Raw genomic sequence first — 144,179 nt, 5'->3', positions numbered from 1 at the left:
GGGGCGGTGAGGCCTCCACCGCATCGCAGATGGCCACGGGAGGCAGGAGCACGAGGCACGACCGACGCTGGTTTGGGCGGCTGGAGCAAGAAGACCAGAGGTTGAAGAAGCACTACGGCCGTTGGATGGACATCGTACGGTCACTGGAGCTAGAATCGTGCATATTGAGTAAGTTGACGAAGCCCTCCGTCCCTGTCAACTTAGTAGGCCCACAAGTCAGCCTGCCACTATACTGGGTCCCAGCTAACAGGGGGAGTATTCATTTTTTTGTGCGTAATAAGGAGGCACTTCCTTGCGTGCGAAGATATAGCTAGTGGGTCTGAGCTGTCAGCGGCGGTAACAATTTTTCCCCAAAATACAGAGGCCCTTTCGGTGGGTCCCCAATGTCAGGTGGAGGAATCATTATTTTGCGTGTAATAAGGAGGCATTTCCTTGCGTGCGGCCGTGGACCCAGCTGTCAGCCTCTCCACATACAGTCCACTTCAGATGCATGTCGGTTGTTGACCACATTGACCAGGCCGCGCCGAGAGCACCAGGGCGGTGGACGACGATGAGGCTTAGGAAGGGAACGACACGGAAGCAGGGAAGACTCGGCAGTTGTTTCCCATGCGGAGGGGAGTACGACTGTATGAGGGTTTACTGGTTCGTCTGCCGTCGCTGGAGAATAACAACATCGATGGGAGTACCATGGGGCGGTGAGGGCTGCGCGGCAGCACAGCCGACCGCGGGGAGGAGGGAGCAGGCAATCCCGCCGGCGCTTGTTTGAGCGGCTGGAGCAGGAAGAGCAGAGATTGAAGAAGCACAACGGCCGTTGGATGGACATCGTACGGTCACTGGAGCTAGAATCGTTCATATTGACTAAGTTGACAAAGCCCTCCGTCCCCGTCAACTTTGTATGCCCACAAGTCAGCCTCCCACCATGGTGGGTCCTAGCTAGCAGGGGGAATATTCATTTTTCTGTGCGTAATAAGGAGGCACTTTCGGTGGGTCCGAGCTGACAGCGGGGGGACCGTTTTTTTCGTGAAATCGGGTGGTCCGTCCAGTGGGTCGCAGCAGTCAGGGGCAAACATTTTTTTCGCGAAATACGGTGGCCCATCCGATGGGTCCCAGCAGTCAGGGGGGAAACATTTTTTTTGCGAAATACTGGTGGCCCGTCCGGTGGTCCCTGCTGTCAGGTGGAGGAATAATTATTTTGCGTGTAATAAGGAGGCGCTTCATTGCGGCTACCATGGACCCAGTTGCCAGCCTCTCCACGTACAATACTCTTGTGATGGAAGTCGGTCATTGACCACATTGACCACGCCGCGCCGAGAGCACCACGGCGGTGGACGACAGCAAGGCCTAGGAAGGGGACGACGCGGAGCCAGAGAAGACGCGGCAGTGGATGCCCACGTGGAGAGGAGTACGAGGGTTCACTGGTTCGGCTGCGGTGTGAGGCTGCCGTCGCCGCAGAATAACAGGGGGAGTGGGTGAGTGGAGGGATGGCCTGGCCAGCAGTGGGAGTAGTATGGGGACGGTGAGGCCTCCACGGCAGCACAGATGACCACGGGAGGCAGGAGCATGCGGCACGACCGGCGCTGCTTTGGGCGGCTATGGCAAGAAGACCAGAGGTTGAAGAAGCACTACGACCGTTGGATGGACATCATTGACCACGCCGCACCGAGAGCACCAGGGCGGTGGACGACGGCGAGGCCTACGAAGGGAACGACATGGAGCCGGGGAAGACACGGCAGTGGCTGCCCACGCGGTGGAGAGTACAAGGGCTGACTGGTTCGGCTGCCGTCGCCTGAAAATAACAGGAGGTGTGGGTGAGTAGAGGGATAGACAGGCCAGGGATGCGAGTATGATGGGGCCGTGAGGCCTGCCCAGCAGCACTGCCGGCCACGGAAGGCGGGAGCAGGCGGTTCCGACGGTGCTGGTTTGGGCGGCTGGGGCAGGAAGATCAGAGACTGAAGAAGCACGATTGATGTTAGATTGACATCTAACGGTCTGACGCTGGTAGAGTCGATTGTTGACTAAGTTTCTTTTTTGAGAAACCTTGTGTACGCATGAACTTAGTAGGCCCACAAGTCAGCCTCCAAATCTGTGGCAGACAACATAAAGCCCATTTGCTATTTTTTATATTTTGCAGCCCATTTGCTAATTCTTAAGTAATTTATTACAACCCATTTTCTGCCCAGGACCACGGTCAAAAAGTTCAACCTTATGTTGCATATTTCCACTACTAGGAAAAGGGCTATAGATGGGATGGACACTAATGGCGCACTGTACATGTGGTGCGCCATTACTAAATACTAACGGCGCACCATGTGTTGGTGCGCCATTAGTGTGCAAATACTAATGGCAAACCACATCCCACGGTGCGCCATTAGTAATTTTTTTTAATTTTTTCAAAACTACTAATGGCGCACCGTGGGAGTGGTGCGCCATTACTAGTTGAACTAGTAATGGCGCACCATCCCATGGTGCGCCATTAGTAATTTGGCCCAAACATTCCCCCGAATGCACCCCCCGTGGACCGCCCTTTCAGTTTAAAAAAAATAAAAGAAAATGATAGAAATTTCAAAAAAATAAAAGAAAATGAGATTCCCATGTGATATGTGGTCTAGTTGTCAGCAAAATTTACAAACATGAATTTTCGACTTTTTTGCAAAATCTCTCGAGAATTTGTAAAAATGGGCATAACTTTTGCATACGAACTCAGATGAAAAAGTTGTTTATATGAGAAATCATCTACTCGAAAAGTTACATCCGAATTTAATCAGGGGAACCCTGTTAAACATTTTCAAAATCCTCAAAAACCTAACAGAAAAAAAGATATGGGGCTTTTAAGATCTGGAGAGGCAAAAAAATTCAAACTTACTAATGGCGCACCTGCCCATGGTGCGCCATTAGTATCTTCCCGCCTTCAAAATTCAAAATAAATAAAAAAATAATTTTTTTTTACTAATGGCGCACCTGCCCACGGTGCTCCATTACTATGCCGTATATATGGCTAGGCGTGTCCTCTCCTCCTTACCTCTTCATTCTTCTCCTCCACTCCACCTCTCCTCCACTCCACCTCTCCTCCACTCCATCTTCCCTTCTCTCCTCCACCATACTACCCTCCTCCTCTCCGGCGACCTCCTCCTCCTCCTCCCTCCTCTCCTCTCCTCCCCTCCCCTCCCCTCACGGTTTCTCCCCCCTCCTCTCCGGTGAGCTCCTCCTCCCTCATCTCCGGTGAGCTCCTCCTCCCTCCTCTCCTCCCATCCCCTCATGGTTTCTCCTTCCTCCTCTCCGATGCTCCGATGAACTCCTCTCCGGCGACCTCCTCCTCCTCTTCGGTGATGTAGGCGAGCGCCTCTGTGGCCACCTCCTCCTCCTCCTCTCCGGCGAACTCCTCTCCGGCAAAAGAACACGACAAAAGAACGTACAAGATCCAAAAACGGGAACAGAATTTGAAATAATCGTGCAAAAAAACGAGCAAAAAATGGGCAAAAAAATCGCGATCCAGATCCAAATTCAAAATTCAAAAATAGCAATGGCGCACGGTGGGGGTTAGACGGTGCGCCACTACTATTTCCCGCCTTCAAAATTCAAAAATACTAATGGCGCACCGTGGCCTATACTAATGGCGCACCAGTGGCCTATACTAATGGCGCACCGTGGCCGATACTAATGGCACACCAGTGGTGCGCCATTAGTATACCAGATACTAATGGCGCACCACTGGTGCACCATTATTAAAAAATACTAGTGGCGTGATACTAATGGCGCACCAGTAGTGCGCCATTAGTAGGCAAAACTGGTGCGCCATTAGTAGGCCTTTTCCTAGTAGTGTTCGGTGGAGTCCGAACTGTTGTAATCCCGAAATGATAAACATTTTTTTAAGAACTTAATTATTTGCCAAAAAAATCATTTTGTTTTTGTAAGCAAATAACGCGTGGGACAATTGAGTTGGTTTAAGGGAAAACCATTGGTAAAAAATCAGCGCTGGGTGGGAGAAAACAACAAAAATAAGGATGTAAATATGAAAAGGGAATTTCATGTGTTTTCAATATAATGATATGTGTATATGAACTAGTAAAACTATATGTAGATATTAGAAAAAGGATGTAGGACATACGTTTCAAGAGGAAAATAGAACTGGGCTGTGTGTTTCATTCAGTAAAAAAAACTGCCTGCGGATGTTGTAAGACAAAATATAACTAACGCTGGCGGGCCACAGGCCAGTAGATACCTGCTGGATCTTTGTGCCCCGTTCTCGTCATGGGCTAGGCCTGTTAAAACCAAAACCAACTCTGGGTAGTCTGCAGCCCAGTTGAAACTTGCTCGACCTGAAAAAACAATATACGTGCTCAATAAACGAGAGAATTCTGCAAGTACAAACTGATAACTGGGATGCAACCCTGATATTGTTTTTTATCGTGATAATAAGTGCATGCACTTGTTTCAAATTTTTTGGAGAATTGGGAATTCGAACGGCGGGTGCTTATGCTACCCATCAAATAAAAACCAGGTGCCTGAAAATTCGTTTCGAAACAAATGATTCAGCTTTATATCCACGCGGACCCTCGGCATGATGGTTGGAAGCAAATGCAAGTTCATACCAAAAGATCGTTAACAACAATACCAACTTGCGGACGACAAGGTAGTACAACTACCAATACCAAACTAACTTATAATCTTTTTACTCCTGGCCCTAGTGTTCGTCTGGTAGAAAATCTTGCAGAGGACCAGTTCCCGCTCCTTCTCTTGCTCCAGGTCCCCGAGGTGGTACTGGTGCATCACCCAGTTGGTCTTCTGCTGGTCGAAGTTCTTGTTGGTGTGCAACACCAGAACCTTTTTTGCCGCCCGTCTGTCGGCCGTTGACCATCACCGGCAAGGTATTGTCGGTCTTGTGCCACATCGCGTGCATGCCACACTCCGACTGTATCTTGCGACGCGTCCATGTGCCCCTTTTGAATGCCCTGGAATTGCGCTGGAAGAAATGCTTCCTTAGGCCACTCAGTGTGATACCTGTAGTATTGTGGAATACAGGTTTTAGTGTACCTAGTTGGCATTTTCATAACATCTTTGGCATGTTGCAGTCACTTGTTTCACTTTTTATTAACTGTCAAATTGTAATTGCTTCCCTAGGTCTGCATCTAAAAAGAAAAATAAAGCTATAAACAAAGGAATATGTTTGTGCAAGTAGATGGCCGATCGGTGTCTTACCTGGAAGTTTCTCATGTTGGGTGTAGCATATGCCGTGCTCGCTGTCGATGGTTGGTATGAACAAATCGATGAGAGACTGAAATCTCGCGCTGTCAGCACTCACTTTGGCCTCAAGGTGCTCGATCAGCTCCTGACCCGTGGGATCGAACTTGACGCCAGCCGGCAGCACCGGCCAATCCTTCTTCGACTTGCATCGGTAATTCTAGTTATATGGTACTCAATGTATGATCAATCGACTGTTTTAAGTGAATGATGAAAGATTTCGACAGATAAGTGGTACTCCAAATCTGAAGTCCAGAATACCCGAACACGCCGCCGGGATTCTTGTGTCACCTTACGCGCAGCGTGTTGTCACGTCAATTCAATGTGTGAACATGATGAATAATTTGACCGACGTATACTAGTACTGCTACTGTACTACTTACTAGTCGTATTTAGTGTCACAATTTATACATTGGTTTAACTAACAAGTACGCACTTGAAGCATAATTGATATATATATATATATATATATATATATATATATATGGCTTCTGCACATCATCTCCATCATCATTATCAGTACATCCTACACAGGTGAGTTAGGATGCACTTGATCCCAGGAAGGTATCTATCCTTCAAACCAGAGGAGTGCTTCAAACTAACAATAGTACATAATATCCAACAAAAGAGGGTCGTGCTACAGCAGCAGAATACATGGCTCAGTCTAGATATCAACCCGAATCAAGTTGTGCATATTTGCTGTTGGCATGAACCACATCGCTGCATGCCGGGTTTGCAAAAGCCATCCGTTGCATGGAAGCTTGATGCCTTTCACACACTGAAGATTACCAAGCAACAACCTGTGTCGACGAATCTCTGGATATGGTGACTCATGAAACCCATGGTATGATGTGTAAACACAGCCCCCCCCTCACGAATGGAAGTTGCATAGCACAACCGACCGCGGGGAGGAGGGAGCAGGCAATCCCGCCGGCGCTTGTTTGAGCGGCTGGAGCAGGAAGAGCAGAGATTGAAGAAGCACAACGGCCGTTGGATGGACATCGTACGGTCACTGGAGCTAGAATCGTTCATATTGACTAAGTTGACAAAGCCCTCCGTCCCCGTCAACTTTGTATGCCCACAAGTCAGCCTCCCACCATGGTGGGTCCTAGCTAGCAGGGGGAATATTCATTTTTCTGTGCGTAATAAGGAGGCACTTTCGGTGGGTCCGAGCTGACAGCGGGGGGACCGTTTTTTTCGTGAAATCGGGTGGTCCGTCCAGTGGGTCGCAGCAGTCAGGGGCAAACATTTTTTTCGCGAAATACGGTGGCCCATCCGATGGGTCCCAGCAGTCAGGGGGGAAACATTTTTTTTGCGAAATACTGGTGGCCCGTCCGGTGGTCCCTGCTGTCAGGTGGAGGAATAATTATTTTGCGTGTAATAAGGAGGCGCTTCATTGCGGCTACCATGGACCCAGTTGCCAGCCTCTCCACGTACAATACTCTTGTGATGGAAGTCGGTCATTGACCACATTGACCACGCCGCGCCGAGAGCACCACGGCGGTGGACGACAGCAAGGCCTAGGAAGGGGACGACGCGGAGCCAGAGAAGACGCGGCAGTGGATGCCCACGTGGAGAGGAGTACGAGGGTTCACTGGTTCGGCTGCGGTGTGAGGCTGCCGTCGCCGCAGAATAACAGGGGGAGTGGGTGAGTGGAGGGATGGCCTGGCCAGCAGTGGGAGTAGTATGGGGACGGTGAGGCCTCCACGGCAGCACAGATGACCACGGGAGGCAGGAGCATGCGGCACGACCGGCGCTGCTTTGGGCGGCTATGGCAAGAAGACCAGAGGTTGAAGAAGCACTACGACCGTTGGATGGACATCATTGACCACGCCGCACCGAGAGCACCAGGGCGGTGGACGACGGCGAGGCCTACGAAGGGAACGACATGGAGCCGGGGAAGACACGGCAGTGGCTGCCCACGCGGTGGAGAGTACAAGGGCTGACTGGTTCGGCTGCCGTCGCCTGAAAATAACAGGAGGTGTGGGTGAGTAGAGGGATAGACAGGCCAGGGATGCGAGTATGATGGGGCCGTGAGGCCTGCCCAGCAGCACTGCCGGCCACGGAAGGCGGGAGCAGGCGGTTCCGACGGTGCTGGTTTGGGCGGCTGGGGCAGGAAGATCAGAGACTGAAGAAGCACGATTGACGTTAGATTGACATCTAACGGTCTGACGCTGGTAGAGTCGATTGTTGACTAAGTTTCTTTTTTGAGAAACCTTGTGTACGCATGAACTTAGTAGGCCCACAAGTCAGCCTCCAAATCTGTGGCAGACAACATAAAGCCCATTTGCTATTTTTTATATTTTGCAGCCCATTTGCTAATTCTTAAGTAATTTATTACAACCCATTTTCTGCCCAGGACCACGGTCAAAAAGTTCAACCTTATGTTGCATATTTCCACTACTAGGAAAAGGGCTATAGATGGGATGGACACTAATGGCGCACTGTACATGTGGTGCGCCATTACTAAATACTAACGGCGCACCATGTGTTGGTGCGCCATTAGTGTGCAAATACTAATGGCAAACCACATCCCACGGTGCGCCATTAGTAATTTTTTTTAATTTTTTCAAAACTACTAATGGCGCACCGTGGGAGTGGTGCGCCATTACTAGTTGAACTAGTAATGGCGCACCATCCCATGGTGCGCCATTAGTAATTTGGCCCAAACATTCCCCCGAATGCACCCCCGTGGACCGCCCTTTCAGTTTAAAAAAAATAAAAGAAAATGATAGAAATTTCAAAAAAATAAAAGAAAATGAGATTCCCATGTGATATGTGGTCTAGTTGTCAGCAAAATTTACAAACATGAATTTTCGACTTTTTTGCAAAATCTCTCGAGAATTTGTAAAAATGGGCATAACTTTTGCATACGAACTCAGATGAAAAAGTTGTTTATATGAGAAATCATCTACTCGAAAAGTTACATCCGAATTTAATCAGGGGAACCCTGTTAAACATTTTCAAAATCCTCAAAAACCTAACAGAAAAAAAGATATGGGGCTTTTAAGATCTGGAGAGGCAAAAAAATTCAAACTTACTAATGGCGCACCTGCCCATGGTGCGCCATTAGTATCTTCCCGCCTTCAAAATTCAAAATAAATAAAAAAATAATTTTTTTTTACTAATGGCGCACCTGCCCACGGTGCTCCATTACTATGCCGTATATATGGCTAGGCGTGTCCTCTCCTCCTTACCTCTTCATTCTTCTCCTCCACTCCACCTCTCCTCCACTCCACCTCTCCTCCACTCCATCTTCCCTTCTCTCCTCCACCATACTACCCTCCTCCTCTCCGGCGACCTCCTCCTCCTCCTCCCTCCTCTCCTCTCCTCCCCTCCCCTCCCCTCACGGTTTCTCCCCCCTCCTCTCCGGTGAGCTCCTCCTCCCTCATCTCCGGTGAGCTCCTCCTCCCTCCTCTCCTCCCATCCCCTCATGGTTTCTCCTTCCTCCTCTCCGATGCTCCGATGAACTCCTCTCCGGCGACCTCCTCCTCCTCTTCGGTGATGTAGGCGAGCGCCTCTGTGGCCACCTCCTCCTCCTCCTCTCCGGCGAACTCCTCTCCGGCAAAAGAACACGACAAAAGAACGTACAAGATCCAAAAACGGGAACAGAATTTGAAATAATCGTGCAAAAAAACGAGCAAAAAATGGGCAAAAAAATCGCGATCCAGATCCAAATTCAAAATTCAAAAATAGCAATGGCGCACGGTGGGGGTTAGATGGTGCGCCACTACTATTTCCCGCCTTCAAAATTCAAAAATACTAATGGCGCACCGTGGCCTATACTAATGGCGCACCAGTGGCCTATACTAATGGCGCACCGTGGCCGATACTAATGGCACACCAGTGGTGCGCCATTAGTATACCAGATACTAATGGCGCACCACTGGTGCACCATTATTAAAAAATACTAGTGGCGTGATACTAATGGCGCACCAGTAGTGCGCCATTAGTAGGCAAAACTGGTGCGCCATTAGTAGGCCTTTTCCTAGTAGTGTTCGGTGGAGTCCGAACTGTTGTAATCCCGAAATGATAAACATTTTTTTAAGAACTTAATTATTTGCCAAAAAAATCATTTTGTTTTTGTAAGCAAATAACGCGTGGGACAATTGAGTTGGTTTAAGGGAAAACCATTGGTAAAAAATCAGCGCTGGGTGGGAGAAAACAACAAAAATAAGGATGTAAATATGAAAAGGGAATTTCATGTGTTTTCAATATAATGATATGTGTATATGAACTAGTAAAACTATATGTAGATATTAGAAAAAGGATGTAGGACATACGTTTCAAGAGGAAAATAGAACTGGGCTGTGTGTTTCATTCAGTAAAAAAAACTGCCTGCGGATGTTGTAAGACAAAATATAACTAACGCTGGCGGGCCACAGGCCAGTAGATACCTGCTGGATCTTTGTGCCCCGTTCTCGTCATGGGCTAGGCCTGTTAAAACCAAAACCAACTCTGGGTAGTCTGCAGCCCAGTTGAAACTTGCTCGACCTGAAAAAACAATATACGTGCTCAATAAACGAGAGAATTCTGCAAGTACAAACTGATAACTGGGATGCAACCCTGATATTGTTTTTTATCGTGATAATAAGTGCATGCACTTGTTTCAAAAGTTTTGGAGAATTGGGAATTCGAACGGCGGGTGCTTATGCTACCCATCAAATAAAAACTAGGTGCCTGAAAATTCGTTTCGAAACAAATGATTCAGCTTTATATCCACGCGGACCCTCGGCATGATGGTTGGAAGCAAATGCAAGTTCATACCAAAAGATCGTTAACAACAATACCAACTTGCGGACAACAAGGTAGTACAACTACCAATACCAAACTAACTTATAATCTTTTTACTCCTGGCCCTAGTGTTCGTCTGGTAGAAAATCTTGCAGAGGACCAGTTCCCGCTCCTTCTCTTGCTCCAGGTCCCCGAGGTGGTACTGGTGCATCACCCAGTTGGTCTTCTGCTGGTCGAAGTTCTTGTTGGTGTGCAACACCAGAACCTTTTTTGCCGCCCGTCTGTCGGCCGTTGACCATCACCGGCAAGGTATTGTCGGTCTTGTGCCACATCGCGTGCATGCCGCACTCCGACTGTATCTTGCGACGCGTCCATGTGCCCCTTTTGAATGCCCTGGAATTGCGCTGGAAGAAATGCTTCCTTAGGCCACTCAGTGTAATACCTGTAGTATTGTGGAATACAGGTTTTAGTGTACCTAGTTGGCATTTTCATAACATCTTTGGCATGTTGCAGTCACTTGTTTCACTTTTTATTAACTGTCAAATTGTAATTGCTTCCCTAGGTCTGCATCTAAAAAGAAAAATAAAGCTATAAACAAAGGAATATGTTTGTGCAAGTAGATGGCCGATCGGTGTCTTACCTGGAAGTTTCTCATGTTGGGTGTAGCATATGCCGTGCTCGCTGTCGATGGTTGGTATGAACAAATCGATGAGAGACTGAAATCTCGCGCTGTCAGCACTCACTTTGGCCTCAAGGTGCTCGATCAGCTCCTGACCCGTGGGATCGAACTTGACGCCAGCCGGCAGCACCGGCCAATCCTTCTTCGACTTGCATCGGTAATTCTAGTTATATGGTACTCAATGTATGATCAATCGACTGTTTTAAGTGAATGATGAAAGATTTCGACAGATAAGTGGTACTCCAAATCTGAAGTCCAGAATACCCGAACACGCCGCCGGGATTCTTGTGTCACCTTACGCGCAGCGTGTTGTCACGTCAATTCAATGTGTGAACATGATGAATAATTTGACCGACGTATACTAGTACTGCTACTGTACTACTTACTAGTCGTATTTAGTGTCACAATTTATACATTGGTTTAACTAACAAGTACGCACTTGAAGCATAATTGATATATATATATATATATATATATATATATATATATATGGCTTCTGCACATCATCTCCATCATCATTATCAGTACATCCTACACAGGTGAGTTAGGATGCACTTGATCCCAGGAAGGTATCTATCCTTCAAACCAGAGGAGTGCTTCAAACTAACAATAGTACATAATATCCAACAAAAGAGGGTCGTGCTACAGCAGCAGAATACATGGCTCAGTCTAGATATCAACCCGAATCAAGTTGTGCATATTTGCTGTTGGCATGAACCACATCGCTGCATGCCGGGTTTGCAAAAGCCATCCATTGCATGGAAGCTTGATGCCTTTCACACACTGAAGATTACCAAGCAACAACCTGTGTCGACGAATCTCTGGATATGGTGACTCATGAAACCCATGGTATGATGTGTAAACACAGCCCCCCCTCACGAATGGAAGTTGCATAGCACAGTAATCGTCGCCGGTGATATGATCGATGATTGGTTGGATGATCGGATAATTGAGCCCGAGGAACAAGGAGTGGTTGCCGAGGCTGTAAACCCGCCTCCAGTTGAATACGCCTGGCCCAACGGAGCTGGGATCTTTCTCGAACACGAAGCAGCAATAGCCATCAATGTCATGAACGCCCCACGCATTGTACTGCATGTGGTTTGATGTAATGGTTTGGTCAATTTGGTATGTGCGAATGAGCATCAAATGACCGCCGTCAGCTGAACGAGCGATAAACCACCACCCATCGGCTGGTATGATTCCAGATCCTAGAATCATGAAGGCCAGCGCATTTGCGTCTGCTGCAACAATTCAAATTGGAGACCAAAAGGACAAAAATAAACAACCATGTTCAGAGTATGTGTGGAATTAAGATTGTTATAACAGTGACACATATCATAGACAGTTGCAATGCCGTGGTCATAATCATACCCCAAGTTAAAAAAAAATAAGCCAATGGCTTTCATATTCTAGCAATATGTCATGGTTCAAACATCATGTAACAATGAGAGGAAAACAACTATGACAGCGCCTACTCATATTCTACCATAGCACTTACTACTACTGTTCTCATATCAACTCTAAGCAATAACATGCGTTGTTATAAAAATCTTGTAAACGAGAGTAACATATAGCAATCATGATGTTATGCTCATAATATGTATTCTAACAATCATTAGATGCCAATTGTTCTCATATGAACTCTAACAATAACATGTGTGGTCACAAAAATCTAGGAAATGAGAGGAACACATAGCAATGATGTGGTTATAGAAATGCTATGCATCCTAAATTTGTAACGAATGAACAGGCAGTTGTATTCATAAGGTAAAGATGAGATGAGATAGAAAAATTACACAACAATAGATTCCACCAGTATAGGCAGCCAATCTGTGCGTCGACCGCGTAAACGATGCCATCGTGCACTATAGCATCAGACAAAAAATGTTGCCTCAACAGGATTGATGATGAGCCATAACCATGTATGGCGACCGGATTCCAGATAGACTAATCCCATGTTGAACAAGGCAATGAGCTTGTAATCCATGTAGTCTTCTGATGGTGTGGGCACTTCGTAGATTACAACTTTCTGCAAATAGAGGTCGAGCCAAAAGCTTGACGCGTCTCGTGCGTAGTAGGCAGGAGTGTCCGGCGGGCCGCGAGGCTCGATGCCGGTGGTATCCAACGATGGAAGGGTGATCTCTCGCTGGGTGTAGATATCCACGAGACGCCACACACTACCGGTGTGGTGGATGAGGACGATCCAGTTGGCCTTCATGCCCGCCCAGTAGTGGCCGCGCATGAAGGAGAGGTGGACGGGTAGTGGTAGCATGTCGAGGGGCACCACGGAAACCTCCGTAGGATCGTCAAGTCGGTGTCTAGGCCACCTGCGAGGATCGGGCATCAGCAAGCAGGGTGTCTTGAAAAGAGCCGTCCTATTGCAGACGAGTAGAAGGTACAAAGACACCAAGCATGCGGCCAGACGGACGGTGCTGATTAGGTCCATACGACTACAAATCTACTCCAAGAGAACATCAGGGAGGGAATTCCAATCGCGGCTCTGCGTGTCAGTCGGTTCTGCCATTGGGGTTTTCGGTGCCTGTGAGCCAGCGGGGAAGTGGATTCGGGCGTGCGAGCAAAGAAGCTTCTCCTCGTGTGGCCGAGCAGTGAGCGGGGGGATATGGTACACGCGAGCTACCAAGGAAGATGGAGCGGGCGGGCGAGCAGTGAGTGGGGGTAAATGGTGTGCGGCCGACGATGGGAAAGAGAGGAGGAAGAAGAAGAGAGGAGGAAGAAGAGTGGAAGACGGGGAAGAAAGTGCATTAAATCTCAATTCTACTAGTACTACTACCAGGATATACTGTCCTTCGGAGTGTAAATAGTTACACCGATGACATGTGGGTCTACCACAAGAGGGCCCATATGTCAGTTAATGGAGGACAGAGGTGCGTAGGCGTATTTGTGGAAGCGTGCTCTAATGGCAAACATGATGGCAGTACTGGGTGAGGCTAATTTAGTAACAACAACATGCTGGTTCAGCTTATTAATTACCTGTCCCATCTGCTGCAGCGTGTATTGTCACTTCACTGCGAAGACTAGTTGAATAGTTCTCTCTGACCGAGATGGGGAATAATGGATCGCGATGACTTCCTTTCTACAGTATCCCTATGCCTCTACGCTCACTTCATTCATTTTGCTCCGTACCTAGTCACTTGTTTAAATCTGTAGAAAGACAAATACTCCGTATTTGGGAACAGAGGGAGGCTTTTACTCCATACTATTTGGGAACAGAGGGAGTATCACCATATGGAGGGAACAGAGGAAGCTTGAAATATTAACTTGTCAATGGCAGGGAGTAAGCCCCATGCATGCATGCATGCATGCAACATGCAACACTCACACATACACATGGACGCACGCAACACTCACGCACCCATGCGGCACACAGCACATGACGCAACACACACGCTCATGCTCAAGTGCTCAACCTACTCCCTACGTCCGTGAAAGACTATACATTTAGAGATTTACACATTGACCAGGGCATAATTAACGCCGAAAAGTAGCAGACTTATGTGTGCATGCGACCATTGAGATAATAAGATTAAATGAAGGCCGTTGCATGCTGTAATTAAGGATAGACATGTAGCATATACCTACAGCACAAGTTGGTGCATTAGTAAATCAATATCGATCTAGATTAAAGGCTAAATGCATTGGAAGTGTAGATGTACATTATGTACTACACTCTTTGTTTTGTAGCCGATGTACACTCTTTGTTGGAAGACCGAGGGAGGACACGCGCATGCACTCACAGACACAGCCAGGGCGGTTCACGCGCAAGGGTTGGACTTGTGTCGCGCCTGCGTAAAGTTTTGTTTAACCGATTTCTTTGCTCCGCCAACTGACAGGTGGGACCCAGAAACCAGGTGACAATTTAACTAGTCAACAAAGTGCCACGTCGACTATGTGGCCGGTCAGTAGGGTGCAATATGGTGCTCTACGATGAGCTAGTGATCGTATAATTGCCGAAAACTATATATAGTGACCGTAAAGAGCGTATTGTTACATACGTTGATCGCCAGTGTATTTTTCTCGTTTCAAATTAAGCCATATTAATCGGAAAGGACGCAATATGGACTACTACTAGTACTAGTACTCCTTTGATGTGTCCCGTTAACTCGCCGAACGAGGAGAAGCTTGCTTACTACGCCTCTCCCTCACCCATGCGCGCGGTGGTTCACATGACGAGGAGAGGGTTTTGACTACAGCGCCCCCTCCCTCTCCCTCGCCCTCGCCCTCACCCTCGCGGTGGACGTGCAGCAGTTCAATCGGTGTCAGATTGCCAGAAGCATATTGTACTGTAGTATCATCATTGTTGGATCTTCCGAAGAGGCGAATAGCCAAGTGAAAGGTTCACACGAGTATGAACTGTTGAACCTCCCGAAGAGGAAAAGAGCCAAGCACAAGGTTTTATAGGAGTTGTCGTCCTAGTAGGAGTGTACTACAACTATAGCGAACGATGCTACTGTATGATGCCGCCACGTCACGTATATCCAAAGCTGTGCCACCTTTTTTCTCAAAGAGCGTGTTGGAGCCCGTGCAACTACCACACAAGTTGCACGTACACATAACACATTTACTAGTAATAAATTCTAAAGTACAAATGCCAGTATGCCACACAAGTTCATCTCCAATTCATGTGATAAATTTGTGCACGACTAGTCTACATATATTCACAACGCTACCGTTCACAATTACCGTACTCCACTTACACGTTATAGATGGGCTACATGCATGTCCTCCTCCAGGTTCCAGTCCTAGGTGTTCTTCATGGATGGCACGATCCATAGCGGTGGGCAACGGGAATCATTGTCGCAGCTTTCTAGTCCGGTTCCACACATGGAGACTCATCCAAGCTGAAGCGGCATAAATCAGGGATAGCGTGTCCCAACATGTCGTTCATCCGACGGTGCACAATGAAGACACAACCATGCTTCATGAACGACAGGCCTTCCATGTCGTGCACGAAGGTGGCATCCGCTTTACAATGGGGTAGCTGTCCTCGATGAAAAGCGAGTACTCTCCAAGAGTGTTCCTCGGCACCCACATAGCATCACGGGGGTCGAACTCGGCGCCGTTCATCTGGTACACGCGGCATCCCAAATCTGGACACATGGTGACGTACATAGTCAAGGTCCATGCATAATAATGTTGTGCTCAAATATGGCGGTCAGTAATACTGTGCAGCAAATAGTACTACTCCGGTATAGAGGAAGTAAAATAACCGGCTTATTATATATAGCCACTCTTGGCTACATGGATGAGATAGTAAGACATGGAAAAACAAAAATGGTGGCAGCTAGTGGGTTCAAGTCTTCAAGGGCCTAGCTAGCTATACGCGTCCTCCAAGGTAAAAAGTACTCCTACTAGTACTACTAAGTATATTACTAGTACAACAATGAAAGAGAAGGCGAGAGGGTTAAAAATGGAATACCTGGGTAGATGGTGACAGTTCGATCGTGGTAGATTGTGTGACCATGTTGCACATCAGTGGTACCATGGGTAACGACTGCTAAGATAGTTGATCCCAATATGCCAAAGTCAGCTACAAGGTTCCAGGTTAGACAGAATCGCGGATGCAAATGCACATTCAGGATCAGCGATCTTATTTTGATCGGGGGATGATTGTTCCCTGCAAAATAATGGAGTAACGTTAGGGATGCAAATGATGGTTTGTGCATTCCGTTTGTAATCTCCCGTACCATAGGATGGCAACCAGATGAAACAAGTCCCCTGGCTTGTCACCGCGAAGATGCGGACTAGATGGCGCACAGCGTCTTCAAACGTGTAGGGGTACAAATCTGCCGTCGCCAACATGCGCCAGCCTCTGCCGTTATCGCGTCTTGCATTGATGGCAATCCTTATGTCGAGCACCGCGATGAGATAGTAATCTTCATAGCCGCATTGCTTTGTCGACGGGTCCGCAATTGCTATCTTCTTCAATCTCATGTAGGCATCATCATATGTATTCAAGCCCAGACAGTCCGGAAGGCCGATCCCAATGGTGGAGAAGGGGTCTACCGGAACGGCCGCACTGCTGTGGATGTTGTGCAAAATGATGGTGGTATCCGGCCGGAGGTATGCAAGCCAATCTTCGTTGGCACCGACCCAGACCTATATATAAGACGGTGGGCAGCGGAGAAATTACGGGATGGAAATGGAATAACTAAGTACTACATGATCAAACTCCATTACTGACCTGCTCATCGGACAAAATCCGACTACCTCTCAACATCGGCAACTCTAGCGGAGTCAATGTGCAACCATGGCCAGGGAGCGGTGGACTGTTCGAAGGATTGTCCCATAGAAGAACCTTCTCCTCGAGGACACATGGAAGACCAACAAGCATGGCCTTTTCCCAAGCCTGTTTAAGGAGCATCTTGAAAAAGTTGGTGCAGGAAGCACCGTGTCTTGCGGCGGTGAGGACGTCGGAGCGGCATGTGATTTCTCCCATAGGATCGTCGTCCAAGGTCTCCCAGCCCCAACGAGGAGGAGAACCGCCTGGAGAATCCATGGGAGTAGCGACGAACTGCCTTCTCTTCAGGGGGAGGGGAACTGGCGAGGAGGAGATAAGAGCGTAGTAACCGCAGGGCCTCATCCCTTCCAACTGTAGATCGTTCCTCAGCGAAGGGGTGAGGCTATTATTTACTACTAGTACTAGCATTATGGAACGTTATGGGATTGCATTATACTGTAAATAATAGCACTAGTAAGAAACTTTTGACACTAGGTAGTAGTTTTTGGTGTGGATTAAGAAATTTTGGGTATGTTTTTGCCATTTTTTGTACACGCCAACTAGTGTCAAAAAACGTCTTACATTATGTGACGGAGGAGTACGTAATCGTATTGTAGCAGTACCGGTACTACTTTTCTCAACTAGTAGTGCGACGTACTTTACTTCTAGTCTAGTCTAGTATAGTGCACCGGTTTTGAACTCTTGAATCTCAGGGCCAAGGAGATACAGTTGGAAGTAGAGGGTACTACTGTTCTCTAGAACCATCGCTGTACTATTAATGCAGGAGAAGTACACCTGCGTAGTGGCCTAGTGGGTACTCTCGATGCTATATTCAGCCGCTCCTCTCACGTAGGAGTAGCTGGCCTACTCAGCCGCTCCTCTCACGCACACACTAGCAGCCTGTTTATCAGTGACGGTTACTGCGGGGGCAGAACATTTGAGTTATTTGATACAGCGAGACTAGGCTTCTCGCTTCCATTTGTGGAGGTGTAATGGATCTCGTTGAACTTCGTTAGTAGTTCCTTCTTTATGAATGAGATGAAGCAAAGCTTTTGCCTCTATTTAAAGAAAACACGTCAAGAGGAATTTATTTTATAGTAGAGCCGATAATGGAGTGAAGTCCATGTGTGCAACGCCACAAGCTACAAAGTAGTAGTAGAGCACTTTATGTACAGAGCCATATTGCATAGTTCCCAATGCCCCGCCAGGCTTTTCCGGCTCCTCGGGCTTAATTGGAAGCTGATGAGGAAGCTGCAAGCGAGGTGCGGCTAGGGCGAGCACGCGAGCCACGAGATGCTGGGAAGGAAAACCCGTTCACGTGGCTAGGCTGTCTAGTGCACCCAAATTGTGGGGCCGCACGTCCGTTCGACTTCAAAACTCAAACTACCCGTGTAAAATATTGGCTCGCAGCAAAGTTTAGTAGTACTATTTAAAAAAAGGCCGCCGTGCGTTCGGTCGGGATCAAACCCACAAAACGAGGTATACACTCCCGTGACCACTAGTAGTACTCGTTGGAGTACAACGCAACCTAGAATCGCCTCTTGTTGCTAGTAGTACGTACATTGTTCCTTACAAGAAACCCCTAATAATGCAAGAAACCACTAAAATGCAAGAAACTACTACCACTTGCATACGTGGCAGACTTAAGATAAGACTACCTTATCAACCATTGTACATGCTCTTACCAACAAAAATCCTCAAGTGACCTCCTAACTCCGGCCGTCCACCTAGTCATCCTCGGCCATGGGATGCAGCTACCGCCGCCGGCAAAAGGCAAGGTCAAAACCGCCGGCAGTGCAGACCCCATGTTGCGGCAGCCCGGATGCCAGCTCCATCCGACGCTCGCTGCCGCTAGCTAGCCAAGATAGCTCCGTCCAGCTGCTTGTCTGCAAGGTTTGCTAGCTAGATTGGCACGGCAGCACGGCGGCTTGCTCGCGCGCGCCATGCTCAGGCCAGCCATCTGGCTCGAGCGGAGGCCAGTGCGGCGGCTTGCTCACTCCTGAGTCACGCTTAGGCCAGCCTTCCAACCCGTGCGGAGGCCAGCGCGGCGTCCGGCCGTCCGGCGGAGCGGCGGCCAACTCACTCATCACCGGCACCACCGACGAACACGCATCAGTACTGTTTGAAGTAATGTTCAGGAAAATATAATGATTTGAGGGGGAATAACAGGATAGAAGGTCAGATGTGGGTCCCTCGTGTCAACGGTCAAAGAAAATGTGTTGGTTTAAGCTGCCTCGTCAGCACGGACGTGTGGGCCAACCCTGTCATAAATTGGTTTAAACGAACCTAATCGATAGGAGTACTAGGTAGTAGTTTTTGGCGTGGATTAAGAAATTTTTGGTATGTTTTTGCTATTTTTTGCACAATATATTCTTCCTAGGGCTGGTTGAAAGTGGTAGTTTTTTGTTAAATACTCTACATATTGTATGTAGGAGCGAAAGTTAAGTTTTGGAAGCCAATAAGCAAGGCTAGTTACATAGTGCATATGTGTACATGATTGAAAGTAAATATCAACCATGAGTGACTAATATCTTGATGGAAAACTCGAAACTATGGAATACTAGGAAAAAAATGCATGGTTGGAAATACTAGCAATGTTCATGTCCGTTGCAACGAATCATAATTAGAATAATACTTATTCACAAACTTGGTACAAAACACTCTAATTTTGATATACATATGTCACTAGAGATATATTATGTTTCAGTTAGAATATATTCCTTAGGCTATTTTGGTGAGGCCAGGGAGGGATGTGGTTGGTTTTAAGATACTAATTATGGGTTTTTCTGCAAATTGGTAGACAAGTGGGATGTTGGTGAGAAAAGGCAACAACTTACCTCACAATCGTTATATGTAGATCTAATGGTCAGAAATGACGGATGGCAAACACACCAGCATCACCAACTTAGTCTTCTATAGGAGTACTAGGAAGATCCGTGCATTGCACGGAACATCAAGATGCATTTTTTTATAAAACACTTGTTGTGATTGACCATTTGCGGGAGTAATCCCATGTGTAAAAACTAATGATATCTCGAGAAATATGAGATAAGGTGAAGAGGAGTGGGGTGTGGTGGTGGTTGGTGGTCGGACTGAGCAGAGGCATGGGGATTGACGACGCCGGCAGCGGCCACAAGGCCAGTTTGTTCCAGAGGCTTCCTTTCTTAATTGCTCAACAATGAGGTTGGTTGGAGATAGGGATGAACGAGGGAAGGCCTTGTCTGCAAATGTGGAGAGGGGTGCGGGTATCTTTTAGTTTAATATCCAACCATCAGATATAGATCGGACGGTTGATACGTCTCCAACGTATCTACTTTTCCAAACACTTTTGCCCTTGTTTTGGACTCTAACTTGCATGATTTGAATGAAACTAACCCGGACTGGCGTTGTTTTCAGCAGAACTACCATGATGTTGTTTTATGTGTAGAAAAGAAAAGTTCTCGGAATGTCCTGGAAATCCACGGAGGCACTTTTTGGAATTAATAAGAATTTTTGGCGAAAGAATTAATGCCAGGGGGACCACAGCCTGTCCCCGAGACAGGGGGGCACGCCCCCCCTAGGGCGTGGCCTCCTATCTCGTGGTCCCCCTGGACCTCCACCGACCTCAACTCCAGCTCCACACGTTCGGGGAGAAAAAAAATCAGAGAGAAAGTTTCATCGCGTTTTACGACACAGAGCCGCTGCCAAGCCCTAATCTCTCTCGAGAGGCTGACCTGGAGTCCGTTCGGGGCTCCGGAGATGGGGATTCATCGCCGTCGTCATCATCAACCATCCTCCATTACTAATTTCATGATGCTCACCACCGTGCATGAGTAATTCCATCGTAGGCTTGCTGGACGGTGATGGGTTGGATGAGATTTACCATGTAATCAAGTTAGTTTTGCTAGGGTTTGATACCTAGTATCCACTATGTTCTGAGATTGATGTTGCTATGACTTTGCTATGCTTAATGCTTGTCACTAGGGCCTGAGTGCCATGTTATCAGATCTGAACCTATTATATTTTCATGAATATATGTGTGTTCTTGATCCGATCTTGCAAGTCTATAGTCACTTATTATGTGTTATGATCCGACAACCCCGAAGTGACAATAATCGGGATACTTCTCGGTGATGACCGTAGTTTGAGAAGTTCATGTATTCACTATGTGCTAATGCTTTATTCCGGATCTCTTTTAAAAGGGGGCCTTAATATCCCTTAGTTTCCGCTAGGACCCCCCTTGCACAGGAGGGTAGGACAAAAGATGTCATGCAAGTTCTTTTCCATAAGCACGTATGACTATTTACGGAATACATGCCTACATTACATTCATGAATTGGAGCTAGTTCTATATCACCCTATGTTATAACTATTGCATGAGGAATTGCATCCGGCATAATTATCCATCACTGATCCATTACCTACGAGCTTTTCACATATTATTCTTCGCTTATTTACTTTTCCGTTGCTACTGTTACAACTACTACAAAAACCAAAAAACATTTATCTTTACTTCTGCAACTGTTACCTTTATTATCATACCACTTTTGCTACTAAAGACTTTGCTGCGAATACTAAGTTATCCAGGTGTGGTTCAATTGACAACTCAACTGCTAATACTCAAGAATATTCTTTGGCTCCCCTTGTGTCGAATCAATAAATTTGGGTTGAATACTTTACCCTCGAAAGTTGTTGTGATCCCCTACACTTGTGGGTTATCAAGACTAATTTCTGGCGCTGTTGCCGGGGAGCATAGCTCTATTCTCTGAGTCACTTGGGATTTATATCTGTTGATCACTATGAAGAACTTGAAAGATGCTAAGACCAAGATTTTGTCCTCAACTACGAGGGGAGGTAAGGAACTGCCATCTAGCTCTGCACTAGATTCTCCTTCCATTATTAGTAAGCTTGCAACACCTAAACCTGCTACTGCTATGAATTCTGATATGTCGCATGTTATTGATGATGCCACTTCTGCTATGCATGATGATACTACTTCTGTACGTGATACTACTTTTCCATTAGGTGAATTTCTTGATGAACAACTTGCTAGAGTTAGGGGGAATGAAAATATTGAAGAACCTATTATTGATGGTAGTGATGATGAAGGTTCCCCCACTGATTATGTATTACCTATTGTTCCTAAGGGTTATGTTATGAATGAAAAAGCTGCTATGGAAATTCTTGCTTGCAATGATAGAAATGATCTTAAGAAATTATTAGCTAAATGGAAGCAGCAGTCTCTTAATGCTAGAATGAAACCCGATCCTGCTTTTGCTACTTCACCTATCTGTGTTACTGATAAGGATTATGAATTCTCTGTTGATCCTGAGATTATTACTTTAGTTGAATCTGATCCTTCTTATGGCCTTGAATCTGAAACTGTTGTGGCACATCTTACCAAGTTAAATGATATAGCCACCCTATTTACTAATGATGAGAAGTCTCGCTATTTATATATCCTTAAGATATTACCATTCTCATTAAAGGGTGATGCTAAGACTTGGTATAATTCTCTTGCTCCTGGTTGTGTGCGTAGTCCCCAGGATATGATTTATTACTTCTCTGCTAAATATTTCCCTGCTCATAAGAAACAAGCTGCCTTGCGGGAAATATATAATTTTGTGCAAATCAAAGAAGAGAGTCTCCCACAAGCTTGGGGGAGGCTTCTCTAGTTACTTAATGCTTTGCCTGATCATCCTCTTAAGAAAAATGAAATACTTGATATCTTTTATAATGGACTAACCGATGCTTCCAAGGACTACTTGGATAGTTGTGCTGGTTGTGTTTTCAGGGAAAGAACAGTCGACAAAGCTGAAATATTATTGAATAATATGTTGACTAATGAAAATAATTGGACTCTTCCTGAGCCAATTCCTGAAGTAATTCCTGAACCAATTGAGCCAACTCCTGAGCCTATTCCTAAACATACTCCGAAGAAGAGAGGTGTTTTATTACTCAGTCCTAAAGATATGCAAGAGGCAAAGAAATCAATGAAAGAAAAAGGTATTAAAGCTGAAGATGTTAAGAATTTACCTCCTATTAAAGAAATACATGGTCTTAATTTACCGCCTGAAGAACCACATTGTCTTGATAACCCGACACGGGTAGTAAAGGTAAATTCTCTCTATAGATATGATAAAGTTGAAATACCCTCTACTAAATTTGATAGCCCATGCTTAGATGAATTTGACGACTTTATGGCTACACAAGAAAGTTTTAATGCCTACGTTGGTAGAGAGTTAAAGAATAATGCTTTCTAGATAGGACGCGTAGGTGATAATCTGGCTAGAGTTAAAGATGAACTTCACCGCATTAGCAAGTATGCTTCTATGGTTGCTACTCAAGCTGAGCAAGTACTTAAAGCTCAAAATGATATTCTTGATGAGTTAAATAATAAAAATGACTTTGCTATTAGAGTGGCTACTAGAACTGGTAGAATGACTCAGGAACCTTCGTATCCTGAAGGCCACCCTAAGAGAATCGAGCAAGATTCTCAGAGAAATAATTTAGAGGCACCTAGTTCTTCTAAAAAGAAGAAGAAGAAAAACGATAGAACTTTGCATGCTTCTAGTGAACCTGTAGTAGACACACCTGAAAATCGCAATGATATTTCTATTTCTGATGCTGAAACACAATCAGGTGATGAACATGAACCTAGTGATAATGTTAATGATAATGTTCATGTTTATGCTCAACCTAGCAAAGACAATGATGTAGAGATTGAACCTGCTGTTGATCTTGATAACCCACAATCAAAGAATCAACCTTATGATAAGCGAGATTTTGTTGCTAGGAAGCACGGTAAAGAAAAAGAACCATGGGTTCAGAAACCGATGCCCTTTCCTCCTAAACCATCCAGTCAAAGGATGATGAGGATTTTGAGCGCTTTGCTGAAATGATTAGACATATTTTCTTACGTATGCGTTTAACTGATATGCTGAAAGTAAATCCTTATGCTAAGTATATGAAGGGTATCATCACAAATAAAAGAAAGATACCAGAAGCTGAAATTTCCACCATGCTTGGTAATTACACTTTTAAAGGTGGAATACCAAAGAAACTTGGAGATCCGGGTGTACCAACTATACCATGCTCTATTAAAAGAAATTATGTTAGAACTGCTTTATGTGATCTTGGAGCCGGTGTTAGTGTTATGCCTCTCTCTTTATATCGTAGACTTGAATTGAATAAGTTGACACCTACTGAAATATCTTTGTAAATGGCCGATAAATCAACTTCTATACCTGTCGGTATTTGTGAGGATGTGCCTGTTGTGGTTGCAAATGTCACTATCTTAACGGACTTTGTTATTCTTGATATTCCCGAGGATGATAGTATGTCTATTATCCTTGGTAGACCTTTTCTTAATTCTACAGGGGCTGTTATTGATTGCAATAAAGGCAATGTCACTTTTCATGTTAATGGTAATGAGCATACGGTACACTTTCCGAGGAAACAATCTCAAGTTCATAGTATCAATTCTATTGAAAAAGTTCCAACTATCATTTTTGGAGGTTTTGAATTTCCTCTCCCTACTGTCAAGAAAAGGTATGATATTCTTGTTGTTGGGGATTTTCATATCCCCGTTGAGGTAACTTAGTGTTATTCGAAATTTCTCTGGTTCTATGTTATTCGGAATGAGTTTATTAACAAGACTTGATCAACCTTGTTAGTGGATTAATTTTGATGATCATGAGATGGATGAAGCTAGAAGGCACAACCTTCTGTACCCTCTCTTTACTTTCTGTTATTTAGAATAAATAAAGCAGAAATAGTATTATCCATCTGTTTTCTAAATTATCCGTGCATTAAAAAATAGTCCGAAAATAAAAGTTCTCCAAATGCCCTGCAAATTTAGTATGATTTTTTCTGGAATATTTGAGGATTTTAGGCACTGAAAACACTGCAAGAGGGGCAAGCACCAGGCCACGAGAGAGGAGGGCGCCCCCCTGTAGGGCGCGCCCCCTGTCTCATGGGCCCTTGGTGGCTCCCCTCCACTTATGCCAGCACCCACACACTTCATCTTCTACCCAAAAAAATCCCTATCCAGGTCAAGCAAGAGTTCTAGCTCGTTTTGCTGTGATTTTCGATCTCTTAGCTCAAAGCTCCATTCGCAAAACTGCTTTGGGAGATTGTTGCTTGGTATGTGACTCCTCCATTGGTCCAATTAGTTTTTGTTCTAGTGCTTTATTCATTGCAAATTTTTGCCGCATATGTGACCATGTTCTTGAGCTTGCATGTTAAATTTTTGAGGTCCCAAGCAATTCTAAAGCTTGATATAGGCTCTAGGCACTTGTAGGAGTAGTTACTACCATTCTTGTTTAGTTTTATTCACTTTTATTTTGAAGGTACTAAAATTTCAGAAATTTTCAGAAAAAGGAAATATGCTTAGAAGAATGTACCAAGGAGGGTCCTCGGAAAGAAAGGGCCAAGGATTGCTATACGTGAACAAGATGTTAATTTGCCAAGGGACGCAAACGTACGGGCTTGTGAGTGGCCATCCGATGATTTTATGGTCGAAGCAGGCTTCAAGGAGGAATTTGACGTGTATGTGCTTAATGCCGAGCTGGAGGACTTCTTACAGGATAAGTGTCCTCAATATTATCAATTGACCAATTCCTTTAAGCGGAGGTTCAAATATATTTCTGTGCGTAATTCTCCTAGTGTCATGTTTGGTATTTATGATGCATCTTATACCATGGATTTAGAGGATTTCACAACTGCTTGCAAACTCCCACAGTGGGGTAATATTAATGATCCTCGCAAATCTTAATTTAGAGATTTTCTTGCTAGTATTACTGTGGGAGAATGTAGGGACATAGCACAAGCTACCATAGGGAGCATTCATTTTCCTGCTATACATTATTTTGCTCTATTTATTGGTAGATGCATTAACGGTAAGGACGAAGTATGTCACATGTGTGCTCCTGATCTTTGTGTCCTCCAGAGTGCTGTGTCAGGTTATAAAGGTTATTACTTGGGGGCAATAGTTGCACGTAGGTTGCAGAATAATAGTAGAAGGGGAGATTTCTTTGGAGGAATTTGTGCAACCCGTGTGGCTAATTTTCTTAATATAGCTCCACGAGAGGGGGATATAATTGTAGCTCCTGTTTATTTGGATAAAGAAGCTATGTTTCATCATCATTTTCTTAAGAGGAATGAACAATTCCTCCATTATCGACTAATCTATGACAGGCGCAACGTCGTCCCTGTTACTCTTCCTGCTCCCTACCTTTTTGATTATCAGGCAAAAGGAAGATATGTTGTCACCAGGGAAGAAGCAACTGAATATGAGAGGGGAATGGAGGCAGCTCGCCAACACGTTGCTGCTCAGGAGGCGGTCGCCTCTGCATCTCAGTACTACCCCAGTTTCACTTATGGATATCAGCCAGGCGGTCATTGGTATTTGACCAACTTAGGCCAAAAGACTAAGCTTGGGGGAGTACGTATTTCTCACCGACTTTACATTCATGTTCACACACTAGTCGTCGGTGCTCATACTCTTTCATTGTATTATCCATGCTAGTTTAAATTTCTTTTTCTAGTTTTCTTCTTGTGTGTTTGATAAACCTTGAGAAAAACCAAAAAAAATTAGTTAGTTTAATTTCCATGCTTGTAGTAGAAATTAAAATGAAAACCCAAAAAGATTTCTAGTTCTTCTTCTTACTTGTTGGGAGCTTTCCCATGTAAATAGTTTTATTTTCTTTTCTTTCCTTTGGGGGTCGAGAAGACCATATTGAAAATACATAGTGGCTCTTATATGCATGATTGTTTATTTAACTTAGAGCCTATATTACTTGTCTTCTCTCTTGAGTTGAATGCTTGGAGAGTCCAGTTTAGTCCAATGCACGTGCACTATTATTATTATACACATCATTCGGTCATGCAAGTGAAAGGCAATAATGACGATATATGATGGACTTATTGGGATGAGAAAAGCTGGTATGAACTCGACCTCTCTTGTTTTTGTAAATATGATGAGTTCATCGTTCCTGAGTCAGCTATTATGAAGTAAACATATTTGCAATGACATTTAGAGATTATAGTTGCTTGTGCCATGCTTGATTAGCTATGAGTTATAATGGTTTACCTTGCGTGCCAACATGCTATTAGAATAATTATGATGTGGTATGATGGGACGGTATCCTCCTTTGAATGAATTGAGTGACTCGACTTGGCACATCTTCACGCATGTAGTTGAATCAAATCAACATAGCCTTCACGATATTTATGTTCGTGGTGGATTATATCCTACTCATGCTTGTACTCGGTGTGAATTAATTTTAATGCATGTTTACGACTGCTGTTGCTCTCTTAGTTGGTCGCTTCCCAGTCTTTTGCTAGCCTTCACCTGTATTAAGCGGGAATACTGCTTGTGCATCCAACTCCTTAAACCCCAAAGTTGTTCCATATGAGTCCACCATACCTACTTATATGCGGTATTTACCTGCCGTTCCAAGTAAATTTGTATGTGCCAAACTCTAAACCTTCAAATGAAATTCTGTTTTGTATACTCGAGCAGCTCATGTTTCAACTAGGGCTGCCTATATCTTCCATGCTAGGTGGGTTATTCTCAAGAGGAGAGGACTCCGCTCCTCATTCACGAGAAAGGGCCGGTAACCGGGATGCCTAGTCCCATGATCCGAAAAGATCAAAGCAAATCAAAATAATTAAACAAAACTCCCCAGGGCTGTTGTATGTTGGAGGCACTCGTTGTTTCGAGCAAGCCATGGATTGATGCTTGTTGGTGGTTGGTGGAGTATAAACCTTTACCATTCTGTTTGGGAACTGCCTATAATGCATGTAGTATGGAAGATAAAGCCATCTCATAGTTGTTGCGTTGATAGTGAAAGTATGCCGCTCGAAATGTTATTCAATCTCTATTTTAAAATCGAGCTCTGACACCTCTACAAATCCCTGCTTCCCTCTGCGAAGGGCCTATCTATTTACTGTTATGTTGAGTCATCATCCTTCTTATTAAAAGCACCCGCTGGAGAGCACACTGTCATTTGCATTCATTATTATCGGTTTATATTGGGTATGACTTGACTGGATCTCTTTTACCATGAATTATAATGTTTAGTCAGTCCTTGATCTTTAAAGGTGCTCTGCATTTATGTTTTGCGGTCTCAAAAAGGGCTAGCGAGATACCATTTTGTTATATCATGTCATAATTATTTTGAGAAAGTGTTGTCATCCGAGTTTTATTATTATGGCTCGCTAGCTGATTATGTTATTGATATGATTAATTGTGAGACCTATGTGTTATTGTGAGTATGGTTAGTTCATAATATTTGCTGAAACTTGAATGCTGTCTTTTCATATTTACAACAAGAGCAAACAGAGTTTGTAAAAGTTTTTCTTTATCACTTTTAGTTTATCAACTGAATTGGTTGAGGACAAGCAAATTTTTAAGCTTGGGGGAGTTGATACGTCTCCAACGTATCTACTTTTCCAAACACTTTTGCCCTTGTTTTGGACTCTAACTTGCATGATTTGAATGAAACTAACCCGGACCGACGCTATTTTCAGCAGAACTACCATGATGTTGTTTTATGTGTAGAAAAGAAAAGTTCTTGGAATGTCCTGGAAATCCACGGAGGCACCTTTTGGAATTAATAAGAATTTTTGGCAAAAGAATTAATGCCAGGGGGCCCACAGCCTATCCACGAGAAAGGGGGGCGCGCGGCCCCCCCAAGGGCGCGCCCTCCTATCTCGTGGCCCTCCTGGACCTCCACCGACCTCAACTCCAACTCCATATATTCACGTTCGTGGAGAAAAAAATCAGAGAGAAAGTTTCATCGTGTTTTACGACACGGAGCCGCCGCCAAGTCCTAATCTCTCTCGGGAGGCTGATCTGGAGTCCGCTCGGGGCTCCGGAGAGGGGGATTCGTCGCCATCGTCATCATCAACCATCCTCCATCACCAATTTCATGATGCTCACCGCCGTGCGTGAGTAATTCCGTCGTAGGCTTGCTGGACGGTGATGGGTTAGATGAGATTTACCATGTAATCAAGTTAGTTTTGTTATGGTTTGATCCCTAGTATCCACTATGTTCTGAGATTGATGTTGCTATGACTTTGCTATGCTTAATGCTTGTCACTAAGGCCCGAGTGCCATGATTTCAGATCTGAACCTATTATGTTTTCATGAATATATGTGTGTTCTTGATCCTATCTTGCAAGTCTATAGTCACCTATTATGTGTTATGATCCGACAACCCCGAAGTGACAATAATCGGGATACTTCTTGGTGATGACCGTAGTTTAAGGAGTTCATGTATTCACTATGTGCTAATGCTTTGTTCCGGTTCTCTATAAAAAGGAGGCCTTAATATCCCTTAGTTTCCGCTAGGACCCCACTTCCACGGGAGGGTAGGACAAAAGATGTCATGCAAGTTCTTTTCCATAAGCATGTATGACTATTTACGGAATACATGCCTACATTACATTGATGAAATTGGAGCTAGTTATATATCACCCTATGTTATAACTATTGCATGAAGAATTGCATCCGGCATAATTATCCATCACTGATCCATTGCCTACGAGCTTTTCACATATTGTACTTCGCTTATTTACTTTTCTGTTGCTACTGTTACAACTACTACAAAAACCCAAAAACATTTATCTTTACTTCTGCAACCGTTACCTTTATTATCATACCACTTTTGCTACTAAACACTTTGCTGCAGATACTAAGTTATCCAGGTGTGGTTGAATTGACAACTCAACTGCTAATACTCAAGAATATTCTTTGGCTCCCCTTGTGTCGAATCAATGAATTTGGGTTGAATACTTTACCCTCGAAAGCTGTTGCGATCCCCTACACTTGTGGGTTATCAACGTTCTATATTGCAAGATGGCACACATACCATCATCACCAACTCGGTTTTTTATAAGAGAAGAAATATAAGTATGGAGATACAAACGTATTATCGATACTTGCTTCCGTAAACTAGCATCTACATTCTATTCAATGCCTCGGCTTGTGGGGCCTTAGCACAATGACTTCTCGACTGTAAAACAAAGATTTTCCCATCGCCGACAAGGAGGGGGTGACGGCGACGCGCTTTTTGGCTTGCTCTAGTCCTAGTAGTCATACTAGGTGGTCTAAGCACGTGTAGATTTATTCTTTTTCACGCCTCGTGTTTGCCATACTGCCACGACTGTTGATGAATCGACGGTAAGTTATTCACGGGGAAACCCTTGATGAGCGTGTTTGCGAGAGAGAGAGAGAGAGAGAGTGTGCGTGTGTGATATGTTAGAGACTGAGGCAATGATAACAGATTCTTTGTGTCTATGTGTGTGGAGGATAGGGAGAGACATGTACATGGGGCTTCGTGTTGTGTAACATGGAGACACATATACATAATTAGAGAGTGAGTGTGTGATATACACATGCGGACATGGGGAGAGATGAGGATCCAGATAAATGGGTGTTTGTGCGTGTTTGTGTGTGTTTGTGCACGCGTTTGTGTGTGATAGGGAGAGAGTGTACGTGGAGTAGAGAGACCACTGATGATGTAAACCTAGTATAAGGGAAGGGGGAATGGTGTGACATATGTAGTAGCGGGATAGCACGGGTGCGGGCTGGGGGAGCAGACTATTTGGAAGAGACATCGAGTGTGTGTGGGGGGGAGAGGGGTGTGAGAGCAAGAGAAAGAGAGAGCTAGCAACGGAGAGAGAGAGAGAGAGGAAGAGAGGGGGCGAGAGGGGTCGTTTGTGTCCATAAATGGCGTATAGATAAGGAGACAATGTTGATGTTGTCCGAAATTGGCCTATGAACGGAGACGCAAGGGAAGCGAGTCATCGTGTGTGTGATAGGGACTTCATGAGAGATCTAGAATAGATGGTGTAGAGAACAATGTGCGAAATCGAGAACGATTATACATTAGGGAGCTATGCAAAGAGTCACGACATATTTGTATGCAGGGAAGGAGCTGCGGCGGGTCCGCATGTGGGAGAGATAGAAAGAGGATAGTGGTGCACAAGGAGACAAAGTGTGCTTGTTTGCAGTGGGGGTGGTGTGTAAGGTGAGTGCGCGAGAACCACATAACTAGGGAGATAGACGTTTGGGGGCGACTTTTTGTGTGTATGGGAAATAGACACTCTACATAGTGCGTGTGCTTGGGTAAGAGAGATAGCGGGAGACCTAGAGAGTGAGGGAAGAGATGTGTGCATGCCCGAGAGGCAAAGTGATAGAGACCTATGTTGTGGTCCGGACTTCACAAGAGAGAGGGGTGTTAATGTGCTCGTGTGTTGGTGTTTGGGGGAGAGAACGACTTCTCTATGTGTGTGTGTGTGTGTGGTGGTGGTGGGGGGGGGGTTGACTTCAGATAAAGAGTGAGGTGTCTATATTTGAGGGACTTTAGCAAAATTGAGATGTTGTGCACTCATGGTTGATCCATTTGTTTCACAGTTTGTACTATGAGATAACGATACTTTTGAACATGCGTGATATACCTTGATGTACCAGAATTACAAACCTAAGATTGGAATTTTGGAATTCGACTACATCATTAGCTTTTCTAATTCATTTAAACGGAGGTACATTTTTTAAGCCGGAATTTCGTGATTTCAAATTCATATATCAAACCTAGAGATATACACATACGGGCATGTTCAAACTTTATAATCATCCACTTTATTCATACACACACACAATTTTGCTTTTGTCATCATATTTAGGATAAACACATTTGGAATTTCATTTGAATTGGACCGTATGATGGTATTTGCTTGTAGTAGCTCAATGATCCATATTTGAATTGAATGGACAATCTAGGTTTCGAGTTGGAGACATTGATTTTCAAAACTTGCACATTTTTTTTGCGTGCAAAACAAACAAATTGTCGGCTATGATGTCATAGTCGGCCGTACGAGAGCAGAATACTTCTATATTTTAGGCGCCAAAAGCTTTCAAACTTCCCGCTCACATCCAAATATCACGCGCCCGAAAGTTTAGCCCTGCGATATTCCTGTTTTACCCCTGCCACATGAACGGAAAAGGGATGCTTTGGTAACTCCATTGTTTTCCCCTCTTTGCCCCCAACATTCTTCCCCAGAGCCCCTCCCCTTCCCCTCCCTGACCCCCCAACCACGGCAAGCTGCCGAATCTAGTACTCCGCCGCAGCGGTGGACCTCACACCCCGCCGGATCTACCTTCCGCACCTTGGAACCCCCAACTGCCAACTCACCACTTCACCGGAGCCGCTTCAGCGGCTGGCTTGTCCACCGCTCCAGATCTCCTTGACCGCCATCCTGGTCCACCGCACTGGATCTGCTTAACCGGCGCCCTCCACCACTGCGTAGGCCCTTGACTGACTCCCTCATTCGCCTGGCCCTTCATACAAGCCCTCGTCCGACGCAATAGATCCGCCTCACCGAAAGCACTATACATCGCGCCCGCCGAAGCCTTCGTCCACCGCACCGGACCCGCTCCACAGACGCCATATTCAACTCCACCGGCCCTGCTTTACCGACGCCGCAACCTCATCAGGTTATTTCGATTTTTACTCCTTCGGTTTTTCTCTTTATCGTGCAACTATTCACTAACCACAGATGAGCTTTCTTGTATGTCGACAGGCGCCACAACCATAGCACCAGAGCTGCTTCAGCGACAGCGACAGCCGACCCAAACTCAACCGCAACATGAGCACCATCGACGATCCTTAGCTATCAAGTATGACAACGATACCCATACGCCGCCGAGAATCAGGTACTATTATCCAACGGCCGGCGCCTATGTTCACTTTCCTAGCATAAGCACCGCACCTTTGAATTTCTTCAGGGCATCATTCAGTGTTTCATGAGACGTGTTATTCTGCTTGTACCTATAGGGCCATACTTCTGGCAGTGAACATGTTACATGTGTTAAATTACATACCAGTGCACATATAGTTAATATGCTTTAGTTTTGTTCTGATGCCACCTGTTGGTTCCATCAGACTGCTTAATGTTCTCTATGCTTAATTACACATCAGCAAACTAGCATGTGGTTCCGCTGCTTTTTGTTCGTTTTACCCTACATTTTCTGATGCTAGCTATTACATCACTGCTCCGAGCCTCTGTTCATTACTTGTTTGTGTGTTCTTGACTTCCCAAGTTGCATGACTAATTTGATGCTTCTATTAATTATGGAGCTGCCAACCCCATCAAGCAAAATATTTGTTCTTTTGGGGCTGGCACCTCGAACAAGCATAAAAATAGAGGGAAGCAGATATATTGTCGTGTATGCACACACCCTTCTTTCATTAGTTTAGATGAACCATTGATGATCAATTCGGCCCAGTGCATGCGATTAAAATTAATTTTACCTAAATAGATGGTGCAGAATAAACTACAACAACTAGATTTGCAACCACGGGATGCTGACGATATCTTCAAAGAACATTGCAACAGAAGCTAGGCTTCACAGCAACATATGGCAAGCCAGTGTGTTTTAGTACATGTTAAATGTAATGCGAGTGGGATGCTTTCTTGGCTTGTGCCCTCAATGTGTAATCCTACCGAATTACAAATAGTTCAGTTGTCTGCTTTGCTGTATTGCTTGATTCGAATGCTTGTTTGTTGTTACGTTATACCTGAGTTGGCCAATATGTCAGCAGTGCATGTTGTACTATCGTCAAGAAATGCATGCCTATTTATTTTGAGTCCTTAACTTTTCCTCTCAACTTCGTCACAAGACTGTCTTCGTAGTTTATATGAGGCCACACTATTAAGTGCTTTCTCAGATTATTTCAACTTCTTAGATACCTTGGCAACTTAAATATAGCGGTTGTACACTCCCTTTCAACTTTCATCTTACCATTTTAATTTATTTTCGGCTGATGCTGCTTCAAACCATTTAAATATAGTTTGCCATGCTCGGCAATAATTCGTCCGTCATTTACCATGTAAGCTTACTGTCTGGATCATACGATAACTATCTCTTACTTATGTCCAGCGGAAACCTTTAGGATGCCGTTCACACTAGGACACAATGTACAACCCTAGAATATATTTGTGGAAGCAGTACGCCATCCATGTTACCAGATGGTAGCAGTTCAGAGGCAACACCGCCGGAGAGCAGTCTGAGCACAGATATTCTAGTGCTTGAGGCTCTACTAGATGCAGAAAGAGATGGTGTGGCTGCCATGAATGAGGTAATCTTTATCTTGAGGCTAGAAATTACGGAATTAGCAACACGCATTATGCAAGCAACCCAAGAATTGGAGGAAGTAAGAATGTTGCATTTGAAGACAGAGGAGGTCCTGTTGTTTCTGCTATCTGAAGCCCAAGGTAATCCTGGTTCTTCTTTAGATACCAGTTGAAATTTTCATAAGATTATTGTACTTGCATGTTGTGTCATGTCTCTGAATGGATTATGTTGCAATACCCCCTATGTTGTCCGGAATTCCATGTTGTCCATGTGTTGTAATGATCCAAATTTTTTAGGCGAGGTAATCCTCAGTACTTGTATGATTGACATAAGGTGAACTGTTTTTCGTGTGAGCATATTGTATTGGATGAAATAACTGTTTGAATCAGAGTGTATCCAACCTACTGAATTCGAAGATCACGGCATTTCTAAATCATAATCATATATAAAGGTGGAATAAATCTTTGTTGTGGTTTTGAAGAAATAAATGACAAAACATATAATTATCTGTGGATATTCGTAATCGAATACAAATTGGATTTGAATTTAGTTTGCCAGGTCCCAGGGCAAACGTGAATGCTAATTCTCCCAAATTTCGAACGAAGCGGCTAAACACCCACTATAATTTGTGGGCTGCCCGAAGCAAGTGTTTGCGAGATGGAAATTGCTGTCTACCCCTGACACTTGACATCCTTATCGACCAGATTTACACTGCTGTCGATAGGGGTAGACTAGTAACTTCAATCAGACGTGACACGACAGCCTTCAGACACGGTGGGCGCCAAACGTGGGCGGCAAAATACATTTGATTCAAGCTCGTCCGAAAGACATGTGTCTCTTCCTCCATTTCCCCATTCATAGACGACGGGCGACAAAAGAAAGTCTCCTCGTCCGAAATCGATGTAGGCTAATATTTTAAATAGGGGCAGATGTGTAACTTCCATCAGACGTGACACAACCGCCCTACCTGTCAGCCCCGTTCATACACCATGGGCGCCAACCGTGTGCGGCAAAACACCTCTCCTCGCCCGAAATAGTTACTGGCAAATATTTGGGAGATGCGAGATTACCGTCCTATCCCCAACCGATGCGATGTCCGAAATTTTAAACGGGGATAAGTTCGTAACTTTCCCCCATTTCAGAGAAGCACGTTCCAAAGTTTGAGATCCCCCTTCCCCTCCATTTCGCCATTCATACATCGTCAGCGGCACGACAACCTCCGCACTGTGGCCAGCCTCCTCCGTCCGCCACCCCATCCTCCACCTTGCCGGAGCCGCTACCCCTACCCCGTCGTCCACTACAAGAGATGGACGTCTCTCATCCACGGCGCTGGACCAGGATCCTTTCATCGCCTCCTCTCGCTTCACCGGCGCCGTCGTCCACCTTGTCGTTGCCGCTCCTACGACCGCCTCGCCTACGGCAACATGATATATCCCCCGACCTGGCCGTCTGCCGTCTAAAGTCTTCTTCCCCACCGCCGACAGCCATCGCACCCGCATCACCCTCAACTATCAGCATAGGCCTACATGGCGTCGCAAGAGAGGTGGTACTCTTCCATATATGCTTAAGTTATTGATCTCACCTGGAAAATAGATCGTAATTTGTTTACTGTACTTTTCTTGTCTGTACCAAATTGTAGTGGCTAGTTGAAAGCAAACATTGGTTGCGAAGTAGCTTTGTCCGGTTTGCACCTTTAGATCCGCCATGGCACGGGCACTATACTCGTAAAGCTTATGGTTTTCCCCCTTTATATTCACTTCCATCATCGTAGGTGCTTCATGTCGTGCTAGCATTGCTCCTCATGACCTCAACCCAAAGCTTATGTGTTGAAATACGAATCTGATATGATGCTCATATCATTAAAATAGAGAATGTTTAATTGGTCACCTAATGTTCCTATATTCATTTCTAAAAGCATGTGCGCCACCCACTGGTCCAGCTAGTTCCACTTTCCTGATTTTTCTCTTGATACTTAGGGTTTGCCCCTTTTATCTACTCTACTATGATCTCCGTAGGTGCTTTCTATTGTACTAGCATTACTCCACCCTTCAAGCTAAACAACACAACACTCAGAATTCGAAAGCTTAGTTGTTCAAATATGATTGTGATATGATACTGATATTAGTTAACCGACACATTTAATTGGTTAGCTAAAGGTCCCACTTGAGTTTCCAAATGCATGTCGCGACATATAGAGAGATAGCATAATTGCATTTCTTTGTCACTTGTGGACCGTACTTTCTTGTCCATACCAAATCTTAGTTGTTATTTCAAGGCAAACATCGGTTGCTAACTACCCTTTGCGTGGTTTACAGCTTCAGATCTGCCATCCCACTGCCACGGTCAATACTGTACTCATCATGCTTATGTTTTCCCCATTTTATGATGACCACAATCAGCCTACGTGGTTCGTGTCGTAATAGCACTGCTCCACCCATCGAACTAAACAAGCTTAGTTGTACAAATTCATATATGATATTATTGTTGATATTAGTAAAACTGAGAGATGTTTAATTGGTTAGCTAAATGTTCCTACTTTAGTTTCAAAATGCATGTGAGCCACATATGGAGATACTGGAAAGAATAGTGTTTCTCTGTGCGCTCTGGTTCATCATTGGTGGCCAACCGACATTGTATTGAAACACTTATAATATCTTCAATCTGCTTGGTCTTTTGCTCTTCTTTAAGATGATACTCTTCTCTTGCGGTCGACTGGTCAGGTCGAGTTGTTCAGGTCGACTTGTTCTTCTTTACTATATGTTGAAGCTATCATCTGCGAAGTGTCATCACTTCTGGAGCTCTCATATTTTGAGTAGTAGGCCACATTATATTAATGCACACAAGAAATTACAGCATGCATGGCATCTTTAAAAGAATTGCAGAGATAGCACGAAGGGGTTTACAGGGAGGCAGTATTGGATTAGAATCACTTCTGGATTACAAAGAAAATCTCACTTGTTTTTATGTTTTCATGCATGTCAGATATTGAACATTATCAAAATGAATATGAGAATGGGCGCACGAGAGGAATATTGCGGAATGATCCACTGGCTAACAAACTTGGCATGGTGGAGGATGGCCTATCTTATTCACCCATCAAGGTGCTTGCTCTAACTTTGTAAAGTTGTATTGGTCGCACATATTTTGCATCTGACCTCTTGCATTACTTCTACTTTGTTACACCATCTGCTTAGTTTAAGCATCATATATGAGTATATGCCATAATTATCCATTTTCTGTACCTATTCCATGTGTCGTCACACTATGTTTTTCCATTCAAATGTTGTTCTTTCGTAATAGATGTCCAAAAGGAAGAGGGTGAGTGCAGATCCTCAAGGAGTACAAACTAGGTATTTGGAAAATGTAGTGGTACCTGTTAAATCAGATAGATCAGCAACCATAGAAAACACAGGCCCAACTGGACCACACTTTACCCCTACTCCAGTGGCCAAACCCCTATTAGAACTGCTGGGAGCCCAGCGTCAGGTACTGTCTATGATATCAATTCAAAATTTGAACTCCTAAATTTATGCTTGTGCCTTACCTTCTCTCTTGTATGAAAACTAATTTCAGATGAATCTCCTTGCTCAAAGGATCATACGATGTCAAAACAATAATGGGCTCTGCATTGCTCTTGTCAGTACCTCTCTCCCTTTTGCCTTGTAACGCTGTACTTAATTAATTGCTATTTGATTATGTATCATCAGTCTGCACCTGAGCTTCATTATCCTCTATTTCTTCCAATATTATTTGATCTATATTTACTCTTTGCAAAATGTAGAATAATGGCAACGCTTATAAAGAATTTCTTTGGGGAATTTATTGAACTATCCTTCCATCAACAAGAAGGGCTTTGTCCAGCCCGTGTTAACATGTAATGTAAGTTCATCCTTCTCAAGCCTTCAAACTTTGTTCTAGTATAGATTTGGATAGGCATCATTCCTCCACTGCTGTTGCTTTGCTGTTTACATCTGATTGGATGTTTGCAACAACTACCAGTTTCAAATTGTAGTTGTAAAAACATGTTCCTTATGCAGAACAGATCCATTTATTTGCTTATATAATTGTGAAACCTGTTACGTGTCTCCTTGTTTCTCTTTCAGAGTCGTATCTCTTACGCCAGGCAGAACTTTAGGGAAGATAGTGAGCCAAACCATCTTGAGGACAGCGAGATGACCCCAAGGTCCTGTCTTGATGAAGACAGTGAGTTGAAGCTACTCACCAGCAGGTGTGAGACAACCTCTGTGCAGTCGCTGCCTCAATCAGTTCGACTTCTTCAGTCTCAACTTAAAGCGGAAAGGCTTGCTTCAGCTCAGCTCTGACTTGAAGTCAAAGATGCAATGAAGATGTCAGAGGACTGCCGTGCGCACCATCATGCCTTAAATCTAGTGTTGATGCATCTATCGTTGACACAACTGAGGTCTACTCAGCTTCTTCAGCTATTTGGGGGGCCCGACCTGGCCAGGCCTAGTGCCTTCTGAAGTGCTCTCAGTTTTGTATATTCTTTTGTCGGCGCGTTTATTTGCACTGGTGGCGAACTTTGATGCCCAGTGGATGTAATATGTGTGATAGCCGTGATAGCCTAGCGTAAGTTGCTTGCTTATTTATTTCCTTGTGGTCTTGTTTATTTGTTTGCTTATAGTGATTACAGTTCTTTTTCCGCGGTTTGCTAGTGCATGCAATAACCTATTTTTTTAAACTAGGCCACAATAACCATGGGCTAATAGTTACTGTAGTGACACTGGGCCTCCTATGGGCCATAGAAACAGTGGGCCTCCTACGGGCCGTAGAAACAGTGGGCCTTCAACGGGCCGTAGAAACAATGGGCCTTCTACAGGCCATAGAAACAATGGGCCTTCTACGGGCCGTATCATCAATGGGTCTTATACGGGCAGTATGATAACGTGGGCCAATAACAGGCCGCATTATGGCCGTAAACATGCTAGAGTTGGAATCGTCCATACATGGGCCGACCATAACGGGCAATCGTTAATAGGCCGTATTTCATGAGGCTATGAAAACGGCCCAACATGTTAACGGACCACAAACGGGCCGACTGTAACCACGGGCTGAATTTGGCCCATAAGCAGAAAATGACAGTAACGGGCCGTAAGTAAATGAATGCTGGAAATGAGCCCAAGAATAAATGGGCTCTGAGAAGGCCGAAAGATAACATGGGCTGGAAACGGCCCAACGGAATAACGAGCCCTTAATGGGTATAAGTGATACACTAGTCATTACGGGCCAGTTTCACCACGGGCCGTTAATGGGTGTAAAGTGATACACTGTTCATTACGGGCCAGTTTCACCACGGGCCGTTAATAGGCCAAGAGTTACATAGGGCCTCATATGGGCCGAAAGACGTCATGGGCCATACATGGGCCAGAAGTGAAAACGGGCTGGAATCATATTGGGTGGCCCAGATGACGCTACTGGGCCTAATTCGGATAGAGCGTAGCGGGCCTTGGGTTAGCGGGCTGTAAATGGGCTATATGCGAACATGGCGTTAACATGCTTTACATGGGACGGCCCGCCACCTTTTGACCAAGTCAAATGGGCTGGCCTTTTCACAGGAATGGGCCTCTGTTGGGCCGTGGCACGTGTCGACGTATCATATGCGCCTTCTCTCCAATGAGTGGATGACATCTGTCCCAACGGTGAGCCGACACATGTTTCCTCCAGCCAATGATGATTTTACACGTGGAAAATCCCCATTGGTCGGGGCTGTTAACGGGTTATCGGATCCAAAACCCGACCTGATAGCTTAACGGCGTTCCGTTACGGTGGATGCCATGTGTCGGTCACCCTTGACGAAAGCACTTCTGTGACGCGCCATTTATCGTCATGGAAGTTGACACTTCCGTGATGATAATTTTGGTAATGGCATGGAACACTTCTACGACAGCACAAGTATGACTATCTTGATTCTGTCATAAATTTGTCATGGATGTACATGCATGACAAAAAACGCGACCTAATGTGACAAACACGTATCATCACGGAAGTGTATTTTTTTGTAGTGGAGGTACAAGGAGCAAAGCTCTGTCAAATGATCTAATATACTTTGCTAACCCTAACAAATGGTCTAGGTATGAAATATAAAGGGTGGTTGGAGGCGAGGCACAAAGTAGAAGGGAAAAAGAGGCAGATCACAACCAACTTGTTGAAGGGCCCGTGCACACGGGCTAAGTGGATGATACATCTGCAACATATGTATAATTTTTATTATTTCATGCTATTATATTATCAATATTAGATACTTTAGATGCAATTTTATATCATTTTGAGAACTGATACGTCTCTGTCGTATCAATTTTTCCTAAAGCTTTTCCTCTTGTTTTGGACTCTAATTTGCATGATTTGAATGAAACTAACCCGGACTGACACTGTTTTCAGTAGAACTACCATGGTGCTATTTCTGTACAGAAATAAAAGTTCTCTAAATGTAACGAAGCTTTTGCGAGGATTTTTTATACAATAAAAGAGAATTTTCTGGAGCCAAGAACCACAGGAGGGGGGAACCTGTGTGGGCACAACCCACGAGGGCGCGCCACACCCTCTAGGAACGCCCAGGTGGGTTATCCCCACCTGGTGGCCCTGCAGACCCTGAAACCAACGCTATAAAATCCTATTTTTCTTGAAAAAATAGGGGAGAAAGAATTATCACGTTTCACAAGACGGAGCCGCCGCCGTCTCCTGTTCTTCATCGGGAGGCCAGATCTGGAGTCCGTTTGGGGCTCCGGAGAGGAGGATCTTCGATCTTCGTCATCACCAACACTTCTCCATCGCCAATTCCATGTTGCTCCCCATCGGGAGTGAGTAATTCCTTCATAGGCTCGCTGGTTGGTGAGGAGTTGGATGAGATTCATCATGTAATCGAGTTAGTTTTGTTAGGGCTTGATCCCTAGTATCCATTATGTTCTGAGATTGATGTTGCTATGACTTTGCCATGCTTAATGCTTGTCACTTTGGGCCCGGGCGCCATGATTTCAGATCTGAACCGTTTATGTTATCACCATTATATCTATGTTCTAGATCCGATCTTGCAAGTTATATTCACCTACTACGTGTTATGATCCGGCGACCCCGGAGTGACAATAGTCGGGACCACTCCCGGTGATGACCGTAGTTTGAGGAGTTCATGTATTCACCATGTGCTAATGCTTTGTTCCGGTACTCTATTAAAAGGAGGCCTTAATATACCTTAGTTTCCAATAGGACCCCACTGCCATGGGAGGGTAGGACAAAAGATGTGATGCAAGTTCTTTCCATAAGCACATATGACTATTTACGAAATACATGCCTACATTATATTTATGAACTGGAGATAGTGCCGTATTGCCCTATGTTATGACTGTCTCATGATGAATATCATCCAACAAATCACCGATCCAATGCCTATGATTTTCCTATATATTGATGTTGCTAAGTTACTACTACTGCTACAAAACTATTGCTATCACTGTTACCGTTACTGTTGCTACTACCATTACTATCAAAACTATCATACTACTTTGCTACTAATCACTTTGCTACAGATAATTAATCTCCAGGTGTGGTTCAATTGACAACTCATCTGCTAATACTTGCAAATATTCTTTGGCTCCCCTTGTGTCGAATCTATAAATTTGGGTTGAATACTCTACCCTCGAAAACTATTGCAATCCCATATACTTGTGGGTTATCAAGACCTTTTTCTGGCGGTGTTGCCGGGGAGCACAACTATATTTTTTGAGTCACTTGGGATTATTACCATATTATCACTATGAAGAATCTCAAGGATGCTAAGACTAAGATTTTTCCCTCTAAGACGAGGGGAGGTAAGGAACTTGCAACACCACCACATGCTATTAATTCTGATATGTCAGAAGTTGTTGATGATGCTACTTCTGCTATGAATGCTACTCAGGATGATGCTAGTACTTGGCTTGATAATGATGTGCCACTAGGTGAATTTCTGGATGAACAAATAGCTAGAGTAAGACAACATGATATTGTTGAAACCGATGATGAGCTTGACATTGAAAATCTTGAAATACCTATTAGAACTATCCCTCCTAGATATGAATTGCCAAAGGTACCGAAAAGTTATGCTATGAGTGAGGAGGCAACTAGAGATATTCTTGCTTGTAAGGATATAGATGATCTAGAAAAATTATTATGCAAGTATAAAGAAAGATCTTTGAATGCTAAAATTAAATGCGATCCTAAGTTTGCTACTTCACCTATCTTTATTGATGATAAGGATTATGAATTCTCTGTCGACCTAGAGTTAATTACTTTGGTTGAATATGATCCTTTATATGGTTATGGAACTGAAACTGTTGTGGCACATCTTACTAAGTTGAAGGACATAGCCACTCTTTTTTGCTCATGATGAGAAGATTTGCTATTACTATATCCTCAGATTATTTCCGTTCTCATTAAAGGGTGATGCTAAAGCTTGGTATAATACTCTTGCTCCTGGTTGTGTGCACAGTCCCCAAGATATGATTTATTACTTCTCTGAAAAATATTTCCCTGCTCATAAGTGTCGGATATCGGGTTCTGGAAAAAACCTTAAGGTTCGAACTCTGGGGTGCGCGCGAAGATCTACTTCCTACCAACCCACATCCCAATGCCTCGCCGTGAATATAAGCTAGACGATGAACAACACAAGGGACACAAGGTTTATACTAGTTCGGGCCACCATTGTGGTGTAATACCCTACTCTAGTTTGTGGTGTGGTGGATTTCCTCAGGGGCTGATGATGAATAGTACAGAGGAAGAACAGCCTCGCGAGGGGTGTTCTTGAGCTAGTGTGGTGTTCTACTTGGGTGGATTCGATCGTCTCTTGATTAGGTGAGATCTAATGTGGTGGCTATTGTCGGTGTCAAAACCGGCGGATCTTGGGTAGGGGGTCCCGATCTGTGCGTCTAGGCTGATGGTAACAGGAAGCGAGGGACACAATGTTTACCCAGGTTCGGGCCCTCTCGATGGAGGTAAAACCCTACTTCCTGCTTGATTAATATTGAAGATATGAGTAGTACAAGAGTAGATCTACCACGAGATTGTAGAGGCTAAACCCTAAGAGCTAGCCTATGATGGTATGATTGTAATTGTGATCGGTCTTCTAAGGACCAACCTCTCCGGTTTATATAGACACCGGAGAGGGCTAGGGTTTACATGGAGTCGGTTACAAGCAAGGAAATACAATATCCAGATCGCCAAGCTTGTCTTCCATGCAAAGGAGAGTCCCATCCGGACACGGAACGGAGTCTTGAGTCTTGTAGCTTCACGCTTCAATAGTCCGGACGATGTATGTAGTCCGGCTGTCCGGATACCCCCTAATCCAGGACTCCCTGAGTAGCCCCTGAACCAGGCTTCAATGACGATGAGTCTGGCACGCAGTCTTGTCTTCGGCATTGCAAGGCGGGTTTGTTCGCCGAATACTCCAATGTACCTACTACGACAAATAGTGTCCGGCTTCCCAGCAATGTTGTACTCCTTGGCTTCAGTGCCTCAATAATGACCATCTCCACATGTCGAGCAGATGCGAGGAGCCGAGGCATTTTTGCATTTGCCACCCTCAATCTCTCGGGCTGACCGTCTATTTGAAGGGACGGGGATTCTCAGATCTAAACCTCACTCTCCCTCCTCGAGCAAGCATCCAACAGAGCGCTCCGGAAAAACCATTCCAACATGGCCGTCCGTCGCATCTCTTCTGCTCGCTCTCCTCGCCCCAAGTCGGGGGACTGGGAAGAGTGTTCAGTTCCCCATAGTCGTTTGATAGAGTTACAAACCCAAAGGTTTCTCCCACCGGCGTTCATGGTCCCCGTCCGAGCCGGAATAGCCACTTATAACGGAGGGGAACAAGTGGAGGGATCTCCAAATCCATCTCCAGAGGAGCGAATATGCCTCATCCCGCATCTGCTAAGGGGCGTCGGGTTTCCCATCCACCCGTTCCTTCGCGGGCTCCTGGAGCTCTACAGCCTCCAGTTGCACAACCTTACCCCTACCTCCGTACTACACATAGCAGGGTATGTTGCCCTTTGCGAGCTATTTTTAGGCTGCGAGCCTCACTTAGGGCTATGGAAGAAGTTGTTCTGCCTTGTCCCCCGCAATCAAGGAGAATCCTTATGTCAAGTGGGCAGGGCCGAAGTATGGCACATTGCCGAAACCGGATACCTATCCGGCACTCCTAAGAAGGCACCAGAGAACTGGCCTTCGGAGCGGTTTTACATTGATGACGTTCCCCTTCCGGATCCAGTCCGGACAGGTCTCCCCAAGTTCAGTGATGCCCCACCGAGGGCACGTCGAAGCTGGCGCCCCCGGGGCCCCCAAGAGGAGGATACCAGGGAAATATACTTCCTGATGAGCAGGATAAAGTTACTGGCCAAGTTCGGACCGATGATAGTCGAGGTTATGGCGATATGCATAATACGGGGGGTGCAACCGTTCAATATTGGGGGAAGCCCATGTGGCACTTCAACGGGGAAGATGATGCCACCAGCTGTGGTCGTAAGGGTCTGGACTCCGCCACTGCCTTGGCCAGGATATTGTCTAACTTATACAAAGGAAAAGAGGAAGAATTCCTTCACATTAAACCGCGGGACGGGTTCTCCATGTACAACCCCCCAAACTGGGTAAGTCGTCATTCCTTTCCCCGCTTCACTTATTGTGGTGTTCTTCGCTAAGTTTACCTGCCTCAATATTTCCGAGCAGGAACTGAGGAGGGCCGTAGAAGGAATTTCCCGCCCCTCCCCGCAGCCAGAGGACCCCGGAAGGGCCCTAGATCCAGGACTCGAAGAAGATCCGGATATTACCGTGGAGCTTGTCAACGGGATATTTTATCAAGCGAGCTGTGATGGCGCCTCAGTGGCCATTATTGCCGACTATCCCGGACTCCTACCTACATCGCGTGTAAGCCAAACTGAAAAACCCTATCCTCCGAAGAGGACTCCCTTCAGATGTCATGCCTTACCCTTGAAGTGTTGTGTTTCTTGCAGAGACGACGGTCGGAGCGCGGGGTCGAGTCCCTAGGGACTCGTTGACCACGGACGCTCGGATCGGGCAGGCACAAGAGGAAGGCAGTAAGGGTCGACATGCTGTTGCAGAGGTAAGGTAAAAACCTGTCCTGTGATTATGATATTTAAAGTACAATAGTGCCCTTTGTGTCCTGGCAGGAAGAGGAGTAGCCGGACTATATCCGGGGATCCCGCCGATCATGCCTCCACCAGCAGGATTCCAGAACCGGCTTCGAGAGCGGAGGCGAACACGGGGCCGATGCCGCATAGTTATCCAACAGAGGATGCGGATATGCTATCGGCCACGAACTCCAAAGTAGAGAGCGCCATGAATCACCGGCGCCGAAGGGCCGTGCTTCGGAATAACATCTTCTCCGAAGAGGCTTTTAATGCCTTCAATTCGAGGGACGCATACATCCCAGCAGCTCAAGGCGGGCTTGCCCGAGCGACGAACCAGTATACCAAAGATATACGGGTAAGAAATTTTGATAAGAATGTATAGCAGTAGCCCCTGAGACTTGAAATGGTTGGAACAACTATTTGAAGGATCAATTTATGCACAAGTCCTTGTGCATAAGAATGAACAATTGGCTCGGGAGCTGGAGGAATGCAAGGCCCAGCTGAGGGACACGGTTGCCAAGTTAGAGGAATCCCAGAAGGCCTCCTCTGGTAACATTTGTCTCAATTGTATGAAGATGCACTAGTTGGTAAATTCTTGGTATAGTAAGTCTAACAGAGGATTTTGCAGACAATCCCGGGGTGAATCCGGAGGGTGTAAGGGATGACGACTCGCATCTCAAAAGGCAGCTAAAGGCTGGCGAGCGCATTCTTACGCAAGTTAGGCAGGAGAAGAACAATTTTCAAGATGCCAATGTCCAGCTGGACGTAGAATTAAAAGACGTCCGCGCCCAGCTGGAGGACCACGTGAAGGAGAACAAAAGGCTTCGACGCGGCATTTATGGTGAGTGCCCGGACGAACTGTATGATAGTTCGACGAGGAAGTATATTGAAAGAATTTTGCTTGCAGGAATGTTAACGGGTCGCCCTGAAGAGGAGATGCCCTCATCTGCAAGTGATTTACTGCAAGACTCTCGCAACTACACGAGCGAGCTCGGTAAGTGATGCAGGGTGTTGCTCAGGCCTTCTGGCCATCAAGCTTACTGCCGAACGACATGGGGGAGCTTGTGGATATGCTTCAAGAAGCACGGCGGCACTTCTGATTGTGGAAGATGTCAGCATGCCGGCAAGGTGCAAGAGAAGCCTGGGCTATGGTGAAGACGCGCTACACCAAGCTGGACCCGAACCATATGGCCGAAGTAGGACCGGTGGGGCCCGATGGGCAAGAAATTCCCGTGAGTCTGGTATATGACCAGGTAGCGTTAGCCGCCAAGTATTCTCAATAGGATTGTATGCTAGATAGCCTGTTGGATGGTATAGAGGAGGAATATAGTCAGTCCAAGTGACTGTGTAATTTAATGGACATAATTAGTCCCTAGCCGGATTAAAATCATTTGTCATGGCGGACCTTTTCGCTTCAGCCCCCAGATCCTACAGTCCGGGGTGTGTCCAAATACCCATTCAGTTATTCAAAACCGGGGTATGCGTGGAAACCAGGCGCAGGGGTCATAAGTGCTTGAACAGACAAGTACCAAACTAGTTATGTTATATTACATGGATAGTAAGAAACATCTTCCAAGGAGAATAGTTCCATTAGGGGTTCCTTTCCCTGGGTACGCATGCGTCAATGCGCATGTCCAGACTGCAAATGATGGCGCAGGATACAAGACTTCTGGGGATTTACGTTGTAATAAGAGAGTACATGTTTTGTTCACCGACCGAATATTCTCTTAAGGAAACTAGCTTTCGGCTTCACCCAGTCTGAGGTACACATCCGGCTGAACCGGTAGTAACAATCGCAGAGGTGCTCCCCTTATGCCCTAGCCGAATTAACGGGAACGTAGGGCATAAACACAAGAGCCAGGCAACCCAGCTTGGCCACATCTTAAGTCATATCGATGCATATAATGGTGAAGAAAAGGCACATATGAAAAAAAGGAATGCATATGTGATGGGCGAAAAGACATTAGAGTATTTACTTTTAGCTTCCGTATAGGAAGCTCCCAGGTATTGCTTACACACATAGTGTGGACGGAGTAATCCGGAAGTCCGTAATTGAGTTCGGCGTTAGGCGTAGAATCTCCAGAGTTTGGCCACATTCCATGGGTTTGGCTCGAGCCTGTTATCGGATGCATTACGTAAGCGGTACGCTCCTCCGGTGAGAACTTTGTCGATGATAAAGGGACCTTCCCACTTGGCTTTGAGCTTGTCCTTCTTCTTCTCCGGTAGGCGTAGAACTAGTTCGCCAATATTGTAAGTTTTGGCCCGTACTTCTCTGCTTTGGTATCGTCGAGCCTGCTATTGATAGAATGCAGAGCGGGCTTTTGCAATGTCGCGTTCCTCCTCTAGGGCATCCAAGTTATCCCGCCGATCTAGCTCGGCTTCCTTCTCTTCATACATACGTACGCGTGGTGAATCATGTATGATGTCACAGGGAAGTACTGCTTCTGCGCCGTACACCATAAAAATGGTGTATATCCGGTGGTGCGATTCGGTGTGGTCCGCAGCCCCCAGAGTACGGAGTTGAGCTCCTCGACCCAGTGCGTATATGACTCTGTCAAAGATCGCACTAGTCTGGGTTTGATGCCGCTCATGATGAGACCATTTGCCCGTTCGACCTGGCCGTTTGTTTGGGGATGGTAGACGGAAGCGTAGTCGAGCTTAATGCCCATTTTTTCGCACCAAGTTTTCACCTCATCGGCTGTGAAATTGGAGCCATTATCAGTGATGATGCTGTGGGGGACGTTGTACCGGTGTACGACCCCGGATATAAAGTCTATGACTGGTCCGTATTCGGCCGTTTTGACTAGTTTGGCTTCTATCCATTTAGTGAACTTGTCCACCATGACCAATAAATATTTTTTCTTATGGCTTCCCCCTTTAAGAGGTCTGACCATATCCAGCCCCCAGACTGCGAAGGGCTAGGTTATGGGGATTGTTTGGAGAGCGGTAGGGGGCATATGACTCTGATTGGCGAAGAACTGGCAAGCGACACAGTGTTGGACAAGGTCATGTGCGTCTGCTCGGGCCGTCGGCCAATAGAAGCCTGTACGAAAAACCTTGCTGACTAGTGCCCGAGCCGCGGCGTGGTGCCCGCCCAGTCCAACATGGATTTCAGCCAAGAGCTGCCGCCCTTCCTCCTCGGAGATGCATCTTTGGCACTCCGATAGCACTTTTCTTGTAGAGTTCCCCTTCGTGGACTTTGTAAGCTTTAGAACGCCGTACGATGCAGTGTGCTTCATTTTGGTCTTCGGGGAGCTCCTGCCTATTTAGGTAGGCCAAGAAAGGCTCAGTCCACGGGGCGATTACGGCCATGATTTCATGGGCCGAAGATGTTATTTCGGTGGCAGAGCCTCCAATTGTGTCTGATGGTTCGGAATCTGGGGGTGTGTTTGGATCCGTGCTAGTATTGCCGGACTCCCCTTCCCATACTACGATGGCTTGAACAACCTTTCCAGGAATATGTTAGGTGGGACAGGGTCGCGTTTAGCACTGATGCAAGCGAGGACGTCCGCCGCTTGATTGTTTTCTCGAGCCACATGGTGGAATTCGAGCCCCTCGAACCGAGCTGACATTTTGAGGACGGCATTACGGTAGGCAACCATTTTCGGATCCTTGGCATCAAAGTCTCCATTTATTTGTGATATTGCGAGGTTTGAATCCCCGCGCACTTCCAGGCATTGGATGCCCATAGAGACTGCCATCCGAAGACCGTGCAACAGAGCCTCATATTCAGCTGCATTGTTGGAGTCTATGTATAATATTTGGAGGACATACTGGACCGTGTCTCCGGTGGGAGACGTCAGGACTACACCTGCTCCCAATCCAGCCAACATTTTAGAGCCGTCGAAGTGCATGATCGAGTTCGAGTATGCGCCATACTCTTTAGGGAGTTCGGCTTCTGTCCATTCGACGACAAAGTCAGCCAGTACTTCTGACTTGATGGCCCAACGTGGTTTGTATATTATGTCGAACGGAAGGAGCTCGATAGCCCATTTAGCTATCCGGCCCGTAGCGTTGCGGTTATTTATTATGTCATTGAGTGGAACTATGGAGGCCACCGTAATTGAACACTCTTGAAAGTAGTGTCATAGCTTCCAGGATGCCATGAAGACCGTGTATGCTATATTTTGATAGTGTGGGTATCGGGATTTGCATGGGGTGAGTACTGTGGATACGTAATAAACCAGCTTTTGGAGCGGGAATTTGTATCCGTCAACCTCTCGTTCGACGACGGGCACTGCGCTTACAACTTGATGTGTTGCCGCTATGTACAGTAGCATGGGCTCGCCGATATTTGGTGCTATTAGGACTGGATTACTGGCCAGTAAGGTCTTTATTTCATCGAGTTCGGCTGCGGCTGCATTCGTCCACACGAAGTGTTCGGTGTGCCGAAGGAGGCGGTAAAGAGGTAATGCCTTTTCTCCTAACCTGGAGATAAAGCGGCTCAAAGCAGCCACGCATCCAGCTAGTTTCTGGATGTGCTTGAGGTCTGTTGGTATATCCAACTGCGATAGAGCTCGGATTTTTGCCGGATTCACTTCAATTCCTCTATTGGAAACAATGAAGCCCAGCAGTTTCCCCGAAGGGACGCCGAAAACGCATTTTTCCGGATTCAACTTGATGTCGTATGTCCGGAGGTTATTGAATGTAAGCCTCAAGTCATCTATTAGGGTTTTGACGTGTCTTGTTTTTATGACCACGTCGTCCACATGTGCCTCCACTGTTTTGCCGATTTGTTTGTCCAGGCATGTTTGAATCATGCGTTGATAGGTTGCACAGGCATTCTTAAGCCTGAAAGGCATAGTGTTGAAGAAAAAAGGGCCATATGGCATTATGAAAGCTGTTGCAGCTTGGTCGGACTCTTCCATCTTTATTTGATGGTATCTAGAGTATGCGTCGAGAAAGCACAACGAGTCATGTCCAGCTGTGGCATCGATAATTTGATCGATGCGAGGGAGGGGAAAGGGATCTTTGGGGCAAGCCTTGTTGAGGTCTCTGAAGTGGACGCATAGGCGCCAGGATTTGTCCTTCTTTGGTACCATTACCAAGTTTGCCAGCCAATCCGGATGTTTAATATCTCTGATGAATCTGGCTTCAAGTAGCCTGGCTAGCTCTTCCCCATTACTTGTCATTTGGGCTCTGAAAATCGCCTTAGGGTTTGTTTGACAGGTTTGTATCCCTTTAGTATGTTAAGGCCATGTTCGGCCTATCCAGGCGGGATGCCCGGCTTGTACGATGGGTGCCAAGCAAAAATGTCCCAATTCTCGTGTAAAAAGTCTCGTAGTGCGGCGTCCATTGCGGGGCTCAACTGTATCCCGATGGAAGCTGTCTTCGTGGGGTCCGTTGGATGGACATTGAATTTGACTACCTCGTCTACGGGTTTAAATGAGGTGGACTTGGGTCGCTTGTCGAGTATCACATCGTCCCTGTCCATGGTGGCCCGTAGCGTTGTTAACTCTTCGGCTGCTAGGGCTTCGGATAAGGCTTCCAGGGCTAGTGCTGCGGTTTTGTTTTCGGTGCGAAGTGCGACATCCGGATCACTGGCTAGAGTGATGATTCCATTGGTCCCGGACATTTTAAGCTTCAAGTAGCCGTAATGGGGTATGGCTTGAAAGCTCGTAAATGCGTCTCACCCTAGAAGGGCGTGGTATCCGCTGCTAAAAGGAGCCACTTGGAATGTGATTTCTTCGGACCTGTAATTTTCTGGGGTGCCAAATACCACATCGACTGTGATTTTTCCCGCACACCGTGCTTCCCGACTAGGAATGATTCCCCAGAAGGTGGTGCCGCTTTGCTCAATGCGGCCTTTATCAATTTCCATCTTGTTGAGCATTTCTTCATAGATCAAATTTAATCCGCTTCCGCCATCCATGAGTACTTTAGTGAGCCGGAAGCCGTCCACTATTGGGCTAAGGACTAGAGCGGCCAGTGCCCGGACAGTCTGGAATCGAGGTTGATCACTGGCATTGAAAGTTATAGCAGTGCCGTTCCAGGGGTTTATCTTTGCCACATGGCAAATTTCAGCAGAGCTTCAATGAGCTTGCTTCCTCCTATTGTTTGAGGCGAAAGTCTCGAAGACTGTTAATACCATATTATGTTCGTTGGCGGTATGTTGTTCTGCTTTATGGCTTGCAAGAAGATCCTCTCCACTTTTTGCAACCTGCCGGAGTATCCAACATGCTCTAAGGCTATGAGTGGGTGTTATGTTCGGAGTGCTGTGGAGGTTACATGGTCCATTGAGCCATTCTTCCAATACGGTTCCCCGCCCTGGGGTGTGCTTTGGTTTCTTGGGAGCTGGATTGGCCGACTTATGAGAGTTCGCCCATTTAGTTCGGACAAAGGTCTGGGTGAGAGCCGTACTGTCCCAAAATTCTGTTTGGGTTTTCCAGGCGCTTTCCATCGCACAGTACTTCTGTACTATGATTGCCAAGTCCGTGAAGTGTACTATGTCACGGCGGCTTATATCATTAAGGAGTCCTTTGTCTGTGCATTTTTTGCAGAAGAGTAAGACAACATCCTCCTCGCGGCAGTCCTTGAGCTTGGTAAGCGCAAGGAGGAATCTGGCCCAGTAGCGATGTACAGTCTCCTGGGGCTCTTGCCTGATGCGGGAGGGACGATTTAAGTCCAGGTGGGTGTTGTTAGCTGAATCCGGATTCTGATCCGATCTAACACCCAGGGGCGTGGGAGGCTCCGAGCCTGACAGCTCGGGAGCCGGAGTGCTGCCCAATTTCTTCGGCCCAATGCCCGATTCTAAGTCCGGGACCCGGGTCATGTCTTCCATTGAGCAGGTGTTCGGCTCAAGGAGTTCGGTGATCCGAACATAATTCGTCCTCAAAGTTGAGGGGCGATCAGTGTGTGGTTCCTCCACTACCGCTATCTCATGGGTGGCCGGCGGGGATCTGATGTCCCTTTGGTTGGGTTTAAGCCCGATCCGGTCATAGTCTATAGCGACTCCCAGAGCGGCGATGCGATCCAAGAGCTCATTAAGGGAGGACAGCCCCATCGGATCCATCTGTTCGGCGAGTTCCGAACTGGCGCAAAGGTTATGCTTGATGACCCGAGAGGCCATCGCCGGTGCTACCGCCGATGGGGCAGCCATGATAAAGCTGCCAAGTCGGAGAGTTTGGCCTATAGCCAGAGCTCCCTCCGAGGTAATGTTGTCCTTGACGACGAGACGAGCCATCGAGCCTTGCGGCGACGACACATAGGAACTCTCAATGAAAGCACCAATGTCGATGTCAAAACCGGCGGATCTCGGGTAGGGGGTCCCGATCTATGCGTCTAGGCTGATGGTAACAGGAAGCGAGGGACACAATGTTTACCCAGGTTCGGGCCCTCTCGATGGAGGTAAAACCCTACTTCCTGCTTGATTAATATTGAAGATATGAGTAGTACAAGAGTAGATCTACCACGAGATCGTAGAGGCTAAACCCTAAGAGCTAGCCTATGATGGTATGATTGTAATTGCGATCGGTCTTTTAAGGACCAACCTCTCCGGTTTATATAGACACCGGAGAGGGCTAGGGTTTACAAGGAGTCGGTTACAAGGAAGGAAATACAATATCCGGATCGCCAAGCTTGTCTTCCACGCAAAGGAGAGTCCCATCCGGACACGGAACGGAGTCTTGAGTCTTGTATCTTCACGCTTCAATAGTTCGGACGATGTATATAGTCCGGTTGTCCGGATACCCCCTAATCCAGGACTCCCTCAGCTATCTCTATTTATAGAAGCCCTGGTCCTCTTCCCAAATATCGAGCGGGAAGGGAGCCAATAGCGGCCATTTTGAAGGGGAACATCTAGTACAAGTTATCCTGACTAAAGTTGGTCTTCGACTACCAAAGGCACTGGCGATGATGTCGTCTTGGGCTCCACGATGACCTCCATCCTGCCGCTCTGCTGGTCTTGGTCTCGTTGCACCGATATGGTAACCTTTGCTTGATGCCTCGGTACTCCGCGCCCGCGCTTTCCCCCTTTGCACCAAAGAGGAAACAAGGACACTGCGTAGGATGGCGCTTGCCTGGCGCCCGCCTGGTCTTGATCATCATGGCTTGCGTCATGAGCACCTCGCGAGGTACCCTTGCCTTGATCTCTCCGCCTCCTCGCGAACCTGCCTAGTGAGGCCGCCTCTGAGGAAGCCTTGCATCATCCGCCCGCGAGGCTTGGCCCCTCGCGAGGGTCTTGAGCTCGGGTTGATGAAGACGGGCTGTACTGGGCCTCTGCTTGAGCCACGCCGCAGGCGCAGGCAGGCAAGTTTGGGGACCCACATTTCCAAAATGCCGACAGTAGCCCCTGGGCCCAAGGCGCGCTCGGACTTGGCTTAGTAGCAAAGCCAAAGGGAAAGTGCGGAGTGCTGCGGGCCCCAACAGCCCGCGGCCTTGGTCGCCGTGTGGTGGTTGATTGGACGTGGGCGTCTCCGCTTCCCCACGCTGCCTCGACAACCGCCCAATTTGACGAGTCCCTGCTGCTAGCAAAAAGAGTCATGATTACCTGCGATCATGGAGGCCGACGGTTGGCCTCCCTTGGGTTATAAATGTGGAGGGGCGCAGGCCCCTGCTGCAGATCTCCCTTCCCCCGCCTGCTTCTTCTTCCTCCTTGATCCAGTCGCCTGCTGTGTCCCATGGAGCCGACGAAGAATTTCTCGGCCGCAGAGAAGGGGAAAGCTCACCGGGAAGGGCCTGGCTCACCTCCGCCCAAGCATGGCCGAGGTCGCCCCCGCAAGCACCCCGTGACTTCTGCAGTGGCTCCTCATGGTCGAGGTGGTGGTCCTTCGCACGGTGGCGGCCTCCCAGTGGGTGAGAGAAGGCACGTCGTGGCCGCGTGGCCTCCCCGGCCACGCTTTCACTTGGCAGAAGTGCTGCCGGAGTTTGTCGTGTGGTCGGCAGATCCGGCTAGCAACTGGCTCCAGCTCCCCCGCTTCTTTGCCAGCGAACTGTCGGCCGCTCGTTTTGGTGGGCTCTGGCTGCAGGCAGACGGTTGCTGCAGCAGGGCTTCCTTGGTCTCGGTGGAGATCTGCGTCGCCGGGAATGTGGCCTTGGCCCGCGGTTGGCAGGCGTTTGCCCGTGCACGCGACCTGGTCCGGCGGTGCACCCTGCACTTCAAGTTTGATGGCGACGCGACCCTCTATGTGAGGATGTTTGGAGAAGACGGCTGCCGTGTCGGGTGCTGCCCTGAAGACGATGACGACGACCAGGTGCTTGGACTTGGCGATGGCCGCGACGATGACGAAGGCGAGCCCGCTCCTGGCGGTGTCCGCAGCTCGCCAAGCTTCAGCGGCTCCCTCTCTGGTGACAGCTCCTCCAGCAGTGGCCGCGATCAACCACCGCGCCGCCGCGCCCTCTTCGAGGGTGGTAGCAGGTCGTCCCGTCATCGTGCCTCGGTGAAGCGCGAGTAGGAGTCTGATTGAGCTCGGGAGGGCGGTGTGGATCCCTCCTCGCGAGCCGTCGCCGGGCACGCCGCGTTTATTTTGTTTACCTCCTTTTCCTGCATTGAGAGAGAGAGAGAAGTATGGAGACCCGTGGGGGCGTGCAAGACTATTACCCTTAATTATCATGCTATTTCTATTATTCCCATGCTGTGTTGTGGTGTTGCGGCTATGTGGTTGCGCGTAGGAACAACTTAGCTTAGGGGGTTTATTGCAGTTTCCTCCTCATGAGGTACTTGCGTGAGGCCTCGCCGGGCATCTTAAGGTCTGCAAAATCAGTCGGGAGAATAGCTTTCAAACCTTTATTGCGTGGGTGACCAGCCTAGATCCCATGTTTCACGTCGCGATGCCCGTGGTGCATGGACCGGGAGGGTTGCTCCCGCTACGAACTTGAGTGAGGGAGCCTCACGAAATCAGGAGAGAAAAGGCTCACGAGGGCGCCCACGTAGCCCCCTCGCGAGTCTAGCGAGAAGTAGAATGGGCCGAGTGAAAGCCAGAGATAGAGAACAGGGGCAGGGGACGGCAAACAAAACTAGAAGCAACTCCAATAAAATTTCAAATGAGGGAGAACAAGCCAACTGCAGAAAGCTAATGAAAAGTCACGTCCGGCACCTAGTCTAGTCTTTGAGTCTTCTCACCAGCGTGGAGCTAAGTGCTGCCACTAGGCATGGGTGGGAGCCCCCGAGGCCCAAGGGCGGCACTCCGGAGACTCCGGGGCGTGTACATCCCCAACTCATTAACGTGAGAGTGTCATGAGCGGCGAGCTTCACAGGCGCTGGGCCTTCTTCACAGGCACCGGGCCTTTCTTGGGGCGGCGAGCTTCACAGGAACTGGGCCTTCTTTATAGGCACTGGGCCCTTCTTCACAGGCATCGAGCCTTCTTTACAGGCACTGGGCCTTACTTCACAGGCACCGGGCCTTCTTTACAGGCACTGGGCCTTACTTCAAGGGTAGAACCTCCGGAGGTGCTGAATGTTCCACGCGTTCGGGATGGGCACCCCTTCCTGGGTCTCCAAGCGCGTGGTGCCAGGTCTGGAAACATGAACGGGCCCTCCCACATGGGCGAGAGCTTGTGCAACCCTTCCCCGGATAGCACTCGCCTGAGCACGAGGTCACCTACCTCAAGAGTCCTGGGGCGGATGTTGCGGCAGCGGCACCGCCGCAGCACCTGTTGGTATCTTGCTGCTCGTAGCGCGGCCTCCCGATGGTGTTCCTCCCCCGGCACGAGGTCCATCCCCCGCATGGCGTCCTGTTGCGCTTCATCAAAGGCCAGCACTCGCGCGGAGCGACGCCTGACCTCGTGAGGGAGGACCGCCTCTGCTCCGTAGACGAGGAAGAATGGGGTCTCGTCGGTCGACTTGGTGGCGGCGGTGCGGATGGACATAGCACAGACTGGAGCTCATCGTACCAGCCCCTGCCGCAGGCCTCGAGCTTCTTCTTGAAGTTGTTGGTTTTGAGGTCCTTCAGGACCTCTGCGTTGATGCGTTCAGCCTGGCCGTTGCTTCGAGGGTGTGCCACCAAAGTGTAGCATATCTGCATTCCGAGATTAGCACAATATGTTTTGGAAAGATTGCTAGTAAATTGTGAACCATTGTCGGTGATGATGCGATTAGGCACCCCGAATCGGCTCACGAGGCCCTTGATGAACTTGACTGCAGAGCCAGTCGGCATGGTGCGGACACCTTCCACCTCCGCCCACTTGGTGAACTTGTCAATGGCGACGTAGAGGTAGTGATAGCCCCCTCGCGCTCGAGGAAACGGGCCCAAGATATCCAGCCCCCAGACTGCGAACGACCACGAGAGTGGGATGGTCTGCAGGCCCTGAGCTGGCAGATGGATCTGCTTGGCATGGAATTGACAGGCTTCACAAGCCTTCACCAGCTCGATCGCGTCATTGAGTGATGTAGACCAATAAAACCCGCTGCGAAACGCCTTGCCGACGAGGGTCCTTGATGATGAGTGGTGTCCACAGTCTCCGTCGTGAATGTCTGCCAGCAACTCCATCCCCTGTTCCCTGGAGATGCAACATAGGGAATCACCGTTTGGCCGCTTCCGGTAGAGCTCTCCATCTTGGATGCAGTAGGCCGTGGCCTGCCGGGCCACGCGTTCCGCGTCCTCTTCTTTCTTTGGCAGAGTCCCTTGCATCAGGTAATCCTTGAGCTCCGCTGTCCAGCATCCCTCCTAAGGCTCCAGTGCCAGGAGCAAGCATGCTACTGAGGTCGGGCCACAGGCCGGAGCTCCTGAGGCAGGCGGTTGAGGGAGTTCCTCTCGAGGTTGTGCTGTGCTTGATAGTGACGGTGCTGCTAAGGGCTTGAAGAGCCGTTCCTCGAAAACTCCAGGCTCCTGAGGCAGCCTCCTTGATGCCTTCTTGGCGATGTCATCAGCCTCCTAGTTGGTGCCGTGGGGCACATGCTGCAGCTCCAGCCCCAAAAACTGCTTTTCCATCTTGTGCACCTCTGCAAGATACGCCTCCATGTGCTCGTCCTAGGGCTCGTACACTTTGTTGGAGAAGTTGACGAGGAGCTGTGAGTCACCCATGATGATGAGGCGCTTCACCCCCAGTGCGGTTGCCGCCTTTAAGCCTGCTATGAGACCCTCGTACTATGCTATATTGTTGGAAACCTTCTCGCCCTGCTTGAATCAAAGCTGCATGGCGTCTTAATGCTTGTCCTGAGTGGGGGATATACGCACTGCACCAGCCCCCGCACCATGTCGCGAGAATGCTCCATCGAAGTACATAACCCATCCATCTGGTGCCTCGCTTCCTGGGGAAAGCGACCAATCTTCGCCTGCCTCGAGCCCTGGCGCCTTTGTCCACACTGCCACAATATCTGCAAGTGCGGCTCCTTTGACGACTCTGGTCGTGCGAAATTCCAACTGAAATGCTTGCAGCTCGATGTTCCATTCAGTGACCCTTCCAGCGGAGTTGGACTCTTGAGCACCCTCTCCAATGGGTAGGCTGAGATGACCTTGATGGGGTAACCTTGGAAGTAGTGCAGCAGCTTACGCGAGGCCACCAACAGCGCGAGCAAGAGCTTCTGGGGCATGGGTACCATGCCCTTGCATCCCGCAGCACCGTGCTGACGAAATACACATGTCGGATTTCGGGTTCGAACTCTGGGGTGCACGCAGAGATCACACCGCCTGCCTACCCATGTCTCACCGCCTCGCCAGGATCTAAAACTACACGAAGAACAACACAAGGGACACGAGATTTGTACTGGTTCGGGCCACCATTGTGGTGTAATACCCTACTCCAGTTTGTGGTGTGGCCGCTTGCCGCTGGGGCTGACGGGGAACAGTACAAGGGAAGAACAGCCTCGCGGGGATCTGTTCTTGGCTGGTGCGATGAACTGCTAGGGGGAGTTCAGTCGCTTCACTCTCTCTCTCTCTATCTTTCTATCCTTGTTCCTTCGATCGATCGATCGATCCCTCTACCTTGTGGGTGGCTAGTCCTACTTATAGGCGGAGGCCCTGGGCCTCTCCCCAAATATTGAGCGGGAAGGGCGCCAACAATTGGCCATTTTGAAGGGGAACATCTAGTACACTTATCCTGACTAAAGTTGGTCCTCGCATGCCAAAGACCCTGACGATGACGCCGGCTTGGGCTCCACGATGACCTCCATTCTGCCGTCCTGCTGGTCTTGGTCTTGTTGCACCGAAATGGTTGCCTTTGCTTGATACTCTTGCCCGCGCTTGGCCCCTTTACACCAAAGAGGAAACAAGGACTCTGCGCCGGCCGGCGCCCGCCTGGCGCCCGCCTGGCCTTGGTCGTCATGGCTTGCATCATGAGCACCTCGCGAGGTACCCCGCCTTGATCTCTCCGCCTCCTCGCGAGCCAGCCTAACGAGGCCGTGCCCGAGGAAGCCTCCTGTCGTCCGCCCCGCGAGGCTTGGCCCCTCGCGAGGGTCTTGAGTATGCGTTGATCAAGATGGGCCATACTAGGCCACTCCTTGAGCCACGCCGCAGGCCACAGGCTGGCAAGTCTGGGTACCCCCATTCCAAGAACGCCGACAGTAGCCCCCGGGCCCAAGGCGCGCCCGGACTTGGCTTAGCAGAGAAGCGAAGGGGCGAGTGTGAAGCGCTGCGGGCCCCAATAGCTTGCGGCCTTGGGTGCCGCGTGGCGGTTGATTGGACATGGGCGTCCCTGTTCCCCCACGCCTCCTTATTTTGCGTCCGGCTAGGCGGAACCTGTGGTTGCACACAGTCGCCTCTCTTCTTGCTGCTCGCGCGCCTCCCGCTCTTCCTTCTCTCGAGCTCCAGTCTCCGCTTCCAATCCAATCTCGAATCCTCCCCCTTCCTGTCGCCATGGCTCCGACGAAGAAGGGGAAAGGGCAAAAGCATGTGCCCTCGCCCGCCTGTCGCCATCGACGGCTCCTGCTGTCGACCGGTCGATCATACTCAACCGGGAAGGCTTGGACAAGGTCAGTTCTGCCCTCGCCACCATCTTCAACGACTGCGAGAGGACGACGGTCTAGCCTCGGCGGCTGAAGGTGTTGAGCCGCGGCCCGCGGCTCCTGCGGCAGAGGCCCCTGAGGCCCCGGTCACCCTTCTTGGTGCGGCGTCTGGCAGCGTGCACCAGGACGATGTCCCTGACGTCGGTCACTTTGGCGCTTCCCCCTCGTCATAGGCTGACCCCTGCGCCGAGCTCCTGGGCCGCTTCAGCGTGGACTTCGAGGCTCTTCGAAAGAGAAGGGAGGCCTTGGGTGATGATTACCCTTGCCGCCCATTGAAGTGCAGGAAGTACTTGCCACTGATGAGTAAGCCTTCCCCTTTCTCATTTCCTTACTTTCCTGCTGCTTCAGCTGATCATTGCCCTGCGGGGCCCTTCCTGCCGAGTTCACGGAGATGGCTGAGGAGCCATCCCTCCAGGCCTCGCCTTCTCCACCTTCCCCAAGCGCCCCGAGCTCCAGCACTGCCCTTGTGGTGAGGCCGGTTGGAGAGGTGGGCCATCCAGTGATGTGTCCTGATTCTACGCACCTTGCGACCATCCTTCGCGAGCCCTCCCGGGGCATAGCCAGCCTGCCCTGGGCTCTTCGATTGGTTGTGGATGGTGACTGGCTGAGGTTAGCCTTGCGTTCTTCCTTGGAGGACGAACTGGCTCTGGGCTAGGCTTCTGGCGAGGCGCGTCCGGCCATCGCGAGGGCGCCAGCTCCCAGCCCCCCTGCCCAGAGGGGGGCGCTGGTTCGTGGCCCTCCGCGCGTGCCCAGGGCGGAGGATGATGCGGAAGACGTGCTCGAGCGTGCTCGGGAGCACCGCGCCCTCCGCCAAGGGTTCCTCCAGAGGGCGGCGGATGCAGTGAGCCAGCTTGGTGTAGAGCTTGCTGACGAGGATGCGTGCCTTGAGGCCGAGGGCCTGCGCCTAGCTGAGGAGCGGCGCAAGCTGAAGGTGGCCGTTGCCCTTGCGTGCCACCAGCGTGACCTTGATAATGAGAAAGCCGAGGCGTCGCTGGCGGCTTCTCGGGAGGCCTGCTCCCGGGCCGTCTTGGAGGCTCAGGAGGCTGACCAGCGGCGCAGGGCCGCAGAAGAGCGGGCGTGGGAGCTCCGGGCCTGGAGTAGCTCCCTAGAGCAACAGGTGGAGTTGCGTGAGGCGGCCCTTGCATCGATGAAGGGGAGCTTGGTCGATCGGGCAGAGCTTCAGAAACGTGAGGAGGCACGGACACTGGAGGCCACCAAGCGCACCCTGGACCTCGAGCGATTGGAGACGAGGGAGCGCCTGGTGGCACAGGCGGATGATGATGTTGCCGCGAGGGAAGCCCGAGCCTCAGAAGAGGTTGATCGCCGGGTGGCGGCGGCCCGCTTGAACCTTGAGCGCGAGTTCGAGGAAAGGCTGGAGTTGATCAAGGTCGAAGCAGAGGGCAGGACCGCCGCCCTGAAGGCCAAGCTGGATGAAGTGATGCGGCGTGCGACGCTGCCGGGGCCGCCCTTGGCGCGGCACATGCGGAACTGGCTTCCTCCCGCACCGAGGTGCTTCTTCTCCATCAAAGGGTGGACGCGGCTGAGGCTGTTGCGCGGCGGAACGAGGACGAGATACGCCAGCGGCAGACCCTGGAGCACATGCACAGCCCCATGCTCCGCGAGCTCCGGGAAAGAGGTAACTCGGCCTTGGGCATCATCTGCGAGGCAGCTGTTGGGGAGCCTCGTGTGGTTAACTATGCTCATAACCTTCAGTTCTTCACCGATGTGGTGACGCAGCTGGAGACTCATTCGGGCAGAGCCGACAGGTTGGTGGAGGAGAGGAGCCGTGCCCGACTTGGGCGTGCTTTTTATCGTGTCTTCAGTCACCTTCAGAACATGGACCCCCATTTCGACTTCGATGCTGCCATCGCACCGGTACCCGTGGCAATCCAGGGCAATCTGGCGCATTGGGTGGAAGACAACATGGATGCCCTCGTTAGGGCCTTCACTGCTGATGACGATGGTGTGGTCGTAGCTGCTGATGAGGGTGGAGTGGTGAATGGCCCAGGTGCTGAAGGCGGCGGCGTAGAACGCGACGACGAGGCCAGCGACGCTAGTGGCGACTCCGGAGGTGCCCCCGAGGATGCATTGGGGGATTTATCCGATTGACCGCGCGCTGTTCCTGCTTCTTACCCTGCGCAGAGAGAGCTCGGACTTGGCCCAAAGGGTTGTAAGAGCATTTTGGGAGGGGGAGCCCCTCGTGTGAAAACTTGCAGTTAGCATATTTGTAGACATGATATCGCCCATATGCCCATACCGAGTGACTAGTTTTGTGATGAGCCAACTGGCTTGTTTACCTTCGACCCACATGGGCCCTGGGCGAGCCTGTGGCGGCCGTGGTGGCCCGAGTGCCTCCTGAACGAGCCTATTGAACCTGCAATGAGAACCTCCTGAGAGGACGTGGCGATGGCAGTCTGGGCTACGTGCATGCTGGGCCTGGCCCGGCTCACGAGGGGCTCACGAGGGGAGGCAGGTGAAACTGGATGGACGCAAAGCGGTAACCAGAACGCAAAAGATTGCTCGAACGAGACTAAACACCCCTTCCCCGAACGCACGCAAGTTCACGCTAAAATCCAAACAGGGAAAAGCGACAAGCAAGGGGAAAGGCAAAAAGAGCAGAAAAAGCCGCGTCCGGCACCTAGTCTAGTCTTCGACGTCTTCTCACCAGCGCGGAGCTAAGTGCTGCCACTGGGCGTGGGCGGGTGCCCCCGAGACCCGAGGGTGGCTCTCCGGAGACTCCGGGGCATGTACAGCCCCACTCATTATTACGTGAGAGTGTCACGGGGCGGCGAGCTTCACGGGCATTGGGCCTTCTTCACAGGTACCGGCCTTGCTTCATATCGCCAGACAAGGGCCCCGCCTTGTGCCACACTGTATCGCCATCGATGACAACCGGAGATCGAGGACGCCGCTGATGGGATAGAGCGGTCGCCAGCGGTTCCCCCGACGACCATGGGTCCTCTGTCGGGGGTAGGCCCTGGGGCACCTCTCCGACAGAGGGCCTACCTCCTGAGGACGCCTTGCTCCGAGCGCCGCGTGGGCGAGGCAGAATCTCGGCCCCTCTCCTGCAGCCCTCGGTGCCCTCCTCCTGAGGGGTGGGGAGCTGCTGGCTTGGGGCAGCCACCCGCCGCGACGCCCTGTACCCCCTGTGGTCCATGGTTAGTGTATGCTTGTTCCTGAGGGATTAGCGGTACCCGATAGTCGCTCCCTCCGGCGTGGTCGACGAGGCCTTCCCTAGGCTCCGGAAAGAGCTCAGCCTCGGGTATTTCTTCTCCCCAACCTGGGCCGAGGAACTGGCCATGGTCTTCCTCCTGCGCGTGTCCTTGATCCACCATGTGGGGCACCTATGCCTCCGGGGCCGCCGCCCCGAATGCCTCACCGTAGTGCCCCATGTGCCACGCAGTTCTGCTCGAGGTGCCAACCTCGGAGTGGTAGTGTGGTGGCTCGCCGGGACCATGGGCCGTAGTGGATCCCCCTTTGCTGGTCGGAGGCGGAGGCGGCATTGTTGGTGGCCAGGCGCCGACGGCCAGGTTGGCGTTGGAGTGGCCCTGGAATCTGCTTGGAGCTGTGCGGGCGCGCGTGGGGCCTCCGTGCGGTCCGCCTTGGGCCTGAGGTGGCAGCTGGGTGCAGAAGGGGTGAGCCCCCGAGGCGGCGGAGCCCGGGAGCTCCGCCACCCGCTCCAGCAGCACGTCACGGCCGCCCTCTAGAAGCCTGCATTGTAGCAGTTCCCGAGCTACCGTGAGCGTGAACCTTGAGTTCGCCTGCTCCCGCCGTGAGTACAACACCGTGTCCGCGGCGTGGCTTGAGGCCATTGCTGCCGACCGCACCTGCCGCGGTGTGAGAGCTGGTGCCGTCTGAACGCGTCGCCCGCGGCCCGCAGCGCCCTGCGGACCACGGGCTGCCTGGGGCACGGGGTTGAGGTCGCCCTGGGCAAGCGGCTCTGTGTGGGTGGGCCAGGCCGCCTAGGGATCGGGATTGCCCGTTGGGTCACCGGACATGGTGATGATGATGCGACGGGCGGCGAAATGCGAGGCGACGGAAGGCAGATTCTGGCGCACCCCTACCTGGCGCGCCAAATGTCGGATTTCGGGTTCCGGCAGACCCTCAAGGTTCGAACTCTGGGGTGCACGCGGAGATCACACCCCCTGCCTACCCATGTCTCACCGCCTCGCCAGCATCTAAAACTACATGAAGAACAACACAAGGGACACGAGATTTATACTGGTTCGGGCCACCATTGTGGTGTAATACCCTACTCCAGTTTGTGGTGTGGTGGATTGCCTCTGGGCTGACGGGGAACAGTACAAGGAAAGAACAGCCTCGCGGGGGTCTGTTCTTGGCTGGTGCGATGAACTGCTAAGGGGAGTTCAGTCGCTTCACTCTCTCTCTATCTTTCTATCCTTGTTCCTTCGATCGATCGATCCCTCTACCTTGTGGGTGGCTAGCCCTATTTATAGGCGGAGGCCCTGGGCCTCGCCCCAAATATTGAGCGGGAAGGGCGCCAACAATTGGCCATTTTGAGGGGGAACATCTAGTACACTTATGCTGACTAAAGTTGGTCCTCTCCTGCCAAAGACCCTAACGATGACGCCGGCTTGGGCTCCACGATGACCTCCGTTCTGCCGTCCTGCTGGTCTTGGTCTTGTTGCACCGAAATGGTTGCCTTTTCTTGATACTCTTGCCTGCGCTTGCCCCCTTTGCACCAAAGAGGAAACAAGGACTCTGCGCAGGCCGGCACCCACCTGGTGCCTGCCTGGACTTGGTCGTCATGGCTTGCGTCATGAGCACCTCGCAAGGTACCCCGCCTTGATCTCTCTGCCTCCTCGCGAGCCAGCCTGATGAGGCCGTACCCGAGGAAGCCTCCTATCGTCCGCCCCGCGAGGCTTGGCCCCTCGCGAGGGTCTTGAGTATGCATTGATGAAGATGGACCGTACTAGGCCACTCCTTGAGCCACGCCGCAGGCCGCAGGCAGGCAAGTCTGGGTACCCCCGTTCCCAGAACACCGACAACACAGGATGCTCGATGAGGGTGGGCGCGCCGACGGAGCCCGCACCCTCTAGAGAGTTGAGCGCCTGCTGAGACGTTGGAGCCCCTGGCTCTTGACTACTTGGTGAGCCCCCCCAGCCCTGGGGGCGTCTTCCTGCCGAGGCTGGTACCCATCTACTGAGGTCGTGGCCCTCGCGAGGCCTTCCTGGCTTTGAGCTGCCGCGGTCGGGGTTGCGGCCGATGCGGTCTTGACCCGGCGCTCCTCCCGAACCGCCACCGGAGCTGCGCTGGCAGAGTAGGGTGTGGAGGCGAGGTAGAGCACCAGGGGCTCCTGAGGGCGTGGAGCCACCATCACCGGAGGGCTAGTCAGGTACTTCTTGAGATCTTGGAACGCTTCGTCAGCCTCTTGTGTCCATTCAAATGGGCCCTTTTTCCTCATCAGCTTGAAGAAGGGCAGGGCACGTTCCCCCAGCTTGGAGATGAAGCGGCCTAACGCAGTTACACGCCCGGCGAGCTTCTGCATTTCCCTGAGGGTTTGCGGGGGACTCATGTCTTCGATTGCCTTGACCTTCTCTAGGTTGGCCTCGATCCCTTTGTGGGACACGAGGAAGCCCAGAAGCTTGCCAGAGGGAACACCAAACACGCACTTCTTCGGGTTGAGCCGCAGGTCCACTTCACGAAGGCTCACGAAGGTTTCTTCCAGGTCCTGTATCAGGGTCTTTGCCTCCCGAGACTTCACCACAATATCATCGACGTAAGCCTCAGCGTTTCTCCCGAGCTGCCGGCCCAAGGCGATATGCATCAGTCGCTGAAAGGTTGCACCCGCGTTGTGCAACCCGAATGGCATGCAGGTGTAGCAGTACAACCCACATGGGTTCAGGAAGGCCGTCTTCTCCACGTCTTCTATCGCCATCGTATTTGGTGATAGCCCGAGAAGGCATACAAGAAGCACAACAGATCGCACTTAGTGGTGGAGTCGACAATTTGGTCGATGCGGGGAAGCGGGAACGGATCCTGAGGGCAGGCCTTGTTGAGGTTGGTGAAGTCGGCGCACATGCGCTCCTTTCCTCCCTTCTTCGGCACAACAATAGGGTTTGCCAGCCATTTAGGATAGCGAACCTCATGAATGACACCTGCAGCTTCCAGCTTGCGGGTTTCTTGGACGATGAAGGCCTGCTTCTCGGTGGACTGCCTCCTTGCTTTCTACTTCACGGGGCGCACATTGGGGCACACGTTCAGGTGATGCTCGATCACCTGCCTTGGGACCCCTGCTAGCTGCTTGGGTTCCCATGCGAACACCTCCTTGTTCGCGCGCAGGAATTTCACCAGAGCCTCCTCCTGGTCGGGGTCGAGATTGGCGCCTATGGTGAAGGTGGCGCCGGAGGATCCGTCCGCATCAACTGGTACTTGCTTAGTCTCCGCCTTGTCTTGTGTGAACAACTGCTTCTTCTTGGTTGGCGCAGCCACCTTGGCCTTGGGGGTGTCGGCGCTGGTGGGCTGCACCACTGCGGCTATCTTAAAGGCGAGCTTGAGCGCCTGCAGAGCATCTTTCGTATTTCCAGCTACGGTGAGGACTCCGCTGCTCCCGGGCATCTTCATGAGGTTGTAGGTCGGGTGAGTCGCTGCCATGAACTGGGCCAAGGTAGGGTAGCCGAGGATGGCGTTGTACGGGAGGCCGATGTGGGCGATGTTGAAGTCGACCAGCTCCGTGCGGAAGTTGCCGTGGGTGCCAAAGGTCACCGGAAGGCGGATCTGCCCCAGGGAGCCGGTTGAACTGCCACCTACGCCCGAGAAGGGCTTGCTGGGCCAGAGTCGTTCCAGCGGCACGTGGAGGAGGCTGAAGGCCTCCACCGAGATCACGTTGAGGCCCGCACCGCCATCGATGAGGGTCCTAGTGACGGCCACCTGGTAGATGGTGGGCGTGCAAAGCATTGGGAGCGCACCCGAGCAGGTGGTGTTGGCGGGGTGATCGTCCAAGCTGAAGGTCAAGTCAGCCTTGGGTGCCACCCAACCCGGAGGAGCTCCGTGGCGCGTGAGGGTGGCACCGATCTGGCAGACGAATGGCTTGACGTGGCGGCCCGAGGGTGGCGCCTGCGAGCCGCCCAGGAGAGCTGCGATGACCGGGTGCGCCGGCGCGGCGTAATGGGCGAGGTAGAGGTCACGCAGCTCGTCCCAGGAGGCCACAGAAGCCGTTGGCAGGTGGAGCAGCCACATGTGAGGAACGCCGGTGAGGGCCATGGGAAACCAGTTAGCCATGACCCTTGTCGTCGCCCCCGGCCCTGTGGACGGCCTCCTCATATGCTAGCAGGAAAGCTAGCGGATCTGTCGCGCCATTGTAGCGCGGCGGCATCTCTGGCTCCAACTTGTGCGGCCACTGCACCTGTCGCAAGGCGAGGGCCAAGGCTCGGAGCCCCCTGGCCCCAGTACTGGCGTCAATCACCGGAGCGGGCGGTGCGCTGTCGGCCATGAGATCGAAGCGCAGTGTTGATGGAGAGCGGGTCGATGGAAGGGAGAGCTTCGGAGCACCCCTACCTGGCGCGCCAAATGTCGGATATCGGGTTCCGGCAAAACCCTTAAGGTTCAAACACTAGGTTGCACGCGAAGATCTATTTCCTACCGACCCATGTCCCAATGCCTTGCCATGAATCTAAGCTACACGAGGAACAACACAAGGGACACAAGGTTTATACTAGTTCGGGCCACCGTTGTGGTGTAATACCCTACTCTAGTTTGTGGTGTGGTGGATTGCCTTAGGGGCTGATGATGAACAGTACAGAGGAAGAACAACCTCGCGAGGGGTGTTCTTGAGTTGGTGTGGTGTTCTACTTGTGTGGATTCGATCGTCTCTCGATCAGATGCGATCTACTGTGGTGGTTATCTCTATTTATAGAGGCCCTGGTCCTCTTCCCAAATATCGAGCGGGAAGGGAGCCAACAACGACCATTTTGAAGGGGAACATCTAGTACAAGTTATCCTGACTAAAGTTGGTCTTTGGCTGCCAAAGGCACTGGCGATGAAGCCGTCTTGGGCTGCACAGTGACCTCCGTCATACCGCTCTGCTGGTCTTGGTCTCGTTGCACCGATATGGTAACCTTTGCTTTATGCCTCGGTACTCCGTGCCTGCGCTTGCCCCCTTTGCACGAAAGAGGAAACGAGGACACTGCGCAGGATGGCGCCCGCCTGGTCTTGATCGTCATGGCTTGCGTCATGAGCACCTCGTGAGGTACCCCTGCCTTGATCTCTTCGCCTCCTCGCGAACCTGCCCGGTGAGGCCGCCTCTAAGGAAGCCTTGCATCCTCCACCCTGTGAGGCTTGGCCTCTCGCAAGGGTCTTGAGATCGGGTTGATGAAGACGGGCCGTACTGGGCCTCTGCTTGAGCCACGCCGCAGGCCACACGCAGGCAAGTCTGTGGACCCCTGTTCCTAGAACACCGACAATAAGAAACAAGCTCCCTTGCAGGAAATATTTAACTTTGTGCAAATTGAAGAAGAGAGTTTCCCAAAACCTTGGGGGAGGCTTCTCCAATTGCTTAATGCTTTGCCTGATCATCCTCTTAAGAAAAAAATGAAATACTTGATATCTTCTATAATTGGCTAACGATGCTTCTAGGGATTTCCTAGATAGTTGTGTTGGTTGTGTTTTCAAGGAACGAACTATTGAGCAAGCTGAAGAATTATCGAATAACATATTGAAAAATAATGATGATTGGACTCCTCCAGAAACACCGCTTAAATCCACTCTGAAGAAGAGGGGTATCTTATATCTCAATCCTGAAATATGCAAGAGGAAAGGAAATCTATGAAGGAAAAAGGTATTAAAGGAGAGGATGTTAAAAATTGACCACCTATTGAAGAAATACGTGGGCTTGATACACCACCACCACCTAAGGTGGTAGAGGTAAATTATTTAATGATGTTCAATGATAGTGATGATCCTCATAATAAACATCCTAGTCAATGCCTTTATGAGTTTGATAATTACATTAGAAAGAAAGATCACTTCAATGCAAATGTTATGAAACAATTGAAATGCAACTCTGATATTATTTCTCGCTTAAGTGACTTGGTATTCAGAATCTCAAATGATGTTAGAGTTGTAGGAAATCATGCTTCTATGGTTCAAACTCAATTAGAACAAGTTGCTAAATCTCAAAGAGAGTTGCTTGATGAAATGAACAATAATATAAGTGACTTTGCTATTAGAGTAGCAACTAGAGGAGGTAAAATGACTCAGGAACCACTTTATCCTGAGGGACACCCAAAGAGAATTGAACAAGACTCAAATAATTAACACTGATGCACCTAGTCCTTCTAAAATAAAAAAGAAGAAGAAAATAATAGGACTTTGTCTGCCTCTAGTGAACCCGAAGAAGAAAAACCTCCTGATAATGACAATGAAGTTTCTATCTTTGATGCTGAAACTCAATCTGGTAGTGAACACTCACTTTCTGATAATGAAAAAGATAATGATGAGGTTCATGAAGAAACTCAAACGAATAATAAAGAACTAGACAATGATGTTGAGATAGAACCAGCTGTTGATCTTGATAACCCACAACGCAAGAATAAAAGATATGATAGAACAGACTTTGTTGCTAGAAAGAATGGTAAGGAAAGAGAACCATGGGTTCAAAAACCTATGCCTTTTCCACCTAAGTCAACTAAAAAGAAAGATGATGAAGAATTTGAATGCTTTGCTGAAATGCTGAGGCCAGTCTTTTTACGTACTCCCTTGACTGATATCTTAAAAATGCCTCCTTATACAAAGTACATGAAAGACATCATGACCAATAAGAGAAAAATACCGGAAGCTGAAATCTCCACTATGCTTGCTAACTATACCTTTAAAGATGGAGTGCCTAAAAAGCTTGGAGATCCGGGAATACCAACTATAACTTGCTCCATTAAAAGAAACTATGTTAAAACTGCTTTATGTGATTTGGGAGCTGGTGTTAGTGTTATGCCTTTCTCTTTATATAGAAGACTTGATGTCAATAAACTCACACCTACTGAAATATCTTTGCAAATGGCTGACAAATTAACTGCCATACCTATCGGTATTTGTGAGGTTGTGGCCGTTGTTGTTGCTAATGTTACCATCTTAACTGACTTTGTTATACTTGAGATGCCCGAGGATGACAACATGCCGATTATCCTTGGTAGACCCTTCTTGAATACTGGAGGAACTGTTATTGGTTGCAATCAAAGCAAGGTCACTTTTCATATCAATGGTAATGAGCATACGATGCGCTTTTTGAAGAAACATTTCTAAGTGAATGGTATAATGTTATTGAAAAATCTCCGACAATCACTATTGGAAGTTTTCAACTACCTCTACCTACTGTTAAAAATAAATATGAAATGCTTATTGTTGGGGACATTCATATCCCCATTGAGGTAACTTAGTGATTTACGAAAGTTCTTCGCTTTCATACTTATCGAAAGTGATTGTTAATAAGACTTGATCAACCTTATTAATGGATCATTTTTGAGAGGTATGAAGTTGATGAATTTAGTGAGCACTACCTTCTGTCCCAACCTCTTGTTTTCTGTTTTTATTAGTTAAATAAAATAAAAAATTCCATGCTTTGTCTGTTTTCTGAGTTTTTTGTGCAATAAAAATGACCCAAAAATAAAAGTTCTTAGAATGCTCTAAGATTTTAATATCATTTTTTTCTGAATATTAAAGAATTTCTGATGAGAATAATATAAGTGGGAGGTGCACCAGGTGGGCACAACCCACTAATGACCCACAAGTATATGGGGTCAATTGTACCCTTTTCGATAAGTAAGAGTGTCGAACCCAACGAAGAGCAGAAGGAAATTACAAGTGGTTTTTCAGCAAGGTAATATCTGCAAGTGCTAAAATTGTAAGTAGCGAGTAGTTTGATAGCAAGATAATTTGTAACGAGCAAGTAACGATAGTAGTAACAAAAGTGCAACAAAGTAGCCCAATCCTTTTGAGGCAAAGGAGACGCCAAAACGGTCTCTTATGATAAGCAAAGTGTCGGGGATATACCCCGCGGTATGACCCGGCCAGATATATGACCCGACCGGGACTTGGCGGTTCATTGGTAACCCGCCTGAAGACTGGCGACTCACTGGTTTGGAGACTCACCGCTTTGGTGATTTACCGGTCTAGCGACTCACTGATGACCCTGATGGTGGGCAAATGGATGACAAGGTCCAAGGCCCAGAAGGCCGGCTCATGCTATGGTGGGCCAGCTTAAGAGGAAAGGCATAAGGAGTTTTCCCTCACAAAGGAAGTAAGACTAGGATTCCACCTTGAATAGAGTAGTCCTAGTCCTACTAGGACTCCACATGTAACCCGCCCCTCCAACCTATATAAGTAGGGGTAGGGCCCCCAACGGGGACAAGTTTCACAAGTTGAGATAGATAAAATCAATAGCTCTTAAGATAGAGGTAGTGAAAAAGCACCCTTGTAATTGTGAGCCTCATCATCATCAATATCAATGAAGCAGGAGTAGGCTTTTACCTCCACCGCAAGGGGCCAAACCTGGGTAAAAAAACATGTCTCTCGTCCCACTCAACCCCTCTCAAGCTACCACATAGATGTGTTGGCCTCGCGACTAAGTCTTGACACTATACATCTGTCCTGACAAATCCATTACAGTTGGCGCCCACCGTGGGTCCAGTCGCACGGTGGTGTTGAGTTTTTGGAGGGATCTCTCTTCAGGGATGGAGAAAAGTTGTGGTTGATTGGATGAAGAAAAGTGGGCACGAAACAATTGTGCAGGATAACCCAACACAAAGACAACCATGGGTTGGAATTGGTCCCCCGACCTCGTCCGACGATCTGTTGAAACCAACAGGAAATTTATTCATGTACGACCGTGCAATGGAGGGGACGCGGTCAACTTTTCTCGGCGGGTTGTGCGCAGCATATAGCAATCCATCAAGCTGTCAAATCACTATGTCACTAATACTGTAAACTTCTGTCGGAATCTAATTGGACACATTACAAGTCCCGGAGTATCAAATCATAGCTGCTGGTGTTTTTGCCTTCAAAGGTACAACAATCTGAAGCCAGATCAGTGTTTGGAACACCGCCTGCAAGAGGCCGAGACTGACTAGTTTTTTGTTGCCGATTCAACTAGTACAATAGGATAAGGATAACTGCTTGACCTAGCACACGTGAGGTCTTCAGACCAATCTAGTGCATGCATCCGAATCAAGTGTTCACAGTGCCTGAATGATGTAAAAGTCAAAACCTATTGGATTCCCATGCCTCCTCCATGTGAGGCGGCTCAAGTGTTCACGTGAAAAGCCCTCAACTAAGCACTTCTTGGTAGAAAAAATCCAAGGAAGTACAGCCGATCTACACACATGGAGAAAGTACAACCACTGTACCTACGGACTGCCTCGCATGTGAGTCACCTCGCGAGGACCTCGTGTCGATCCACCGGACACTGTCGTCACCGCAGCCCTGCCACCTTGGCCAAGCCGCCGTGCTCCACCTCAGTGGGGCCCTCCGTCAGTAGCCTCGCCTTGTGCCGCACTGAGCCGCCGCTACCTCACTTTGAGCTGCCCCCGCGTGCACTTCGCTGCTGTCAAGTGGCTTCACCTCCTTGCGCAAAGACACCGCTGCGGTCCGTCTCAAGTTGCTACCTTGAGCTGCTGCGCCAAGCCGCCCTGGAAGGCCTCGCTCACTTGATCTGCCCCACCCATCATCGCCGGATGTGCCGCCAGTACCGTGTGCAGCGCTAGCCCGTCATCGGTTACTGCCGCATTGCATCTACAGGATGTAGGCCCTGGCTTCTGCTCTTATACGCTCCCCTGATTGGCTGAAGAAAAGACAAGGGGTACCGGCTGAAGAAAAGAGAAAGGCAAAGGGGACGTGTTACTATCGTTACCGTGGCATCACTGTGATACAGATACTACTATTCCACGTGAGGATAAGGCTACATGTCCACTTTCATCTGACGAAAATACCAGGTGCTATCCTTTTTATGTATGTGCCTTATCAGCACACATTAAATTGTTTGAGAACAATTACTCTGGTCTGTGGTATTTTTTAAGGACCATTATTCCTTACAAAGGTGTCGCAAAGGGGAATGCACCAAACATTATTTTTGCACTAGCACTTGTCCGTGTCATGCTGCTCGATGGATACACGTGCAAGTCGCTGCCCCTGTTGTTCGGTTTACATCCGTCCGCGCCTACGGCCGACTCGTGCATCCGCGTTGGCTTACAAATGTTGGGATTGACTTGTCCGTCCGCGCCGGCTTATAATGCCACGACCGACTCATGTGTCTGCTCCCGCGGCCGACTCGCCCAAGATTGATTTCAGCTTCAATTTAGTGATCATTAACTCCGTGGTGGATAATTTCTGGCCTAACATATCAAGTGAAATCCATCCGGTATATTTTTATATTACATATTAAGGTCTTTAAAAGAGCAATTACTCTGGCTCGCCAATTCTTTATTGCAGGACAAGTTGTCTTCTGCAAAAGGACCTTTATGGCACTGAGTTGCTGAATGACTCATACCGGGAATATATATTGCGAGAATCATCAACTCGCTTCAAGCTTCCAGTTTACATAAATTTCAGCATTCTGCTGTTCAACTATATGCCGGTTTATGCCACTATTAAATATGAAAATCTTGCACCAACTCCTCGAGTCGTCTTGAGACTCAGGGGCTATAGTGATATGACTTGGCAGAATTGGCTGGTTTCAGTGAATTCAAGAACTCCGTGTCATTGGAGGGAAAAATAAACCCGACCTCGGTGGCTACTACCCTATTGGTGAAAATTTAAAGACCGTCAGAAAGTTTCCGGCTTAAAAAGAAGGATTCCGGTTTAAAACCCGATTCAAGGGAAATATTGGCTCCCACAAAGTGCTGAAGTTCTCGATATCTGGTTTAAAATCCTGGCTCAAGAAGAATTTATCTCTCGCGAAGTTCGAGTTCTTAGAAAAAAATTAAAGGTTGCCAAAGAGAACTTGCTGCCATGATGCGCGGTTCAAACATGGGTATCATGCCTTATGGACTTATCTTATTGGTCATTTGGAGGCTTCCTACTAACTGAGCATAGCTATGACTACCCCATTGATCCGGCTTACACGCCTTGTTACAAATAACATGGGGGCTTCCTGCTCACTGAGCATAGCTATGACTATCCTATTGATCCGGCTTACACGCCTTGTTACAAATAACATGGGGGCTTCCTACTCACTGAGCACAACTATGACTACCCTATTGATCCGGTTTATACGCCTTGTTGTAAAACACTTGGGGGCTTATTGCCCAAGGTTACTAAAGAGAACTTGCTGCAATGCACAGTTCAAACATAGGTATCCTGCCTTGATGGCTATATCATTTGGGGGCTTCCTGTTTAATGAACATAGCTTTATTTTCCCTTTTGATCGGCTTGGACGCCAGGTGTATTCACCAAAAATCCAGGTTATCTTGCCTTTGTATGCCTGCCACTCTGCCTAGGTAATCCTGGAATGACCCATTGTACTTTTGACAGTCAATCTTATAAAGACCCTGAACTTGTCAAAGTTAAAACGACGATTGTTCATGTGAGGCCTGGCTTAGAGGTTTGAGTAAAGGATTAACTCAGTGGTTGTGTGGCCCTTGAACAACACTTGATATTGAGGCTTGGCGGCCTATGAAAACCTTATTTTTTTGGTTTGTTATTTTATTTGAACATTCTTTTGGTTCATATCCTTGTACCATATTGACATATGGTTTAAAACGATTCAGGCCATGTAGCCTTAATCTTTATGACTCATATTTGAGCATATTTAGGGTTTTTGATGAACCCTCATGGCTTTGGACGATAAGTCGCCAATATTTTTTGATTGTGCACTTGATGTTGTGCACCTACACTGCGTATGGCGATGTAAGCCAGCAATTTGAACCAAGTTTTCCAAGCCATGTAGCCTTGATTCTATGACTCATATCTAAGAGTCTTGGGTTAATAACCCGCCCTGATAGCAGAATTTAAGTCGCTAGGATATTTTGCCTTGAGCAATCAAAATGATGATATTTCATGACTCCGAGTTGATACTGGTTCCGGGTTATAATTGTCAAGGCATCACCATGGTATTAATCTACAGGTATGTCTTTCAATAATTATATGAATATTTAGGGTTTTTGATAACCCGTCCTGGCTTTGGACATTAAATTTCCAGTGTACTTTGATTGCACAATTGGTGTTATGCGCTATAAATCTTTGGGCTGTCAACCTCATTGGATATGTCAATGTAAGACAACAATATGAACCAAATTCACAGGTATGTTCTGTACTTGTTATATGAAGATGCATGGTTTGATACCCGCACTGGTTTTTTACTATAAGTCGCCAGTATGTTATGACTCATGCTCGAGTATTCCGGGTCATTACCTGCCCTGGCTTTTGACTTTAAGTTGCTAGTATGTTTCGGCTTAAGTAGCCATGGTTGCAAGTATTTGGGTTGTCACCCACACTGGCTTTTGTCTTGAGTTGCCAAGAGGCTTCATTGAAATCAGGCACTTATAAATGTCCTAGGTTCCTGCAAGCAAGAAAACCCAGTACTTGGGGGCTACATATGTGGAATATTAAGTTTATGACTAGTGACTGAGATGAATAACCCGGATTTCTCCAAAGTTGCAGCATTTATATTAAAAGGCAAGTCTTAAGCTATCACTACATTCTCCTCTTAAGACTTGGGGGCTACAGGTGATATGCATATAAGGGAGGAACAACTTCAAATTCTTAGTTTTGAGCAAACCAGGTATTATAATATTATTGGAGTCTGCAAAGTTTATGACCCGGCGTCACCACAAGATTAACCCGGCATCAGCAACAATCATGACCCGGAGTCAGCAACAATTATGATCCGGTGTCAGCAAGAATTATGACCCGACATCAGCAATAATCATGACTCGACATCATGTATTTTATAACCCGACAATTTGGCAATTATAAATCGGCAAGATCTACATCTTCAAGCCGACTGAAAATCAGGCAAATTGACTATGAAGTTGGTCTATTGACCCGGACTTTCCAGAAGGAGGAAACGCCAAGGACTTAAGGATGATCAGGTGTCGGCTCAGAAATTTTTAATCAAGAGCACAACCTGTCAAATTTGTTCTTGTGTTTATTTTGCATGATCAGTTTAAAACGGATAACACCAAATTAAACTGGGGCTAATGTCAGGGATATACCACGTGGTATGACCTGGCCAGATATATGACCCGACCAAGACTTCGCGGTTCATTGGTAACCCGCCTGAAGATTGGCGACTCACTGGTCTGGTGACTCACTGCTTTGGCGATTTACTAGTCTAGCGACTCACTGATGACCCTGATGGCGGGTCAAATAGATGACACCAAGGCCCGGACGGCCGGTTCATGCTACGGTGGGCCGGCTTAAGAGGAAAGGCGTAAGGAGTTTTCCCATACAAAGGAAGCAAGACTAGGATTCTACCTTTAATAGAGTAGTCCTAGTCCTACTAGGACTCCACATGTAACTCGCCCCTCCAACTTATATAAGGAGGGGTAGGGCACCCCAAGGGGAACAAGTTTCACAAGTTGAGATAGACAAAATCAATAGCTCTCAAGATAGAGGTAGCGAAAAAGCACCCTAGTAATCGGGAGCATCATCATCATCAATATCAATGAAATAGGGGTAGGCTTTATCTCCACCGTGAGGGGCCAAACCTGGGTAAAAAAACCCGCGTCTCTCGTCCCGCTCAACCCCTCTCAAGCTACCACATAGATGCATTGGCCTCACGACTAAGTATTGACACTAAGGACATCTGCCATGACAAATCCACATCACGAAGTGTTCTTGAGGGTACACGGGAATTTCATCTAGTCACTTTCATGATGTTGGCTTAATTTGTGTTCGGTACTTTGATAATTTGATATGTGGGTGGACTGGTGCTTAGTTATTGTTCTTACTTGAACAAACCTCCTACTTATGATTAACCCTCTTGCAAGCATCCGCAACTACGAGAAAAGTATTAAGAATAAATTCTAACCATAGCATTAAACTTTTGGATCCAATCGGTCCCTTATAGAATAGCGCATAAACTCGGGTTTAAGATTTTGTCACTCTCGCAACCCACTATCTAATAAATAATCCACAATGCATTCACTTAGGCCTAAATATGGTGAAGTGTCATGTAGTCGATGTTCACATGATACCACTAAGAGAATGACAACATACATATCATCAAAATATCGAACACATATCAAGTTCACATGATTATTGCAACATGATTTCTCCTGTGACCTCAAGAACTAAAGTAATTACTCACAAATGATAATCATGCTCAAGATCAAAGGGGTATTAAATAGCATAATGTATCTCAACATATAATCTTCCACCAAATAAACCAAATAGTAATCAATTACAAGATGTAATCAACACTACTAGTCACCCACAAGCACCAATCTATAATTTAGATACAAAGATTGAACACAAGAGATGAACTAGGGTGTGAGAGGAGTTGGTGCTGTTGAAGATGTCGATATATATAGCCCTCCCCAAGATGGGAGAGTTGTTGGTGATGATGATGACGATGATTTCCCCCTCCAGGAGGGAAGTTCCCCCGGTGGAATCGCCCCACCGGAGGGCAAAAGTGCTCCTGCCCAAGTTCCGCCTCGAGGCGGCGGCGCTTCGTCCTAGATGTCCTCTCCTTATTTTTTCTAGGTCAAAATGACTTATATACCAGAAGATGGGGCACCGAAGGTGGGCCGAGGAGGGCAACACCCATCGGGGCGCGCCTGGGCCTCCTGGCGATCCCAAGTGAGTTGTGCCCACCTGGTGGCCCCCCTCTGTTACTTATTTGCTCCAATAATTCTGAGATATTCCATAAAAAAATCTTGGGAAGTTTCAACTCATTTGAAGTTGTGCAGAATAGGTAGCTTGACGTAGCTTTTTATGGTCCAGACTTCCAGCTGCTAGAATTCTCCCCCTTTGTGCATACCTTGCATATTATGAGAGAAAAGGCACTAGAATTACCCCAAAAAGCATTATTATACAATAAAACAACATAAATAACAGTAGGAAAACAAGGTGCAAAATGGACTTATCAACCCCCCAAGCTTAGACCTCGCTTTTCCCCAAGCAAAAACCGAAATCGAAAAACATGTCCACATGCTTAGAGAGAGAGGTGTCGATAAAAACAAAAATACCTACATAGCAGCATCATGTAGCTTATTATAACAACAACAAACTTTAACATAAAACTTTTATCATAGACTTCTCATGAACAAGTGACAATTCATCACAACATTGAAGTATAAAGCATAAACTCTATTTGAAACCAACAGACTATGTTCTCAGTCAACATTGGAACTACAATTCATCATCTTTTCAGGAAGGGTCACGTATCAGAGCCTTTAGGTAAGTCCACATACTCAACCATCATTTAGTCTTCTATAATTGCTAACACTCACCGTGTACACATGAGCAAAACATTTCAACCAGACACATAGAAAGATAGGGGCTTATAGTTTCGCCTCCAAACACACTCACCTCAAGGGTGATGTCAACAATAATAACTCATGCTGTCCATATTCAACTGGATATATCTGTCTAGATCTTTCCTCACCACATGATGCTTGCCAAAGGAGAACAATAAAAGGAATAGAAAGAAAAACTTTGACTCTTGCATGAAATTAAATACATGAAAGTAAAAGATAGGCCCTTCGCAGAGGGAAGCAGAGGCTTCCATGCGCTTTTTGTTCGTATGCTCAACCCCTTAGTGCAAGAGAACGTCACGTTATATTGCCCCTTGTGATGGCAACCTTTATTATGCAGTCTGTCGCTTTTATTCTTCACCATCACAAGTGCGTACAACACTCAATTTTCCCTTACACTAAATGATCTCACATTTTTATAAGCAATTTTTATTGCCCTTTTTGCACCGATGACAACTTACTTGAGGGATCTTACTCAATCCATAGGTAGGTATGGTGGATTCTCAAACAAGATAGGGTTTAAGAGTTTTGGAAGCACAAGTAGTATTTCTACTTAGTGCCGAGTTTTTGGCTAGCAAAGATAGGGGCAAGCACCACATGTTGACGGATCTATGACAATATAACTTCCATGTGAATATGAACAAACATAAATCATTAAGTTGTCTTCCTTGTCCAACGTCAACAATTTTGGCATATAATATTTTGATGGGTCCTCACAATCATAAAAGATTTCCATGATAGTGTATTTATATTTGAATTTTCTCTTCCCTTATTAATTCTTTCATGAGTTGCATTATTGACCAATACTATATTTGTCATTCTACAATAAAATTTTCTACTTACACTTTTCCTTGTGTAATTTCATCACTTACCATAAGATTAGCATATGATCTTTTTCTTTTATTTCCTTTCTTTTTATTGCAACAAGAAAGTAAAGAAAGAAAAACTCGAAATAAACATTACTATATATCTCGCACACGATTACAAAGATTGATCACTAAGCAAACTCACAAAAAGAAAGGATCGAACTAAACTTTTATTCATCTAATAGAAAAAGATAACCATGGATCGAACTGAGAAAGTAAAGGCAAAGAGATAGTGGAGATGACACGATACCGGGGACCTCCACCAAGCTTGGCAGAAGCTAAGGGGAGTGCCCATACCCAATACTCAGTTTTCTATTGGTGGTGAAGAAGGAGGTGGTAGTGATGAAGTAGAAGGTTTGTTGTCCTCGGGTTTCCACGTCTGAGGCTCACCATCATAAGAGGAGGAGTGAGTCTCCTAGATCCTGCAACTGGCAGCCAAACTCATACCTTTAAACCTTGCCTCATATTCAAAGACTTTTCTTCCAAGGTCGTGGATCTGGCTATGGAGGAAGTTGGTTTGCTCGTTGAGGGATAAGATGATGTCCTTTATGGGCTTGCCATCCACCTTGAGATCACGGGTGTAGTCCGGGATCGTGAGGTGATTGGCATTAAGTCCATGTTCCACCATCCCCTTGCACTTGAAGATGTCCAGCTCCATAGCTTCAAGCCTAGCCTCCACGGATCTAGTCCCCTTGCATCCTTGCACATCGCGGATGTGCAGCACACCATAGCGCATTTGGATAGCTTGAGAGTGTTGCATCACCTCCCACAGATATGGGTTGATGAAGTTGTCGAAGAACTTGTCCTTGGAGGAGCTTGAAGCGGCCATGATAGATTGGATATGACACAAAACAACAAGAAAAGAAAACAGGAGATTTCTCCATGATACAGAGGTCAACAGGTTTGGGAGGTATATAAAGATTTTTTTCTTGGGGAACAAGAAGAACGAAAGAAAAACGGAGTCCGGAAAGTACCCAAGGTGGGCACAACCCACCTGGGCACGCCAGGCATGCCTGGCGCGCCCTGGTGTATCGTGCCCACCAGTGTCACTTTCATGGAAGTTTCTTATTTTCCTAATTTTCTAAATATTCCAAAACTGACAAAAAATATTTTTGTGGATTTTTGGGAGTCCGTTTACTTACCGTATCACATACCTCCCTTTTTCATGATTCTGGAGTGTTTCGGAAGTTTTCCTTTATGTGTTGTTCCGGTGTCAAAGTTTGGAGAATATTTCTTTCAACATTAATGGGTGTGCATGAGGTATAGTGGTTTATTCGTTGCCCATTGACAACCTTCGGGATAGTGCCTTCGGCATTATTTATTTTGATAGCTCCGGATTGATAGACCTCCTCGATGACATAGGGTCCTTCCCATTTGGAGAGGATTTTTCCTACAAAGAATCTGAAATGAGAGTTGTACAAAAGAACATATTATCCAAGTTTGAACTCACGCTTTTGGATTCTTTTGTCATGACATATTTTAACTTTTTCTTTGAATAACTTTGCATTTCACTACAAAAAAAGACACATCTGTGACATTTTGGGCTGAATGATATTTTTTTTGTCATACTTATGACACTTCTATGACGAGAATTGTGACAAAACCCGGTATCATCATAGATGTAGTGGGCTCCTACTTCTATGACAAAAAATCATGATAGAAAATGGGCTTTTCATCCTGGGCGGGCCAGAGACGCAGCTGCATGACATTCTTTGGGCCGTCCATGAAGGAAAAAACCGTGGTAGAAGCGAGGGCGAGGAAACTTTCCGGGAGTTCCTGGTTACGGTGGGTGGTCGGGGGCCAATCGATGCGCGTTTCTCTCGTACACGTACGCGCGTGTGTGCGAGGCATTGGGCTCTAACTGAACCCGAGTGAGGCATTCGCCTATACTGAACCCGAGTGATTGCACTGCCGGCTACGCGTTACTAAACCCGAGCGATCGATCGATGGCTGTTAACTGAACCCAATCGAGCGGTTCCTTCGCTACTGCTGCTAACTGAAGCCAATCGATGCTGCCTCTGGATGAACAATGAGCGTTGCTGGGGGGTGGATGAACAGTGAGCGGTGGGGGTGGATGAACAGGACCCCGTGGTGTTGCCTCTAGATGAACAGGACCCCGATCAATCGAGCCGGTTGGGGCTGGATGAACAGGACCCCGTGGAGGGCTGGATGAACAGGACGACCCCGTGGAGGGCTGGATGAATAGTAGACGGTGGAGGGGTGGATGAACAGTAGACGGTGGAGGGGTCGTTGAACATGATCCCGTGGAGAGGGCTGGTTGAACTGTAGCCGGTGGAGTAGCGTGCGGTGGAGGCTGGATGAACATGAGCCCGTGGATGAACAGTCGTAGGTGGAGGCTGGAGGAGGTCAACGGTTGATGAACAGTAGCCCGTGGAGGCTGGAGGAGGTTGACGGTGGAGATGAACAGTATCCCGTGGAGTCATGTTTTGCGGTACGTCACACCCCTCCCGATGAACAGGACCCCCGTTTTGACCGTAAGGCTCCAACACAAGTCTGTTTCCTCCGTTTTACGGTATGCCACACCCCTCCCAATCAACGGGACCCCGTTTCGACTGTAGGAGGTCCAACACAAGTTCGTTTCCTCCGTTTTTTGGTACGGAAGACCCCACCTGATGAATAGGATCCTGTTTTGAACGTGGCCGGTCGAACACAAGGTCGTTTCCTCCGTTGTGCGGTACGCCATACCTCGTTTCCATCAGTTGTTCCATCCAAGCTGGTTGGCTCCCACGCATTCCGTTGCCTCCCCATGCACATGTCACATTCCGTTGCCTCCCCATGAATATGACGACGACGCAGTTTCTCCATTCTGACCCAGCCATGTACACGAGCCCTGGCCGTACGTATGCGCGAGTAGGCGTTCGAGACCCCGCCCGTATGTACGTATGTGGCCGTTTTTTCTTTCTTGCACATTGGCCGTTGTACGTACGTGTACATGCTACGTGCGCGCCTCTAATACGACACGTGCATGCCTCTACATCGACCAGTATGTACGTACATGTTCGCAACCAGAATGACAACGCTACGTACGCTTCGCCAAGGTGGGTCCCGACTGTCAGACACTTCTTTGCATGCGAAGATGTAGCTGGTGGGTCCCAGCAGTCAGGGGGGTGAATCGTTTTTTTTGCCCGGACGCACTTCCTAGCATGCGAAGATGTAGCTGGTGGGTCCCAGTAGTCAGGGGGCGAACATTTTTTTTGCCCGTAATATGGACGCACTTGCATGCGAAGATGTAGCTGGTGGGTCCCAACAATCAGGGGGGATACATTTTTTCGTGAAATACGGTGGCCCATCCGGTGGGTCCCTGCTGTCAGGTGGCGGAATCATTATTTTCCACGTAATAAGGAGGCACTTCCTTGCTTCGGCCGTGGACCCAGCTATCAGCCTCTCCATGTATAGTCCACGTCCGATGGAAGTCGTTCCTTGACCACGTTGACCACGCCACGCCGAGAGCACCAGGGCAGTGGACGACGGCGAGGCCTAGGAAGGGGACGACGCTGAGCTGGGGAAGACGCGACAGTGGATGCCGATGCGTAGAGGAGTATGAGGGTTCACTGGTTCGGCTGCATTGTGAGGCTGCCATCGCCGCAGAATAACAAGGGGGTGTGGGTGAGTAGAGGGATGGCCTGGCTAGCGGTGGGAGTAGCAGGCGGCAGTGAGGCCTCCGCGACATCACAACCGGCCACGGGAGGCAGGAGCATGCGGCACGACCGGCGCTGCTTTGGGCGGCTGGAGCAAGAAGACCAGAGGTTGAAGAAGCACTACGGCCGTTGGATGGACATCGTACAGTCACGAGAGCTAGAATCGTTCATATTGACTAAAGTTGACAAAGGCCTCCAACCCCGTCAACTTAGTAGGCCCACTATACTGGGTCCCAGCTAGCAAGGGGAGTATTCATTTTTTTGTGTAATAAGGAGGCACTTCCTTGCGTGCGAAGATATAGGTGGTGGGTCTGAGCTGTCAGTGACGGTAACGTTTTTTGTGAAATACAGAGGCCCTTTCGGTGGGTCCCAGATGTTAGGTGGAGGAATCATTTTTTTGCGTAATAAGGAGGCACTTCCTTGCGTGCGGCCGTGGACCTAGCTATCAGCCTCTCCACGTACAGTCCACTTCAGATGTATGTCGGTCATCGACCATGTTGACCACGCCATGCTGACAACACCAGGGTGGTGGACGATAGCGAGGCCTAGGACGTGAACGACATGGAGTCAGGGAAGACTCGGCAGTTGTTTCCCATGTGGAGGGGAGTACGACTGTACGAGGTTTACTGGTTTGCCTGCCGTCGCCGGAGAATAACAACAGGTGTGGGTGAGTAGAGCGATGGCTAGGCCAGCGATGGGAGTACGGTGGGGCAGTGAGGCTTGCGTGGCAGCACAGCCGGCCGCGGGGAGGAGGGAGCAGGCAGTCCCGCCGGCGCTTGTTTGAGCGGCTGGAGCAGGAAGAGCAGAGATTGAAGAAGCACGACAGCCGTTGGATGGGCATCCAACAGTCACTGCTTGTGCGTCAACCTTTTTTTAGGAAAGCGCCAAATCTTTGGAAAACAGCATATAGACCATCTGCCATTATTTCTAATAATTTACAGCCCATTTGCTAATTCTTATGGTTTTTTGGAGCCCATATTCTTTTTGTTAGCATTACAGCTCATATTGAGGCCATGGTTAATAAATTATACAAAATTTTGCATATGTCGGTGCGGTCTAAACTGTTTTTAATCCTGAAATTTTGAGTCACATTTAGACTGATTTTAAAAATAAATGTATATCAATATAAAATCCAATAAATTGTCCACGCATAAAAATCAATGCAATTTAAAATCTCGAAATGAAAAAAGATATTTGAAACTAATTGCCGGTTTGATGTGTTTTAAAAATGTACAACCCATTTCTCATTACTGATAGGCCATTTTCTCGGCCAGCCGAATGAAGCTCTCCTCGTCTTGAAAGATTTGCAGCCCAAAGGGGCTGACAAAGCGACTTACTTGACAAATCACAAAAAAATTGGGCTAGCCATTTTCAGAAAAAAAAAAAACTACTGGGCTGGTCTGTGGTAAACATAAAAGAAAAGGCTGTCTAGACAGGCCAGAGTGTCCCGCACAGCCCAGTTGCCACCCTGCTTCCGTCTCAAAAACAAATTAGATAAATGCCACTCCAATTATGGCGATTCATAAAAATGCCACTGCAATTTCCAAACTTTGAAAAATGCCACTGCAATTTTTGCAAACTTTGAAAAACGCCACTGCAATTTGCAAACTTTGAAAAACGCCACTCCAGACTTCGAAAAATGCCACTAGAAATGGCATGAAATGGCATTTTTCAAAGTTTGGAAATTGCAGTGGCATTTCTCGGAAACACCAGATTTGGAGTGGCATTTATCAAATTAACCCAAAACAAAAATAACTGGGCGAGCTGCTGGGTCCCTGGTGTCAGCCGCTCGTTGTGCAATTCTCTCGTTTATTGACTACGTTTACAATGGCATGGGACCCAGATGTCAGAAATCCATTAGGAGGAGCCATTTTTTTATTGGCTTGAAATAAGGAGGCACTTGCTTGCGTACTGCCATGACCTTGGCGGGTCCCTGCTGTCATCCTCTCCACGTACAATCATCTCCTGATTGTGTACGCGTCAACTTGGTAGGCCCACAAGTCAGCCTCTAAAACCATGGAGGACAAATACAACCCATTTGAAAAAAATAAGAGCCCATTCCATACGTTCAAACGGAAAGTTCAAGATTCGGAGCAAAGTAACAGGTCTGATCCACATATAGACTACTGAACTTCCACGTTGACAACCATCACATCCAAGTTAACTATCTACTCCCACTAATACTCTAGTAGCGTACAACTACTAACTTACTCCTAGCTAACTAGACCATGTTGGCCGCCATCTGTCTTACACGCTAAATGCTGGCACCGGCATCCTCCGCCTCGCCTCGGACTTGCCAAAGCTGCAATAGGGCATGTTGCTCGTGTGCGTTGGCCCTTTCAAGACGGCATGGTCCACCGAAGCTTCGACTTCTATGCGGGAAACCCACTTGACGAGCTGGTAGTAAAAATTGGCGTCGTCAACGCGTGCGTGCCCGACAGCCTCCAAGCCTATTTGCCGGGCGCCGGCCTCCACGTAGTCGGCCCAGTAGCAGGCGCTCTGCTCGCGACTCATAGCGTCGGTGCGCTGCTGCTCCATGTCCCGTTGGCAGCGCAAATCAGCGATATGCTGCTCCTCCGCCAGGCGGTCGCGCTCAAACAACTCCTGCTCCTCCGCCAGGCGGTCGCACTCCAACAAGTCCTCGATCTCTGCATTGCCATCTAAAGACAGATAGAATGCCTCCTCCCTCCATCTACCTTTCGGTGAAAAACCGAACACTAGTTCCGGCGGTGACTGCCTCCGGCCTCGCCTACCGCGGACGGGCGGGGGCATGGCGGACGTGGCGAAGGCGAGGATAAGTGGCGAGCGACGTCAGGCCGGTGGGGGCTTATGAGGATATGGCGAGTATGGTCACGGTGCCACCGGAGACGGCCGAGAAACAACACTTATAGGCGGAAGGTAGCGTGATGGTCATCGGAATTCAATGCATAAGCAGGCATGGCTTAGCGCGCTAGCTTGCCGTGGAAAACTAGAGAAACTGAAATTATGACTGTGCCGTCACGTCCCGTCTGGGTCACACGCCGGCATGACGGTCAAACGAGTGCCCTCGAATCATCTCCCTCCTTGTCAATAATGATTCCACGGATTTGAAAAGCCCGCAACAATTAAAGCGCATCTTTTTTCGCATCAGTTAGCTGCCTTAACTAGGGCCGGCTGCATGCAGGCACTCAGAATCTCTCGCAGCCAGTACGCGGAGCAGCATGCAACGAGTCGCAGCCGAGGGCACACATGCAGCCCTTAAATCACTGGAATTAATTAGGCTTAACCTTCTGCATGAAGTTAATTATTGCCATGCCTTGGTCTTGCTGCTTTGCTCACGGGACTAATAAACCCGGACGGAGGGAGTACCTTGGTTGGTGAGAGGTTTGAATTAAGCCCTGCAAACCGGAAAGGAGGTACTAGTACGTGCGTGATCTGCTATTTATTCGTGTAGGATCGAGTAGGTCGTTTCTTGAATTGAGCCCTGCAAACCGGAAAGGAGGTAGTACGTGCGTGATCCGCTATTTATCCGTGTAGGATCGAGTAGGTAGGATAGTGTAGCTTGTCAGTTTCTTCAGAGGTAGGCATTTTTATTCAAAAAAACTAACACTTCAGATCTTGTGTCGCAAATAAAACTGCCAAGAGCGCATTAGTAGGCTAGCTAGTGATCGATCAGTAACTTTTAAACACTGAGCGAACAGAAATAAGTAACTGTTAATGCATCTCAATGATTCACAGATCATATACAAATATGTAGCTCCAAAAGCAAAGATCAGCCACTTCGGATCTTGCGTCGCAACTAAAACCAACTATTATGATTCTCATACATAAGATCAACATGTTAATGCATGTCAATGATTCACGGATCATATACAAATATGTAGCTGCAAAGGCAAAGATCTAGAAAAAACATCTGTTCTTCCTACTAACATGGATGCTTCTCTTGGCCAACATTCAGTACAAACTGAAAAGCAAATTTGTTTGTGAAGTCTACAATTCCTCTTGCAAACGTAAGTGGTTTCACCAACAGCTGGAACCATGAGAATGAACCACACATGATGGAGGAACATCCACTGCAATATGATTTGGTCTTCTCTCGATCACACGCGAGACTATTTTCGGAATACAAACTTTAACTTAGGCAAAATGATGCCCATTGTATAATCAGACCAAAGCAATGAAGCACCTAGTGTTGGCCAATAAATAGTACAGTACTACTTTTCTGCAGTCCATGAAGTGACTATCCAATCTTTCTGTGTCTATTTTCAAATGGCACTGCATGCAGTGACTATACTATTCTCTTGTGCAGTTCAACCAAAATTGCGGTCACTTTGTTTGTTTGCCAAATAGCAACGGGCAGACATCTCTGTCTGCACAAATATCAAGCAGCTAGTAAACATATACCACACCTTGTATTTTCGGTTTAAACATGTCTCTTCCGCTTAGCATCTGTCATGTTCTGCACTGGACAATTTGATACAGTTATGTTTTGCCCTGGACAATTTCATACTGAATTGATTTGCTGGTTCAGAGCAGAAATATAGCGCCTATTCTTCATCAGACCAAGGATATCCATGTTCGCAGTGATGGAAGAGGTGAAATCGATACAACCGAAATTGAGCATCCAATCATTGAATCCTGTCCTGCACCTCCAATGTAGGTCCACCCTGCCAATAAATTCACATGCAAACCACTAGTATTACTATCTAATGACAGTACAAAAAGAGTAGCAAGATAGTAGCAAACCATGTACCTTCGTAATGAACAGCTCATAGTGCCACCAATTGGATATAAAGGTTTGGAAGAAAACATGCTCCTAATGTTGAACCAGTTGGACTTTTTGTGCAGTTCCACTAAAATCGAGCATCCCTGTTTGCATAGATATTGAAAGTGTGATTACTGTAAAAATGACACTAGTTGAAGCATAGACTCACAAATATAAGCATTCCAATTTCTTAATGGAAAAGGTAGCAAGACTGTTTCTAACCACCTGTTTGAAGGAATAAATAAGGCAACAACGGCTGATGTCAGAAAGGCATATATAGTTCTTTTTGAAAGAATGATCGACTCCTGACCTTTCCTCTTCTTTTAAGCATATTTTGTGCAGTTCAACTAAAATAAAATGCCATCACCGCCTTGACAATTCAGTGACACTGTACAAAAGGAAATGACTTAACATTACATCATGATGTCAGGTATGTAGTCGACAGGCATTAGAGACAAACATACAGACCTCCTCCGATAACATAATGAACATTAATTTTAACAAAGGTGTGACTAGCTTTACCGGGATAATTTGAGTGAACTCTACACCCTCTGTTCCTTAATATAAGACGTTTTCGCGGTTCAATTTAAAGTACCCAAACGTCTAGTATTTAGAAAAACAGGTAGTAGTTTTCTTGAGCACATATCTGGGAAAGCTTGCCACACTTTATTTATGTCCATACGCTAATGCAACACCATTCGAATACTACAAATATACACTAATCCAGTGGCTAGTGCAACAGTAGAGTAGTTAGTTTATTACAGGGTACAGTACAATGGTTTTACTGAACAGATTTCAATAAACTCTAGCACTGGAAGATTTCTATAAGAATTAACAATACAAAATGTAAAGGTAACAAGTTTCAGCATTGGTATACTAGCTGTGCATGAGCATTAAACCAAATACAAAAGTCTGAAGGTAACTAGCATTATTAACTAATGACAGTATAAAAAATTGCAAACCATGTACCTCCAAGGTAAATATCATTTCGAACTCGGGGGGACCTTAAAAATTGCTATCCCAATCTTGATAATCGATCAAACATAAAAACTTGATCGAACGAATCAAGAGAACAGCCGGAGGAGGAGGTGCCCACTCTTGACCTTTCCTCTTGTCTTCATAATTTTTTGTGCAGTTTAACCAAAATAAAATGACATCAGCGCCTTGGCATTTTGGTGACACTGTACAAAAAATTAACTTATCTCATGAAAGTGAGGTATGTAATCTATAAGCATTAACAGTGCAAAAATCTGAAGGTAGTAACAAGTTTCATCGTTGGTATACTGGCTGTGCAACAGCATTAGAATGCCTTAGCTGAAAAATCTTTAATACATCCACAATCAACAGCTAACCCTGAAATAATCCAGTGACATTAAATGGCATTGCTTAAATTTATCGGTGGCATTAGACTGAGTGCGGCATTAGTTAAATGTGGCATCACTTTAGCAGTAGCATTGCTTGACTTGACTGCTGGCGTTATACTAACAGCAAAAAAGTGGCAATAAGAGCATGGGAGGCCCATTCGGACAGTGGGCGCACCAGTACGATGTACCTCCACGGACGCAGAGTGGTGAGGGAGGTATGGTTGCCCAGAGCAACAAATATCCAGGCAGCATATGTGGATTACGTCCCATTTTTGTTCTCTTTAGCCACCTTTTTCCTATGTGAGGACAACAAACCGATCGACCTGGTCATTCTCTATTGCGTTGTCATGCCTTTCTACCCTTCTTCAACCAAGAGACACGAGACTCGTTCCTTAGCTACTGATTTTCCCCTTTTCAACCTAGATGCGGGTTCGATGCCTACTCTCTTGGACAGTACAGTCTCCCTTCCTTTCCTTATTAAACCCAGACATGGATTAGTCTGCATGAAGTAGGGTTTCCTTTAATAGTGCAAATTAAGGTTTTCGTCTGCGTGGCCAGCAGAGCAGAGGATAGCAAATTGGGAAGATGGTGGAGTGGAAAAAGATCCACATGCAGCGACGTGGCAGATGGGGCAATAGAACAAGGGTATGGTTCGAAAAGAGGTAGCATACCTGAGGGTCGGCGGGAAGTGGCTTCGCTCGTGGTCGTCGTCCTCCGCACACACTACGGCAGCGAGCTTGGGGACGGAGGCCATCCCGCGCGGGTGCTAGGTCTGAGAGGACGGCCTTGTCGTCAGTGCGTGATCTCGCTCGCCGACGACGAGTGCGTCAACGCTGCACGTCCTTTTCTTCCCCGGCAGATCTGTGACCACCGGTGAGGAGGGAGAGAGAGGCCGTCTTTTTAGATCTGGAGAGAGGGTGATAGTGTGAGAAGCAAGTGGGCAGCCCTTAGCAAGAAAGCGCTGAAGCTCCAGCCTATATATCTTTTTTATACTACTAGTACTAGAGGTGGAGTAGTGGTAGAGTAGTTTATATTTTCTCTGCATACAGTAACAGTTAGTCGTGCTTCAAAACTGAACGGCACGCCATTAAAAAAATAAAGGTCGATAACTAATGCGGCACCTCGGGCCAACGCGGCCAGATCGCATTTTGCACGAGAAATTACACACCATGTTTCGTTGACATGTGGTCCCGTTCCAACATATCAGTGAGACGACGGCGAGTCCTTTTCTACTAGTATTTCCGAACGGACGTGTAGGCCGGGGCGCCTCTTCGTGTACCATGGCAAACTGGCAACCGTCCACCGACTCTTCGCCTTTCCCTCTCGATTTGGAACTGCTGTCGCACGCTCTTCCTCCCTCCTCCATTTGCCTTCACCCTTCCTTCTGCCATTGTTCGATCGTCTTCTCCATGGAGGGAACAGGCCGGAAACGACCCCGTTATTCTTGCCCCGATCTGAAAGATGACGTGGTGGAGGAACTCATTGATCGGTGCGACGTCATCACCTCGGCTAGCATGGCAGGTTCGTTCAAGACCATTCTCGACTCAACTAATAACATCATTACAAGGAACCCAAGGGTCAAGGAGCGGTTTGATCTCCCCTATCTTCTTCGCCGTGACCCTGATGACTGGCGCGGGGACGACGGAGGCCTCGCCTTGTGCAAGTTGATGCCGCTTGATAATGATACGTATGATGTTAAGATGCCATCGCTTGAGGGCAAGGCTTGGGCAGGCGCAAATGGAGATTGGGTTGTTTATATTGGGTCCAACTGCGAGTGGGAACTTGTGAATGTGTACACTCGTCACCGGGTTCCACTTCCAAAAATCTCAGCAGACTGCCCAGAGGTTGAGCACACCGGTATTCTACGCACGTTCAAATACGATCATGGTGACTGTCTTCTACGGAAGATAGCAATTTGTCGAGTTCCCAACCGCTCTTGGAATTACAGAACTATGTAGTTGTTGCTATCTTCGACAAGCTTGTTGCCGTCCTTCGTGGTTCGACTGGATGGATATTGCTCAAAAATCAGTTTCTGTACACGGATGAGTACTGTGATGCAATTCAATACGAGGGTCTTGTGTTTGCTTCCACCACTCATGGCACTGTTTTTGCATGGGATCCTCGTAGTTTCGGTACGTTTGTCTTCCACCGTAATTATAATTGTTTCATCCACATGCATGCGGGTTAGCAAGTTTCCCTTTACTAATTAACCTTCTTCTTGTGTTTCCAAGGTCCTGTGAACATTCCACCACCTATACTTGAAAAATTTTATAACCAAGGGGGAGATGACGATGGTGATGATCACGAGCATGAGGACGAGCAGCGCCCATATACTCAGTGGCGCCTGGCAACTTATTCCGATGGATCACCCCTTCTTGTCTGTATACAGCCCACTGCTGATGTTACTACTAAGGAAGCAGGTGTTGTCTCCCATGGTCGCACTCTCCGGACCTATTCCAACACCCGTTGCATGGTATTTGGGATGGATCCTAGTGTGCTAGCGCCAACACCTTCTCCCTGGTACAGAATTGATAGTCTTGGAGAAAACTCGCTCTTCCTTGGATAAAACTATCCAATGATGGTGAAAGGCGATCCAACTGTTGTTGACACAACGTTACTACCATTTATGAGAAGCAACTGTATCTATACCTCAGACGTTTCGGTGGTTCCCTACCCTGGTATTGATATAGTAGGACGCTTCAGCCTGGATGATCAGTCCTGCGTTGGTCTCGAGATCGACAATGGATGGCCATTCCCCGAGAATCACTTGTGGTTCAAAGCAAGCATTTCCAACCCTGGGGATTGGTTGAGTTGAATTTCATTTCATTGCTTGTTATTTGTTGTGTTATGAAAACTTTAGTATTTATAATGTATCCTCGTTGTCAATGTGGGTTGATGACCTGTTGTATGTAATAAAATGATATGCATGTGATAAATTTACTAAATTTATGAATGGCTTTCGAGTCGCTTCTCTGAGTGAGTGGTGCGCCGACACAAAAAAATATTTTCCGAATACATAATTGTACATGCATTGCAACAGGTTATTGGATGAGGCCAATCAACAATGGGAGTACCTAGAACTCATCTAGATGAGATATAATCTGGTCTCATTCACTTTAAAAACAAGAACAGATACAACCCACGTCAGCACACACACATCTTATAGCATCACATCCAAATGACTATAAAAGGTGAATGCGACCAAATTTTATCTCATCTAGATGAGTTCTAGCAAAACTGATCAACAATAGTAGTACACTATTTGTACTAGCTTCACGTGCTTCGCGCGTCGGGCGGGTGTTTTTACTGTAGCCATATGTTAATGTGTTCGCTATACGTAACCAGCACCTTGAATCCTCGATACTACTAATATATAAGTAGTAGGAGTAGTAGGGTGGCATGGGCCATAACAAGCATTCACGTCCAGGAGTACGCACAACGCCACCAGCACGACTTCCATCTGACACCATATTTCTTGGAGTCCGTGCTAGAGCAATCTCTTCAACCTCGTCGTTTCTCTAACTCAGCCATCGCGCGGCGGGCGAGGTGGGGGTTTGCCGATAGTCGGTTTCCTCAACTGCGGTCCCACTTGTAAGGCCAACTCCAACCACGACCCCAAACGGACCTCCGTTTTGCACGAACTCCAACGATAATTTTGACTAGAAAAGCAAGACCAAAGAAAACAAGAACCACAAGAATACATTTTAGAAGATATCCAACTTCCATAACTGCTCTTGTAAGTTGGATTAATGCCTTCTCGATGCATTCATTGTTGATCTGCGGAGGCTCGATCTTGCGTGCTTCTTTCTTCTTCGAGTGTAAAGAAGTAGACGTTGCTTCCTCGCATCTAGTCTCATGTCTAGCCTCTATTCTATCAACAAGTGCACTAGTCTCATCTCTAGCCTCTATGCTAGCTAAAAGTGCTAGAACATCTACTAAATTGCGCTCTATCAATATATCGATGTACTCTTCTTCCCAATACCAAAACTTGCATCCATTCTACACAATAAAATTTTAAGTTAGCACAACTAGTCTAATCCGAGAGCACAACCGAAGATTTGGTCGGGTTCTTCCTCCTTTTGCCGACACGTGGGACATCCAGCATCCAGGTCGTGTCATGCAAGAAAATAGAGTGGTAGTTGAAGCCACGTGATGTGCATCTTGGGTTAAACTGTAAATAGAATCTTACTACTCTTGAGTAACTCCAAAAGCGGCCACCGAAGATCTTTATTGGATTTGTTTTTCATCACCAGCACGTCGAGGTGAAAGATGTGCAGGTTCAGTGGGTCCTCTTGCGTTTTCACTGACATGTGGGACCGCATATGAGCAAACAGACGATGGGCTCCGCGCGTCCGCTGGCTGGCTGAGAAGAGAGATAGAGGAGGGCTGAGCACGGACTCCAGGAAATTTGTTCTACGTATCCAGCACCTTGATATAGGCTCGATATAGTGGGGTGGCATGGGCCATAACTAGCATTCACGTCTAGCAGTACGGCACACGCCACCCACACGAGTCCCATCCGACACCAATTTTCTTGGAGTCGTGCTACAACCATCTCTTCTCCCTCCTATTTGCTCAGCCATCACGTGGTGGGCGGGGTGGGGGTTTGCCGATAGTCGGTTTGCTCAACTGCGGTCCCACTTGTAAGTGAAAATGCAACACCGCACGCATTCCCCCTTGAGCGGCGTGCCAGACCAACCGTGTGGGGGTGCGACGCGAACACGGCAGGCTTTTCCTTTTGAACTTGTAACTTGTAAAATTTGGTTCTGCTCCATGGCGCGACCGATAGATAGAAATAACGATTTTCCCTAGAGTAATGAGAAGTTTGGTTCTGGCGCCGTTCATGCATGGAGTACGTACGAAAATTATGAAGTTGATGCAAAAGGTAAGATAATTACTTGTAGTACCATATACTACTACATGGATTTGACGGAAAGATAAAAATACATACAGATCCATCAACGACATCCTCACGCCCTAGTGCGCCGGGTCACCAACCGACGTGTGAGGAGCAGCGGCGTTGGCGGCGAGCTCAACGTGCTTCTGAACAATGCCGTCCAAGGTTGCCCTGCGGTCCAAGAAGGCCAGCGTCCTATCGTCCTCCTCTTGCATGTAGTAGTCCTTGTGGATGATTTGCGCGTAGACGTGGGTGATTATGTCGATGGTGTCTTGCTGCGCCAGGCGCTGCGCGGCGAGCGCGACCTCGAGGTGGACATTCTCCGGCGCGACGGCAGGCAGTCGCAGGGCCACCAGTGCATCGAAGAGGTTGTCACCATAGTGGCCGTTGAGGGTGGCGGGCATCGCAGAGCCTGGGCGCGTCGGCTGGAGGCGTACGTCAAAGTTGTCCGCGAGCTTCTTGACGACAGTGAACTTGTCGAGGAAACCGACGAGGACCTCGTCGAACAAGGAGATGAAGCTGTCGTCCAAGCGGCCCCTCGCCCTGACGGCCTCAAGCAATACCTGGAGACGTTCCTTGGTGCCGGGCCGCAGGCCGGCATCGTGGACCATCTGGCACAGCCGGCTGATGCTCACGCTCATTGCCTCCATGGGTCTAGCTTAGCTTCTAGTCATCTGATCTTGCGATTCGAGTGAGCACTCTTGCCCTTGGTTAGCGTGCATAGATGCGTAGGATTTTGTACTACTCCCTCCGTCTAGGTGTGTAAGTCATCTTGCGAAAACCAAATAATCCCAAAACACTTAGGCGCAGTGCATTAACTTCTACCTCGTTTCTTGTTTCTTGACATATCAACTAATGAGAGATTTGGGGTGTGCATGCTTTTAATGACTTGAGACTACCAAACACGACATGCAGTGGTAAGTTCATTGCTTGCAATGCTATTAATGAGCAAATAAACATCAAGTTCTCTCATTTCCCCCTCCTTCTTGGTCACGGTGCACAACCTAAGTGACTTACTCACCTACACGAAGGAAGTAGATTGGACTGACGGGGAGCCTTTATATGAGAAGTGCAGATTGTGTTGAATTCACGTGCGTGTTGGCCATCTACTCCTCGACCCTCTACTGCACCTGCCTTTGGCTGTATGATAGGTGGGCCAGCCACCTGTTGGGCCCACGTGTCATTCACCCAAAGGCAGTTGCAATAAGTCAATGAAGATGTGTCCCCCTCCATGCCGGTGCAGTATAGTCATCTCACCGGACCTCTAGTTGGGGCCAAATGAGAGAAGTTTGATGTTTACTGGTTTATTGGTCCCCTTTGCATTTTGTGCCAAGTTTTGACCTGTGATTTAACTAATAAAATGTTAATGCACGTAAAGAAAAATGTTGTGTAAGTCACCTTACGAAAACCAAATAATATCAAAACACTTAGGCACGGTACATTAACTCCCTCCTCGTTTCTTATTTCGTGACATATCAACCAATGAGAGATGTGGGCCGTGCATGCTCTCAGTGACTTGAGACTACCAAACATGACATGCAGTGTTTAGTTCATTGCATGTAATCCTATTAGTTAGCAAAAAGACATTAAGTTCTCTCGCCGATAGGCATAAAACAATACACCATGTATTTATTTACAGAGGGAGTAGTACATTTTTTGTGACATGCATTACTAGATATTGCTAGTCAAATACTAAAATCCAGATGGACGTGGTAGTACTCCTAAATCCAGACGGTGGTGCTACTAGTACTAGTAGTAGTACTACCAATGTAGTAGGAGTACTAGCACTGTACTACCCGTTGGTCAAATTATTACGTGCTGCTCCTCACAGTGAAGTGACAAGACCCTGCGCCGGAGATGACACCTGAGTATAGGCGCCGTGTTCGGCATACCATAGTCAGCCTCACCGTCTGCAGTCACTATCATCATGGCTGTAGAGCTAGCCTGCTTACAACTAGCCCTGTTCGACATAATTTCCCGTGCGTAGATGCCCGTGCATTGCACGGAACACCAAGATTGGGGGTGGACGGCGCCGGCAGCGGCCATCGCGCCAGATTTTTCCATGGCCTTCTAGATGTGGTGGGGAGGAGATAAGGCTGATTGTGAGAGACAAGGAGTTGTTTGTAAATAGGGAACAAGTGCGGGCATCTTTTTGCAAAAATGGAGAAGTTTGGTTTGTATGCGTCAGATCTAGATCCGACGGCTATTGGTGAAAGATGGGAGGCACAACATCATCACCAACTCAGGACCTGTTTGATTCGCAGGATTTTGAAAACGCAGGAATAGGACACGGCAATATTACAAGTTTCAAACTGATATTACAAATGTTAGGAGTAATGCTGCACCTACGAAGAGGGAATTACTAGGAAGTTTACGTAAGAACTTTCGTTACTTTAGGTGGATGCAGCATTATCGTACAAACTAAAATCCACCGCCCTGACAAGTCACTAATGGGCAAATAAGTTTTCGAGTCTCTGGCCACTTGATGTTTCAAAAACAAATTCAGCTTCTGCGGAGACTTTGTCATTTAGGCTTAGACGCTTGCGGTGATCAGCACGCCATTCATTGTTGCGCCAGAGAACGCCAAACCTCATTACCTTGAGCACACTTGCCTCCAGAACAAAGAACCTGGCCAATTTAATCTCAGATGTGCTGCCTCGGTAGTCGATCAAATCAATTTCTGTAAGATGGAGATCAAGGCATTCGATGAGATTGTTATAGTGCAACACATTTTTCACTTTCGGGTCTTTTTTTATCTGCAAAAGAAGAGAACATATTAGAGCAGCTGGCTGTATAAGATTGCCGTGTCATCAAGAGGTACCAATATCATTCGCTCATACGATAGGGTTGGCTGGCTAGTGATATTTTTTCACTCTCTCTCTCTCTCTCTCTTCTGTTTCCTCTCATTTACCTAGGAGCACGTGAAGAGCTTGGGCATTTGTTGCCTTCCACTATGTGGCCGATGCCATATTTCGCAAAAGTATGCCACATAATACGCATCGATGTCAAATCAAAAGATTTTGGCACCGCTCTCGCGATGTGAGAGAGTTGGCACCGCTGTGCACACAGACCCACATGTATAAACAAATCAATCAAACCAACTACACCAGCCTCTCACTCTCCCAAACAAGTGTTTTTTATTGCCTCAGTCCTCTCTCTCTCCCACGCAAGTGTTTTTTCATTGCGTGAGTTAATTTGGCACCGGAGCAAAGTAGGTGATCCAGATTGGGGCACCAGGTGAGCAATGGAGGGGCATCGATGCCAAATGCATCACAAGTGAATTTGGCACGTGTTTTGGCCTACATAGCCCACTTTTGTACTCCCTCCGTCCCAAAATTCTTGTCTTAAATTTGTCTAAATACGGATGTATCTAGTTACATTTTAGTGTTAGATACATCCGTATCTAAACAAATGTAAGACAAGAATTTTGGGACGGAGGGAGTACTACCTCGTATTTAGTATAAAATTTTGACCATAGATTTACCTAAGAAAATGCCAATGCATGTCACTAAAAATTACACCATTTGAAATTAATCCGACGATATAGTTCTTAGTGACATGCATTAACATTTTGTCAGTTAAATCTATGGTCAAATTTTGATACTACAAAATAGGAAGAGTAAACCAGGACGGAGGTAGTACTTGCTCTTAGGGTAACCATAGAGTTACTGGAGTAGTCTAAGTTACTTTCCACTATGACTAGCCTAGGCTACTATAGTAGTACAGCATAAAAATGATGCAGGTGATCATGTGAGAAAAAAATACTAAAAACATTTCTTTCGGTGCAGTGCGTAGATGCAGTTTTGAACACTACACTTGTCATCGTAATTTGGGAAAATTACGAAAAAATTGAGCTACGTTGTGATTACCGTTTACTAATAGGAAAGAAGTTTCACCTCGATGAGTAGCTTCTCCGTGCACGGAAAGCATGTAAGGAATCCAACAACTTGATCCAGATTGGGGCCGATAGATTTTATTGCCAAGATCTTCACTGTGCGCATAGACTGGGTCAAGCTTGTGGGAATCATTTTCTGGAAGACGGTCGTAAATACATCAAGAAGAAATTTAAAAATGTGAATTTCAAGAAGACGGAGAAGAAGATGAGTGTTGTACCTGAACGATTACGGATCCAATAAAGAGTTCGGAGAATTTGGCAGACGAGTACACCAACGCTGTCAATTTCGGCGCGTCAATGACCCTGATTTTTGTTGGACCTTCTAGATCCGATACAAGCAATCTCTCAAGGAAAGGCGCATTCTCAATGACCATAACGTGGAACAGCTGGAGTGATCTCTTCCCAATTGATGTCTTGTTGCGGGGCCAGCAAGACACATAAATCCATCGGAGATTCGTCGAGGCGATGTGGAGGCTAATGAACCCGTGGATCTGCTCAAGACGAAGGTACTCGAGCGCAGTACAGCTGCGGAGCAGGTGCTCCATAGCCTTCTTCGAGATGACAACGTCGAAGAGGTCGAGCTGCTTGAGTTGAGGGAGAAGAAGGGCGGGCGCGGCATTAATCTGGGGAAGATAGCAGGAGCTGAAGCTGGCGCGGCGCAGCGTTGGCGTGAGGCGGAGCGCGGACGGCGGCAGAGAGCGACATCGTCCAGCTTCAAAGCTGAGCTCCTCGAGCTGATCTAGGGTGGGGGATAAGAACCACTCGTCGAACTTGGGTTGGACCTTGCAGTTGGTACTGAACATGCGGATGTCAAGGCGTCTGGCTGGCCCAGGGTGCGATGAAAGGATCTTGGAGACTGCGGCCATGCGTTTGCAATCCCCATCGCAGAGGCAGCTGTCGACGGTGAGGTTGAGGGGGACGCGGCGCCAGAGGGGGCGCCACCGCCGGGAGAGCAGGGCGGTCCGCACGGCAGATTTGGTGGGGAGGAGGCCGATGATGACGAGCAGCATGTCGTCGGGGAGGCTGCTGATGAAGTCCAGGCTCGCCGGATGCGGTTTTGGCTCGAGCCGCCTCCGCTTGTTGGCTGCCTCGCCGTCCATCTCAACCGGCGGCGACGCCGGTGTACACGTGTGCTGGTGTGTGTTGTGTGCTGGGTGTGCGCGAGTGCGTCCTTCTGTGCATGCCGCCGCGCAGTGGTGAATTGTGCGCGAGTGCGTCCTTCACGCGCAAGAAGTGTGTCCTCAATGCACCCTCAATTTACTAGCGTGCGGGGTGCTACCCCGAGTGGTTTCAACTTTGTTTACTTCACCGCGTGTCAGATGGGCCTCTAGTTTACTTATTTTCACCCACTGCCACATGGGCCAGCACACGAAGATACAGAACACGAGCTGACAAGGCAGCATGTGGACTGGTTGACCGGTCAACTAAACAATATACGGAGCTATACGCTGACACAGTGAGCGTATAATCCGTCGGTATAGAGAGTTCGAGTGAGAGGGGAGGCCCGTGAGAGATAGCAGAGAGAGAGAGAGAAAGAGCTACTCCCTCCGTTCGATAATGTAGTTCCAACATTTTTTTAAAGTCAAACTTTTGAAACTTTGACCAAGTTTATAAAGAAATTACTTATATCTACAATACCAAAGATAAATGATAGTATGAAGTAAGTACATGTTGTGATGAATCTAATGATCGTTCTAGATGTAAATGTTTTTCTCCACATATACCTGGTCAAACTTTTCTGAGGTTTGACTTTTCAAAACATCCATATGCTTATGGACGTGACAGAGTCCCTAACTAGAGAGAGAGAGAGAGAGAGAAATAGAAAGAGTGAGTGAAAAAAGTGTGTGTGCGTGTGTGAAAGAGACATGGACAACACACGATAAAAGTAGAGAAAAAGCGTGTGTGTCTTATGCAAACATATCACACATGCATCTTCGACAACGGAGGCAAGGTGAGGAGATAGTGTGTGGTTGTTTGGAACCGAGAGAGCAAGACCCCTAGCACGTGGCCAAGAGGGGTCTGACAAACAAGGGAGAGAGGTCGAGAGAGACGTACGGAGAAAATGCAGACATGGGGAGGAGAGAGTGTATGTTTGTCATAGAGAGATCCCCTGGAGATCGTGATGGGACTAAATGGGTGGGAGATCGAGTGACAAGGTGTGTGCGTGATAGAAGATGCCCCGAGAGATATCGAGATAGACGTATGGATGGAAGGAGACAATACGTGTGTTCCTGATGGCTAGTGAGGGATAATCATACTTAGGAGGGGGGGGAGTGCTTGCGCCTATGATGGAGTGAGGGATTATGGTACTTAGGGGGGTGCGTGTCACATGGAGAGAGAACAAGGGCGGAGAGTGTTGGATGGGTCTATATGTATAGCGCGAGCGAGACATGTGTATGTGTGAACCAGGGAGATATAAGGTCAGTTTGGTTTGCATCCTGAGCATCTTTTGCCTGGCCTGGGGTTGTGCCTGGATTTCATGCACGCTTGTTTGGTTGCTACCCTGTGAAAAAGAAAGCCCGCCTGGCCTGGATTCCCTTGCACTTTAATTAGCCTGGCTGGACTCCAGACACTGCAAGTAGCCTGGCCCAGGCGACCGATTTCGAACGCCTGGTCGTGCCTAGCCGTGCGACCACGAGGCTAACAACAGCCTGGATGGATATTTGCATTAAATAATTGCTGCATGGACTGATTGATGGGACGTTGATGCTTTGCCTGGCCCAGGCATGAACCAAACGCTTCAGCACCACACAAGCCTGGCCAGGCAGAAATATTTTACATCTCACGTCCACACCAGGCAGTACTGGCCATCAAGGCATGAGGGTCAGGTCACGAACCAAACTGACCAATAAAGTTTGAGAGAGATTGAGGAGCCCCGATAAGGCTGAGTGGTGCGTCAGATAGCTGAGAGGGGGAAAGAGATATTCCATCCGCTCGATAATGCAGTGCATGTAAATTTTTTAGAAGTCAAACTTTGGAAACTTTGATCAGGTTTACGCAAATGTTATTTATATCTACAATACCAAAGATACATCATACAAAACTACATCTCATGGTGAATCTAATGGTATATGTTTGTCGTTCTAGATGTAATTGTTTTTCTCCACGTACATGGTCAAACTTTGTGATGTTTGACTTTTCAATAAATCTATATGCTATGGACCGAGGAGAGTGCCTAAGTCGAGACAGATCAAGTGCGTGTGAAGGAGAATGAGTAAGTGTGCAAAAAGAGTATGTGTGTGAAAGAGAAAGTGACAACAAACGATAAATTAGAGAGAGTGTGTGTTTTTTCGTTTCTTATGCGAACATATCACGCATGCATCTCCGAGATAGAAAAGCGAGGCGAGGAGATACACGAAGATAGCTAGTGTGTGATTGTTTGCAACGGAGAGAGACACCCCTGTAGCACATGTCCAATAGAGGTCTGGCCAACAAGGAACAAAGGTCGAGAGGGACACATGGAGAACATGGACGCATGGGGAGGGAGAGAGGGTGTGTTTGTGATAGAGAGATCCCCTCGAGATCGTGAGGGGACTATATGGGTGGGAGATCGAGGGAGGTGCGTGCGCGATAGAAAGATGCCCCGAGAGAAATCGAGATAGACCATGCACATGTTTGTGATGGAGACTAAGATTAGCTAGTCATATACATATAGGGGGGACTGCGTGTGCCTACAATTGAGTGAGAGACCATCATACTTGGCTAGCTAGGCATGAGATTGTGTGTGTGTGCGTGTGAGATGGAGAGAGAATGAGGGAGAGAGATAGAGTTTTAGATGGGCCTATCGAGTGTGAGTGAGATATGCATGTGTATGTGTGACCCAGGTAGATGGAGAGTTTGAGAGAGAGGGGGAAGAGCTCCGAGACGACAGAGTGGTGCGTGAGAGAGTTACGGGCAACGAGCCAAGGAATTTGTGTGCGTACGATGAGTGCACCCAAGGTATCTAGCTTGGACTAGAGTATCATACATAGTGTGCGAGAGAGACGTATAGATGGAGTATATATGCATGCAAACTAGAAAGACCCCCCCCACACACACACAAAGAGAGAGAGAGAGAGAGAGAGAGAGAAAGGGAGAGGGACCAAAAAGGTTTGTGTGTCGTATGCGTGCGACAGAATTGAAGATTGTCGGAGAGAGAGAGAGAGAGAGAGAGAGAGAGAGGAGAGCAGGAGTCCAGGAGAGGGGGAGGTCGCGTTTTATGCATCAAAGACTGATATAAACCATGTTTTGATATAAACTTGCATTCAAATATTTAAATTGGAGAACATGTTGTCTGCAATCCACACATGAACGGATATATGCGTATATCAAACAAGTTCATTAATTTGACTTTCAACATGTTCATGGAGTACTATAATATTGTACAACATGCTACTCGATTGAGGTGTTCAATTTTGGATTTAGTTCACTATTTTGACCTAGTGAACGAGCTATTTCATTGAATCGAGATATTTCATTTTGGGTTTGATTCCGTTTTTGAGTGGGTCAACTATTTGTCATATAGTAAATCGCTAGCAACGAGCATGTAAAAACACATTACTCCCGAGCATCATCTCTCCATCTAAAAAAGAAGTGGCAAGCTAATATTTCAAAATTTGATTCGAATCGACTTGGTAAGGTAGACGTGGATGCTCGTTCTCCCAAAATTTGAACGAACCGTTAAACATCCTCTGCTCGGTGGAATTCGCCCGAGCAAATAAATGGGAGACGCGAAATTACCGTCCTATGTGGGACACACATCAATTGGCCCGTTGTACATCGAGGGTAGGTTCGTAACTTCATCCAAGCACGCCTTCTCCTCGGTCGAAATGACATGTGCCGAATAATTCATAAACCATGGTCGGCAAAACACGCTCTCCTCGCCCGAAATAGCTCGCGCCCACTATTTCAAAACACGCTCTCCTCGCCCAAAATCGCTCGCGCCCACTATATTTCAAAACACGCCCTCCTCGCCCGAAATTGCTCCCGCCCACTATTTGGGGAGAAGCAAAGTTACTCTACTATCCCCGACCCTCAGTACACAGACCCAAGCCGAGAAGCCTAAAGGCAGGGGTAGAACTGTAACTCCCCCTCACATTTCAGACAAATGCGTCCGTAAGACATGGTTCCACTCCCCTCCCAATCCCCCCCCCCATTCATACCTCGTGGGCGCCAAATCACCTTCTCCCCGGAAGCTCCCTTCTCCCGAGCCGCGAAACCTCAGCCCCTCCTCCATGGCGCCCCCACCGCACCAATTTCACAGCCGCCCTCCTCCCTAATGCCGGAGACGCTGTCCATTTGCCATCGTGCACTGGGCCGTGTGCCTCTTACTCCGTGCTGCTGGAGCTGCCTCGACGACGGCCGCGTGAACCGTACCGGAGCCGATTCACCCCCGCCGTTGTTCACGGCGCCGGAGCGGCTCCAACTTCGGATCCGTCCAGAGTCCCGGCGCTGCTTCCCCGTAGCCGTCGACCGTCGCGACATCGTTGTTTCCCTGCCGCCGGTCGCCACCGCAACCGCGCCGGCCTCACCGACTCGGCAGCTGGACCTGCCTACTTCACCATGCCGCCAGATAGGTCGCACCCTCATCTCAAATCACTTTATTTAGGCGTCAGTTGTCTGAATTTTTATTCTGGGCCAATCGATTCCCAATGGGAAGCAGCACCCCTCGAGGCAGCAGAGCTCCTAGAATGCTGGTTGGCTGGTGTCTAACGTAAGGGTGCGGGGCCGCAAGTTCGCCGCGGAAGCAGCGCTTAGATGGCTATCTTAGAGTTGCGTGGGTTGAAGGTACTGCCGCCGCCGGATCTGGATGATGGGGAGTCTTTGTGGATTGGCCCGGGGGCGGCGCAACCACGGCAGTGCGGTGGGGCGGGGAGCAGGGTTTTGGCCGGGGCCACGGACAGCGGAGGCAGGCGGCTCTGTCGTTGGTCGCTGGCTCTTTGGGGAAGATTCCGAACAGTGTCAGCCGGGAGGCACAAGATGGCCATCAAGCCATCCGGCGTAGATCGGACAGTACCAAAATAAAATAAAATCGTGTGACCCCAATTTAGTCTTCAGTCAACAGACGTGTGACCACTCTCGTACCTTGTTGTTGATCTCTTAGTGTATTTCTTCAGATCAAAGAGATATGTCGTTCTTAACATTATGCGTTATCTGCATCTTCAGCCACACCGTCTTCCGACTCACCGCAGCTGCTCCAACAAGGGAAGCATACACCAGAAGGGAGCTATAGTCCCCACTCAACAGTTCCCTGCATCGATTGCGCGTGCCCGACATGGACAGCCACAACAACTGCAGGGCCATCGACAAGTCAGCACATGATGCTCACTCCTATGGATGGCGGCCAGATAGGTTGTACCCTCATCTTACTTGTGTGCAACATTTATGGCTTTGTTATTCATCTAAGCATGGAAAATAGATTATCACATTTCACTGTATATTCATGCTGATTTCTTACGGGTCTTGTTCAGGAGTTAACGTTGTTCCATAGTTCAGCTAAGATACTTGTTCTTTAGGTAACGTTGTTCCATAGTTATCATCCATCAGCCAATGCTATCCCACAGGCTGGTGATTATAGTATTATACCACTTCTAGTATTACCTATGTTGTTCTTTAATACTTTTGTGTGCCATCTAGTTAATCTCGAGTACAAACGATACATATTCTGTAGCTTTCATCTGTGTTCTCCCTTTAGTTTTTGAGACCTGTTGCTGCTAGTTAACCCCAGTCCTACTATTTATGTCGTCTCCTACAGGCACTCATTACATAAATCTAACTACTAGTTGTCTTCCATGCATGTCAGATATAATTGCACACACTGATATATCCACAAGAACCTCACGGAGCAATGTAAAGGCCAATAAACTTGATGTCAATGATACCCAATATGATGGAACATGTAAAGGCAGTTCTTCAGAAGACTTGCAGAAAGATGATGAATCCTCTTCACCCCACAAGGTCCTTGCTCTAACTTGGCCTGTGATATGGGTACAACATGCATATAATGTCCTGGAGTGTATCTACTCTGTTGCAATGCCATGTGCTTAGCATGCTGATCATGCATGTAAATATGTCATGCCTTCCTGTTTTTCAGTACCTATTCCATTCATGATAACATGTTTTCAAATTCAAGTACTGTCATTCTACTCTATCGCAATGCCATCTGCTTAATTTGGACATCATGCTTCTGAATATCTTATGCATTGTTATTCATCAGTATGTACTTCATCTGTCTACCATACCATGTTTTTTACATTGAAGTGTTGTTCTAGTGCTCTGTTGCAATGCCATCTTAGTTTCCCAATCATACACGTGTATGTTGCCTTAGTTTTTTCTGTACGTATTCCGCTAGCATACAGTTTTACATTCAACTAGTGTTTTTTTACTGTGTTGTCCTGTCGTATCCCTAGCTCTTACACCATACTCCCTCCGTCCGGATTACATGTTGCCGAAATGGATAAAAAAGGATGTATCTAGAACTGAAATACGCCTAGACCCATCCATTTTTTCTGGATGGAGGGAATACATGTCAATATGTCATGCCTTTCTATTCTTCAGTACCTATTCCATCTCTCTGTTGTAGCATGTTTTATAATTAAAGCACCATTCTTCTATACAAGGCATGCAAGGGGAAGACGACTATGTTAGAATATGAAGGGTTACAAACAAGGCCTTTGCAAAAGATCCAAACGCCAGGAGATAATAAACCAACTCCAGTTTTTATAGATACTGCTCCAGCACACAGAAACCCAACTCTTACTGAAAATAAGCAGATTCCAGTGGCCAAAGAACTAGTCCGCTCCAGTCCAGCAAAAATATGTCAACTCCATTCTAAGAAGCGTGTGCGTATCCTTGCATCATGAAATTTTATAGCATGCTGATCATATTTTCTACATGTTTCTTACCCATCTCTCTTTTAGAAAATAAGCTTAACAGATAGAAGAATTTCTGCACTGGTATCGTCTGTGAGGAAAGATTCTTGCAGGAATTCTCTGTGCTCCAATGCAGATGTAAGTACCTGTTGTATATCACTATATTTTTACATCAGCATGTATTTTGTTAATCGGCGTGAATCCAACCTTTATCTGATCTAAATTTAGTTGTAGCAAAATGTATGATTAAAGGCCACAATGTTGATTTTTGTAAGGAAAACTGCCTGGTAGTTTTGCATCCTGAGCTGCATGAGTGTACTATCTCATATCAGTGGGTTTGAATACTTTGGTTCTGCAGTGGGTTTTCAGTGTTTTTTTACTGTGTTGTCCTGTCGTATCCCTAGCTCTTACATCATACTCCCTCCGTCCGGATTACATGTCGCAGAAATGGATAAAACTGGATGTATCTAGAACTGAAATACGCCTAGACCCATCCATTTATTTCCGGATGGAGGGAATACATGTCAATATGTCATGCCTTTCTATTCTTCAGTACCTATTCCATCTCTGTTGTAGCATGTTTTATAATTGAAGCACCATTCTTCTATATAAGGCATGCAAGGGGAAGACGGCTATGTTAGAATCTGAAGGGTTACAAACCAGGTCTTTGCAAAAGATCCAAACGCCAGGAGATAATAAACCAACTCCATTTTTCATAGATACTGCTCCAGCACAGAGAAACCCAACTCCCACTGATAATAAGCAGATTCCAGTGGCCAAAGAACTAGTCCGCTCCAGTCCAGCAAAAGAATGTCAACTCCATTCTAAGAAGCGTGTGCGTATCCTCGCATCATGAAATTTTATAGCATTCTGATCATATTTTCTACATGTTTCTTACCCATCTCTCTTTTAGAAAATAAGGTTAAACGATAGAAGACTTCCTCCATTGGGATCGTATTCGAGGAAAATATCTTGCGGGAATTCTCTGTGCTCCAATGCTGATGTAAGTACCTGTTGTATATCACTATATTTTTACATCAGCATGTATTTTGTTAATCGGCGTGAATCTAACCTTTATCTGATCTAAAATTAGTTGTAGCAAAATGTTAAAGGCGCCAATGTTGATTTTTGTAAGGAAAACTGCCTGGTAGTTTTGCATACTGAGCTGCATGAGTGTACTATCTCATATCATGCACATTACTGAATTGTAGTGCTGCTCTGGTTGCCCATTCATTCATTGTGTCAATGTTGCTTTCGTATTACCTTACCTGGCTGATGATAGCTGTGCCATATTGTGTTAATTTGGTGTAGGCTAGTTGCCCAAACGTTCGTTGTGTCAATGTTGCTTTCCTATTATCTGACTTGGCCAATGATAGCAATGCTAGTGTGTTAATTTGGTGCAGGCTGCTGAAGATAAGAAGACAAACTCTGAAAACAGCAAGGCAACCCCATTGTTTCTTTCCAATAAATCTAGGCCAGGTAATATGGCAATAACTCATGATCAATCTGTTTGGTTCCCCTCCTAATTTATGTTATGATGCAGTGGTCGAGACACTCTCCACTATCAATAATACAAGCCTGCCAAAATTGCCATCTGAATCTGTTCAGTATCCTCTGTCTCGAATGCAACGGAAAAAATGTATGTTTGTGAACCAATTAATGGCTGAAGCAATGATGGAAATGGTGGAGGAATCAGAGGTGCAGAGTCGTGCGACACAACAACTGATCAATGTTTTCAGAGACAGTGTAGCAAAGCAGCAAGAACTTGCCCACATGCTTATGGGCGTCATCTGTGCTGAGGTTGCAGATTGTGACGTTGTAGATCGTTAGGTTCTGTTCATTTATTTGCACTGGCATCAATCTTTGATTGCCCAGTGGATGTAATTTCCTGTAATATATGCTGGATGTGCAACGTTTTCCCCTGTATGCCGTACCTTTGCTTGATCGGTTTTGGTCCTGTGCATAATTGCTCGTCGTAATGGGCTCAAATTATCTAATTTGGCCTAAAGACATGTACGAACTTTAGTGGGCCCATTAAGTTAATGGGCCGTTACTAGGCCGAAAGTTAATGGTCGGCCCTCTTACCTCCCGGGTCGTTAACAGGCCGACATCGAAGCGGGCAACAGGTGGGCCCAATTGATTTCACGGTCCATTAACAGGCCGTTACTAAGTTCGGGCTACATATGGCCCAACTATACTGTAGGCCTTTAGCAGGCTGAAAGAGACAGCAGGCTTGTATTGGACCATGAAGAGCGTGGTCCGCTAAGAGGCCGAAAGTCAGGTCGTATTGTAAATGGCCCAACTGTGTTGTGGGCCTTTAGCAGGCCGAAAGAGAAACCGGGCTGGTATTGGACCATGAAGGGCATGGGCCGTTAAAAGGCCAAAACTAAGGTCCGACTACAAATGGCCCAACTCATTTATGGTCCGTTAACAGGCCGAAAGGCACACAGGGCCGGGAATTGGCCCAACACTTAAATGGGTCGCTAAAAGGCCAAAACTCAGGTCCGACTACAAATGGCCCAACTGATTTATGGGCCGTCAACAGGCTGAAAGAGACATCGGGCCGGAAATTGGCCCAACACTTAAATGGGTCGCTAAAAGGCCGAAACTCAGGTCCGACTACAAATGGCCCATCAGATTTATGGGCCGTCAATAGGCTGAAAGACACACCGGGCCGGAAATTAGCCCAACATTTAAATGGGTCGCTAAAAGGCCGAAAGATGTACATCCTGAAAATTGGCCCATCCATTGAATGGGCTGTTAACAGGCCGAAATCTCATCGAACCGATATTGAGCCCAAATATATAACGGGCTATTAACGGGCTCGAACTGACGATGGGCTGCAATGGTGTCAAATCTTTAATGGGTCGTTGACGGGCCGAATTGGCACATCTCGTATGGGCCATGGGCTTAAACGGACCTGACACAAGTAGGCCTTATATGGGCCAGCCTGCTAATTTTTACTGGGTCGACCTTTTTCACCGGAATGGGCCACTATTGGGCCATGCCACGTGTCGACCTATCACAGGCGCATCCTGTCCAATGAGTGGTTGACATCTGTCCCAGCGGTGAGGCAACACGTGTTTCCTCCGGCCAATGATGATTTTACATGTGGAAAATCCCCATTAGTCATGGCTGTTAACGGGTTATCGGATCCAAAACTGGACCCGATTGCTTAACAACATTCCCTTATGGTGGATGCCACGTGTCGGTCACCCTTGATGAAAGCACTTCTGTGACACGCAATTTTTCGTCATGGAAGTGGACACTTCCGTGATGATAATTTTCGTAATGTCATGGAACACTTCTACAACAACACATGTATGACTATTTTGATTCTGTCATAAAATCGTCATGGATGTACATGCATGACAAAAAACGCGATCTACTGTGACAAACACGTATTATCATGGAAGTGTATTTTCTTGTAGTGTTTTCATAAGCCTGGGTTCTCCATTCATCTAATGAGCTAATATTAAATAACCTCTTTTCACCAGCAAGTTTGAAATCATAATTTAGTTCTTTAATTGCCCAATATGCTTTATGTTCTAACTCAAGAGGCAAATGACAAGCTTTTCCATAAACAATTTTATATGGATACATACCCATAGGATTTTTATATGTTATTCTATAAGCCCAAAGTGCATCATCTAATTTATTAGACCAATTCTTCCTGGACCTATTGACAGTCTTTTGTAAGATTAGTTTTATTTCTCTATTGCTAAGTTCAACTTGACCACTAGACTAAGGATGATAAGGTGATGCAATTCTATGGTTAACATCATACTTAGCAAGCATTTTACGGAAAGCACCATGAATAAAGTGTGAACCACCATCTGTCATTAAATATCTAGGGACTCCAAACCTTGGGAAAATAACTTCCTTAAGCATTTTAATAGAGGTGTTGTGATCAACACTACTGGTTGGAATAGCTTCTACCCACTTAGTAACATAATCAACAACAACCAAAATATGTGTATACCCGTTATAGGAAGGAAAAGCTCCCATGAAATCAAATCCCCAAACATCATATGGTTCAACATCAAGTGAATGATTCATAGGCATTTCTTGATGCTTACCGATATTACCTATTCTTTGGCATTCATCACAAGACGAGACAAACTTACGGGCATCTTTGAAGAGAGTAGGCCAATAAAAACCAGATTGCAATACCTTATGAGCAGTTCTATCTCCCACGTGATGTCCTCCATAAGCTTCAGAGTGACATTTCCCTAGGATTTGTTCCTGTTCATGCTCAGGTACACAACATCTAATAATACCATCTACTCCTTCTTTATAAAGATGTGGGTCATCCCAAAAATAATGTCTTAAATCATAGAAGAATTTTTTATTTTATTGGTATGTGAAGCTAGGTGGTATGTATTTAGCAACGATATAATTAGCATAGTAAGCATACCAAGGTGTAGCTAGTTGTTCATCAGGAAAACTATCATTAATAGGTTGTGGGTCCTCAAGAATATTTTAAGCCTCGACAAGTTATCAGCTACGGGGTTCTCTGCTCCTTTCCTATCTGTAATATGCAAATCAAATTCTTGTAGCAGAAGAACCCACCTAATGAGTCTAGGTTTAGCATCTTTCTTTTCCATAAGATATTTTATAGCAGCATGATCGGTGCGAACAATTACTTTAGAATCAACAATGTAAGATCTGAATTTATCACATGCAAACACCACTGCTAAGGATTCTTTTTTAGTAGTAGCATAGTTCCGTTGAGCACTATCCAGGGTTTTACTAGAATAAAGAATAACATTCAGTTTCTTATCAACTCTTTGCCCTAGAACAACACCAACAACATAATCACTAGCATCACACATAATCTCAGGTGGTTGAACAACAGGTGCAGTAATTAAGGCTTTATTTAGTGTTTCAAAGTCTTCCAAACAATCATCATCAAACACAAATGGAATATCCTTTTGCAAAAGATTCGTAAGAGGCCTAGAAATTTTAGTAAAGTCTTTGATAAACCTCCTATAGAAACCAGCATGACCAAGGAAACTACGAATACCTTTAATATCTTTAGGACATGTCATTTTCTCAATTGCATCAACCTTGGCTTTGTCCACCTCAATGCCTCACTCAGAAATTTTATGGCCCAAAACAATACCTTCGTTAACCATAAAGTGGCACTTCTGCCAATTCAAGACAAGATTTGTTTGTTCACATCTCTGCAGAACTCGATGAAGATTGCTTAAACAATCATCAAAAGTCTTCCCATAAACAAAAAATTCATCCATGAAAACCTCAACAATATTTTCACAAAAATCAGAGAATATAGTAGTCATACATCTTTGAAAGGTAGCAGGTGCATTACATAGACCAAAAGGCATAATTCTGTAAGCAAAAGTTCCAAAAGGACAAGTAAAAGTGGTCTTTTCTTAATTAGGTTGTAAAACATGTATTTGTGAAAAGCCAGAGTATCTATAAAGGAAGAAAAAATGTGTTTGCTTAGATAATCTTTCTAACATTTGATCAATAAAAGGCAGAGGGTAATGATCTTTTCTAGTTGCTTTGTTTAATTTTCTATAATCAATTACCATTCTATAGCCTGTAACAATTCTTTGTGGTAGCTCATTCTTATCAATAGGAACAACAGTAATACCTCCCTTCTTAGGGACACAATGAACATGACTTACCCATCTCCTATCAGCTATAGGATAGATTATATCTGCTTCCAGAAGTTTCAATATTTCTGTTCTTACCACTTCTTTCATCTTAGGATTTAATCGACGTTGGTGATCAATAACGGGTTTAACATCAGGTTCCATATTAATCATGTGCTGACATAGAGTGGGACTAATGCCCTTAAGATCATGAAGAGTATATCCAATAGCAGCTCTGTGCTTCTTTAGAACTTTCAATAATCTTACTTCTTCATATTCTGAAAGGTTAGCACTAATAATAATTGGATATATCTTTTTCTCATCAAGATAACCAGATATCAAATTGTTTGGCAATTGTTTTAATTCAAACACAGGATCACCTCTAGGTGGAGGAGGACCTCCTAGAGTTTCAATAGGCAAATTGTGTTTAAGCAGAGGTTGTTGTTCGAAAAAGATTCTATCTATTTCATTTCTTTCAAACATATCCAAATCATTTTCATGTTCTAGCAAATATTGTTCCAATGGATCAGTAGGAGGCACAACAATAGAAGCGAGACCAATAATTTCATCCTTACTAGGCAAATCTTTATTATGAGGTTGTCTACTAAACTTGGAAAAATTAAATTCATGAGATTCATCACCAAAGCTAACACCGATAGTTTGTTTTTCACAATCATTTTGACATTGACGGTGTTCAAGAAAGGTCTACCAAAAGTGATGGGACAAAAGTCATCCTGTGGGGAGCTAAGAACAAGAAAATAAGTAGGGTATTTTATTTTCCCACACAAGACTTCAACATCCCTAAGAATTCAATTGGTGATATAGTATCTCTATTAGCAAGTTTAATAGTGACATTTATGCCTTCTATTTCAGCAGGTGCTATTTTATCTTTAATTTCTTGATATAAGGAGAAAGGAATAGCACTCACACTAGCACCTAGGTCACATAACCCATGATAACAGTGATCTCATATCTTAACTGAGACAACAGGTATGCCAACAACTGCTCTATGTTTATCTTTTCCTTCAGGTTTGGCAATCCTAGAAGCTTCACCACAGAAGTAAATAACATGCCCATCAATATTATCGACTAAGAGATCTTTAACCATAGAAACACTAGGTTCAACTCTAATTTGTTTAGATGGTTTGGGTGTTCTAACATAACTTTTGTTAACCACAGTTGAAGCTTTAGCATGTTCTTTCATCCTAACAAGGAAATGTGGTTTTTCAATATAAGCAATGGGAACAACTGGATCAACATTGTAAATGATAGTTTCTTCTTTAACTTTCACTGGTTCTTTAACTTCTTCTTTAATTGGTGGGTGATATTTAAACCACTTCTCCTTAGGGAGATCAACATGAGTAGCAAAAGATTCAGAAAAGGAAGCTACTATCTCAGAGTCAAGTCCATATTTAGTGCTAAACTTTTGAAAAGCATCGGTATTCATAAAAGATTTAACACAATCAAACTTAGGTTCAATACCTGACTCTTTACCTTCATCGAGTTCCCAATCTTCAGAGTTGCATTTAATTATTTCTAAAAGATCCCACCAGAATTCAATAGTCTTCTTCATAAAAGAACCAGTACAAGAAGTATCGAGCATGGTTTGATCATTACGAGAAAGCCGAGCATAAAAGTTCTGAATAAATTTCTCTTGAGAGCTCATGATTGGGGCATGAATATAACATTGACTTAAGCCTCCCCCAAGCTAGAGCGATACTTTCTCCTTCATGATGCCAAAAATTATATATATAATTATATATATATATATATATATATATATATATGTACATACACACACACACACACACACACATATATATATATAATTCCGATCACGATGAACTAGATGCATAAGATAATTTTTTTGATGAAATTCCAATTTCAATCGATTCCAGTTCCAAGATCCAATATCATCGCATAGCATGTACCATGTCAATGATTTTCCCTTAAAAGATAAAGGGAAAACCTTCTTCTTAGCTTCATCTCCGGGCAAACCTGCAAGCTTAAACAATCCACAAATTTCATCCACATATATCAAGTGCATATCAGGATGTTCGGTTCCATCTCCTGCATAAGGATTATCTAGCAGTTGTTCTAACATCCCCGAAGGAATTTCATATTCAATATTTTCAGTAAGTAGAGAAGGTTGAGGGGCAACTAATTGTGGTTCTTGTCGAGGTGAAGATACCCCGAACAAACCCCTCAAAGGATTGTTTTCCATAGTAGCAAGTGGCACCATACCTACCTATAAGCGGTATTACCCTGCCGTCCTAAGTAATTTTTCACGTGCCACCTCTAAAAACTTCAAATAAATATCCTTTTTGTGTGCCTGGATTGTTCATAAAGCGACAGGAGGTAGTTGGTATCTTCCATGCTAAGCGGGTTATTCTCAGGATGGGTGTTTATTCACTCACCATTGCATGAGAAAAAGGGCGGTGATAGGGATTCCCATTCCCAAATTGCAAAAAGAACTTATAAATAATCAAACAAAAACTCCTATGGAGCAATAACCTTTACTTTACCGCTTCGGAACCACTATTAATGTGTTTAGCATGGAAGATATTGATAACTAATGGTCGCGAAGTAAACAAGAAGGGTGCATGTCTCAAAATGTCATTTACCTCTGTTTTAAAAACTTGAGTTGTGGCACCTCTGCAAATCACTGCTTCCGTCTGCGAAGGGACTATCTATTTACTTTTATGTTGTGTCATCACCTTCTCAAATAAGCGCCAGAACCTGAGAGCATTGTTGTCATGCTGATGCACTGTGTGTAGCTAATGTTGGGTGCATCATGACTGGATCTTTATACCATGAATTGCAATGTTTAGTCGATGCTGGAACTTTGGAGATGCTCTGCATTTATGATTTGCGGTCTCAGAAAGGACTAGCAAGATAACACTATTGTCATATTGTATCTTGGTTGTTTTAACAACATGTTGCTGTTTGAGATGTCTTATTATCACTCGCTAGTTGATTATGTCATTGATATGAGTTAATGTAATTTTTAAGTGTTATTGTCGACATGGTTAGTTATAATCTTTGCTAAAAACCTGGGTGTTGTTTAAGCTTATTTATGGAAACAAGAGCAAAAGAGTTCGTAATTTTTTTTGCTTTTTCACTTTCAGTTTATCAACTGAATTGCTTGAGGAGAAGTAAAGGTTTAAGCTTGGGGGAGTTGATACGTCTCCATCACGTCTCCATCGTATCTATTTTTCCTAATGCTTTTCCTCTAGTTTTGGACTCTAATTTGCATGGTTTGAATGAAACTAACCTGGACTGACGCTATTTTCAGCAGAACTACCATGGTGTTGTTTTTGTGCAGAAATAAATGTTCTCGGAATGGAACGAAACTTTGCTAGGATTTTTTATATAATAAAAGCGAATTTTTGGAGCCAAGAACCACTGGAGGGGGCACTTGGGTGGGCACAACCCACCAGAGCGCGCCACCCCCTCCAAGCGCGCCCAGGTGGGTTGTCCCCACCTGGTGGCCCCGCAGACCCAAAAACCGACGCTATAAAATCCTATTTTTCCAGAAAATAGGGGAGAAAGAATTATCACATTTCTCGAGACGGAGCCGCCACCGCCTCCTGTTCTTCATCGGGAGGCTAGATCTGGAGTCCGTTTGGGGCCTCGGAGAGGGGGATCTTCGATCTTTGTCATCACCAACACTTCTGCATCGCCAATTCCATGATGCTCCCCACTATCGGTGTCAAAACCGGCGGATCTTGGGTAGGGGGTCCCGAACTGTGCGTCTAAGGCTAATGGTAACAGGAGGCAGGGGACATGATGTTTTACCCAGGTTCGGGCCCTCTCGATAGAGGTAATACCCTACTTCCTGCTTGATTGGTCTTGATGATATGAGTATTACAAGAGTTGATCTACCATGAGATTGTAGAGGCTAAACCCTAGAAGCTAGCCTATGATTATGATTGTTGTTGTCCTACGGACTAAACCCTCCGGTTTATATAGATTTCGGAGGGGGCTAGGGTTACACAGAGTCGGTTACAAAGAAGGAAATCTACATATCCGAATATCCAAGCTTGCCTTCCACGCAAAGGAGAGTCCCATCCGGACACGGGACGAAGTCTTCAATCTTGTATCTTCATAGTCCAACAGTCCGGCCAAAGTATATAGTCCGGCTGTCCGAGGACCCCTTAATCCAGGACTCCCTCAGTAGCCCCTGAACCAGGCTTCAATGACGATGAGTCCGATGCGCAGATTGTCTTCAGCATTGCCAGGCGGGTTCCTTCTCTGAATACTTTGTAAAAGATTTAGAACACAAGGATCGTGTCCGGCTCTGCGAAACAAATTCCACATTCCACCATAGAGAGTATAATATTCCACAAATCTAATCTGCTGACAGCTTTTTATAGCATGACATCACGCCACGGTTTGGTCATTATTCGAACTGTTTTTCATAACCAGCTACCGCACGTAATGCGAGGCGGTTTCCTTGACATGTCTTGTTGAAGCAGAGATCGTGTCCCCTTATCACGGGATTCTCATCAATACGGGTATGGGTAACCCAACCGCGCCATCAATCGTGGCACTTGGGAAATAAGCGATCATAATGGGCAAGTGGGGAGGCGCGCAGTTTCTACCGCCTTTATAAAGAGATAAGGATTCTCCTCTTTCACCCACGCCTACTTCCTTCTTCGCTCATGCATTCTCGCATGCTAGAGCTCCAGTGCCCCGGTTCTCACCTTCTCTGCACAGCCAAACATGTTCGGAGCGGGAGGCAAGTGGGTGGCCTCCTCTGTCAAGGAGGAGGACATTACGAAGCTCCGGGAAGCCGGATACTTGGCCGCAGATATTGCGCACTGGTTCCCGGATGTAGGGCAGATCATTCCGACTCCGGGACCCCATGAGAGGGTCATGTTTCTCACCCACTTCGTCCGTGGACTGAGATTCCCCCTCCACCCATTTGTCTGTGGGCTCTTTTTCTATTACGGGCTAGATTTTCATGATCTGGCCCCTAACTTCATCCTCAACATCTCGGCGTTTATCGTTGTGTGCGAGGCTTTTCTCCGCATTAGGCCCCACTTCGGCCTGTGGCTAAAGATCTTCAATGTGAAGCAGAAGATAGTGGTCGGCTAGCAGGCGGAGTGTGGTGGCGCCATGGTGGGCAAGATGCCCAGCATCACCTGGCTCGAAGGCTCCTTTGCGGAGACCGTGAAGGGGTGGCAATCAGGGTGGTTCTAAATCACCGAGCCGCGGCCAACTGGGTGGCGGCCCCCGAATTCCGATCTGGCATCCATGTGCGGCTCACTTCCTGGAAGAGGAAGGGCCTAGCCTGGGGCGCATCCGCGGAACTGACCGGACTCCAGAACTGCGTCAAAAACATGCTAACCAAGAATATCAAGCTGGTCAATGTGGTCCAGGTCATGCTATTTCGCCGGATTCTCCCGTGTCAGAGACGGGAATTCAACCTGTGGGAGTTCGACGTGGCCCAACACCAGACACTTCAAGAGCTCTTCGACATGATGCACAAAGACGTCTAGAAGGTGTTGTTCAAGGCCAGTGAAGTCCCTCCTCCCACGTCCGAGGACCGCGGACTCAGCGCCAAGTGCCACACCAATGCGGTAAGAATTCTACATTTCGCAAGATGTGCCCTTCCTCAGTATATTCATGGGAGGAACTTAAGCCATCGTACTGATCTAACAGGAATATGTGGCGACGACGGAGCGGATCAACTGTCCCGCTCCGCTGCCTAAAGATCCAGCAACCGCTCTCCTAATGGAGATGCTGGTTCTGGCGCCCTATGAGGTGCCTGAGAAGAAGGCTAAGAAGAAGGCCACGGGGACCAGGAAAAGTCTTCGACGCAGGGTGGTGCCGGACTCATCGTCCGAAGTCACCAAGGCGCACTCCTCCAATGACAATGAGGAGGAGGAAGAGGAAAACCCTCTTCCCAAAAACGAGGGGGAGAAGAAAAGGAAGGCCGCCCCTTCCGGGGAGGCCGAGGGGTCCAAGAAGGGAAGGACCCTCCCTCCGGACCACTCCACAACCGTCGCCTATAGCGAGGAGGAGTGGCTACCCAGGTCCAACCCCTAGCGAAGTCGTAAGTATCCGGATGCCATAATACCTTTTGCATGTTTTTAGCTTTACTTACAATGTCAAGATTTGCTTGTGCAGTTCGCCAAAAGCCTACATCGACTTCCTCTCCTCGAATGGGTCCTTGAGCTTGTCGAAAATGAATAGCTATTCGCTCCCGACGGCTTCCACTCCCCGGCCCACGGATGACACCGAGGTGTTATCTCAGAGGATGCCGGGCCAGGAGGAGGTAGTCCTGGAGACGCCTCAAGGCGAGTGTCCCTATGCCGGGCTCCTGGGGGGGATCCCCATGGATTAGGATGAGGGGGGCCGCAGCAGGCTTGCCCCCAGCCGGATACTGCGCCGGAACCTCCAGGAAGGCAGCCACTAGCCAAGGGGGACGAGCCGTATGTGCCGATCACCTCTGTCCATCCAGGGGCATCAGATAACTTGGTGCAAGCTCTTCAGAGTGCTTCCATTGATGAAGGACACCGTACTCTTATGAGTACGGTGATTGCGAAGGTTCAATTCGCCAAAAGCGGATTGATCGAAGCCTGCGGCAGCCTCCTGACAGGCTTTGAGGTAAGTAATTTAAATTATGAGAAAGTATCACAGTGTAGACAGTAGCCCCTGATGCTCTGTTTGGTGTTCTGGAAGAGAATCCGAACAGAGGATCAAATATTATTCCCAGGAGTCTAATCGTATTATGTCTATGTGAATGAGCATGCGTCGCTGCTGGCCGCCGCCGCCGCCACTGCGGATGCCTCCGGACTGAGGCAGAGCCTGGGGCGGGCCGAAGAAGAGCTCGGCCTCGTGAAGAGGCAGCTCGAGGAGAACAAAGGTAAGAAATACCCCGTCTAAATGTTATATAAAGGAAAAAATCGTGTGCTAATAGAAGCATGATAAAATTTACTAGGGGCCACGAGCGAAGTGGCAGCCCTTAAGAAGGCGCTGTCCGAGGCCGAAAACAAAGCGGCCAAGGAGCGCACCGAGCACGAAAAACAAGAGGCGCGAGTTGATGAGGTCCATCAAGAGCTTCAGGACTTCGTCAAAAAATTCGAGTCCTTGGAGCATGACTCCAAGACACAAGAGTCGGAGCTTGCTAAGGCCCGTCAGAGCGCACTAGACGCCAAGGACGAAGCCCAGAAGGCCCTCCAGGAAATTGAGGCAGCCAAGAAGATAGCTGTGGGTAAGGCTTTCATTATGCAAAGCAAGAATGTGGAGGAGACTTTCCTCTTACTTACACGAATTCGGAGCTCTCCAGGAGCATTCGCAGATCTGCCGTGCAGCATCTTTGATGGCGCAGAGTTCTACCGGGCTGAGGAGGGGAGCTCGACGGAGAAGCTGTTTTGGTCCCAGTATATTGGGGCCGGACACCCGATGTCCTTGAGCGACCAGCTGAAGCAATTAGTCAAACTTCACAAGGCGGCCGAACTGGCCATGAAGGACTTCATAATCCGGTTTTGGCCTAGCGAGCCCCTGCCCAGCAACTACTTCGGCTTTGTCAAGCGGATCGTGAATGCATGTCCGTGGCTTGAAGTCGTTAAGCGGTCCGTCTGTATTGAGGGTGCACGCAGGGCCTTGGCCCATGTGAAGGTGCACTGGGGGAAGATGGACGCCGAGAAGCTGGTGACGGAGGGGCCGCCGAAGGGCAAGGGACATCGCCACCCCAAACAGTACTATGACAATGTCATAAAGGGTGCCCGCCTTGTGGCGGATGAATATACAAGAATGTGATATTTGAATGAATGTAATCATGTCATCCTGTATTATGAAAACCAGTTCATGTGCGCTATGTAGCACTTGTTAATTTAAATATTACCTTCTGTGCGGCCGTTTAACAAATCTTGAGAGTTGGCGAGTCGTCGGCTTCCGCCCCCATGTAACTAGTACCGGGGTGTTCGGGATAGGTATAAACACTCTTTATCCAATGTTTTGGTCCTTTTAAGGAGGTGTTTAGCGCCACGAACGAGGCAATCGGACTATACGGCTTTATCGCCCTCACTTAGCCATAGAAGTCTACAATTCTAAATTTTGGCAAAGCCCCTAGTATCCGGAAAGCCGGACTTGAGGCGTTATACACGCCTAAATCGGACGAGGCCGATTCCTCGCCTGAAGCTAAAAAAACCTTTAAGGATTTGAGACCTCTCGAACAACGACTAGCTCTCGCCTTATCATGACAGTCAGTTTTCGGCTTTCTCTACTGAGGTGCTCGTCCGGAAGAACCGAGACACAATCGCAACAGTTCTCCCTGCGCTACCTTGGCCGATATAGCGGAACGTAAGGTACCAAAACATGGGAGTCGGGCAAACCCAACTATTAACCCAAGACATGATTCGGAGCTGATGCATATAGTGCTATAAGTTCGGGGTGCCACACTGTCGAAAGTGTTCAGACTTGTCTTGCCAGGTTACGGGGTACTGAAGCCCCTAGCAAATTGGTCATGCAAAAATGCACGGGTATAATAAATAAGCAGTAAAGAAAAAAGGGGGGTAAATGAACTTAATAGAAAGCTGACACTGTATACTATTTTCCGTTGTTATTCAAATGATACGTTGAAGCGTACAGATACAAGTAGTGCGATAAGAAGAATAGGACTGTTTGACATTTCCTGACCAGGAGCGGGCGGTATGCGGGTATGTAAAACAGGTATAACGATTGTTATCAGAGACCACCTGAGGATTCCCTCATACGCCAAAGCTTCTTGTCCCCCTGGTGTGTCTGTCCTGCTATGTGTCCGATAGCCGGTCTTTCTGAAGAGCCTCCTGAAGATAGGGACCTGATAGAAAAAGGGGGTGCGAAAATGCGTGTGTCCTGGGGCGGTCGAACCACATTGTGGACCGTGTTATGGCCATGCCTCCGCCTATGCCCAGGGTATTTTAAGTGCGTAGTTGTGTATGCGCGGCACAAATTTCGCCATTTGACTGGGACTAGGGCGGAAGCCAGATTGCTAGTCGAGCTCTGGATGTGTTGGGTGATCCTGTTGCAGAGTATTCCAGACTCGCTTGACGGTATCCGGGTTATTGATCACCGAGTTGGTTGTTTGCCTAAGGAGGCTGTTTTGTACTTCCGCCGTGAGGGCCGCAGTGTGCTCCTCCGTACGGAGCGAGCGCTATGTGTTTCCAGTAACTGTAATAACCCCGCGGGGTCCCAACATCTGGAGCTTGAGATATGCATAATGCGGTACCTCATTGAATTTGGCGAATGCGGATCGTCTGAGTAGTGCATGATAGCCACTGCGGAAGGGGATGATGTCGAAGATTAAGTCCTTGCTTCAGAAATTGTCCGGAGATCCGAAGACCACTTCCAATGTGATTGAGCCCGTACAACAGGCCTCCACACCGGTATGACACCCTTGAAGGTGGTTTTTGTGGGCTTGATCCTTGAGGGGTCGATGCCCATTTTGCGCACTGTATCCTGATAGAGCAGGTTAAGGCTGCTGCCACCGTCCATGAGGGCTCATGTGAGGTGGAATCCGTCGATGATGGGGTCAAGGACCAATGCAGCCGAACCTCCATGACGGTTACTGGTAGGATGGTCCCTGCGATCGAAAGTGATCGGACAAGATGACCATGGGTTGAATTTTGGGGCGACTGGCTCCATCGCATAGACGTCCCTTAGTGGACGCTTCCATTTCCGCTTGGGGATATGGGTTGCGTATATCATATTCACTGTTTTTACTTGGGGAGGGAATTTCTTCTGTCCTCCCGTGTTCGATGGTCGGGGCTCCTCGTCGTCGTCACTATGCATCCCCTTTTCCTTGTCTCGGCATTCAACTTGTCGGCCTGTTTAAACACCCAGCATTCCCTGTTTGTGTGGTTGGCTGGTTTGTGGGGGGTGCCGTGAATTTGACACGAGCGATCGAGAATGAGGTCCAAGCTGGACGAGCCCGGACTGTTTCTTTTGAATGTCTTTTTCCGCTGTCCGGATTTAAAGCCTCTGAATCTGGCATTGACTGCCGTGTCTTTGATGTTATCGCCATTATTGCGACGCTTGTGTCTATTTCGTCGTGGCTTGCCATTGCTAAACCTGGCGTCTGAATCACCTGAGTTTTTGGGTGTGATGTTGCTGCGAGCCAGCCAGCTGTCCTCGCGCGCGTAGAAGCGGGTCATGAGTGTCATGAGGTCTGCCATGGACTTTGGCTTCTCTTGGTCGAGGTGTCGGGCGAGCCATTCGTCGCGGATGTTGTGCTTGAAGGCCGCTAAGGCTTCGACATCTGGACAGTCGACAATTTGGTTTTTTTAGTTAGGAACCGAGTCCAGAATTTCATGGCTGACTATCCGGGCTGCTAGGTTATGTGACTTAAGTCATCAACATCCGGTGGTCGCACGTAAGTGCCCTAGAAGTTGTCGAGGAACGCGTCTTCCAGATCCTCCCAACTGCCAATGGAGCTTGTTGGCAGGCTATTAAGCCAATGCCTAGCCGGTCCTTTGAGCTTAAGTGGTAGGTACTTTATGGCATGTAAGTCATCACCGCGGGCCATGTGGATGTGGAGAAGAAAATCTTCGATCCATACCGTGGGGTCTGTTGTGCCATCGTATGATTCAATATTGACGGGTTTAAACCCTTTCGGGAATTTGTGATCCATAACTTCATCAGTGAAGCATAGGGGGTGTGTGGCGCCTCTATGCCGGGCTACATCCCAACATAGTTCACATGAGTCCGGTTTATTGTATTCGGCCCGGCCGGACTTTGGTTCATTGTATCCAGTGTGACGGTCATCACTATGTCTTCTGGCGCGCCCCGTGATCTGTAGATCGATCTTGACTGTCCTGCTTTGTTTTCCAATACTTCTCGCAGGTCCTTCATGTAGCCCCGGGACTTGGTATTATCGTTTGATTGGTGACGGGGTGTGGTATGGACTTCGGGCTGGTACGCCGCTTTGTCACGGCCACGGGGTGGCCGGTTAGCCGCATCATGCGCTGGTAGCATGGGCTTTAAAGCCTCCTCCTCGAGTTGAGGTAGCAGCCTACGCTTTGGGTAGCTTTTGCTAGGGCGCTCGAGTCCGTATTCCTCGGCAGCCAGGACCTCGGTCCATCTGTCAGTTAGCAGATCTTGATCAGCTTGAAGCTGTTGCTGCTTTTTCCTTAGGCTTTTTGTAGTGGCTATAAGCCGGCGTTTGAAGCGCTCCTGCTCGACGGGAGCCTCCGGCACGATGAATTCTTCCTCGCCAAGGCTCACTTCATCTTCGGAGAGAGGCATGTAATTATCGTCCTCTGATTCTCCATCAGTTGCCTATTCTTTAGGGCTAGCTTGCCCATCCTCTTGCTCGGCCTGCTCGAAGCCTGGCTGGGCAGGATTGTCTTCATCTTTGGCATCATCCGGATTGTTATCTCTTGTGCCGGTATCACTATTTTTGCTATGGAGGGGCCTGGAGCGGCACCAATGATGCCGGTGTCTAGATTGCTTCCCCAAGGGGTTATCTTCCGTTGCCTCATCGCCATTGTTTTCTTTAGGGGTGTCCACCATATAAATATCATATGATGAGGTGGCTGTCCAGCGCCCTATAGGCGGTGGTTCCTGTTCTTCTCCTGCATCGTCGTCCATACCGTCGATGTCTTCGGAGTCAAAGTCAAGCACGTCGGTTAAGTCATCGATAGTGGCTATAAAGTGGGTGGTGGGTGGGGGATGAATTTCTTCATCGTCCTCTTCCCACTCGAGCCGCACATAGTTCGGCCAAGAATCTCCTGACAAGGACAGAGACCTTAATGAGTTCAGCACATCACCCAAGGGTGAGTGGTGAAAAATATCCGTGGCGGTGAACTCCATGACGGGTGCCCAATCTAATTCGATAGGCACGGACGCACGCGGTTTGGATCCTGCAGCCGGAGACGAGTCTGGGTGTCCGATGACGCCACTCTCACAAGATGTGGGATTAGTGTTCGGCTCCGACACCGATGAGTGTGCGGCCTCCGTGGCGGGGTCCATCCACCCGTCCTCGGAAGGCATGATCTGCCCTGGATTGATTCTCGGTGCCAACGCGGGTGCGATCTCCCGAATACTGTCCGACGGCAGATCAAAGTCATGTCCGCCGTGACTGTTCGGCGCACCTGTCATGGGCTCGAATCCGTCGAAGATCAAGTCTCCGCGGATGTCGGCAGTATCGTTTAAGCTTCCAAACCTGACATGATGGCCAGGGACGTAGCTATCGATCTGCTCCAGATGGCCAAGCGAGTTGGCCCGCAGTATGAAGCCGCCGAATACGAAGATCTGTCCGGGAAGGAAAACCTCCGCCTGGACCACATCGTTGAAGATGATCAAGGGAGCCATCAAGCCTTATCGTGACGACACAGTGGAACTCTCAATGAAAGCACCAATGTCGGTGTCAAAACCGGCGGATCTCGGGTAGGGGGTCCCGAACTGTGCGTCTAAGGCTAATGGTAATAGCAGGCAGGAGACATGATGTTTTACCCAGGTTCGGGCCCTCTCGATGGAGGTAATACCCTACTTCCTGCTTGATTGATCTTGATGATATGAGTATTACAAGAGTTGATCTACAACAAGATCGTCGAGGCTAAACCCTAGAAGCTAGCCTATGATTATGATTGTATGTTATCCTACGGACTAAACCCTCCGGTTTATATAGACACCGGAGGGGGCTAGGGTTACACAGAGTCGGTAACAGAGAAGGAAATCTACATATCCGAATATCCAAGCTTGCCTTCCACGCAAAGGAGAGTCCCATCCGGACACAGGATGAAGTCTTCAATCTTGTATCTTCATAGTCCAACAGTCCCACCAAAGTATATAGTCCGGCTGTCCGAGGACCCCTTAATCCATGACTCCCTCACCCACCAGGAGTGAGTAATTCCTTTGTAGGCTCACTGGTCAGTGAGGAGTTCGATGAGATTCATCATGTAATCGAGTTAGTTTTGTTAGGGCTTGATCCCTAGTATCCATTATGTTCTGAGATTAATGTTTCTATGACTTTGCCATGCTTAATGCTTGTCACTTTTGGCCCGGGTGCCATGATTTCAGATCTGAACCGTTTATGTTATGACCATTATATCTATGTTCTAGATCCGATCTTGCAAGTTATAGTCACCTACTACGTGTTATGATCCGACAACGCCGGAGTGGCAATAGTCGGGACCACTCCTGGTGATGACCGTAGTTGAGGAGTTCATGTATTCACCGTTTGCTAATGCTTTGTTCCGGTACTCTATTAAAAGGAGGCCTTTATCCCTTAGTTTCCAATAGGACCCTACTACCACAGGAGGGTAAGACAAAAGATGGCATGCAAGTTCTTTCCATAAGCACGTATGACTATTTACGGAATACATGCCTACATTATATTTATGAACTGCAGCTAGTGCCGTATCGCCCTAGGTTATGACTGTCTCATGATGAATATCATCCAACAAAACGCTGATCCAATGCCTACGAGTTTCCTATATATTGATCTTGCTAAGTTACTACTGCTGCTGTTACTATCGTTGCTGCTACAAAACTAATGCTATCACTGTTACCGTTACTGTTGCTGCTACCATTACTATCAAAACAATCATACTACTTTGTTGCAGATAATAAATCTCCAGGTGTGGTCGAATTGGCAACTTAGCTACTAATACTTGAAGATATTCTTTGGCTCCCCTTGTGTAGAATCTATAAATTTGGGTTGAATACTCTACCCTTGAAAATTGTTGCGATCCCATATACTTGTGGGTTATCAAGTACTAACCTATTGCCTCAGTGCCTAGTATTAGTTGCTATTTGCTGCTTGTTTTTGGTTTTACATAAAATCTATACCAAACGGAGTCCAAACACGATGAAACTTTTCAACAATTTTTTTGGACATAAGAGACCCTAGAAGCTTCGGGGGAGGACCAGAAGACCTACGATGAGACGACAAAGCAATAGGGAACACTCTTGGGGGATAGGTGTGCCCTTAGGCCTTGTGGGCCCCTCGTGGCTCCGTTTGACCTAATTCCAATGCTATAAATTCTCGAATATTGGAAAAACCCCAAAGAATCCACCGAAACAATTTTTCCACCATCGCAAGTCTCTATTCTTCCATAATCCCATCTGGAGGACTTTTTCGGTACTCCGCCAGACGGCGGATTGATCACGGAGGGCCTCGGCCTCTACATCAACCTTACTACACCTTTGATGATGTGTGAGTTGTTTAGCACGGACCTACGGATCCATAGTGATTAGCTAGATGACTCTATATCTCTCTCCCTCTCCTTGATCCTCAATACAATGTTCTCTTCGGAGTTGTATTCGATGCAATATTCTTTTGCCATGTGTTTGTTGGGATCCGATGAATATTGGGTTTATGATCAAATTATTCATTGAAATTAATTGAGTCTTTTTTGAACTTTATTATGTATGATTGTTATAACTCAGTAATTCTTTCCGATCTATGGGGTTTCTTTAGCCAAGTTGATGTATGGTTCTTCAATGGAAGTGGTGCATAGTAGTAGGTTCAATCTTGCAATGCCCTCACCCAGTGACAACAGGGGTAGCGAGGCACGTACTTGTATTGTTGATACTAAGGGTAAAATGATGGGGTTTAATCACATTCCTTTGTTTTATTATGTCTACATTATGTCATCATACTTCATGCATTACTCTGTTTGTTATGAACTTAATACATAGAGGCAAGCATAGAGCGCTCTCGAAGTGGACAAATAGTAGTAGATGCAGGCAGGAGTCGGTCTACTGTCACAGATGTTATGCCTATGTGCATGATTATGCCATGAATAACGTCACAACTATGCAATTTTCAATCAGTTGCCCAACAACAATTTGTCTACCCACTGTATGTTATCTTTATGACAGAGATGCATCTAGTCAAAACTATGGCCCACAGGGTCTACTTTAATGATATTGCTAAAACAAAAAATATCTTGCTACAATTTTCTATCTTTTATTTTACTTCGCAATATATCTATCACCTATTACCCGATTTGATCCTTGCAATTAACGAGTACAAGGGGATTGAGAACGCTCTTGCCCGTGTTGAGTGCAAGTATTTGCTCTTGTATGCGTAGGTACGTGTGCGATAGTTATCCCATCCGATACTAGTACGCCAATCAGACATTTCGTAAACTCATCCGACCCTTGTACGCTGATTAACTTATCATCTTAATTATATATCACATACAGTTCAGGAAAAGTGAATGTGTGTGATAGTCTCCTTATTGCACATGCTTTAGAATCGGAAATGTTTGTGATGGGGTGCACATCATAAATGTTGCACCACCAAATACCGCGTACGATGGTAATGCCAGTGCACGGAGTAGCAAGGATGGAGCGTTTGGGATATTCGATATATCACAAACAATTGTGTGAGGACGCACGTTTGGGATAGACGCGGGCATCACATACACTTAGTTTTATAAAACATATGCATTCCTACTCCCTATCACCGACAGTTTTTGGGTTGTGTGGGAAGCCCCCCCCCTATAGCACACACAGGCAAGGCGACGGTTTAAAATTCTGTCACAAAAGGGGGTAAAACTGTTTGTATAGCAGGTAACAACAGTAGTGTATGAGTTTTCTGTAAAACCAAAAACAAGCAGAAAACAGAAATTGGCACTAGGCACTAGGTTAATAGGTTGGTTCCCAATAATAATAATTTTTTGCATATAAACTATATAAGATTGATAATATAATAATATGAAATAATAAAAAAAATTATAGATATGTTGGGGACGTATCAGCCAGCTCGCCAAAGTTTGCTAGCTTCCTCCGCCCGGGTGCACTCGTGGGCAAGAGCGTAAAGCTCCGCCACAGTGTGTACCCAACGAGTCGCCATCACCTCATGGACCCAGGCACTATGAACGTTCAGGTATAAGGTCGTAATGATGGAAGAAACAAGCATTCCTTCAATCGCGTCCTCCACTCGATGAAAGCACCGGATGTACTCCCGAAGTGGCTCACGTGGCCTCTGCTTGAGGTATCGGAGCGAGATGTACATGGGGTAAACCATCGTGAGACTATTTCCCCGGTGAATGGTCTTGCCAGCAGCCGCTCGGGGGCACCATGGATGATGCCCCAGCTCTCTGCCTTCGGCAGCGAACCGCACAGTCTGGGACTTGCCAGACGTGGGGTTCTTCTGAATGTGAGGCGGGGTGCCCTCCATTCACCGGCAGGGATGAAGCTTTAGTGGATGCTAGACATAGGCAGCCATACCCTGGCCATCCTTGCTTGGTGGTGTGGAAGCTGATGACAATGATGAGGGAGCTGGCGTTGAATAAAGCCAACGACTTTGTTAATGTAGATCCGCATGAGCGCCCCCCTTCCTGACGCACTAGATGTTGTTGGGTGTGTGTAGAACACCCGCATGTACCATGGACGGATGACATCCCTTTGTTGGTTCAGGGATGGGGAACGAATCCGAGGACCTACACTACTGAAATATACGCAATGAACACGACGATTTACTCAAGTTCGGGCCGCATGGTTGAATAATACCCTACTCCTGCTTTTTATGTGTTTTTATGGGTGGATTAGAGCTACAAGTCCTTCCTGGGAATAGGAAACATAGTGTGCTCCTACTAGTGTTCTAACAAGTGTCCAACCTTGTTCTACTTGCTCTCTTTCTTTTCTTTGTGCTTGTTTTTCTCCTCCCCCTTCCTTTTGATAGCATGGACCACCTTTTATATTCCAAGGGGGTACCACAATGGATTTGAGGCTAAGGAAGTGGTCTGGGTCCGACTAGGAAGGTGAGTGCATTAATTGCACGATGATGTTTTGTCGTCTTCTGTCTTCCAGAAACAAACCCTAGTCTTCAGCACCGACTATTGTGACACCTGAAGGAAATATGCCCTAGAGGCAATAATAAAGTTATTATTTATTTCCTTATTTCATGATAAATGTTTATTATTCATGCTAGAATTGTATTAACCGGAAACTTGATACATGTGTGAATACATAGACAAACAGAGTGTCACTAGTATGCCTCTTCTTGACTAGCTTGTTGAATCAAAGTTGGTTAAGTTTCCTAGCCATAGACATGAGTTGTCATTTGATTAATGGGATCACATCATTAGAGAATGATGTGATTGACTTGACCCATTCCGTTAGCTTAGCACTTGATAGTTTAGTATGTTGCTATTGCTTTCTTCATAACTTATACATGTTCCTATGACTATGAGATTATGCAACTCCCGTTTACCGGAGGAACACTTTGTGTGCTACCAAACGTCACAACGTAATTGAGTGATTATAAAGGAACTCTACAGGTGTCTCCGAAGGTACTTGTTGATTTGGCGTATTTCGAGATTAGGATTTGTCACTCCGATTGTCGGAGAGGTATCTTTGGGCCCTCTCGGTAATGCACATCACTATAAGCCTTGCAAGCAATATGATTAATGAGTTATTTGCGGGATGATGCATTACATAAAGAGTAAAGAGACTTGCCGGTAACGAGATTGAACTAGGTATTGAGATACCGACGATCGAATCTCGGGCAAATAACATTCTGATGACAAAGGGAACAACGTATGTTGTTATGCGGTTTGACAGATAAAGATCTTCATAGAATATGTGGGAGCCAATATGAGAATCTAGGTTCCTCTATTGGTTATTGACAGGAGACGTGTCTTGGTCATGTCTACATTGTTCTCGAACCCGCAGGGTCTGCACGCTTAAAGTTCGATGACGGTTATATTATGAGTTTATGTGTTTTGATGTACCGAAGGAGTTCGGAGTCCCGGATGAGATCGGGGACATGACGAGGAGTCTCGAAATGGTCGAGACGTAAAGATCGATATATTGGACGACTATATTCGGACATCGGAAAGGTTCTCAGTGATTTGGGTATTTTTCGGAGTATCGGAGAGTTACGGGAATTCATATTGGGCCTTAATGGGCCATACGGGAAAGGAGAGAAAGGCCCCAAAGGGTGGTCGCACCCCTCCCCATGGACTAGTCCGAATTGGACTAGGGAGGGGGGGGCGTCCCCTTCCTTCCTTCTCCTTCTCCCTTCCCTTCTTCCACTCCAACAAGGAAAGGAGGAGTCCTACTCCCGATGGGAGTAGGACTCCCCCCTTGGCACGCCCTCCTCCTAGGCCGGCCGCCTCCCCCCTTGCTCCTTCATATACGGGGGCAGGGGGGAACCTCTATACACAACAATTGATCCCTTGGATCTCATAGCCGTGTGCGGTGCCCCCTCCACCATATTCCACCTTGATAATATCGTAGAGGTGCTTAGACGAAGCCTTGCGTCGGTAGAACATCATCATCATCACCACGCCGTCGTGCTGACGGAACTCTCCCTCGACACTCGGTTGGATCGGAGTTCGAGGGACGTCATCGAGCTGAACGTGTGCAAGAACTCGGAGGTGCCGTGCTTTTGGTGCTTGATCGGTCGGGCCGTGAAGACGTACGACTACATCAACTGCGTTGTGCTAACGATTCCGCTTTCGGTCTACGAGAGAACATGGACAACACTCTGCCGTCTCGTTGCTATGCATCACCATGATCTTGCGTGTGCGTAGGAATTTTTTTGAAATTACTACGTTCCCCAACAGTGGCATCCGAGCCAGGTTTTATGCATAGATGTTATATGCACGAGTAGAACACAAGTGAGTTATGGGTGATACAAGTCATACTACTTACCAGCATGTCATACTTTGGTTCGGCGGTATTGTTGGATGAAGTGGCCCAGACCGACATTACGCGTACGCTTACGCGAGACTGGTTCTACTGACGTGCTTTAGACACAGGTGGCTGGCGGGTGTCAGTTTCTCCAACTTTAGTTGAACCAAGTGTGGCTACGCCCGGTCCTTGAGAAGGTTAAAACAACACTAACTTGACGAACTATCGTTGTGGTTTTGATGCATAGGTAAGAACGGTTCTTTCTCACCACGTAGCAGTCACGTAAAACTTGCAACACCAAAGTAGAGGACGTCTAACTTGTTTTTGCAGGGCATGTTGTGATGTGATATGGTCAAGACATGATGAGATATAAGTTGTTGTATGAGATGATCATGTTTTGTTGAAGTTATCGGCAACTGGCATAATCCTTATGGTTGTCTCTTTATTGCATAAGATGCAAGCGCCAAATAATTGCTTTACTTTGTCGCTATGCGATAGCAATAGTTGCAAGAGCAATAATTGGCGAGACGACCATGTGACGACACATTGATATAGATCAAGATGATGGAGATCATGGTGTCGTGTCGGTGACGATAGAGATCATGACAGTACTTTGGAGATGGAGATCAAAGGCACAAGATGATCATGGCCATATCATGTCACATATTTTGATTGCATATGATGTTTATCTTCTATACATCTTATTTTGCTTAGTTCGACAGTAGCTTTATAAGATGATCTCTCACTAAATTTCAAGGTATAACTGTTCTCCCTGAGTATGAACCATTGCGTAAGTTCTTCGTGCTGAGACACCACGTGATTATCGGGTGTGATAGGCTCTACGTTCAAATACAATGGGTGCAAAACAGTTGCACACGCGGAATACTCAGGTTAAACTTGACGAGCCTAGCATATACAAATATGGCCTCGGAACACTGAGACCGAAAGGTCGAGCATGAATCATATAGTAGATATGATCAACATAGTGATGTTCACCATTGAAAACTACTCCATCTCACGTGATGATCAGACATGGTTTAGTTGATTTGGATCACGTGATCGCTTAGATGATTAGAGAGATGTCTATCTAAGTGGGAGTTCTTAAGTAATATGATTAATTGAACTTTAATTTATCATGAACTTAGTCCTGATAGTATTTTGCAAATTATGTTGTAGATCAATAGCTCGCGTTGTTGCTTCCCTATGTTTATTTTTGATATGTTCCTAGAGAAAAACTATGTTGAAAGATATTAGTAGAAATGATGTGGATTAGATCCGTGATCTGAGGTTTATCCTCATTGCTGCATAGAAGAATTATGTCCTTGATGCACCGCTAGGTGACATACCTATTGCAGGAGTAGCTGTTGACGTTATGAACATTTGGCAAGCTCAATATGATGACTACTTGATAGTTTAGTGCACCATGCTTAACGGCTTAGAATCGGGAATTCAACGATGTTTTGAACGTCATCGAGCATATGAGATGTTCCAGGAGTTGAAGTTAATATTTCAAACAAATACCCGAGTTGAGAGATATGAAGTCTCCAACAAGTTCTATAGCTAAAAGATGGAGGAGAATTGCTCAACTAGTGAGCATGTGCTCAGATTGTCTGGGTACTACAATCGCTTGAATCAAGTGGGAGTTAATCTTCCAGATAAGATAGTGATTGACAGAGTTCTCTAGTCACCATCACCAAGTTACTAGAACTTCATGATGAACTATAGTATGCAAGGGATGATGAAAATGATTCCTGAGCTCTTCGTGGTGTTGATATCGACGAAGGTAGAAATCAAGAAAAGAGCATCAAGTGTTGATGATTGACAAGACCACTAGTTTCAAGAAAAGGGCAAAGCGAAAGAATGGGAACTTCAAGTAGAATGACAAGCAAGTTGTCACTCCTGCGAAGAAGCTCAAAGCTGGACCAAAGCCTGAAACTGAGTGCTTACACTGCAAAGGAAATGGTCACTTGAAGCGGAAATGCCCTGGATATTTGGTGGATAATAAAGATGGCAAAGTGAACAAGGGTATATTTGATATACAGGTTATTGAAGTGTATCTTACTAGTGTTTATAGTAGCCCCTGGGTATTTGATACTTGTTCAATTGCTAAAAATTAGTAACTCAAAACAGGAGTTACATAATAAACAGAGACTAGTTGAGGGTGAAGTGATGATGTGTGTTGGAATTGGTTCCATGATTGATATGATCATCATCGCACACTCCCTATACTTTCGGGATTAGTGTTAAACCTAAATAAATGTTATTTGGCGTTTGCATTGAGCATGAATATGATTTGTTCATGTTTATTGCAATATGGTTATTCATTTAAAGTCAGAGAATAAAATTGTTGTTCTGTTTACATGAATAAAACCTTCGATGGTCAAACACCCAATGAAAATAGTTTGTTGGATCTCGATCGTAGTGATACACATATTCATAATATTGATGCCAAAAGATGTGGAGTTGATAATGACTGTGCAACTTATTTGTGGCACTGCCGTTTGGGTCATATCGGTGTAAATGCATGAAGAAACTCCATAAAGATGGATTTTTTGGAATCACTTGGTTATGAATCATTTGATGCTTGCAAACCGTGCCTTTTGGGCAAGATGACTAAAACTCCGTTCTCTGGAACAATGGAACGAGCTACTAACTTGTTGGAAATAATACATACCGATGTATGTGGTCCAATGAGTGTTGATGCTCGTGGCGGGTATCGTTATTTTCTGACCTTCACAGATGATTTGAGCAGATATGAGTATATCTACTTAATGAAGCACAAGTCTGAAACATTTGAAAAGCTCAAAGAATTTCAGCGTGAAGTGGAGAATCATCGTAACAAGAAAATAAAGTTTCTACAATCTGATCGTAGAGAAGAATATTTTACTTACGAGTTTGGCCTTCATTTGAAACAATGTGAAATAGTTTCGCAACTCACGCCACCAGGAACACTACAATGTAATGGTCTGTCCGAATGTCGTAATCGTACTTTACTAGATATGGTGCGATCTATGATGTCTCTTACCGATTTGCCACTATCGTTTTGGGGTTATGCATTAGAGACAGCTGCATTCACGTTAAAAAGGGCACCATCAAAATCCGTTGAGACGACGCCTTATGAACTATGGTTTGGCAAGAAACCAAAGTTGTCGTTTCTTAAAGTTTGGGGCTGCGATGCTTATGTGAAAAAGTTTCACTTGATAAGCTCGAACACCCAAAAGTGCGTCTTCATAGAATACCCAAAGTAATCTATTGGGTACACCTTCTATCATAGATCCGAAGGCAAGATATTCGTTGCTAAAATGGATCCTTTCTAGAGAAGGAGTTTGTCTCGAAAGAAGTGAGTGGGAGGAAAGTAGAGCTTGGTAAGGTAATTGTACCTTCTCCCGAATTGGAAAGTAGTTTGTCACAGAAATCAGTTCTAGTGATTCCTACACCAATTAGTGAGGAAGCTAATGATGATGATCATGAAGCTTCAGATCAAGTTACTACCAAGCATTGTAGATCTTCCAGATTAAGATCCGCACCAGAGTGGTACGGTAATCCTATTTTGGAAGTCATGTTACTAGACCATGATGAACCTACGAACTATGAGGAAGCGATGATGAGCCTAGATTCCGAAAAATGGCTTGAGGCCATGAAATCTGAGATGGGATCCATGTATGAGAACAAAGTATGGACTTTGGTTGACTTGCCCGATGATTGGCAAGCCATCGAGAATAAATGGATCTTCAAGAAGAAGACTGACGCTGATGGTAATGTTACTGTCTACAAAGCTCGACTTGTTAAGGTCTTCGATAAGTTCAAGGGGTTGACTATGATGAGACTTTCTCACCCGTAGCGACGCTTAAGTCTGTCCGGATCATGTTAGCAATTGCCGCATTTTATAATTATGAAATATGGCAAATGGATGTCAAAACTACATTCCTAATGGATTTCTAGAAGAAGAGTTGTATATGATGCAACCAGAAGGTTTTGTCGATCCAAAAGGTGCTAACAAAGTGTGCAAGCTCCAACGATCCATTTATGGACTGGTGCAAGCCTCCCAGAGTTGGAATAAACACTTTCATAGTGTGATCTGAGTATATGGTTTTATACAGACTTTTGGAGAAGCCTGTATTTACAAGAAAGTGAGTGGGAGCTCTGTAGCATTTCTGATATTATATGTGGACGACATATTGTTGATTGGAAATGATATAGAATTTCTGGATAGCATAAAAGGATACTTGAATAGAAGTTTTTCAATGAAAGACCTCGGTGAAGCTGCTTACACATTGAGCATCAAGATCTATAGAGATAGATCAAGACGCTTGATAAGATTTTTCAATGAGTACATACCTTAATAAGATTTTGAAGTAATTCAAAATGGAACAGTCAAAGAAGGTGTTCTTTGTAAGGTGTGAAGTTGAGTAAGACTCAAAACCCGACTATGGCAGAAAATAGAAAGAGAATGAAAAGTCATTTCCTATGCCTCAGACATAGGTTCTATTAAGTATGCTATGATGTGTACCGGACCTATTGTATACCTTGCTCTGAGTTTAGCAAGGGAGTACAATTTTGATCTAAGAGTAGATCACTGGACAGAGGTCAAGAATATCCTTAGTAAGGACTAAGGAAATATTTCTCGATTATGGAGGTGATAAAAGAGCCCATCGTAAAGAGTTACATCAGTGCAAGATTTTACACCAATCCATATGACTCTAAGTCTCAATCTGGATACATATTGAAAGTGGGAGCAATTAGCTAGAGTAGCTCCGTGCAGAGCATTGTAGACATAGAATATTTGCAAAATACATACTGCTCTAAATGCGACAGACCCGTTGACTAAACTTCTCTCACGAGCAAAACATGATCATACCTTAGTACTCTTTGGGAGTTAATCACATAGCGATGTGAACTAGATTATTGACTCTAGTAAACCCTTTGGGTGTTGATCACATGACGATGTGAACTATGGGTATTAATCATATACAGATATGAATATTGGTGTTAAATCACATGATGATGTGAACTAGATTATTGACTCTAGTGCAAGTGGGAAACTGAAGCAAATATGCCCTAGAGGAAATAATAAAGTTATTATTTATTTCCTTATTTCATGATAAATTTTCATTATTCAAGCTAGAATTGTATTAACCAGAAACTTGATACATGTGTGAATACATAGACAAACCGAGTGTCACTAGTATGCCTCTACTTGACTAGCTCATTGAATCAAAGATGGTTAAGTTTCCTAGCCATAGACCTGAATTGTTATTTGATTAATGGGATCACATCATTAGAGAATGATGTGATTGACTTGACCCATTCCGTTAGCTTAGCACTTGATCGTTTAGTATGTTGCTATTGCTTTCTTCATAACTTTTACATGTTCCTATGACTATGAGATTATGCAACTCCCGTTTATCGGAGGAACACTTTGTGTGCTACCAAACGTCACAACGTAACTGGGTGATTATAAAGGAGCTCTACAGGTGTCTCCGAAGGTACATGTTGAGTTGGCGTATTTCGAGATTAGGATTTGTCACTCCGATTGTCGGAGAGGTATCTCTGGGCCCTCTCGGTAATGCACATCACTATAAGCCTTGTAAGCAATGTGAATAATGAGTTAGTTGTGGGTTGATGCATTACATAACGAGTAAAGAGACTTGCCGGTAACGAGATTGAACTAGGTATTGAGATACCGACGATCGAATCTCGGGCAAGTAACATACCGATGACAAAGGGAACAACGTATGTTGTTATGTTGTTTGACCGATAAAGATCTTCGTAGAATATGTGGGAGCCAACATGAGCATCCAGGTTCCGCTATTGGTTATTGACCGGAGTCGTGTCTCGGTCATGTCTACATTGTTCTCGAACCCGTAGGGTCCGCACGCTTAAAGTTCGATGACGGTTATATTACGAGTTTATGTGTTTTGATGTATCGAAGGAGTTCGGAGTCCCGGATGAGATCTGGGACATAACGAGGAGTCTCGAAATGGTCGAGACATAAAGATCGATATAAGGGGCGACTATATTCGGACATCGGAAAGGTTCCGAGTGATTCGGGTATTTTTCGGAGTACCAGAGAGTTACAGGAATTTGTATTGGGCGTTAATGGGCCATACGGGAAAGGAGAGAAAGGCCCCAAAGGGTGGCCGCACCCCTCCCCATGGACTAGTCCGAATTGGACAAGGGAGGGGGGCACCCCCTTCCTTCCTTCTCCTTCTCCCTTCCCTTCTTCCACTCCAACAAGGAAAGGAGGAGTCCTACTCCCGATGGGAGTAGGACTCCCCCCTTGGCGCGCCCTCCTCCTAGGCCGGCCGCCTCCCCCCTTGGTCCTTTATATACAAGGGCAGGGGGCACCTCTAGACGCAACAATTGATCCCTTGGATCTCTTAGACATGTGCGCTGCCCCCCTCCACCATATTCCACCTCGATAATATCATAGCGGCGCTAAGGCGAAGCACTGCATCGGTAGAACATCATAGTCATCACCATGCCGTCATGCTGACGGAAGTCTCCCTCGACACTCGGCTGGATCGGAGTTCGAGGGACATCATCGAGCTGAATGTGTGCAAGAACTCGGAGGTGCCGTGCTTTCGGTGCTTGATCGGTCGAGCCGTGAAGACGTACGAATACATGAACCGCGTTGTGCTAACGCTTCCTCTTTCGGTCTACGAGGGTAAGTGGACAACACTCTCCCCTCTCGTTGCTATGCATCACCATGATCTTGCGTGTGCGTAGGATTTTTTTGAAATTACTACGTTCCCCAACAACACCTGCTCGAGGTGTGACACGTCTTAGCACATGTGTACACCATGCGTTGGCATGGGTGAGTGATTCACCCCTTGCGTCTTGTCCATCGCCTAGTGTGCCTGCCTACCAGCAGCGTGGCATAAGGGTCCTGCGATCACAGAACGACTGCACCACTCGTAGGTGAGGCGATATGATGCAGAGCATCCTATGGACATCACCATGCCAAGAGTCCATTTGGCAAGTGACACATGCGACATATACTTCATACATACAAAGGTGAATCATCTCCTTTACACGTGTCCACTTGTAGCCATCGAGGATGGTATACTACTTGACCCCTCTCTTGTGTGCAAACCTAGGTGTGAGCGGAACTACATATTCATTGAGGAGGAGTCAAGGAAGAAGAGAACATCTACACCATCCAAAAGGGAAGCCTAGAAGTGGAGAAGGAAGCGCCAAGAAGAAGGCAGCAGCTCCCAAGCGACCCAGTGCGCACGGGCCTCTCCGACCCCGTGCCCATGGGCCTCCCAGGCTGACATACCTAAAGACCCCGTGCGCACGGGCGTGTACCGTGCCTACGGGACCCCCGTGTTCACAGGCCTCACGGACCCCGTGCGCACATGCCCATGCATCAGGTCTCTGGATACCCCGTGCGCACGGGCTCCACTTACCCCGTGCACCTGGGGACCCCTCAGTGTCACTACGGGCTTTGCCCATGTAATCCCCATTTTGCCCCTGCTTACCCCTTCATCCCTTGGACCTATATATACTCCTCTTACTCCTCCACTTAGACTTAGCTCCCTTTGCATCATTTATCTCATATGCCATGCCATGACCATCGATCTTCGGATATGCATTGTTTTGGATGTTGTTCATATTCTCCATATGATGTTTCCACTATTGTTCATGAGGAGACCCCCACAGTTTCCTCATACAAGTTAGGATATTTTGATCCATCCCATTCTTTGCATGATTCCCATGATTGTGTGCACCATATGCTCCCCATGAATAAAGATGCTATTGATGTGCCATATACTTGTTTGCCCAATTTGTGTCCCCATCGTGTCTTCCATAACAACTATTGTTTCGTGATGGATGACATGTTACTGTACCGTGCTTCAAATTTCTTTGATCATTGTTTATCTTGTGCTAACTCTCACGTTCACATACACATCATGATGGATGATGTGTACATTTACCACACACACACTTTCTTTGGTTTGTGTCTGTTTTGTGTAGGTACCCATAAAGTCTCGTCAACTTCACAATCCCATGAGTTGACGAAACAAGCCCTAGAGAGGAATGATGAGTTGGGATTCCATGGAGTTTCGTTCCCACCTCTCCCTTCGCACAAAGACTTCGCGCATCTCTTCTACATGGACCTCACATGGTTATGGGTTATTTACCACTTCTCACTTTATGCCCATATTGCATGCTCACTTTGCATGATATGATCATTCCTATGCCTTTGTCATGCATTTGTGACCCATGCTTCGCATTACACATGATGATTGATTCTAGTACTTGTATGTGTATTTGCAAGTTTGGTGGAGATATTGCTTGTTATTGACATGCACCATTTATGACCCATTCCTATGATGATACTATGATCTTGCTTTCTGTTCGTGCTTGCGATATGTCATATGCATTGCCTATATACACCATTTGCTCACATGACATGATTGCCATGATTTACTCTAGTGTGTTGCATCTTTGCCACACTAGTTTGTATGACATGATTACTATGCTTGCATTGTGTAGTGCATCACCCATGATTCATACTTGCTCATTTCATGCGGTTGATAGCCACTATTGCCTTGCTTTGCACATGATTGCTATTACTACTTGTCATATGTCTCCATATGTTGCATCTCTTATGCTAGATGACTTGCCATGTATTGAGTGCAACAATGCTCTTAATCTTTCTCACGAGATTGCCCCCATAGCATTCTCGCATATACTTGGAGATTTTGACATATTTCTTGTGAAGCATGCTTGTCTTTCTTCTTTGTGCCATATGCCTAGTGCCATGAATATAGCCATTGTTGCATCATATTATTCATGCACTTTTGCTTCTAATGATTATGTGCAAGAGAAGAGAACCATCATGATGGATGATGTGCTTATCTACCATGCACATACATTGTTTTCTTTCTTTTGTGCATGTGTAGGATACTTGGACTTCATGTCGACTTCCATTTCACGTGAGTTGACCATTCGAGCTCTTGAGAGTGAGCCTCATACATTCGACCACGACTCGCTTCTACACCACATTTCCTACCACTTTGGCATTGTGAAGGACGCACAAGGACATGCTTTCAAGGTGATATCCTTCTATCTCGAGAACCCGAAAACCATGAGCATGCATATTGTGGATCATACTTCATGTGTTGCTTGCACCATGAGACTTATTGGTCATCTTCGACCACTTGATTGCACACATGTTAGAGATAGTGTTTCATTCATGATTCCCACATTGCTATGCCTCATGACACATATGCCTTGTGTGTTGCATCTAGTTCTTCACATATGCCATGTCCCTTTGCTTATGATATGCTTGACTTGATTGCCTCACACATGTTGAACAACTGCTCTTTCCATTGTGTTGAGTGCCACACTATTTTCACTACACCATGTGCATGTTATGCTTGGATTGTCTTGCACTTGCCCCATGTGTTTAGACATCGCATTATATTTGGTGTTGTGAATGATTACTATGCATACCATAGACCGTTTGTTGAGCACTTTATGCGTTCTTGCTATGACATTGAGGTAGATGCTTGTTTACTTGTCCCACATCTTTGCATCTCTACCTCTGATTTGCATGCTTGTTTCCATGATGTCCTTGATTGTGCTCAATTTATATGCTTAAATGCCATGACACACTTCTTTGTCAAACCATATACTATGCTTGATGACAACACTTGTTGGGTGAATCACCTCTTGAATGCTTGGTTTTGCTCTAACACCAACCACATTTAGTTTTCCAAGTGCTTGTTATCTTTTCTCCATTTGATGGAACTACAAGACGGTGCAACATTAGAGAGTATCCATTTGGAACTACACGATGATGAATGCTTGGTGATCATCCTCTTCTACACGACGACATCATCTCTCTCCCATGGTGATTTGGATTTCGATCCGAGGTCGGATCTTTTCCAACGGGGAGGGGATGGTGTGGAGCATCCTATGGACATCACCATGTCAAGAGTCCATTTGGCAAGTGACACGTGCGACATCTACTTAATACATACAAAGGTGAATCATCTCCTTTACACGTGTCCACTTGTACCTTTCGAGGATGGTATACTACTTGACCCCTCGGTTGTGTGCATACCTAGGTCTGAGCGGAGCTACACATTGATCGAGGAGGAGTCCAAGAAGAAGAGAACATCTACACCATCCAAGTGGGAAGCTTGGAAGCGGAGAAGGAAGCGCCAATAAGAAGGCAACAGCTCCCAGGCGACCCCGTGCGCATAGGCCTCTCCGACCCCATGCCCACGGGTCTCCCAGGCTGGCGGTCCTGAAGACCCCGTGCGCACGGGCGTGTACCATGCCCACAGGACCCCCGCGTTCGCGGGCTTCACGGACCCCGTGTGCATGGGCTCATGTGTCACGTCTCTGGATACCCTGTGCGCATGGGCTCCACTTACCCCGTGCGCACTTACCCCGTTAGTGTTGGTGCGGGCTTTGCCCATGTAATCCACATTTCACCCTTGCTTACCCCTTCATCCCTTGGACCTATATATACTCCTCTTCCTCCTCCATTTAGACTTAGCTAAGAATAGATCTAGACATTAGAGCTTAGCTTATGATCTCCCCTTGTGGATTTCCTCTAGAGGGAGAAGACTCCATTGGGGTACAAGACCTCCATTAGAGAAGATCCTTTGGGATTCATCAAGACCCCATATCCTTCATAGGATTTGGGATGAACTTTACCATGTATCTTGTTTCCCTTTGATTGTTCATGTACCTTGTGGATCTTGTGTAGATTTGAGTCTAGTGGATGTGTGATTGGACTTGTTCTTGAGTGTTCCTCTTGTGATTTCCCCCTTGTGTTCTTCTTGTTCTTGGGAATTTCCCCTCCCATTCGTGAAAGATATCCATCTAGGGTTCCACCCTACAACATCTTGTTGTCGAAGGCTAGCTGAGTGCTTGCCACCTAAGGACAGCCGTTGTCGGTGAGGTCATTCACGGGTCTTGGTGTAGCGACCAGACCTCAAAAGGTCAAGTCTCTGTGCATCATTGTCATCCCTGGATCGGTAATGCTGACACGCACAGTACTCGTGGAATTATAACAGAGTTTCAATCACACACTTATTACATCAAGTCCTCATAAAGAGTATGATTACACAAAAATATCATGGCTAAAGGCCATCTAAACTAAATAAATGTGGAGTCTTTGAAGGTAAATGAGTCCATCAACTCCAACGGCATAGCTGAGTGCAAAACAACGACCTATCATACCTTATTCATCATCTGAGTAGTCTGCAACATGAGACGTTGCAGCCGTGTAGGTCAGCATATTGAATATGCTGGCAGAGTTACACTATAAAGCAATGAAATGCAAGAACTATATCTACATGCAATATTTGGCTGGTGGAGGCTGTAAGTTTCATGGTTTTGCATAAAGCTAGTTTTTCCCTACAACAAAGGAATAATTTTCTTTAACTACTCCCAAGTTGCCCATTATTTGAGAAGGTAACCCCAGCTCAAAGCCCAATTAAAAGTATCATCATTAACCCAATTCAAATTAATTAAAATAACGTGATGAGATCACATCAATAGATTCAAGTACTAGATACTCAAGATGTCATAACCGGGGACACGGCTAACCATGATTTGTTTATACACTCTGCATAGGTTTGCGCACTTTTCCCCACAAGACTCGATCTCCTCCGTTGAATTTCTCGCACTTCAGATGTTTGAGAAATGGATGACCGAGACACAGTCCTTTAGAAGGATTAACTCTTTACTCTGGATAGACAGTACCACCTACATCCCCTACATCTGCTAGCCTACCACTGAAAGAGGTCACACAACTGAACTATTCCAGATCCCATAATGGCTTGTGGCTGCAGACAGAAGTTTCTAGCATGAATAATCTTATGATCCCTTTGATCCTGGGTGGTGTACCATCGGAAGAATCACACGGGTACTTCGGGATTTTCCAAAGTAGGCATCACTGGGTTCCCCAGGTGCCTGCAACCAATCCGCCTAGATATATATTAAAGTTGCCACCTTAATGTTGTCCATAATTAAATAACTCTCAAACTTCCATGTGTGAATCACAATCCAGTCCCCGTCTACGAGCATGGCTAAGCAATAAATAAGCATAATGTATATTCCCGGGGTGATTGAAAGGATATTAGGTTCCTACCTCAAGATCTACAACCAAAACCACATGTTCCCAATCCTACTCATGCAAATATTTGAGGGGCAATACTAATGCATAGTAAAAGCTGGGTATATAAGAGTATGATCAAAGTGTAGCATAGTAGCACGCTTCGCACTCCGGAAATTCCTTGCTGACGATCTGAAAACCCTAGTGACTCATAGTAGCACGCTTCGCACTCCGGAAATTCTATCGCAAACAAACAATAACATACATAAGCACTCAAGCATTGGGTGCAAGGGTAAAACTCAACAGAAAAGATCCAAACTGAAAGTTCAATTGAAGAACTTCAATTTGCAAAAAGAGTCAATCGAATCGGAGCTACGAAACTCAAACTACGATCAAAACAAGTTCGAAAACAAATCGGCTTGAAACCAAATTATAAATTGTCAAAATCATGTTCAAGTTGATTATCTGCAAATAGGGATTTGAGACTAAGATTTTGGTGTTGGTTTTACTGGATTTGGATAAGCAAGCAAAATGTTGCGAGGGTTTGAAAATCAGGGGCTAATCTACGATAAAAATAATCACGAATAGGTGCCTCGCCGAAAATAAAATAAAAAGAAAAAGACTAACGAACGACCGTTCGCTAACAGAGTCAAACGAATGAAAACGTTCCTGAACGAAGACGTTCGAGTTAACGTCCGCTAAATAGCGAAACCGAAAAAACCAAACCAGCCAATCGATCAAAAAAAACCAGGGACGGTTTTGTCGGTTTTACTGATCCAACAAAAAAAACCGATGGTGGCGAGATCTGGCGAGTCCGACGGCGGCGCGAGCAACAGTGTGGCGGTAGGGCGTCGCGGGCGGCGGTGCGACAGTGGGGCGGCGACGCAGCAGCGGCAGCAAGCGGCGGTGGCGGTGGCAAGCAACGGCAGCGGCGTCGCGGCTCGGGAGGCGGGGCGTGGTGCGGCTCGGTGGCAGTGGCTGCGTTGGTGGGCGACTCAGGATGGAGAGGAGGGCGGTGGCGGGGGGGGGGTATATAAAGAGGGGAGGGAGCTGCTTGGAGGAGGGGCAAAGGCGGCGGCGGGGAGGCGTAGTTCGGCGCAGGGTGGAGTCCGGCGGCGGCGGGGCTCCCGCGCGGGGAAGGCGGCGGTGGCCCGGCTCGGCTGGGCCTTTCGCACAGTTGGGCGAAACTTTTTTTTAAGTAACTTCCGCCGAAACAAAAAATCCTAATAAAATAAAAAAAAATCTAAAAATGCCAAAAACAATTTTCGCCGTCTAAATAAAATATTTAGAACCAAGTGAATATTTTTCTGGCCAAAAATGCAATTTTCAAAAATGCATATTTTTCTAATTCAAATAAAATCTCAAATAATATCGAAATAAAATATATATTTGATTTTAATAATTTACCTCCAATATTCCTCTCTTTGGAAGAAGTCATATTATCTTCTCTCTTTCATTTTTAATATTAGAAATATTTGAAGAGAAGAATATTAAAACCAAATTGATCGTCTCTTCAAATTTGAGAAATATTCAAATATGAAAATAAATGAAATCCCCAACTCTCTCCTTGGGTCCTTGAGTTGCTTAGGATTTTTAGGATCACAACCCAAAATACAAATAAAATATGATATGCATATGATGACCTATGTATAACATCCAAATTGAAAATTGGGATGTTGCACTTGGCTGGCGGTAGCTGATGCCGGATAGCTTGACCTGGATTCTATCTTTTCTTGGATGGGCTTCCTAGATGGGTATGGAGTTCTTTTGGATAAAGATGTGCATGCTACTTCTGAGCCCAAACTGCATCGGATGAGGTTGCTTACCAATGTTCTTCTTCATGAAGATCTGCATACCACAACCGAAAGTAGTGACACGCAACTCTCCTATCTACTTGAGCATGGTCCAGGAGCGACCATGGTGCATAATTAGGTGCATGACACGATTTTTCACAGTACCAACATCAGGCACTCCAGCTAGGACCCCCGAGCACCTCCATTGTAATACAGTCAATACCAGCATGAAGTAGGGTTTTACACACAGATAGCGGCCCAAACCTCTATAAAATCCCCTTGTGTTCGTGTGTTCATGTGTGACCTTGCTCGTGGATTGACAAAGCATTTAGCACCTGGCCGAATTCACAAATACAGGGTATCCTTGATCCCTGGTGTCCTGAGTACACACTCTGGCATCTAGTGCGCCAAGTACGTGGATAAGGTTGAGTCAAACAGCCGGCTATAAGGACTACATTCGCTTACTGTAATATCCCAAAAATTTTAAATTTGCAATGTTAATAGGATCGTTCATTTGCATCATGATTTCTATGCACATTTAAAATTTTGTACTTCATGAATAGTAAATGAGAGGGAATAAAAGGACTTTCCCAAAGTATTCATTTGAATCTTATTTGGATTTTATTATTAAAAATCCAAGTCAAATTATAAGAAAGTAATATGACTCCTTCAAAACTCATAGAGTTAGAAATGTTCAAACAAAAATATTTTGGATTTATTTACCTTTTTCCACTCAAGGAAAAAAATTGTGAGAGGAGATAACATGACTTCCTCATTATGAAAAGTGGGTTGGAAAAGTATTTGAATATTATTTGTTATTTTAAAGTTATTTGAGAAATTATTTTATACTCAAATGAACTGTTTTGCAAAAGATATTCTTTTTTCAAAACTTGCATTTTAGGCCAAGAAAAAGTTCACATGATTCCACTTTAGTAGTGGGATTATTGTGAAGTTTTATGGGATTTTTGTAGTTATTTTGTTATGTTATTTAGCACTTTTCTCTCTCTATTTATAAAAAACTTATGTTTAAAAAAATCTTCAACACGGACCCAGCGCTAGCCGCTCGGCCCAGCCACCAAGCAGCCCACGGCATACACGCGCTCAAAAATCATTAGCGCCAGCCGCCTGCATCGTGTCCTTTTTTCGCTCGCCTCTCTATGCCGTTGACAGGTGGGACCTGTAGCTTCTGCCTCCTCCCACACTCCAAGCCAGAGTCCGCTTCCACTATGACTAGCTGACGCTGTTCAAATCAATCCCGGACTCTAACCCAAGATCGGACCCTTGCCCACGAAAGCCTCCCATAAATACCCCTACCTCGTCCCCATTTCTACCTCGACTAATTCCATCCGAGACCCTTCCCACCTCTCGCATCCTTCTCG

The sequence above is a fragment of the Triticum aestivum genome, chromosome 3B (genome assembly GCF_018294505.1).
Source record: "Triticum aestivum cultivar Chinese Spring chromosome 3B, IWGSC CS RefSeq v2.1, whole genome shotgun sequence".
In the NCBI taxonomy this organism is placed as follows: domain Eukaryota; kingdom Viridiplantae; phylum Streptophyta; class Magnoliopsida; order Poales; family Poaceae; genus Triticum; species Triticum aestivum.
Note: the sequence above shows the minus strand (reverse complement) of the source record.